General features: G+C 42.0%; 1 protein-coding gene, 1 long non-coding RNA gene and 1 pseudogene across 4 annotated transcripts; 2 read left to right on the plus strand and 1 right to left on the minus strand.

Annotated features, from left to right (window-relative positions):
* The first annotated feature begins 33,422 nt into the window (after positions 1-33,422).
* LOC132437641 (transmembrane protein 14A pseudogene) lies at positions 33,423-33,772 on the plus strand (annotated as a pseudogene).
* Positions 33,773-44,205: 10,433 nt separating this feature from the next.
* On the plus strand, positions 44,206-81,549 carry BTBD3 (BTB domain containing 3). Of its 3 annotated transcripts, none has more exons than XM_060031240.1 (5): positions 44,206-44,359; positions 72,594-72,879; positions 73,367-73,457; positions 74,026-74,144; positions 77,154-81,548. In XM_060031240.1, the coding sequence occupies exons 2-5, from the start codon at positions 72,737-72,739 to the stop codon at positions 78,184-78,186; spliced, it is 1,386 nt and encodes a 461-aa protein (XP_059887223.1). In that variant the 5' UTR covers positions 44,206-44,359; positions 72,594-72,736; the 3' UTR covers positions 78,187-81,548. The 3 variants fall into 3 exon arrangements, with proteins under 3 accessions (XP_059887223.1, XP_059887222.1, XP_059887221.1); XM_060031239.1 differs by lacking the exon at positions 72,594-72,879 and adding an exon at positions 62,121-62,161 and having other exon boundaries at positions 44,226-44,359; positions 77,154-81,547; XM_060031238.1 differs by having other exon boundaries at positions 44,343-44,359; positions 71,942-72,879; positions 77,154-81,549.
* Positions 81,550-102,706: 21,157 nt separating this feature from the next.
* Positions 102,707-118,434, minus strand: LOC132438641 (uncharacterized). The gene is made up of 3 exons (XR_009522207.1): positions 118,246-118,434; positions 104,796-104,898; positions 102,707-102,776 (listed from the first exon to the last, which is right to left on the minus strand). It is a non-coding gene; the product is annotated as an uncharacterized lncRNA (long non-coding RNA).
* Positions 118,435-144,179: the final 25,745 nt, after the last annotated feature.

Raw genomic sequence — 144,179 nt, forward strand, 5'->3', positions numbered from 1 at the left:
TAGAGAAGACCTATCCTTCTCAAACTCTTCCAAAATATAACAGAGGGAGGAACACTCCCAAACTCATTCTACGAAACCACCATCACCCTGATAACAAAACCAGGCAAAGACTTCACAAAGAAAGAAAACTACAGGACAATATCACTGATGAACATAGATGCAAAAATCCTCAACAAAACACTAGCAAACAGAATCCAACAGCACATTAAACGGATCATACACCGTGATCAAGTCAGGTTTATCCCAGGAAAGCAAGGATCCTTCAATATACACAAATCAATTCATGTGATACACCATATTAACAAGTTAATAATCCTGTAACAAGGATAAAAACCATAAAACATCAATAGATGCAGAAAAACTTTTGACAAAATTCAACACCCATTTATGATAAACACCTTCCAGAAAGTAGGCATAGAGATAACTTATCTCAACATAATAAAGGCCACATGGACAAACCCACAGCCAACATCATTCTCAATGGTGAAAAACTGAAATCATTTCCACTAAGATCAGGAACAAGACAAGGTTGCCCACTCTCACACTATTATTCAACATAGTTTTGGAAGTTTTAGCCACAGCAATCAGAGAAGAAAAAGAAATAAAAGGAATACAAATTGGAAAAAAAGAGGTAAAGCTGTCACTGTTTGCAGATGACATGATACTCGACATACAGAATCCTAAAGATGCTACCAGAAAACTACTAGAGATAATCAATGAATTTGGTAAAGTGGCAGGATACAAAATTAATGCACAGAAATCTCTTGCATTCCTATACAATAATGATGAAAAATTTGAAAGAGAAATTAAGGAAACACTCCCATTTACCATTGCAACAAAAAGAATAAAATATCTAGGAATAAACCTACCTAGGGAGACAAAAGACCTGTATGCAGAAACCTATAAGACATTAATGAAAGAAATTAAAGATGATACCAACAGATGGGGAGATATGCCATGTTCTTGGATTGGAAGGATCAACACTGTGAAAATGACTATACTACCCAAAGCAATCTACAGATTCAATGCAATCCCTATCAAACTAGCAGTGGCATTTTTCACAGAACTAGAACAAAATATTTTACAATTTGTATGGAAACACAAAAGACCCCGAAGAGCCAAAGCAATCTTGAGAAAGAAAAATGGAGCTGGAGGAATCAGGATCTCTGATTTCAGACTATACGACAAATCTATAGTAATCAAGACAGTATGATACTGGCACAAAAACAAATATAGATCAATGGAACAGGATAGAAAGCCCAGAGATAAACCCACGCACATATGGTCAACTTATCTTTGATAAAGGAGGCAAGAATACACAGTGGAGAAAAGACAGCCTCTTCAATAAGTGGTGCTGGGAAAACTGGACAGCTACATGTAAAAGAATGAAATTAGGACACTTCCTAACACCATACACAGAAACAAACTCAAAATGGATTAAAGACCTAAATATAAGGCCAGACACTATAAAACTCTTAGAGAAAAACATAGGCAGAACACTCTATGACAGAAATCACAGCAAGATCCTTTTTGACCCACCTCCTAGAGAAATGGAAAGAAAAACAGAAATAAACAAATGGGACCTAATGAAACTTCAAAGCTTTTGCACAGCATAGGAAACCGTAAACAAAACAAAAAGACAACCCTCAGAATGGGAGAAAATATTTGCAAACAAAGCAACTGACAAAGGATTTATCTCCAAAATATACAAGCAGCTCATGCAGCTCAATATCAAAAAAACAAACAATCCAATCCAAAAATGGGCAGAAGACCTAAATAGACATTTCTCCTAAGAAGATATACAGATTGCCAACAAACACATGAAGGAATGCTCAACATCCCTAATCATTAGAGAAATGCAAATCAAAACTACAATGAGGTATCACCTCATACCAGTCAGAATGGCCATCATCAAAAAATCTAGAAACAATAAATGCTGGAGAGGGTGTAGAGAAAAGGGAACCCTCTTGCACTGTTGGTGGGAATGTAAATTGATACAACCACTATGGAGAACAGTATGGAGGTTCCTTTAGAAACTAAAAACAGAACTACCATATGACCCAGCAATCCCACTACTGGGCACATACCCTGAGAAAACCATAATTCAAAAAGAGTCATGTACCAAAATGTTCACTGCAGCTCTATTTACAATAGCCAGGACATGGAAGCAACCTAAGTGTCCATCGACAGAAGAATGGATAAAGAAGATGTGGCATATGTATACAATGGAATATTTCTCAGCCATAAAAAGAAATGAAATTGAGTTATTTGTAGTGAGGTGGATGGACCTAGAGTCTGTCATACAGAATGAAGCAAGTCAGAAAGAGAAAAACAAATACTGTATGGTAACACATATATATATGGAATCTAAAAAAAAAAAAAAAAAAGGTTGTGAAGAACCTATGGGCGGACAGAAATAAAGATGCAGACATAGAGAGTGGACTTGAGGACACGGGCAGGGGGAAGGGTAAGGTGGGACGAAGTGAGAGAGTGGTATTGCCATATATATATTACCAAATGTAAAATAGATAGCTAGTGGGAATCAGCCGCATAGCACAGCGAGATCAGCTGGGTGCTTTGTGACCACCTAGAGGGGTGGGATAGGGAGGGTAGGAGAGAGACGCAAGAGGGAGGAGATATGGGGATATATGTATATGTATGGCTGATTCACTTTGTTATAAAGCGGAAACCAACACACCACTGTAAAGCAATTATACTCCAATAAAGATGTTAAAAAATAATAAAATAAATTAAAAAAAAGAAAATGTAATATATATTGTATTATATACTTATTTATATATATTTATTATTTATTTATATATCTTATATTATCCAGCCTTAGAAGAAAGAAAATCTGCCATTTGCAGCAGCATGGATGAACTTGGAGGGCATTATGCTAAGTGAAATAAGTCAGACAGAGAAGACAATATACTGCATCATTTATATATAGAATCTTTTTTTAAAAAAGTGATTTTAGAGACATACAGAATAGAATGGTGGTTGCTGGGGGAGGGAGAAGGGGAAATGGGGTGATGTAGGTCAAAGGGTATAAATTTTCAGTTATAAGAAGAATAAGTTCTGAGGCTTTGATATACAGTGTGGTGACTCTAGTTAATAATATGGTACTGTACACTTGAAAGCTGCTGAGAATAAATCTCAAGTATTCTCACCTCAAAAAAAATGTTAGTAAGTAATGATGTGTTAATCATGTTGATCTTGGTAATCACTGCACAATGTATATGTATGTCAAACCATCAGATTGTACACTTTAAATATAGACTATTATATTTATCAACTATTCTCAATAAAGTTTAAAAAGAAAAAAAGGGAAGAAAAGAAATCAGTGAGCTTACACCACTCTCAATTCACAAGTCAGAAAGAAAACAGGCCAGTGCCTCAAAGAGTCAGATGGATGGAGAGAGAATAAGGATCCAGTACTTCTGTGTTTTCAAACGCAAATACATTACATAACCCTCTCAGAGCCTCACAAACAAATACTTCCAATTTCAAGAAACAGTAGTAATTACTAATTACTTATTCATAAGGAACGCCAATCCTACAGATTCTGATTTATTCTTTAGATTCTTAAATGTCAGATCGTAGGTGCTTTTCAATTCCACAGACACGCTGGGTTTACTTGGGTAGCTGCTAACAGTGCAGCAGCCACGTCTAGACCTGTGCAAAAGCTTTTCTATATTCTAACTTTGTAAAGCCAGAGATATAGACAGTATTGGAGTGCAGTCTCCAAAACAGTCTTGCAAAAGCATAAGAAGGCCAGATGAGCTTCCTGTATCTCTTTAATAGTAATGACAAAGAAAGTGACATCTTTTTCTAGAAAGCTGAAAAATAGAGTAACTTTCTTTTTGAGAATGAAGAAACACAAAAACTAAATGCAATGTGTGAACCAGAATTGGATCCTGGACCAGAGTGGGAAAAAAAGTAAAAAGGACTTTATTGATATGATTGCAGAAATTCAGATAATATCTGTCGGTTGGATATTAGTATTCTATCAATATTAAATTTTCTGAATTTGATAATGTGCTTTGATTATTGAAGTGAATATCCTTGTTCTTAGAAAATATACACTTAGAGGCAAACGGGCCTAGCTTCTGTAACTTATTCTCAGTAGTTCAGAAAAAAAAGCATCTGTGTGTATTTGTGCCTGTGCGGTGGGAGAGAAAGAGAGAGAGGGAATGATAAAGCAAATGTGGTAAAATAATAATTGGTAAATTTGGATGAATGGTATATGGGATTTATTTGTACTATTCTTGTAACTTTCTGTAAATTTATAATTATATAAAAATTATAGGGCTTCCCTGGTGGCGCAGCGGTTGAGAGTCTGCTTGCCAATGCAGGGGGCGCGGGTTCGTGCCCTGGTCTGGGAGGATCCCACGTGCCGCGGAGCGGCTGGGCCCGTGAGCCATGGCTGCTGGGCCTGCGCGTCCGGGGCCTGTGCTCCGCAGCGGGAGAGGCCACAGCAGTGAGAGGCCCGCGTACCGCCAAAAAAAAAAAAAAAAAAAAAAATTATAAAGTTAAAAGAAAGAATATCTCTACTTAAAAATATAGAACCCAAGACGCCTTCAGCATTATATACCCATCTACTACTTAGTTGTTTCAGTCGTCAAGAGCTGCAACTATTATCTCCAAACATAAAACCATATATATTTATAGTAATTAACTGTTCCCCAGCTGAGCTGCAATCCTGCCCCTTACTCTCACAATAGGAAGTAAGTCTGGCTATCCGCCAAAGTGAAGAGAGGTACATGAATCGAGCAACTCTTTCATTTTAATTATTATTGTTCATTACACTGGAAATTTAGTAATTTTAAAACAATAACAAGCAATTTATTATCTCTCATGGTTTATGTGGACAGGAATTCAGAAAGGACTCACCGGGGTGTTTCTGGCTTGGGGCCTCTGGAACAGCAAGAGACTGGAGCAGCTGGGGATTGGATGGGCCTCTCTCAAAGCTGTTTCAGTGACTTTCCCTGTGATCTTTCCACATGGGCTAAACTGGGCTTCCTCACAACATGGTGGCCTTAAGGCAGTTGAACTGCTTACATGGTGGCTGTAAGAAATTCTAAGAAAGTGTCCTAAGAAAACCAAGTGGAAGCTACATTGCCATTTATTGAACAGCCTTGGAAATCCACAGCATTCATTCCTTCTGACGTAACTGCAAGCCTGTCCAGATGAAGGGGAGGAAACACAGACCCCACTTTTGATGGCAAGTGTGTCAAACTCACACTGTAAGAAGAACAAGTAGGATGAGAGATCTTATTATGGTCATCTTGAAAACTACAATCTGTCACATCTAATACATGTTTGTAAAGCCAGATGATTACAGATGGTCTCATAAGACTGTTTCCCAGAAAGTTAAGGCCTATCCTTAGGTCATCTGAAGTCCCAAGGCATGTAGAGAGAGAAAGTTATCTGTCTCTATACCAGAGAGTGCCTAAACCACTGCTTTTTGATCTGTTTTGTTTCTACGAAATCTAAATTGCTAGTCCAAATATCATAGTCTTTCTGTTTAAAAAGTACACGTGCATGGTTTAAATTACTACAGATACCCTTGAATCACATAAGCTCTTCTAAACTAGTAGTGTGACATTAAAGTCAGTGACTTAATCGAGAGTTCTCTTGAAAACAGAACCTGACATGGGCTTAGGTATAGGTAGTTTGTTGGGAGGTTCTCTCAGAGACCAGAAATGAAGGAAACAGAGAATGTAAGAAGTATGGGGGATATTCAATGGAACTGTCCATTATGGAGTTACCATAACTGTGGGAAATTGAGGTTTGTTGTAAATGAGGATGGACAGATAGGAGTAATGATCCATCACCTTCTTTCCCCATCAGTCAAGGGTTGCTCCAGTGGGTATAAACTATCCCCACACTTCCACATTAGGCAAAAAAAAAAAAAAAAAAGTGTGGGGCTTCTCTGCTGGTGCAGTGGTCGAGAGTCCACCTGCCGATGTAGGGGACATGGGTTCGTGCCCCAGTCTGGGAAGATCCCACATGCCGCGGAGAGGCTGGGCCCGTGAGCTATGGCCGCTGAGCCTGTGCGTCCAGAGCCTGTGCTCTGCAACGGGAGAGGCCGCAACAGTGAGAGGCCCGTGCACCGCAAAAAAAACCAAAAACAAACAAACAAAAAAGTGTGCTGAGCATAAATCAAAAGACAAAACAAGCATGAGCTTGATGGCAACAGATGCGTCACAAGTGAGTCTGAAAGGGTGTGAGGTAGGGCTCAGAGGCACCCAAAACAGTTCATAATGATAAGTGACCCATTCAACACTCAGCAATAAAAGGCTACTTTCCTCTGTGTCAGGAATATGGTTATAAAATGTTAACAATTGTATTCAAAATATTAACAACTGCGGTGTGCTGGGAGCCTGTTGTTAAATTTTCAGGAATTTTGTTAGCTGGTTAAAGAAAACTGTTACTAAAAATTAAATTATATAAACTTACATTTAAATAAATTATATTAAAAAACAAAAGTTAATTAGCACTCACAATTCTTCACTTTCTAATTAGTTTACTACATTTGCTCTTATGTAAGCTCTTGAGATTGTCTTTTTTACCTATATGGCAAAAATGCTACAAAATGGTGCACTACTGCTCATCTCTTCCCAATTCTATATTCAGTAATGTCATATTGGTAACTTGAAATCAACCATGGTAGGGGTATTTATGCCATGGCAACCAACAAACACTACAAATCCAGGCTTTGTGTGTGTGTGTGTGTGTGTGTGTGTGTGTGTGTGTGTGTGTGTATGTAAGAATGGTTATTAAGCATCTACCAGCACACCAACAATCAAAAAATCATTTTTGCTTTTGTTATTTTTATTCCTGCTAATTCCTGTTAACTCCTATCTCTTCCCCTTACCCCCATTCCAGCAGCATCATCTTTATGTTTATTACCTCAAGGAATGGAAGATAAAAGGGGAGAAACAACAACTGCTTTCCAGGCTTTTGAGTTTTAAAAGCTTAGGTCCTGTAGGAAAAAAAGAGCACACACACACAGATAATAAAATAGATTTGGGACAAGGTAAGATGTGCAAAAGCAAAGCTCACCAGCTTACCCACCCCTCAAACAAAAGAAAGGAACTTGAGGGCAGGGAGGAGCATGGGGATGGTTGCCTAAGAGAGGAAACCATGAAATCTCAGACTCAACTTCTTGGGACAGGATTGATAAACAACAACAGGATAGATTTGGAGGAGTGAAGTGAGGAAGGGGTTAGATCTCCTTTGGTAAAAATCCTAGGTGGTCAGTAAGAGCCTGGGATGGAAAGGGAAGCAGATTGTGTCTAGACAGTTGGCCCTGATCAAACTCACAAAGACCCTGCCTTCAACCCCATCATGGTAGGGTCTGTAGAGTGCCTCCTGAAGACCCAGGATGGCATGACAATCGTGAAGGGATTCACATAGACCCCCAGGCTGCCCACAGCTGATGTGGCCCAGAGCCCAGGTGTCCAGCAAGCCTGAGGTGGGGGAGAGAGAGCCCCCTCTGGGATCTTACAGACAGACTGTAGGATTGTCTGTCTGATCTTACAGACAGACTGTAGGATTGGCATCTTTGGTCTGTAGGACCAAAGATGAGAACCAGGATGAAGGATGGCTCAACAGATGCCAACATGACAGAGGACTCCATATCCCTGATCGCACACCACTCAAGCCACGGCACAATGAAAGCCCCAGGGCTGACATTCAGTCCTAGGCAAGCATGTGGAAACCCTGAATTAAAATCAAATTTGTACTCCATTGTGGCACAGAGTCTCATAATAGAAATTAACTAGAGTTACAGGAAATAAAAAGAGCTGAATTTCTTACACACCTGAGTTTGTGAACTTGGATTAGTACCTGCTGCACCTTGACTGAATGGGAATCAACTTTTGAAAACATACCGATTTTCAGGGTTCTTTGCGGGTATGTTGTACTATTTGCCACATCAGGCACAAAGGGTACGCCTGCTGCTTCCAAGGGTCAGATTGATAATAGGCTGTATTGACTGAACTGGAGATTATGACAGTGGGAGTCCCTAAATGCTTCAGGGACTTTTAAGGGACAACCCTTTGGAAGCATAAAAGGGTATTATTAACATTTCCATGTCATGTCTAACATCTGGGAAACATTCTCCTGCCAGTATAATGTCTGTGAGGCACCAACACACTTGAAGAAACCTGTATTTTTCCCTCTCTCTCTTTTGAGAAGACTATTATTTTTACAAATATTCACTGCCCTTTCTGTGATACAGTATTCTATTTCCCTACCCCGTTGGCCTCAGGCTTGGCCATATGGCTTGCTCTGACAAAGAAATATGAGAGAAGTGATGTGTGTCACTTACAAGAGGACATTTCCTATGTTCACTTCTTTTTTGACCAACAATGTTCTAGATTTTAAGACCTGATGACAAAAATGATTGCAACTCTTCATCTCTGCCTTGATAATGTGATTTTGTAGCAACTTCCATCAAAGACAGAGTTCTTCTTTCCTAGAATCTGGGCTGGTCCATGACATGATTTGGCCAATAGAATGTGGTAGAAGCAATGATGTGCTATTTCATAATCTAATTTGCAGGAGGGCTTCACTCACTGTTTTGGTACCCAGATACTGTCATGTGAAAAAGCTTGGCTTAAGCTTGTGGAAGAATGAGGATGAAGAATGAGGGGCCCACAGATGAGATGTCCCAACTGAGACCATCCTAGACCAGTCTATTGCAAGTCAACCACCAAATATGTAAGGGAGCCAAGCTGAGACCAACTGAGCCTAACCCAGATCAGCAGAACTGTCCAGCAGGCATGCAGACTCAGCAAAAAGCGTAAATGTTTATTCCTGAATACTGCTGAAGTTTTGTGGTGGTTTGAAATTGCCACATTAATGTGTTCAGAGATAAATAGTGCACAGATTAGTCAGCCTGCACCTCAAGGTGCAGAGGATGTGGAACAAAGCTACATGTAGCATACAAATGGCACAAAGTATGAACAAGAAACTAATCTTTTTTGATTGTAAGACACTGAGATACAGGGTCTATTTGTTATCCAGAATAACCTAGCCCATGCTGACTGATATATCAATCAACATTCCAAACCATTCTTCTTCTACTTCTGATTTATTTTTTCCTCCTGGTTGATTTCTATGCTTTCCATTACACAGAAACTGGGTTTGCACAAATTCCTTATGATATTGGTATCTAGCTGTTTCCTATGTTGTTATTCATTCAAAATTTTTCCTGACTTTAGACCTTAAGATTCATCTTTCTCTTATATTCCAGGATCCCTGGGCCATAAGACTGGGTTTTCACAAATTGGAAATTTGTGCACTTTGTTTAGTGATAAGAGTTTGCAAGACCAAGGCCAAAGTCATACTTTTGGGGGCCTTCTGCACACTACCTTTAGAATTCACTCCAGTAGACAGTTGCTAGTATCATTCCCATTTCAGAGATGCTGAAGCTAAGCACTTGCCTGAGGCCTTAGAGCTAACTTGAATTGGAATCTTCATTTGAACCCAAAGGTCTTAATACACTGAGCATCCCCGTGCATTAAAAAATAGCCAATATTTATCAAGCTAAGTCCTTTAATAATGACAATGGGTGGTATTTCTTGAAACAAGGTTCCAGATCCTCTTCTAAGTGCTTACATACACCCTACTTCACTATTCACCACTGAACAAATGAAGAAACAGAGACATTGTGCTTCAGGGTATGTTGTTACAAGGTTATCCAACGTGCAGATGGGGAGGCAGCCCGGCTCCACACCTGCAGTCTTAGTCACCACGTCATGCCAGCTCTTATACGCTCCCTCATTGGATCCAGTGCTTCCCAAACTTGAGCCTGCCTGGGAAGCATGTGGGGTGGGGGGGCTTGTTATACAGATTTGAGGACACCCTCCCTAGAGCCTGGGATTCAGCAGGTGTGGGACAGAATCAAGAATCTGAATTTCGAGCAAGCGTCCAGGTTTTGTGGATGCTGCCCATCCAGGAACCACACTTTAAGGGGAGGTCATTTTATCCTTGAAGCATCCCTCTGAGGAAGATGCTATCACCCCCCTGTGCTCCAAGGCGGCTTAAAGGTTACTTTATCTGCAATGCATGGTACACGGCAGGTGTCAATCAATGAATCTTGAATAAAGCAGTGAAATGACTTGCACAGGATCACGTAGCTTAATGGCACCATAAGAATTAAATTTATACTGTCATTCCAGAGACAAAGCTTGTAGGGACTCTCCAGGTTGCTTTTCAAGGATGTACCTCTCACATATTAGACCAGCAGGCTGTCCAAGGAGCCAACGCAGGCATTCTCTATCTCCCAGAAGACCTAGAATAGCTTCCTGCATATAAAGAGCACCCAGGAATCATTTGCTAAATGGAACTGAAGTTAGAACACGGTATTCTCCCCACTCTTCTTGCTGGAGTAACGATTCAGTAATTTGTTAGATTAGGAAATACTTTTTTTCTTTGAGTGCCTGGTCCTTTCTTTCATTTATCACAATTTAGTTTGTTTGCCACAGTGTGCTTCTGTGTATACTATAACCGACAGCACTTATTTTTTTTCATTTAGACTAACCCTGGAGCCCAGAGAAAATGCATAATGGTTTCTTGTTCATTTCTGTTTAACTTGAGCAATATACTAATGTCATCAATATCTAGTTCAACTTTCATCCTTAGTAGCAATGAAACGTTGCCATCCAATTATGTTTCCTCAGAGTAAGTGAAAGCATTTAATAATGCTTCGGGCTTCCCTGGTGGCGCAGTGGTTGAGAGTCCGCCTGCTGATGCAGGGGACGCGGGTTCATGCCCCGGTCTGGGAAGATCCCACGTGCCGCGGAGCGGCTGGGCCCGTGAGCCATGGCCGCTGAGCCTGCGCGTTCGGAGCCTGTGCTCTGCAACGGGAGAGGCCACAACAGTGAGAGGCCCGCTTACCGCAAAATTAAAAAAAAAATAATAATAATAATGCTTCATTGTGACCACGTGAAAATTAGTTAGATATTTTTGGAAAATGGAAAGAAATCAAGGCATTGAGGTAGGAAATGGAGCCCCATCATCACAGGAGCTTGGAGTTCATACAACTCAGAAAGTTTTAGGGTCTTTGCATCACTTGGAAATTGAGCTGAGCCTCTGGTGTTCTAAATAATGTGTTCACGGAAAAGAGAGTTTTGCACATTCTGTACCCCAAAGGGATGCCACCGTCTTCCCTGTCTTTCTACATCTGGCCTAACTTTCCTTCCTGATGTCCCTATTCTTGTCCCTGGCACCATCATTCTCCCAGGGCAAAGGGCTGTGGAATTGGTGCCGCCCTCAATTCCCTTCCATCTCGCTCACCTTCACATCCCATCAACTGCCCCATCCTTAAGCTGCACAAACCTCCACAGCTGGCACTGTCGGTGAGCTCCCAGACCCAGGGCGTCCCTCTCACCAGCTCTCCACGTCCATCTACCAGCCTGTGTCGCTTTGCTTCCAATGGTTCGTACCTGAGGTCTGCTTCAGAGAGCTGCCCTGAGACTACTGGAACTCTTTACTCCCGACGCCTGGGAGTTCATATCACCCTGGGGTGGCCCACAGCCAAAGAGTGACCAGGGCAGAAGGATGAAAGCCCAGTTCCTTACCTTCAAACAAAACAAACTCTGCAGGGACATTTATGCTCCAGAGCTCCCTGTAGGATGAGGCTGAGGCTGGGGCTTGCCCTGAAAGCTCACTCTTGCTTGTGTCTTCACCTTCCCTGTCCTGCTTCCCTCACCCCCTCATTGGTTTCTACTGAGAGCAACGCCTTGGTAAATTACCTCCCCATGGACGCTCGCTTCAGGGTCTGCTTCTGGAGAACCCAACCCAGGACAGTCTTACTTGAGTGTCCATCTTTCCACTCTCAAAGCTACCACCTTAGTTCATGATCTATTGTGTAAGTACTTGGATCACCATCTCAGCTCGTGACTCTTCCCATTTACCTACCGTTCCACACCCTCCTAACGTATGCCCCTGAGCACATCATTTCTCTGATCAAAATCCAGCAATCGTTCCTCATTTGCTGTGGAATTAAGCACCAACCCCTGCAGATAAATCCCTGATACTGTATGAAACTCGACCCTGACAACCCCCAACCCCACTTTCCCAGTCCCCTCCTTTGCTCAAAGCTGTTTGGTCCATCTGAAATGTCCTCTCACTTTATCCAAGTAACAAAATCCTGCCTGTCAATCAAATTCATCTCAAGTGTCTTTTCTATTATGAATACTTTATTGACCCTCCTTTTTATTAGTTTCCTGTTGCTGTCATAACAAATTACCACAAACTTAATGGCTTAAAACAACACACACTGATTATCTCACAGTTCTGTAGGTAAGAAGTCTAGGCAGGCTCGCCTTGGTCCTCTGCTAAACATACACAAGGACGAAGTCAAGGTGTTGACCAGCTGGGCTCTTACCTGGAGGTTCTTGGGGAAAAAATCTACTGTAAAACTCCTTGGGTTGTTAGCAGAATTCAGCTCCTTGTGGTTGTAGTACTGAGATCCCTGGCCTTTCTGTTGTCAAAGCCAGACTTTGTCAAGCTTAGATTCTTTGATTTCCGTTTCTGTCACATCCTCTCTGCCTCCGACTGAGAAAGTTCTCCGCTCCTAATGGATCATGTGGTTAGATTGAGCCCACTCAGATAATCCAGGATAATCTCCCCATCTCAAGGTCCATAACCTTAATTACATCTGCATAGTCCCTTTTGCCAGGCAACAAAACATATTCATAGGTTCCATGGTTTACAGTGTAAACATCTTTGCGGGGGGCTATTCTGCTAGCCACACCCCACCTCAATAAAAATAGTCTCTTACCACTCTGAAATGCTATAGCCCTTCCTATCTCCCTTATGGTAATTTTTCTCACATATAAAGTAGGAATAGCTAACTTACTTCAATTGTGCTTACCAGGCACTCTTCTAAGCACTTTACATATATTGACACACTTATTCCTTGTAACAACCATTTGAGTGCTATTACTATCTCCATTTTACAGATGAGGAAACAGAGACACAGGGAGACTCATAAGCTGACAAATGGTAGAGCCAGGCATGGCAAAGTTGATGCTATGTGGGCGCTAAACCAAGTTTTCTTCCAGTGATGCAGGAAGGCTTCACTTCCAACTGCCCCTGCATCAAGGCAGGGCCATGTGACTGATTCTGGCCACTGGAATGTGGGCAAAAGTGGTGAAGGCCACTTTTCCGGTCTGGTCCCGCCAATATGTGGCATGGTTTTCTATGCTCTCTCTCTCTCTCTGGCTGGAAGCAAATGACCCCAAGATGGAAAGCCACCCCATGAAGAGCCTAGGCCTCTGAATCACCTCTTGCAGCAGGCAGGGGGAGACAGAAGTTCCTCCTGACTCACCCTGGGCAGTGGCATGTGAGTTAAATCACATTGTATTATGTCACTGGGATTTCAGGGATCTTTGTTATAGCCACAAATACCACTTAACTTTGATGAATATACCAAAGTTCAAGCCTAGGAAATCTGGCTCTAGGGTCTGTGCCCCTCACTGCAATGTCATTCCTTCCCCCTCCTTTTCTGAATAATACCTCTGGGATTATTGAATGACTCCAAGATTCATGGAGATAATATAAGTGTGGTATTAAATGTTCACAGCATACCTTATATTGTGGTGACTCAGATACTTCTATTCCAAGTCTGGGAGGCTGGGGTCTGGTATCACTCCCTTTCCACCTCTTCCCATACTTATGTACTGTTTAATATACAGGTAACAAACAATTGCTGAATTAAATGTAGAAGATGGAAATTTCTAAACAAATTAGTTATATCAAATATATTTCAGAGAAAATATTCAATGTACTTGAAAAGATGAATCACTTAAAAACATTCAGAAAGCATCCTATTGACACAGAATGTACACAGGCTAACGGGCTCTTACCTATTTGTTTACACCTGCCAGGTGGTACCTCCTTGTAACAAGTTTATCAGGAAGAAACTTAGGTTACATTGGAAATATCAAAACACAGTAAAGACCTGTGAAAGAGTGATTTACTTAATGATAGATATGGTTATTTTACAAGTTCAGTGTCCCCTCCAAGCAGTGAAATAAAGAAGGTTTTCTTTCTCTAACACTCAAGGTCATAATGTAGAGGGAACCCTTTTATCTCCACCATAAGAGCATTAAAATAGAACAACTATACACATTTCACTTTGGATTTCTCACCAGTTTACACATAATCTGGTGAGATTTGTTTGCGGGAAAACCAGCAGAGAAGAGTAGGATGACTGCAATAAACAATCCCACTCTAATTCCCCTGGTGTAAAACTACAGATACTCAGGAGGACCAAGAAATGGACATAAAACCAAAGAAACAGAAATACAAACTGTTTGCTTACTACAATACCAAATGCCAGAAGTCTGGCCTAAATATATCCTGGACTGGCCCAAAGTAATATGCTTCTAAAATGATTCTGAATGATTCTACAGCCTCTAAAATTCACAAATCCCATCTTTTTTTCCCATCTACCTGGCTTATATCCATTTGCACTTGTCCTAGAATGTAAAGCCCTTTTACATTTACATTTATGAAGTAGGCATTTGCATATATCTTCATACCTATGAATATATTTATATATTACATTTTATACTTATGAATGTATATGTGATCCTTCAAATCTGTGAGTATATTTCTCTTTTAAATGCTTATATTTATAAGTGTATATGTTATAATTTGGGTTGCCAAATTATAAATATTTGCATAAATGTCTATCTATCTATAATGATGGTGATGAATGCTCTGTCTCCAGAGCCCCCACTTCCCTGAGTTCCAGACCCAGATTTTTACTGTGCAGCAGACCTCTCCCGAAGTATTCTATAGCATATAACTCTCATAGTCCCAAATCAATTTCATCATTTTCTCTCCAAAATGCACTCTTCTAAGGATAGTCCTGATCTGGTTGATAGTGTTGTCATCACCCAGTAGCCTGATTTTAACAAGAAATCTAGAAACAACCTAAGTGTCCATCATCGGATGAATGGATAAAGATGTTGCACATATATACAATGGAATATTACTCAGCCATAAAAAGAAACGAAATTGAGTTATTTGTAGTGAGGTGGATGGACCTAGAGTCTGTCATACAGAGTGAAGTAAGTCAGAAAGAGAAAGACAAATACTGTATGCTAACACATATATATGGAATTTAAGAAAAAAAAATGTCAAGAAGAACCTAGGGGTAAGACAGGAATAAAGACACAGACCTACTAGAGAATGGACTTGAGGATATGGGGAGGGGGAAGGGTAAGCTGTGACAAAGTGAGAGAGTGGCATGGACATATATACACTTCCAAACGTAAAAAAGATAGCTAGTGGGAAGCAGCCACATAGCACAGGGAGATCAGCTGGGTGCTTTGTGACCACCTAGAGGGGTGGGATAGGGAGGGTGGGAGGGAAGGAGACGCAAGCGGGAAGAGATATGGGAACATATGTATATGTATAACTGATTCACTTTGTTATAAAGCAGAAACTAACACACCATTGTAAAGCAATTATACTCCAATAAAGATGTAAAAAAAAAAAAAAGAAATCTAGGAGTTTTTCTCCATTCCTCCCTTTTCCCTTTCTCCCGTGCTCAAATGGTCGCCACAGCCTATAGAACTGACCTCAGAAATGTTTCCTTAAACTTAGCATTCATCCCTCTAAAAACTGCTTATTGAGTGTGTACTAGGTCCCTGCCCTTGTGTTTATGTGCGGATTACACTGTAATGAGAGAAGCCAGAAAATAAACTACAGAAAAAGGAAGGAAGGAAGGGAGGTAAGGAGGGAGGGGGGAACGAAGGAGGGAGGAAGGAAAGGAGATAAAATGTATTCAGATAAATGCTGCGAAGAAAATTAAACAGTGAGGTGATGAACATGAGGAGATAAGGTAAGCTCTACATCAGAAAGGAAAGAGAAGAAAGGTCCCTCTGAATAGATGACCTCTGAACTGAGACCGGAAGGATGAAAAAAGGCAGCTGAGGGGCAGCCAGTAGGAGAATGTTCTCTGCACAGGATACAGCCAGAGCAAAGCTCAGAGGAGGATGTTGCTCGGTGAATTCAGGGAGGAGGAAAACCAGTGCTGATGGAGGACGATGACTAAGGGGTTGAGAGGTGTAGGATGACACCAGAGAGAAGGGAGGAACCAGCACCTGGAAAGCTTTCAATTCTCTCTCTTACCAGGGGAATCTATTAGAGAGTTTTAAGCACGGAACCATATGGTCTGGATTATGGTTTTTCAAGAATGCCCCTGGCTGTTCTCTGAATAAGGCAACCACTAATCTATACTCTATTTCTGTGGATTTGCCTTATCTGGGAAATAAGAGTGAGAAGGGGAGAAAGTTGGAGGCTATCGTCATCATCAAGGCAGGAAAGGCATCAGCTTAGACTAGAATTTCTGCAGCAGATGTAGTGAAGCACTGCCAGGTTCAGAACATTCCCGCGTGGAGAACTGAGTGTACTTGCTAATGGAATTGCTGTCTGTGCGTGTGCTGGGGTGGGGCTGAGGGTGTAGAGAGAGAAAAAGGAGAATCAAGGGTGACTCTTTTATCTTGCGCTGAGCAAATGTTCTCCTTCCCATGGCCCCTGCTTTAGGTAAGGTTCCCTATAACTCTAGCCTGGAAGAAACTGCAGTCCTGTCCTGATCTTCATGTTTTCCTGTCTCCATTCTCCCCACCCAATCCTCTGCAAAATTATCCTCTATATTAGCCTGTAAATCTCAGAATCATTTCCCTGAAGAATTGGATCGGTTATGCTCCGGTTAGGAAACAAGAAGGCACACTAAGTATTGTCTGAGAGGATTTAATAAAAGGAACTTTTTACTCAGAGAACAGAGGAAAAACAGAGATAAAACCAGTTATTAGCAATGTCAATGCCATTGTCACTTCTAGGGTTGAGGCAATCTAGATCATGAATATGAGAAAGATGCGGTTACTACCCCGAAGGCTTGGATAAACAGAGGGAAAAGGAGGGATCCCAGAACATAAGAGCTTAGAGAGAGCTAAATGTCCTAGATTCCAGCCTTATTATTCCCTGAACCCACTGTGTTTTTTGGAACCTAGTCACCTTTGCACAGGTCATTTACGCTGGAATTTCACTCCCTCTGCACAGGAAATAGTTCTGGAAAGCCACTCTCAAGTTCTCCAAGCACAGTAAATCACACCCTCTTCTTTGACAGCCTTGTGCTTCCAACGCTCTATGTCAATGTGTATCATATTGCATTGCCATGTACCTACTTACAGAGCTGGCTCACCCACAGGACTACGAATTTCTTGCAGATAAGAATTATGTTCTGAAGACTTCTCAGCACACCTCTAAAGATGTTGGTGGAATTGATAGCAGCCACAGATAAGCCAGGAGATCCGCACTGGTTTTTAGACGATTTTTTGAAGTTCAAATTGGAGTGAAAGATTCAATACTACCCACCTCGTCCATGGAATGTGGTCATTTTGCATGTATGACATCTGTTATCAATTAGTTTTTGTGCCATAAAAAAACCACTTTGTGGTCAGCTCAGCACTCTGTGTGTCCACAGTTTCGGCTGAGCTCGGGTGGCTGGTTCTTCTTGTCTCACTAGGCTCGCCCACACCTCTCTGGTCAGCTGTGGGTGGGTGAGGAGCTGCTAGTCTAGGGTAACTTGTCTGTGTTCCATATGGCACTCACCTCTAGCAGGCTAGCTTGGGCACAGATACCGGGCAGGGCTCAAGACCACTGGAGGGCTATGCTTACAGTGGTTCACCATCACTTCTGCTGCAATCTATCGGCCAAAGCAAATCACAAAGGCAGACAAAACTCAAGAAGTGGGGAAATGACCCCATCTTTTGCTGAGAGGAGATTCAGTCCTGATGACGGGGTTGCCAGTTCTAAGTCTTAGCCTCAAAAGGGCTTGCACACTCCTGCTCACCCTCTTTCTTGAGATCTTACCACAAGAGAAAGCCAGTGCTAACCTGCGGGACAGGTTAACCACATGGAAGAGAGCCCAGGGGTCCCTGCTGAGACCATCCTAGACTAGCCTACACTTTGCCAACTCTCACACATGACGGAGAGTGCAGCAAAGGCCAGCAGGGCTGCTGCCCAACCCACAGGGGACCACAGATACACGAGTGAGCTGAGTCAAGACCACAAGTGCAATCATAAACTCTTATTTTCAGTTTGGCTGTGGTTTGTTATGTGGTGATAGCTAACTGATAGATAACTTATCACCAACCTGCCAGAATGCTAATATCGATGTTGTTCCAAAGTAATCTTTCAGTTGCTGTTGTTTTTCATGTATTGTCAACAGTACATGGAGTACTGGAGTCTCTCACTGACACACACAGTCCTCTCTTTCTTTCTCGTTCTTCCAATGTCCAGTGGCAAGTTTTTGCCTTCATGCTTTTTGAAAGGGGAATATATATAGCCCGCAGCTAGGGTCAGCTATGTTACCTATTTTTCAGCAGAATCAATGGGCAGGGCGCAGCCTCTGCGACCAGACAGACCCAGGATTAATCCTGGTTCTGACACCGGCTGGTAGTATATCTTTGGGCAAGTTTCTTTACCCATAACGTGAAGATGATGCAAACCTAGGACCCCCACATAAAGCTATCCAGGCTGTGTACTATACAAATCCAAATGTCACCAACTGCTGCTCTCAGCACGTGATCTTCATGGCTAGATACGGCAGGCCTATGTTTTGGGGGTAAATAAGAGATGCCTTGTACATAGCAGTCATTTACAAATTTAGCTCTCCTTCCTTCTGTCTCCCAATTTCCAGACATACTATTAAACCCTGGGACAACCAGCACTCCATGCTCTAACCCAGGGGGTTGGCGAACTATGGCCCCTGGGTGAAGTCTGGCCCATTTTGTGTTTTATAAATAAAATGTTATTCAAACACAGCCATACCCATGTCTATGGCTGCTTCTGCTGTATAGTGACAGAGATGGCCCAACAAAGCCTAAAATACTTAACGATCTGGCTGGCCCTTTAGAGAAAAAGCTTGCTGACCCCAGCCATAACCTCCTGTACCTCATATTTTTATTGCACATAAAAAGTACCTGGGGGCTTCCCTGGTGGCGCAGTGGTTGAGAGTCCGCCTGCCGAAGCAGGGGACACGGGTTCGTGTCCCGGTCTGGGAAGATCCCACATGTCGCGGAGCGGCTGGGCCCGTGAGCCATGGCCGCTGAGCCTGCGCGTCTGGAGCCTGTGCTCCGCAATGGGAGAGGCCACAACAGTGAGAGGCCCGCATACTGCAAAAAAAAAAAAAAAAAGTACCTGGAAATCTTATTTAAAACACAGATTCTTGGGTCCCGCCTGCCAGAGATTCTGAATCAGTACATCTGGGTGAGGCCTGAGAAGCTGTATTTCTAACAAGCACCAAGTGATGCTGATGCTGCCAGCTTGGGGACCACGCTTCAAGTCACGCTGCACGAACCATCTGAGATAACTTAATTGTATTAAAATCCCTAGTTTTTAAATGGCGAGCTATTAGCACATTGAAAACCCATACAAACTGAAGCCACTTTGTGAAAAAGCTCAGAAAGCCTTAGGAATTGAGCAATTAACAACTATAAGACATTTTAGGTACAAGGTTCCTTATAGATAATTCATGTTTATTCACAAAAGGAAAAAGTTAATCTAGGCCAGAGACAGTAACCATCAGCCAAAGTCGGAAAGCAAAACACAAATACAAAATAAAGAATGTAAAGTAGGCTTTAATTATTAGCCTGGGCACAAAATGAAAAATCCATCTCAAGCTTTTCTTAAATTAGAAGGTTTGGCTCCTCCTAACTGTGCCATTTGTCCAATACTCTCAAAAATATCTAATAATGGTGCATTAAGTGACAACCACATACTTCATGGCTTGAAATAATTTATGTTTTTCCCCACTAATAACAGATTGCAGATGCTTGCCTGGCAGTCCTCAAGATTCCAGACTGATTGCTAACGAAGCAGCTTACTTAAGATGTTACCAGGTCAGATCTGTTGTGATCCAATGAATGATATTTGGAAACCATCCTGTAATGAGTCTTTATAAATCATTATAATTAAGCTGGTTGTTATTAGCCTGCCCTTCCTTGACTCCTAATTTAATTTCCTTTAATGATTTCTTTCTTCTATCCATCTTTCTACTTCAGTGCTTAAAATAAAAAAGAGCAAATCACTTCCCTTTAAAATTGCATAATATACCTTCATTTTATTTTGATCATTTAGATCATACCCCTTTTATTAGTAGGAAAATGACCTGAATACTATTTTGAGTCGATTTTAAATATGCAATAAGCCTCAAAAAGCACAAGGCTCTTAAAAGGCTATGGGAGAGTATACAGTCACTTTCATGTCCAGCCCAAAGGTATAAAGTTAAAAGTAAACGCTAGTTTCTGTGATGTCAGACCTTAGAGGAGCTACCTGAAACCAAAGTCCTTCAAACTCCATGTGCAGATTCAAAGATTTATGAAGTCTTACAACTAAACATGCACCCACACAGTCTAACGGAATTGTCCTTAGATCTCATAATGTGTTCCTGAAATAAATTCCCATGCCAACTGGAGTATTAAAATAAAGTGCTTTGGATGGAGAAGAACCTGGTTTACATCCTGGTTCTTTTTATTTTATTATTTTATCTCATTTAATATTTACTTATTTATTTATTTGGCTGCACCGGGTCTTAGCTGCAGCATGCGGGCTCTAGTTCCCTGACAAGGGATTGAACCCAGGCCGCCTGCATTGGGAGCACAGAGTCTTAACCACTGGACCTCCAAGGAAGTCCCTATATCCTGGTTCTACCTCCCCCTTTCTTCCCTCCCTTCCCCCCTCCTTTCCTCTCTTCCCTCCTCTTCCTTTTGCTGCAATTCCTTGAGTAGCTTTCCTAATGTGTTAGCTCTTTCACTTTTAAAGCAGATTAAAAATTCCTACCTCATAAATTTCACAAGTTCTATTGGGATCAAGATTTGACTGAAACAATTGTCTGAAATTTTATTCTCTCCTTTCTGCTTTTCTACATTTCCCAAATTTCCTACAGTGGACATCCATTTCTAGAATAAACTTGAGAGGCAATACATAGCTTAGTATTTAGGAGTGTGGAACTCCTCGGGGTGCCTGTGTTCACACTCTGCTCCACTGCTTACTAGTTGCGTGACATTAGGCAACTAAGTAATCCATCCATGCCTTAATTTGTCATTCTGTAAAATGGGAATATAAGAAGCATCCTACCTCACTGGATGTTTTGAGATTCAAATGAATTAAACTTCGTGAAAAGCTCATGGAAAATACTCAATAAGTGCTAATCATCATCGTAATCATTTTGGTTACTTTAGGTGATTATAGAACAGGGTGCTATTCATTTAACCCTCTTTTCTTACTGATTCTGCCTCCTGGACATTCCCATTTATCTTCTTTTCATAATGCAAACGGGGAGTTTGGTTTGATGGATCATCCAGCTTTATGGGATCACCGCCCAAATAAATACATATCTTTGAATGCTTGTCTCAGGGTCTGCTTCTGGGAGAACTCAGACTGAGACATAGATTTAATGCTGAGAATGCTAAACTGAAGGAAACACAGATAAACCTAAAATTCATAGCAGACTACCCGGGAAAGAGGAGAGAGTTCAGTGGAATGAAACAAACATTACCTAACTCTGAAAAGCAGGACTTGAAGGCAAGAATGAGCTGTTCAATAAGTCCCTGTGTGCAGGAAAAGGTGGGGTGGTGTCGATTTTCATGTTACTAGTGGTTCTGGGATGTAAACTAGCCACCAGAGATCACAGCGAGTGGAAATATCATCAGGACTTTTCTTGGAGCACACTTGGTACTATTGTCCAGTTTTTAAAAAGCAGGGGATGTGAATAGGAAATTCACACAAGTAGACTGAGATGAGTTCATCTGTAGAAGTCATGAGAAACACATAAATTTATCATAAATTTAAATACCACTACAAACAAATGTCTGATTATCTTTCTGGCAGTGTTCAAATTTACAGAACCAGACTGACCCTCTTAGTGAAAACAATTTACAATGCTAACTAAAATATAAATAACATATTTTTAAATGCAAGCACGAGTGGGTGAGAAAGTCTGGAATTCTCAGAGGCCAAACACTGATTGGGGGCAGGAATCCATACAGTCCAGTGGAGAGTCAAGGCCAGCTTCAGGCTGCGGCCATTTGCAAGTCCAAGGGAACTTGAGATCTGTTGGTTTTCACAGCCTGATTTGGGGGTAGGGTTGGCTGGGATCAGGAGACAAGGCCAGAGCTCACCCACATAGAATGGGATCTCAGAGTAAAGATAAATGAAGAAATAAATTGTCCTCACTGCCTACCCTTTCCAAACCCTCCCATGCTTCACACCACATGGATCAGCAAGGCAAGTGGATTACCTCAGACCTTGGCATTGAGTGGAAAGGACAAAACATCCCCTGAGAGTCTATAGTCACAAGATATTCCTCTCTCAGGTTTGCAATCCAATTCATATTACCTGTATGGTCTGAAAAACCTCAAGCTGTGAATTTAGCTTCAAGTTCTATTTTTAGGGTAAGATTAGCTGCTTTAATAAATAAACCCTGTAATATCAGTGGCCTAACACAACCCATGTTTATTTCTTGCTTATACCACATGCAGTTGCCAGAGAACAGGAGCTGGAGGTGAGGTGCTCTCTAACAGAAGCCCCTCTGTCTTCATCACAGGGCTCAGGAGGGCTCCCTGAGCATGTGCATCTACCTGTCACGGGGAGAGGGAGAGGATGCTGTGTGGGGACGCTCAGGGGTGATGTGTCAGAATAGGAAAAATGGCCCCAGTGAATCATGTCTCCCTGTGCCCATCTTATTGTGACTTTGAAGCTCTTCCCATAAAAGGTGGGAATCTACTTCCCCACTCCTTGAAGCTGAGCTGGACTTGAGACATGTGTCAGCCAGTAGAATGCGGGGGACGCGACTTCCTGGGGCTTCTGAGCTCAAGCTGTGAGGGGGCTGGCAGTATCCACATTTTCCCTCTTGGAGTCCAACTGCCATGTTGAAAGGATGTCCGGGTCCCGCTGGAAAGAAAGGCCACATAGAGGCCATGAGAGTTGGGACATCACACGGAGAGACAGGCCACAAAGGGGAGAATCATGACGCCCCAGCTCACAGTGGTAACAAGGCCCCTTATGTGCGAAAGAGACTATCTTGGACTTTCCAGCCCAAGTTAACTTACAGCTTAATGTAGTTGCATAACTGAGCCCAGGTAGGACTAGCAAAATACTGCCCAGTCAACTGACAGGTTCATGAGAAATGATAAAACAGTTGCTGTCTTAAGGCACTAGATCTTGGGGGTTGTTTGTGACACAGCAACAGATAACTGAAATGGGTGTTCATTCAGTTGCAAGGTTTCTGCAGGCCAGGTTTGGAGATGGGTGCACCACTCCACTCATATTCCATGGACAAGAACTCAGGCTCAAGACCATAGTCAGCTCCAAGGATGACTGGAGCAGTCATCCAGTCTCATCCAGTACATAACAGTCTCGTTATGTACCTAGGATGAGGAAGAAAATGTTTTGGTAGACAACTAGCTTGTTTCTAAAACAGAAATGATCCCTGTTTCACAGTTGCCAAGCACTTGGCATAGGCAGAAACAGATAGTGCCTGAATAAATTTACCTATACTTCAGACTTCAAAGAATCAGAATAAAGTTTGAAATAAGCTGAAAGATGAAGGAGACATAACTCTGGCTATTATAGCTATTTAAAAAGAACCTAAAATAATGTAATGCCAAAAAAACAAACAAACAAAAAAAAAACTGAATATAAACCAGTTCCCCAAAATATGATGTATCAACACTGATTCAAGAGTAACAGGAAATCTGAGTGGCCCTATAACCACTGAAGGTAAGGAATAAGCACTTAAAAGCTTCTCCATGAAGAAAATCCCAGATTCTGACAGATCTGTGGGCAAAGTTGTACTAAACATTCAAAGAAATGATAATTTAAATATTACTCATACTCTTCTGAAGAACAGCAAGAGAAAGACTATCCCCTAACATTTTATGAGGTGTGTATAATGATGTCACGAAAACCAAACAAGAAGCTCAGGGAATGGAAATTTACAGGATATTCTGTAACATATGTCTAAAAATCTGAAAGAAAATTTTAGCAAACTGAATTGAGCAGAGTATAGAAAACCCCATGTTGGATTTATTCTAGGAATAGGATGTTGGTTCAAAATTATATAAAATTAAATTATATTTCATATTTATACATTAAATTATATATGTAATTATATACCTATAATTTACATATTAAATTAATTTAATAAAATTCACTATATTGACACATTAAAAGACTCTGGTTTCTGGTCTGGCATGTAAGGAGATCGGAAGTCATTACTCTGCCCTAACAAGTAAAATGTTGAACAAACTGAAAACCAACAACTCTTCTTAGATATATCAGAGAATTCATCCATCCAGCAGGGCAAACTGCTGCCCTAAATATTGGAGACACAGACAGGCAGGTAAAGAGAATTGCAACTTACAGGAGCAGAAACCTCTGCAAGAATCAGTTGGGGGGTAAGAAAATCTCAACTGTAACTGATGAATTGTTGGAGCCTCAGCGTGGATAAGTCTGAGAGTTAAAAACTCCAGGGGGATGCAGTCTTGGGGGAAGAGGGACACCACATTTGTGAGTTTTACCTCCTGGAGCTCTACCAGGTTCTCATAGTGAAGGTAGGAGAAAAATCCCTTCATGCTTCCAGCAGGGGGAGGGAAAAAGTAGCTATTTTGAAATATGCCAGAGCATTCTATTCTTAACAAAGCCTGCCCTCAGGGTAAACTATTTAACCACAGCCTAAACTATTGGGGTTTTATCAGAGTCTAACTGACCTGGAGAAAGGGAAATATCCAGCTCCAGTTCCCTCTAGCCATCCTGCCCCATCTAAGTGGGGGGGGACAAAGAGGCCCTTGTAAAGCCCATAGTCCAGAGGCACAGGCTCATTAAAAGACCAAGACCTATCACAGGACCATGGGACATTTCCTCTCCCCTACCCCTCACCACCACATTACAAAAGCCTGTTTACTACGGTTCCTTTTACCTAGTATATCATGTCCTGCTTTCAACAAAAATGACAAGGCATACTAAAGGCAAAAAAAAAGAGCAAGTATCAGAACCAGGGTCAGATATGGGAGGAATGTTGTAATAACCAGATTAGCAATTAAAAATAACTATGATTAACATACTAAGAGCTTTAATGGGAAAAGTGGACAACGTGCAAGAACAGATGGGTAATATATGCAGGGAGATGGATATTCTAAGAAAGAATCAAAAAGAAATGCTAGAGACTAAAACACTGTAACAGAAATGAAGAATGTCTTTGATGGGCTAGTTAGTAGAATGGACATGGCTAAGGAAAGAATCTCTGAGCTTGAGGATATGTGAATAGAAACCAAAAAGTTGAGAGAAAAAAGACTGAAAATAAACAAAACAGAACAGAATATCCAAGAAATGTGAGACAATTACAAAAGGTATAACATACCCACGATGGATACACCAGAAATAGAAGAGAGAAAGGAACGAGATAAATATTTGAACAAATAAGGACTGAGAATTTCCCCAAATTTCAGACATCAGACCACAGAATTAGGAAGCTCAGAGGACAACAAACAGGAAAAGTGTGAACAAAACAAAACAAAAAACTACAGCTGGACATAGCATATTCAAACTGCAAAAAATCAAAGAAAAGAAAAACATTTCAAAGAAGCCAGAGGAAAACACCTTATCTACAGAGGAGATAAGAATTACATGACTTCTCAGAAACCATTCAAGCAAGAAGAGAGTGCAGTGAAATATTTAAAGTGTTGAGAGGAAAACCCTACCAAGCTAGAATTCCTTACCCTGCAAAATTATCCTTTGAAAGTGAAGGAGAAATTTAAAATTTCTCAAACAAAAATTGAGGAAATTTGTTGCCTGTAGGACTGCCTTGCAAGAAATGTTAAAAGAAGTTCTTTAGAGAGAAGGAAAATGATATAGGTCAGAAACTCAGATCTACATAAAGAAAGGAAGAGCATTAGGGAAGGAATAAGTAAAGGTTAAAAAGAATAACAGATTAAAAGAGAAAAAAATATTAAAATAATCTCAATAGAGTTAGGAAGGATGTTTCATGAAATTAAGCTTACATTTATTATGTGTTTAAGAAAGACTCCTGAACAAATTAGGAATGGAAAGAAATTGTGTTAATTTGATAAACTGTATCTTAAGAGGCAAGAAGGAAGGACTATGACAAGCATCTAATTTTATGTGAAAATTCTAATGTGTTTAAGAACAGGAAAAAGAAAAGACAAGAAAAAAGCCTGCTGTCACCACTTCTATTCGGTATTATCCAGTGAAATAAGGCAAGAACTATAAAACATAAGGATTGGAAGGAAAGAAATAAAGCTGTCATAACTCAGAGTTAATATGACTGTCTAGTAAAAAAAATTCCTCCAAAAAAGCTACAGGCATATTATTATAATGAATAAGAGAGTTTAGCAAGTTTGCTGGAACAAAATCAATATGGAGAATTTAAATTTACTTCTGTAAATCATCAACAGTAGAGAAATAATGATTAGCCAAAAACCGACTTAAAATAAAATTGAGTACTAGCTTGTGACTTTCCATAAAACCACTAGCTGAAATATTGATTGAATTTACTTTGAATCTATGCATCTATTTTGGTCAGAATCGACATCTTAACAATATTGAGTCCTCTGATCCTTAAAAATGGTATAGCTCTCCTTTCATTTGTCTTCTCTTTTTCCCTCAGCAATTTTGGAGATTTCATTGTACAGGTCTATCACATATTATTTTGTTCAGTTATCATTCATGCTATTGTAAGTGGTAGATTTTTCCCAAATGGTTGATCACTAAATTCACTTATTTCTAGTAGTTTTTACCCTATGGTTATCACAAAGATAACATTATAGTACATCAGCAGAGAGAGATCAATATTTTAACAACTGGTTATCCTTATGGAAAAAGAATGAAATTGGATCCTTTACTACACACACACACACACACACACACACACACACACACACACATACTCATAATTTCCACTGGATTAAAAACTTTAGTTTGAAAGGCCAAACTATAATATTCTCAGGAAATGGTCTGGACAATCATATTTATGATATTGGGATAAGGAAGAATTTCTTCAAGAAGATACAGAAAATTCAGTTGAGAAGAACAAGGTTAATGAATTTGCATATATTAAAATTAGAATTTTCGGATTTTCAGTGCACAGAGAAGCAGCACTGAATAGGAGCTGGGATCTCACACTTGAGAGATTAATGCCCTGGGTTTGAATCCTGGCTCTGCCACTTACTACCATTGTGAACTTCGGCACATTACTTACATTCCCTGCCTCTCTTTTCTCAAAAGTAAGGTAAGGTTGATAATAGTTCCTACATCATAGAGTTGATTTGAGGATTAAGTGAGTTATAATAGGATAGTAAGTGTTATGTCATTATGTAAATGTCTGTAAGATAAAGTTTTAAATAAGACATCAATGAGAGTTAAAAGTCAAGCTAAAAACTGGGAGAAGATATTTGCAGCACTTAATACTGACCCAAAGTGTTAGGATATTTATCTGTTTATCTCCATCCATCCACCCATCCATCCATCCATTCTCTTCCTACAACTCAAAATTAAAAGACATTGAGCAAGAGACATAACAGGCACTTCACACAGAAGGAAACAAAAACTTTGAGGAAAATTTGTCATTGTTTAGGAAAGCTAAAGATGCTCTGATCTTATGACCCAGCAACTTCACTCTTTAGAATATACCCTGAAGAAACCATTATTCTTGCATGTCAGGTGATTTATACAAGAATGCTTATGGCACCGCCAATACAACACTAAAACAAACAAACAAAGACAATGCAAATTTCCATCAACAGTAGATTGGGTAAATAAGTTGTGTAATTCAATTTTTAGAAAATGAACAGTTAAATCTATCAACCTGGATGAATCTCAAAAACACAATATTAAGCCCCAAAAAGCAAGTCACAGAAAAATTAATGCAGTTTGAGTCCATTGATATAAAGTTAAAAACAAGCAATATGAAAACAACATGTTGTTTAGGTTAGAGTATACTAAATAGAGATTAATTTTACTAGTTTTTCATTTCTTTATACAATTAAAACAGGTTGTAGGGAACAGCTTGCATAATCCATTTTACAGGCTGCACTACCATGCAAAGCAAGGGCTGCCTGTTCTCTCATCCATTCTCTCTCTTCTCTTCTCTCTCTGTTTCTCTCTCATATCAGTACATGCACTGTAATAAAAATGGTACCATAATAGAAATGTTGTGAATCCTACTTTTTTGCTTCACATATATTATTTCCATGTCAACACCATTTGGCATTCAGTGAATGCAAAACATACCACTGGCTCTGGCATCATTCATACAGTGATTTATTAAGACAACATTTGAATTATTGCTTTTGCTTTATGATTATGAAAAGTGCTACAATACGCTGCCTAAAAGTAGAATTGCTAAATCAAAGGGTAGGTGTGTGTATTTTTTAATTAGATAACACAATACTGAACTGAGTTTCTGAGAGTTACACCAATTTACACTTCCTCCTGGAGTGAAAGAGAACCACATCAAAAGTTGGTATTTGTAATCTTTCTAATATTTGCTAACCCAATCAGCGAAATATTTCTTTTCATTTTTTCAAATTGTTGGACTAAATTAAATTTGTGTTGGAGCAAAACACGACACCGTGGCAAATTTCTATTTCACATTAGAAAGTACAAATGTTTAGGTCAGGTAGTTTAGAGATACATATACTCGAAGAGGCCTTTTTGTAGTTCTCCAAAGACCTTAACTGTTGTATAGCAATCAGTGATACCTCTGTCTTCATGGACTAGAAAATAGAGGTTACACGGGAACAGAATACCAGTTTTGGATTCTGTTTATTGTTCTTTTCACTGGCCTGTTGGCTACAGATGTTTAGAAGTTCACAGTGGTCCATATGGGTATCTATGTATACTAAAGATGCTTCTAACATTGGAATCCCCAGACAAGAGAGTAGGGATAAGTAGATATTGGTTAAGGGACTGGTTTTACATTTAAGACTCTAAACATAACACTGAGAATGCAAAGGGGTGAGAACAAAAGTAGGTGTAAGTTAAAACTAAGCAATAAATCAAATTTATTTCAATATCAAAAGGTTAATTATAAACTTTAAAATATAATAATAACTTCAAAGGTAAGCAATAACTTCATAGTTTATTCTGTTGTGAAATAATGTCCTTGCAATTTATGATATTTGGCTAGCAGAGTCGTTTTTTAATAATTGAAAAAAATTTAATATTAGAAGTGTTTAAATTTCCAACTATTCTTGAATCCTCAGAAGGTCTGATAACATGAGACCTCTCATTCCCACATGGCAACTGTAGACAGGGGCTGGAAATGTAGGTGCTTCCCTTACAAAGGGACAAGGTCCATAGTTTTTAGCTCACTTTCTTTATTCATTTATATTCCCTGCCTACCTTTTGCTCAAGAGAGTAAACCAATCTTGAATTTCCTTATGATTTATAATACTAGGGGAAAGAAATGAAAACTTATGATGAACTCTGATTAGTGTAGCCATTATACTTGAAAGGGGCAGCAAGTAAGTTTATCACTCTCTTTAGACATTTTATTTCAGGGAAATGATTTTTTTTCTTCAATATTTTTCCATTGAGTTCTTTCTGACTAGCTGCCCAATCAGATGACCTAACGCTTAAACACTGTGAGTTAACACAGTATCTAGGGGTTACATAGATTTCTACCAAATCTTCCACGGTCCTGATGCAAGCACTTATCAGACTTGATGCCAGTGTGATCTGCACTGTGGCTGAGAAACCTAGTCCTTTCATGTAGTATCCCCACTAACACTAGTCCACTTTTCCCTAAGAAAAGTGTATAATCTGCTTGAAGTCACTCTCAATACTTTGTGGGAAAGTTTCAACGTCCTCTGTGAAGGGTTAGGCTCTTCTCCTCTAACTGTAAATGATTTGCTTCCGAATTGACCGGGCTATGACAAAATTCTCAAAATACATGTTTCAGATAAGCAAGTCAATTTACTTAGTTACTTACTGTATGTTCTTCAAAACAACCATCACCAAGCAAGACGGGCACTAAAAAGATTCTCGAGAACTCTACATTCGAGTCTCATTCATTTTTCACACGTTAGAAAGAGAGAAAGGCATTTAGCTGGTTTTCCATGCGAGGAATAGGATCCATTAGGACAATTAATAGAGACACGAACAATGCAAGCTTAGAATGAGACTTCCCAGCCCCCTAAAATAAAAGCTAATTAATCAAGGTCATTCACCCCTTTCTTGATGATCTCATGGCACAAGGACTGTTCCTCAATAAAAGCTCTTTTTCTATTCTGCGACTTACTACAGCCACTCGTGTACTAATTGCCAGAGGCCTGTACCTTCAGCATCTTTAGATGCACCACAGTAACTAGCTCCTTGGTCTGCCCAAAGCAAGCCTTCAGTAAATGCCAGCAATCCACTGACCGACTCACACAGTGCCTAACTGAATACTCCTTATGCTCCTGCTCTGGGCAGGTACATCTCTTTCCTCCATCAAGTTGATTCCTGTGTCCCATTAGCTCTAGGGACTTTCTGTCTGATCTACCCTTCTCTCTTCATCCCTCCCTCCTTGGCCCAGGATCAGGGATGGGCCACCTCTCACTTGGACTCTTGCAATCTCATTCCTATTGTCCTCCCTGACACTGTCGTCCTTCTAATACTAAATTCTGAACATGACACTCCCTTTCCAACGCTTCAGTGCCCTCCCCTCCCTGCAAAATGAAAATTCTTGGGATAATATAAAAGGTCTGCCCACCTGTCCATCTGTCTAACTTACATTTCCCGTTAAACCCAGGATCTTATTGTAAATTCCAGTATAACCAAACAATGTTCCAACATGCCACCTCTCTGAGATCCTTTCTTTGGGTAGGCTGTTTCTTTGGCCTGGAATGTGCACCCCTACCTGTGGGCCTGGCCAACTGCCACTCATTCCTCTCTGCTCCAAACAGCCTCCTCTGAAACCTTCCCCTTACTTCCCTAACAAGACACAGTTGATCTCACTTCACCTGGCGCACACCTCCAATAGAGTATGCCTCACATTGTAATTGAATGTGTTTGGAAGTGTTTCTCACTCATAGACTGTGAATTCCTCCAGGGAAGCAGCTGTCTCTCTTCTTATTTGAATCCTTGGTACTTGTTACTAACAGGTTGAGGGAGCTCTAACCAGAGAAGGCACTCAATTCCAATTCATCTTGATTGAATGCAAGAAAGGACAAGGGTTGACTAGTCATTTCCTTGAAAACTTCATTCATCTATTCATTCATCTATTCATATTCTGTATTCATCCATTTATTGACTGCTTCCTAAAAATGGGTAGATTATTGTAATGGACACTCCTGAGAGGCTTAGTAAAAACGAGGCCACTTCACTTGTCAGGCCAGAGGCACTGAAAGCCAAGCTAACACACTTCAGAGTTTTGCTCAGGGACAGTGTAGGCCAATTATTAGGGACAACACGTAAATATAATAAAGAGAATAATGCACATCACCATCGTCATCATCATAATGGTATCTCACATGTGTATATCACTTCACAGTTTATAAAGAACTTAGATGTTTGCAACCCAGTTATCACAATTTAAATCACTAGAAATACTTGAGAGGGGGGTTCTGGGTTACGATCATCTCTAATTTACTAACATAAATGAGGCTTAGAAAGATTACGTGGCTTGTCTAAGTTTACTTCGTGTGATAGCCCAGTTCTTTACCCTTTCCTGTACACATACCTTTAGCCATCAAACTTTGCAGTTCTTCCACTTAGACTCTGGCTCTACCCACATAACTTACTTTGACTAATGGGATGTCAGCAAGCATAATACCAGCAGAGGTTTGAAAAGCTGATGCACACCTGGGCTTCCTTGCTCTTGCCCTCTGCCATCACCACGGGAAGCACCTGCCCAGGCTAGCCTGTTGGTCCCAGAGGAAGGAGGGAAAATACCCAGAGCAGAGACTAGTCACCTCAGCCATCCAAACCATGACTGTATAGACAGCTAAGAATCTAGACACGTGAGTGAACTGGGTCAAGGCTAGAAGAACTGCTCAGTTTGGCCCAGACTAAGTCATTACCCTCAGATTCATGAACTAACTATACGCTTATTATTTTAAGCCACTTAATTTGAAGGTGGTTATATATAAGGGATTATTATGACAATCTACCAAGTTAATAAAATTAAAACCAGGACTAGAGAAGATTCTTATTGCAGTCATTCTTTACAGATATTGGCAAATCTGTAGACATTAGGTGCCTGGGTATTGAAGGTTGAATATATCCAATTTCAAGAGTCCAGGTGCCTCTCCATTTCCTGGGGACTATCGACCTTGTGTAGTCCTGTGACTCAGTGAGAGAGTGCAGATATACTTCTTTATATCATGGACAGCTCATAATTTTCTAACTTCCAAAGTATCCCTCCTCTCAGAAAAACAATGTTTTTATAGCGTAATATCCCAGGCTATGCTAAATTGTGATTTGGAGACCAGTTGGAGTTAGATGAAGGCACTCACTCATGGGAGGCAGTTCCTGGGTCAGAAATGGGAGGAAGGAAGAGACGGATGAAGAGGCCAGTAGGAGATGTTTTTTCCCAGCCCCTCTAGCAATCAAGTATATTTAACCCAGGGAGAGAGGAAGGTCATGACACAGGATCCGGAACATGGGATTTGGCCAGCTGGGTCAGGACAAGCGGATGCACGTGGAGGCAGAGATAATGCTTTGGGGCCCAGGTAACAAAGAATCTCTTATAGTGGAACTCAGAATATGACTCTCGTGAAGGGAGAACAGAATGCTCTTCAGTAGCCCTGGACCTTGGCAGCATTTGTTGTGCTGGGCAGAACCGCTCTTGGTGGAGACATGGTACACTTAGGGGCTCGGCATCCGTGGTTCTGAGTGAACCACGCCTCATGCCTCACCACATGTCTCGTGGGTACCAAACACTAGCGAGTGGTCAGGGACAAAATCCAGAAGCAGTGTCCTCCGGGCTAAATGGAAAATCAGAAATAACCAGGTGGCTCTGAAGTGGGTGTTAAGGCCCTGCGTTTATGTATGTGGGAACTAGGGACAACAAAGCCAATTTTAGTGTGAAAATCAGCGTTTAATCTAGAGGCTAGGGATGCCAAGAGGCTCAGCTTCCAACTACTAAAATTAAAATTGAGAGTGCCGAGAGGTAGCACGCAGAGTCAGAAGGCACTGGCGGCGGGGTCAGCTTCCAGACCGTAGCAAGTATTTACTGAGCACCTGCCTAGTGCTTGGCAGTGAGGTTGATGCTTGTGAGAAAGACAGGACGAACTGAACCTGAGCTTAGTCCTCAAGGAGTTGGACTGGCCCAGAGGAGAGAGAAATTCAACGGAAGTAACTCTACACCAGACTTGACCTTGCCAATGGACCTGGTTGGTTTTCGTTATGCAGCCCTGGCGGCATCCGTAAGCATTTTGGGATATAAGCAGAGAGGTGGCGTTCATCTTTGATTGCTGGTCTTTTTGTTGGATTTTCGGCTGGTTATGGAGCTTACTGTGTTTCCAATGACAAGCGAGGTGTAAAACGATCACTGTTTACAGCTTTCTTCCTGGACACCACAATGGGGGTGAGGTTTAAGAGATCCAAGTAAATCATGCCAGCGGGGCTGGCTGCAGGTTTAAGCCTCATGATGCTTCTGAGACTTGTCTTATTGCTGCTCTTGTCTCACTCTGAGAATTCGGAGGAACTGAAACCTAAATTTGTGTCATTCTGATGTAACAGGCAGAGCCTATTCTTTGTATTGAAAAGATAAATTTCAATATGGAAAGTTCAACATGGTCTTATTTTATGTTACAAACTATAAAAGACATACCGTCACCTCTAATATGGACAATAGTTTAAGAGTTTTTTTTAAACAAATGGTTTAACTGTTTTCTAATTATCACATACTGGTTTCATGAAAGATATTTAATAAATCGTGATACACTCTTTGATTTGCTGTCATGTTTTATAGATGTGGTTTTTTTTTGATAGTTCCAAATACTCATGTCTGAAATAAGTTTAAATTAAACTACAACGTATCAGATGATGGAATGCCCCTTAAGTGGGCTTCACAGAATGCTAATGTTATCTATTTGTCATTTGTGTTATATTTGAAATCATTTTTTTTCCATTTTAATTGTATTACTGCCTTTTTTTCCTTAAAAAACTTCAGCCTCAGCACACTCTGTAACAACAGAACGTATTCAGTATTCAAATAAAACACACTCTGTTTTAAAAAATTAAGTTAAATTAAAACCAAAATGTAGTATTTCCATGATGTAATACCACACCTAACGGAAGGAATCAGATGAAAAAAGACAGATAATATGAAGTGTTGGCAAGGATAAGAAACATGCACTGTCACACAATGCTGGTGGGAGTGTAAATCTGTACAACCACTACTGTTGAGCAATGTCTACCAAGGCTGACTTATTCAAATCCTCTGACTCAGCAATCCTCCTTCTAGGTATAAGTCCAACAGAAATATGTCCCTCTGTCCACCAAAGACATGTATAAGAAAGTTCACAGCACCACTGTTTGAACAGGGAAAAACTGGAAAACAGCCACAATGCCCATCGATAATCACACTGCATGACTAAATTTTGAAACAGTCACACATGGGATACTATACAGCAATCAGAATGACCTACAACCACCCCCAATAATCTGAATGGAGCTCACAAACTTAATACTGAGCAAAGGATGACACAAAAGAGACATAGTGTATGATTCCATTTATAGAAAATTTGAAAACAGCCAAAATGAGTCAACGCTGTCAGAAATGAGGATGCTGTTATCCTGGGGAATTGGGTAGTGGTGTCCAAAAGGGGCATGAGGTGGGCTTTTGGATGATGGTCATGTCCTGTTTCTTGGTGAGAGTGCTGGTTACATGGATGCTTTTAGGTTGTGAAAATTAATTGAGTTGCACACTTATGCATAGTTTTCCATGTGTATGTTATACTTCGATAAAAATTTTAAAACTTGGAATTAAACATCAAGTCGAAGTAATATGATGTGATAAAAATTTGGTTGTCTTACAAACAGCTGCCACTGTGTAGTGTTGATAGTGTCGGCTATTTGTAAGACAACCAAATTTTCTTTTTTTGGCCACGCCTCATGGCTTGCAGGGTGCAGGATTGAACCTGCACACTCAGCAGTGAAAGTGTGGAGTCCTAACCACTGGACCACCAGGGAATTCCGACAACCAAATTTTTATTTCAGCAAATAATGCTCTCTGAATTTTAGCTTTCTCATTTTAAAAGTGGGGAAAATGATATCTGTTCTATTCATATGGTTGATTTGAAAATCAAGTGAGTTAATGGATATAAAAAAACTTCATAAACTGTGAAAATGTATACACATGGAAGATATTCCTGTTGGAAAAAGGTAGGGGAGGTTTTAATTTTTAAATGACTTTTCCCTGTTAAGGAATAGCTCCCTTTGGCAAATGATAGTAATTGTAAATGTTTTGGATCAAATTTTAAAAAGCAGGTTTGTCAATTATATAATGGTTTTTAATGTACCCAGATTGTTGCTTTTGTTTCAGAAAACAGAAAATTACATGATAGCTTGTAAATGGCACATTCAATTTCACACACTGAGAATGCTTGAAAAGTAAAAGGTCCACGTATAATGCAGGAACTCAAATTTAATGGCATCAAATGATACATAATTTGATTCGTTCAGTCACGTTTCCAGAAATTAATCACTGAGTGTTAGTGTCTTTCTGTCCTTTGTGACTTGGTTTGTCAAGAGAAAACTGCCCTTTTTGCCATATCACTACTCATCAGCATTAGATGGTTCTCTGGATTTAGCATTTCAATCCAGTGCTCAGCATCTGGAAACATTTTAAAAGGTCAGACTGCTACTCCCTTATTCAATTTACTAAAGTTTCACAAACATAATGAGCTTCCCAAGATGCTTAGAAACACCTTTAGAAATCAATGGAAACTTTGTTAGAGCAAAAATTGGGAGAAAAGATTAGGAGAGGAAATCGGAATGAATGATATGTAGCTTCTTCCTTTCCCACTGATGTTTTTTCTCTAGATCAGAGTGCCTGAACAGTACCACAATTGACCTTTTAGGATGGCTAATTCTTTGTGGGGTGGGAGCTGCTATCCTGTACATTATGTTTAGCAGCAGCCCTGACCTCTAACCACCTGATGCCAATAGTCCCCTCCCCCCACATTGTGACAACCAAAAAGGTCTCCAGCCATTGCCAAATATCTCCAGGAAGGGAGAGGGGGTTAAAATTTCCTCCAGGTGAGAACAACTGCTCTGGATGGAAATCTGCTAATGCCTTTGTCTTCAGATCTTCTCCAAGACGTTGACACCTTTGTACAATTTTCCCAAACTTTCTGGAAACAGTCTGGATGTAAGGTGCCCTGCTAAGGTGTGCAAGTAAGCAGGTGGTTTGGCAAACCCATGTTGTTCTCTGGCACAGTAGGTCACTGCCTCCTGTGAACATCTTTAGAGCATACCTCCATTGACAGCATCACATTTTGAGAAGATCAGAGAGGACTAGAAATCAGAGGACAAGAGGCAATCACTGAGGGGAATGAAGATAATACTCAGGTCTGCCTGGGAAGGGACTTGATGACGCCTCTCCGTGTCTGTGTTTACCTGGTGCATGTGGAGCTGCCCTGCTCACATCCCTTCACACTTACTGGTGCAAAACGCCTGTCTTCCAGATGCCAGCAATTGAGATTCTTTGCCTTTTTTCTGGCCACTGAACCACCTTCAGCTCATAAGCAAAGGTTGAATGGAAGTGCAGGGAAATCAGTTTCCCTGGGAGCAGAACCTCAGTCTTTGATGGACTGGATGAGAATTGATGGATAACAATCCCAGCTCCCTCCAGCCTCGACTGGGACATCCCTGGTGTGTGTTCCCCACTCGGTCCCCCCAGTCCCCCACAGGACTGAGCTCCAGCTGGTAACCTGGCTGCATCCCGCTCATTGTTTCACTTCCCCGCTTCACCCTCAGTGTTTCCTTGGATCACCTCCAAACACACTACTTGCACTTGAATCCTGTTTGGAGGTTTGGTTCTGAGGAAAATCAAAGCTAAATGGTCTGGTGGGATATGACTTTCTGCTGTCACATTCTGGAATATTCCAAACCCACAAAGCTAACCTTGGGAGAATTAGATTCCACAGGGCTTCTCGGGGTCCAACTTATTTGATCAGAAAGAATACCTTCTCCAGCTTTATGGGGAGTTGCACAGTAATAACCCTTTTTAGAAGGGCAAACAGCACAATACAAGTAGGTGGTGTTTTATTCGTCTGTTTTTTGTCATTCACTCATGTAGGCACAGAATGTTGCATGGTAACTCACAGCTCTATGAACTGTAATTTACTCCTATAAGGTTATAATCTAGTAACAAACAATTTACAATGCCTGTTTAAAGGGAAAAAGAAAAAAGGTTTCTATAGGACTCTGAACCTCCACAGATGCCAAGTAAGCAAACCCAGAGAAGGAAATGTACTTGCTTATTTCTTAAAAACACAGCTCAGTCATATAATCAAGTGATAAAACACAATGCCTCTTACTTTAATGTCTGGGTTTAAGAAAATCTCTCCATATAACTCTTTAGTATGTTTTCCTCAAAATTCAACCGGGAATGGTTTTACATGATGAATTGAGCCATCAATTACGAGGTGAAAAACACACGTGTGAACTACAAACGTTAAATGGATAACAGACAAGTAGGAAGTGTTTATCAACAACTGTATGCATATGAGAACTTGTTACTTAATCTTTTTGAAATCAGGTTTAGAATTCTGATGAAATACATAGCATTTAAAACCCTTTTAGAATTCAAGACTGCATAGTGTTTTAAACATATCTGTTTACTGATTGTTGGGTTAATCAAAGACTGTATTCATTTTTGTTATTTACCCATATAATCAATTTTAAAAAGGTTTTAAAAGTGTAAAAATGACTAAACCTCAAAGAAAAGTTCTACAAGACAGAAGGATACTGATAAAACTTGAGAGAGATCCCATTTACAATAGGGAGAGATAGTCAACACTGCAATTACTGAAGAGATTGAAAAAGAAACCTTGCAGAGTAAGAACAACTGGAAATGTATGGACTCAAATGTGATAGGACTAACCAAATAAGACCTAGGCATGGCAGATTAAATTAATTAATGCCTGTATCCATTCTGGGCTTGCCAATGTGGCTTACTTTGGCTAATGAAACAGTGTCAACTTGATGTAATCAGAGGCTTTAAAATGTGCTTGGGTATTTTCACAGTTTCTGGAGGGCCACCACTGCTCTGAGAACACACCTGGGCTAGCCTACTGGAGACGAACAGACCACGAGGAGCAGTGCTGAGCTATTCCAGTTGACCATCCTAGACCAACTAGTTCCAGGCACCCTACCTGGCCTAGAAGCAGAACTGCACAGCAGACCCAGAGATTCGATGGAAGCAATAAAGGTTGTCTTAAAGCCACTAATTCCTAGAGTGGTTTATTACTGAGAGGTATTAGATATACCTGATATGTTAGGTACAGATAATCAACAATGACTGGAGTAGAAAGCAAGGTGGGAAATTTTTGTCATGAATGTGAATTAGCTCTTATACTGGCAGTAGGATGTTGAGTGCAAGAGTTAAACATATTAAATAAATGTAGGCATCATAGAAAAGTTTTGTGATCCCATTGTCAGAGGTGTTTCTCTATTAGGAGATTTTCTAAACAATCATAAAGTAAAAATTCCACAGAACAAATACAGAAGTGCCAACACACAACAGTTCTCACCAAGCACTGAAGTAAATCTTTACCTGGAATTGTCCATGTTACATCAGAACTCATGGCCTGAATAATCAAAGCTTGGAATTTTATTAGCAATTGTTAATTTTATTAAGAAATACTAGTGATGCACATGTGCCACGTATGCTATATATGCTACACCGCTAGTATGTTTCAGCATGATTTTTAAATGCTATTGGTTTCAAGTAAAGAACAACTGACACCGGTCTCATAATATTTAAGTTTTGATAATGCCTTAAATAAAACTAGTGATTCTCAAACTTAGTTGCATATTAGAATCACCCGAATTTCTTTTTTCATCCCAGTGCCCAGGTGATGCCCTAGAGCAAATACACTAGAATCATGGGACCATGACACAGGCATCAACATTTTTTCATCTTTTCTCAGGTGATTCCAATGTGCAGCCACTTTTGAGAACCAACAACCTAGTCCTAGATCTGTGCTGTCCAGCTCGATAGCAACTAGTCACATGTGGCTACTAATTATTTGAAATTGCAGTCTGAATTAGGATGAGCTGTAAGAGGAAAATACAAACCAGATTTTGAAGATGTAGTATGAAAGCAAATGTAAAATATTTCATTAATAATTTTTTATATTTATTACATGATGAAATGATAATATTTTGAATATCTGGATTAATGCATTATTGAAGTTAATTTCACCTGGTTTTACTTTTTAAAATATTGCTAGAAAATTTTAAATTTCATATCTAGCTCAAATTTGTGGCTAACATTTCTTTCTTAGCACTGACCTAGACTGTCCCATTAAACTAGAATATAAAGGATATAAATAATTTTAATATTCATGTGACTTTACAAAACCTTGCTTAATGTAATATGTGTTTACATTCTGGAAAACTGGATATAATTTTCTGTAGTGTAGGAGGTTCATTTTTAAAGAAACAACCCTCTATAACCCAGTACTGGGTTTGTCGCACAGTTTTTGTCGTTGCTTATGCAAAATAATTTACATGCATTTAATTTTTATGATTATACTCAATTTAATATTTTAAATGTCATATTGATGGAACATTTACTTAGGATTTAAAACTACAGGTATAATTAAAATGTGCAAAAGTCATCTTATTGAAAAGTTGTGTGTCAATGACATTTTGTCAGCGGCATAAAATATTAAAGGGAGGTAGAACTGGAAAAAATAATAGATATTGTGCCTGCTAGCCATTTTATTTTATATTTTTATTTTTCATGATCAAATATTCTTATAATAAGAAATATTTATATTGCCAATCTCTTTACTGAGTAGGCAACATTCTACTTGTGATACTCAACAGGTTGAATTCTTTTGAATAGTATTAATTTTAAAAAATCATGGAGAAAAAAAAAAATCATGGAGAGAGGATGCTGTGTATATCTGTAGTGCAGAGCTATGTATTAGTTCTAATTTTAAACCATTTAATGTGAGCACATTGGTTAATTCTGCAAGGCACCATTCCAGAGTTGGTAATTTTAAAAAAAAATTTGGCCCAGGATTTATTTTAACTTATTTCACATCTCCTATTATCATCATTATTATTCATCAGATGATAATTAACATCCATGGCTGGAGGCTATTCCTTTCAATTTTATTAAAACTCTTCCTTTTCTAGTATAGAGTTTCCTTCAATCCCAGATTAATTTATTTCCCACTCACTGTGGCAAAGCTCCTGAAATGAATATATTCACAAATTCTTATAATAAAATAACATCCTGATTATTTAAAAATTACTAAAATGCTGTGTATTTCCCCTAAATCACTTGCTTTTGTCAGTCCTGCAGTTGGCTTACTCTCATCCACAGTGGAATATTTCATTCTCAGCCAAAAGGAAAACGGGGGTCACAGCATGACAGCCCTGGCTACAGAACAAACATGATGGCCATCTCTGTCCACCTGGCTCATGGTTTCCAACTCAATTATTCCTTGTCCTTTTATGAACTCCAATCCCCACTGTTTGTTATTGTCATGTTAGATTTTTACGTATTCTCCTCATAAATCTTCATGAGGTCAGGGGAATTTACCTAAGTATTTTTTTTTAACTCTGAAGTTAAATTCTCCTTTAAACAAAACAACAGCCATGACGGAAAAAGAAAGAGGAAACGAGGAAAAGAGGAGTTTTTACCTCTGAATGGCTTGAAAAGGCCCCTCCTGCCTCGCCCTCTCTTATTATACCCTGTAAACCCTGAACTGAAGCAAGTGAGTCAGGGGAATGAGAATGTTATTTTATTTAACACTTACCAGCTTTGTTCAAACTTTTTTTAAAAGATGCTGCTCTACCCCATTGGCTTGTGCCAAACCAAACTGTGCAAAGTACAACTGGCTCAATCATTTATGCCCCTCCTAAGGCGCTTGCCACATTCTGCCTTACATTATAGCTATGGACTCATAGGCTCTTTGATCAATTCCCCGAGGGCAAGGAGGTTGCCTAGTACATAACAAATGGCAATATCTGTAGATTAAATGGAATATCTTATCCATTTTTGCATGCTCCCAATAGCTACAGGATTGCCCCAAAAGGGATTCAATAAACACACTGATTGAATGCTACATCATGCATCTACTCTGAGACTAAAAATTATTTCCAGTGTAAACTCTCCTTAGGTTGCTCCATCCTAGCAGCAAGTAGTTAATTGGCACTTAAATTGAAATAAAATGTTCAGACGTGAAATCATGTCACTGCTTTGCATGTCTGGTGTTTTAAGAGTACAACTAGAGTCTATCTTTAGGCTCATTAGGCATTTATTTGAAAATAATTAAAATATTCATACGTATCACCTTTTTGGTATATCATAGCTAGGGAGACCAAAATTGTGTTACCTCCTATATCAATTTTTAAAATTTAATAGTATTACCCAGTGAACTGAGAAAATCTCACAGTGCCAATATCCACACTCTCTCCTCTTTTGGTTTCTGCCTCTGGTATTCATTTACAAGTAATAGCAGTTGCCGTTTATTCAGACCCTAGCATGTGCTGGGTGCTTTACCCATTTTTATTTAATTTGTCATAACCTTATAAGTTAAAGATTATAATCCCCATTTTTCAGATTCAGATGATAATTAACTCATGTAATCTTCATGACCTTGCAAGGTATATTAGTCAGGGTTCTTCAACTAGAGAGAGAGAGAGAGAGAGAGAGAGAGAAAGACTTATTTTAAGGAATTCACTCACATGATTGTGGAGGCTGGCAAATCCATAATCTGCAGGGTGAACCAGCAGGCTGGAGGCCCAGGGAAGAGTTGCAGTTCAAGTCCAGAGGCAGTATGTTGGCAGAATTCCTTTTTTTTTTCAGGGGAGGTCAGTCTTTTTCTATTTGGGCCTTCAACTGATTGTATAAGGCCCACGCACATTATGGAAAGCAATCTGCTTCGCTCCAAAGTCCACTGACTTAAATGTTAATCTTACCTGAAAAAAAATACCTTCGCATAAACATCTAGACTATGTTTGACCAAATATCTGAGTACTGTGGTCTGGCCAAACTGACACATAAAATTAACCATCATACAAGGTAAATATTATGATTCCATGCTACTGTAGGGGAACAAAACTTGCCACCCCAAAATGTCTCTTTGGTATGCAGATTTTTTTTAGAACTGAAAACAATCAAGGCCCAAAAGACTCAGGAAGAAATTCCGACCTTCCCCCCCAATTGCCTAAAAATTTTAGATATAGGGCCTATTCCAGGAATAGAGCTATCACCAGAGATACCTGCAAAAAATATGGGCTAGGGATGGTAGCAGAATAGGGCTTAGAGATCAAAGTCCACTCTGTGTCCCATTGTCTCTGCCTGACCCAGCAAACAGTTATTTACCAAACATTTATATGAATTGCCTTCTCCCCCTTTCAAGTCCCAAACCACGACCCACAACATCTTCTTTTGCCTTTAAACTGAAGATACTATTTAAGATAAGGGTGTCAGTCATTTTGGTGAGTTACTCCGTTTTCCTGGCTCTCTGCCATGCACATATGTTATTAAACTGTTGTTTGATTTTCTTCTGTTAATCTGTCTCAATTGAATTCTTACACCAGCCAGAAGAACCTAAAAGGGAAGAGGAAAATTTCTTCCTCCCTGACATTACAGACGAACACAGTAAGGCTCACAGATACTGAGTAATTTGCATGACATCAGACAGTTTGTTTCAGAGCATCTGGACTTTATAAAAGGGGTTTTTGTTTTCCAAAGTCCATATATTTTCCACTACATATACTGTCTCTCAAATTAATGTTTTTTTAATTAAGTAGAAATGTATTCTCCCAGGACCAAACTCATGTTAAAAGAAGCATTTAGTGATTGTAGCTGTACATTTTAAAGGTCTAATTTATCCACTAATAAATATCTACCAAGGATGATGATCTAATCTAATGAAGTAGGTGTCTGTCATGAGAAACAATTCTTTACACCCAAACAGGCAGTGACAAAAACTAGGGAATCCTGTCCTTCACAATCTCACAATCTCTGAAAACGTTTCCATGTATTCTATTTCTGATGCCAACACTTGAATTCAGGACCCTTCTACTTCTACAGAATTTCACTGCTAGTCTTCACCTTATATTCCAAAATTCTGCATCTAATCAGACCGCCAGAAACACCAGACTCTTCTCCCTCACACCTTTAGTATTTATCAGTTATCCACTAAAAAAAGCTGAAAATTTGAAGTGAAGCATCAAAAATCTTTTCCAGACGAGCTTCAAGTACCCTTCCTGCCACCGTTTTTGCCCTTCACTATGAAAAACACATTCAGATTAAACTTGTCCCCAAGAAGGTTCATGAGCTCGTATATTACTTGACTTTTTTTTTTTTTTTTTTTTGCAGTTTCTGCCTTTGCGTTGACCTTTCTCCCAGGTGAGCTTATCTTCTAACTCCATCTCTTACCCTTCCAGGCTTCTCAAAGTTTTCTCATCACCCCAGCCAGAGGCAACTCTCCTTCCCCAAACTGCTTAAGAGTGTAGTTAAGGTTTGCAGTTTCAGGTACTGGAAGATCTCTATTTATGCACTTTTCTCATCTGTTCAAAGAGAGGGCTGGATTCAGTGCCCGAAAAGGAATCCCAAAGCCAAACGCAATCGATTCACCATTACCTGAGGATGCCCTGTGTTCTGCACAAAGTCTCTGCCAAAGTAGGTGCTCAATAAATATTTAACACCTTAATTGACGAATGATACAGAGAAGAAGACTGCAACTTGTGGGACAAGAGCGAACTTGCTTCTCAGCGAAGGGTGACTTTTGGCCCTCTTCCACTTCCCTACGTTTCACAGGTCCAGGGTCACAGCCCACTATGCCACCAGACCCTAGGAAGGGAAAGGCACTACGCATGCCCGGTATCCAGGGGCGCCTCCGGGCGCGCAGCTCGCTCGGCCCCGCCCCTCCCGTCGCTCGGGTGCGCGCGTGCGCGGCCCCGCGGAGCGTGCCCTGCGTGCGGGTGCCCGCCGAGCCCGCCGGGCGCTGGTTCCCCGAGTGCCCGGGCCGGGGCCTGAGGAGCGGGCACCGAGCCGGGGCAGCGAGCAGTAAGCAGAGCAGACGGCGGGCGCTGCCTGAGGCGACAAGGACAGCGAGCGGTGAGTGAGGGGACCGTGAGCGAGCGGACGGGCGCCTCCGCGCGTGCGCAGCGTCGGACCGCCGGGCCAGGGGCGCGCTCCCGGCCGCGGGCCGGAGGGGCAGAGCTTGGCTGGGCAGAGACGGGGCTGCCGGCCGGCGTCGGGACAGGGGTTGTGGGGGCGCCCGGATCCCCCGTCCCGGGTCGAGAGGCGCTGGCCGCGCGGGTGGGGTTCCGGAAGAGCTCCAGGCGGGACGGTGCTGGCCCCGCGCGGAGGTCCTGGCGTCCGGGCCCGAGGGCAGGGCTAGCTGCAGCTGAGGACGCCGGGGAGGGGCGAGGCGAACCCCCCGAGGCTCCTGCCGGCAGTACGGGCGCTCTTTGAGTGCGCGACCCCCGAAGGTGGCCGAGGTCCAAGGAGGGGGCGCGGCCGAGCAGCCTAGGCGTCGAGCAGGTGGCGGGGCCGCGCCCCTCTCCCGGGGAGGCGCGGGTTGGAAACGGGAGCAAAGTTCCCTGGAACAACTTTACTGGGGCGCAGCCTGCGGGGCCCGACCGACACCCCGGCCTTCGCCCAGCCCCTGTGGCCGCAGGACCCCCGCGAATGCTGGTGGGCTTCTGCGGGTTCAGTTGCTTTCTGGTCCTGGAGCTCGTCCTCCAAGTTCTGAGCTGTATTCACTGCCAATTCGCTCTTAAAATAGATGTGTAAGTTTGGTGTTTCGGTAAGAAGGATATTTGCTCTCTTGGGAAGAAAGGGCTTATGTTGCCAGTTTTTGTTTTTTTTAATCTCAAAGAAAGTATTGTTAGGGCATACCGGGGACTCCTATTTATCAAGAAACCTATTGTCCTATGTGTGCTTGGAGAAAGCCAGCTAATTTCTATTATTAGCCGTAAAAAGACAAAGGGAGATAACTGTGCTTTCTTTTTTCCTTTCTTAGAGTACTGTAGTTCCTAAAACTGGCTGCACAAAAGGATCATTGGAGACTTTTAAAACTCTGCTCAAAATTGCACCCCAGACCAATTAAAACACGGTGTGTAGTTTATAAAGTTCCCTCGGTGATTCCAATAGTGCAGCAGAGTTTGGGAAGCATAGGTTTAATTTAAGAAAGTCAAGATTTTAGTTTTGCAAAGTAGCATTCAGTTTGTAACTGATGAGACGAAACTCTGGCTTCGTTTTCCATAGACAGGAACTCACAAAGAGTGGTTTGTTCCCGCCGGGGAGGGAGGGAGGGAAGCGCCTCTAATGGTTCAAACTTTAGCTGAACTGTATAATACGACTCCAGCGTCCAGACATTGTTCTAACTGGTGTTTTGAATTTCTTTTGGGCGTGTTGAATTTCCTAGTAGTAAGCCCACCTTCCTGACCCCTGCCGCACCCAAGGGGTTTCATCTTCTTTTAACCCTCTTTCCTCCTCCCTCCCCCGTTTCCCCCTTAACCATCCTCCAGCCTCTGGGAGGATCCCCTCCCCCAGCATGTACCGACTCTGAGGGGTGACTGCAGGTTACCACAGCAACGGGTCTTCCAGGGGAAGTGGACGAGTCTACCTTTGGTTTTCTGAATAGGACTCTAACTTTTCTAAAGATTTTGAATGACCCTTTTCAGTTCTTGGCTTCAGCTCAGGTAAGGGTGAGTTCACGCAATTCCACTTTTTCTCACTAAGTAATTTCAGAATTATTTATTAATGCTGTTGTATGGAGTGATAATGCTAGCAGCTCTGCTGTTCTACCTTTACCAGTCTTTGCACTAAGAACTTGTGTAACAAAGTTCCAAAAGAGGTGGAAGCAACTTTTTTTATTTTTTCTTTGGGGCACCCAAATCTACGAAGTATATGCATCATTTTTCTAAACTCCGAAGACATATTTAAGAAATTTTAAAAGTGAAATATAATCCTATATCCATGCAAAAACCTTTGCTAATTTGTGGCCCAAAAATGTCATTGTCAGTTTGTAAATTGTTTTGTTCCTAGAAAGTGCTTTGCCATGATTCTTTGCAAAAAGTTAAACCACTTGTAACGTTATACTTTAAAATAACAAAGGAAAGGCACAGTTTGTCTACAGATTCACCCACTCCTTCCCTTCCCCAACACACACACATCCAAACGAAGATAATTTTTTTAAAATGTTCATTCTTTTACGTTCAAAACAGATATTCCGCAGCCAACTAATTCCAGTTTACCTTGCAAGGAACTCTTAAAACTGTTCCACACAAAATAGTACAGACATATTTACGTGTCTTTAGGCTTTTTGTTTTTATGAAACCTTTCCAACTTTACTGTGTAAATAATAATCAGAATTCGATCAGTCAGTTCAAAATGCTTATGGTAGTATAGTGACTCCCAGCATCTATTGGGGATTGCAGAGGTTTTCTTTACTCTTGTGTTATGTGCTAGTTAACTTTCTGGTTATCAAGCAGATTCTGTAAGGCTAATTTTCCCCATTTCACTCTGAGAAGAAAATAATAGTGGAAAATCCTCTCTCGTTTGATGGACCTTGTAGTTCAGCAGTAATGCTGTGCAGCTAAGACAGTAACTGCTCACCTAAACTTTTCATTCCATGTTTAAAACTTGAGGCCTTCTAAGCATCTACAGTTGAGAATTTCTATTCTTTCTATGGTTTTTAAACATTTTAAAATGAAAAGCCATTGTCCTTGTTGTAGACATTTTGGGAATTACCAAAAAAAGTTAAAAAAATAAAAATCACAGGTACCTCCAGAAATAATCACCTGTTCATGGGATGATATGCTTCCATTTGTCCCGTTTTATTTGTCTGCGTATATATACTTTTAAGCAAAATTGGCACTTTAATTTCATTTGTATTTTTAAATGCTGCCTTTTCGCTTAATATATCACAGACATTTCCTATGCCCTTAAATCTTCTTTGAAAATAAGATTTTTAATGATGGGTATGCCAAAGTTTATTTAGCTAGTTTTCTCTTTTTTGACATATTTCCATTTTCAGTGTTTGGAGGTATGATATTAAATTCTGGTTGCAAATCCTAGCTTGGCCACTTCTGATCTAAGTGACCTTAATTACCTAATTATTTGATTGTGCTTCCTTTATCCGTAGAATGGGGGTAATAATTGTGCCGGCAACATAGAGTTTTGGAGCGATGGCAAGAACGAGATAGAGGAAGGTCTTCAACAGAGTCTGGCAAAGGATGTAGGCTCAGAAAGTAGTAGCAGACACACAGGCAGAGCTGGGGTAAATGCCCTTGTCTGAAAGTCTTACTGTCTCTGACTTGCTCAGGCTAGATTTATAGCAGAATTCCTGGGGCAGAGGTGAACTCTTTTATGACTCTTGAGGCCTGTTGCCAAATTGCTTATGCCAGAGCACATCGATGCCCTTACACACTGAACGGTCTTTCCATAGTATCAGCACTCCAGTGTTTAATCTTTCCTAATCTTCTATAAAAATGTGGTCTTACTTTAATTCATATTTTTTTGGTAACTAGTGAAATTAATAATTTGCTTTTTATTTGTTCATTTTGCCTTCTGAGAGTTGTCCAGGTACTTTGTCCATTTTATTGTTAAATGATGATTTTTAAAAATGAGTTAAAGTATCTTTTAATATAAAGAGATAATATATGTATAATTAAATATTCTATATATATTATATAACATATGCTCGTAATATAAAGAGCATATAATATAAATGTGCTCTTAATGTAAAAAGCATTGTGCCTTTATCATATTTGTAATTTTTTTTTCCTCCACAGCTCGTTATTTGTCTTTTAATTTACTTTATGGTATTTTCCAAACAACAGGATATTTTTACTTTTATGTAGTCAGCTCTCTCCATCTTGTCCATTACGACTTTTCCTTGTAAATATTTACGTTTGAAAATATAAACAGACGTGAGGTAAATGAAACGAAACTTTTGGAAATCTATTAGGCTTGTACATTTAGTTCTATATTAGCGCATGGATGTGAATTGTTTTACAGCGCCTTCCCCTCCTGAGCCAGCCCATCTAGTCTACTAGCACCATGTGTTAAACAGTCCATCCTTTCCTCAATGGGTTTGGTCTTCCCTTTATTATATTTTAAGATCTTGACTAGCTTTTGGGTCTGATTCTGTTTTAGGTCTTACTTATCTATCATTGACCTCTTATCTTAATCAATGTTAAATCTTTTTAAATGTACATTTAGAATATATAGAAGTATCTGCTAGAGGAAGTCACACTGTTCTTTTAAAAATCATAATTATAGTCATCTGTCCTTTCAAATAAAAATTGTATTACTATCTTTATACTAATACATGCACATAATTTAAATCTAAGAATACTAAAATACTTATTGTAAAATAAGTGGTCCCCTATCTCTCATTGCCCTCCACCCATCCCCTTAGGCTCCTCAGTGTCAGTCTTTTGACTGTTACTGGTTTCTTTTTCACTGGGACCACATACGAGGTCTTTTCCTGTTGGGTTGGTCAGAGGGTGGTCATCAGGCAGCACCCTGCGCTGAGGAAAGGGTCCAGCTGCCAGTGCTGGGGAGACATCTGGCTGGAGTCTTAGCATCCTCTTCACTTTGGGGAAGGTTCTGGTGCTCTCACAGTCCAAATACTTACCTGTTTTATCTACTCTCCCAAGAATCAGTCTCCGGTCTTGCTGGGCTCAGGCAGGGACTGTGGGCCAGAGCTCCACAGCCAGGAGGTGGGAAGGGCATCCGGGAAGTAAGGCTGCTAACCTTATTTTAGCCCGCTACCCTTTCTCCAGTTTTGAAGCAAACTGGAGTGCTTCTCAGCTTTTCTCATTGGTGGTGGAGCATTTCACTCTTAGGGCTGCTGAGTTGCTACTTGTCCATCTGCTTTCCACTTTCATGATTTTGTTGTAATTTCCACTACAGTTCTTCAAGTCCTTGCATCTTTGTCTTCTGGAAAGAACTCTTTTTTATTATTATTATTATTTTTTGCGGTACGCGGGCCTCTCACTGTTGTGGCCTCTCCCGTTGCGGAGCACAGGCTCCGGACGCGCAGGCTCAGCGGCCATGGCTCACGGGCACAGCCGCTCCGCAGCATGTGGGGTCTTCCCGGACCGGGGCACGAACCCATGTCCCCTGCATCGGCAGGCGGACTGTCAACCACTGCGCCACCAGGGAAGACCTGGAAAGAACTCTTTACTGCCATTTTTGTGGAGTTTAGAGAGAGGATGTGCTTGAATGTTTTGTTAAACGTGCCATCTTAACCTGGAATGGTCTGCAGATGAATCCTTAGAACTGAGAAATATCCAGTTATTTTGGTTCGTTGGCAAGGACTGTCATGTACATATAAAGTAGTCAGTGTTTCTCTGAAGGGATGTGAAAAGTTATACAGACCTTCTGTCTCTTAGCAGAGGTGTTTTGTTTGTTTGTTTACTCTTTATATAAGTCCTAATATTTATTGTTAGGGTTCTTCTTAGGTATTTATGTTTTTGTTGCTGTTGTGATGGGTTCTTCAAATTGCCTGTTGCTGACAGAGACGGTTGTTGATTTTTGTAAGTTTATTTTATAGCTGGTTCTTACTCTAAGAGCTTTGCAGTTTATTCTCTTGGGTTTCCTAGTTACGTAATGACACTTGTGTCTACTTCTTTCTAATAATTATACCTTTTATTTTGGTTTTATGGCAGGCTGCACTAGTGTTAGCATTCTGGAACATTATAAAATACATCTGGAACATTATCAAATAGTAATGGCAGTAATGTGCAAACTTTTGTTCTTTAATAGAAAAAACAGTAGTACAATATTGGCTTTTGTTTTATCATAATTCCTCATCAGGACAGAGGAAATCTATCCTTTTATTTCCAATTTACCTAGAGGTATTTTCATTATTATTTTTTAAGGGATAGGAATTGAATGGAATTCAATTAGCAGTAATCTGTTAATAGGAACTAGCAGGTTACTGTTAGCAGCTACAGTTTATCACTGGTATTTCTTAACAGATCTACTGACTTGAGTCCCAAATATTAAACTGGAGTAAATCCTTCCTTCTGAATAATTCTTTAGAAAAATGAATTCAGTTTGTGACAAAATTAAAAGATAACATCACATTCAGTGGATATTCATGTCTTCTGTGGTGGGGGCTGTGTGGGATAGAGTCACCAGGGCTTTTTCAAAAGAAAATATTGTAAATTGCAGAATCTGACAATCAATTCTCCTCTTTACTCTTGGCAGCACTTGATATAATTGGTCATTCTCTCTTTTGATTTGATTTTTCTTCATTTGATTTTGAGGACACCACAGTCTCCTGCTTTTCCTTCTGTACCACTGGCTTTTCAGTCATTTTTTTTTAAAAACGTGTGTGGTTTTTTGTTTGTTTGTTTTCACACCAGCCTGTTAATTTGGAATACTTCAGGGCTCAGTTCTTGTGGGACTCTTGTCACAAACAATTGTAAGATTTTAATAAAGTACCATGTAGCTCCTTTAGACTCCCAATGTGTATTTCCAGTTGAAGTAGGTCTCTTAAACTCCTGATGCATATATCCAACTACTTTTTTGACTTCTTCACTTGAATACGTAAAATATACTTCAATTTTAAGGACTAAAACAGAATTTCTGATCTTCCTCTGTAAACCTGCTCTCCCTGTAGCCTGCCCTATTTTGGTGTCAGGGTAGCTCCATTTTTGGGGTTATTCAAGCCGAAACCTTGGAATCATCCTGACTCTTCTCTTTCTCTCCCACTTTACATCCAGGCTGTTAGCAGATCCTGCTGCTCTATCTTCCAGATGTATCCAGAATCCTGTCTTCCAAATAAATCCAGGAGTTCAACCCCTTTTCTCACGTCTACTGCAAGCACCTTCCTCCAAGTCTCCAGCACCTGTTGCCTGGATGGTATGCAGTGGCCTCTCCTTTCTTCTTCCCTGCCTTCCTTTAATATGTTATTGACATAACAACCATAGGTTGCATATGCTTAAAACCCTTCTCTGGCTCTCCATGTCACTCATAATGATTCACAAAGCCTGACACTTTCTGGTTACCAAGACCTCTGACCTCCTCCCCACTCCTCTCCCTGCAATGGAATGCTCTCCATTCCAGCCATCCTTACCTCCTTGCTGATCCTGGAACCCTCCAGGCACATTCCCACTTTTAGGTCTTTGTGCTGGGTTTTCCCTCTGCCTGTAGTATTTTCTCCCCAGATGCATTCAAGGCCAGCTCTCTCACTGCCTTCAGGTCTTCACTAAGCTACCAACCACCTCGTCAGTGATGTCTATGCTGTTTACAGTTGCAAACTGTGTCTGGTATCCCTCTTGGAATGCTTTACATTTTCCTTTCTCCATAGCATCTACTAACTTCTAAATTACCGTATGACTTATTTATTTATTGTTTATTTTTGGTGAATTCTCTTTTCCCGTCCCTGCTAGACAGTAAGTTCCATGTGGCCAGGTATTTTATGTCTGTTCATTAATGTGTCCCAAGTGTGTGGTACATAGAAGATGGTCAGTAAATGTTTTTTGAATAAATGAACATAGTCTGCATTCTCCATTTTTTTTCCAATGAATTTTTCATAAAGCAGTGTAGTCCTTTGGCATCTGTGGATCTAGCATTGGTGATTTAGCATCCCATCAGCAACGGGGAAGTTGAAGAACATGTATAATTTATAATGGTATAATAATACAGAGAGTGGTTATGAGGATTAAATAGGATACTGTCTGTAAAGTGCTAAACTGTGCCAGTGTGTAGGAACAGGTCACTTAACTGTCAGAAAGCCTTAGCCAACTGACTCGATTCACATCTGAATGATGTGAATTGAATTCTAGAACCTGCTCTCTTTGGATTTCAGTTTTTTAAGCAACGGTGGGCAGTGGGTTCACCTTGGGAACATTTCAAAATACAGGGAGCAGGAGCTCTCTGGTAAATATCAGTGATGTGCTCTTCCTTTGTTTATACTTTAACCCATCTGTTAAAGCGGAATGCAACCACTTGTTTTCTCCTTTTGTGCTTTCTTGCTGTTCAGGACATCTCCCCATCTCTCAGTCTCCTTTAAGTCCTTTTATCCTCTGAGGTTCTAGCTGAAATAAATTCTTTTATAAGGTGATTTTGAAATCCTTCAGAGGCACAGAGAAGCACATAGTTGAACATGATATTAAATCCACAAAGTCAAAAGCTCTCAGGCCTTTAGCTTCAGTTCCCCGGACAAGATGTGTTGTGACCATCCCTGCAGCAACCATCTTGCTTACAGAGTTTCTAGAGTCTCCTTTTGTGTCCTTTAAATCTGAGAATACCTCAGAAACATCAGGCTCCCTCTCCTCTTTTGATCGAGCAAGAAATATTTGTAGGCTTTTTACTGTGGCAATTACTGTGCAAATAAGGTGAATCATGTGCCAGAAAAAGATGATTATTTTAGAGATTGTGAAGGCAGCCAAAGAATAGACAATAAACCAAAACCACGATGTACGTATCTCTAGAAATGTGTAAACCCAATGCCAGTAATCTGAACACAAAAATGTGAACGTTTTCTTCAATTTCTAATTTTTTTCCTCAAAAACTATCTAATTACTTAGTTTTTTAAAAATCTACTTTATTTTTCTCTAATAGTATATGAGCAGGGGAGGTCCCCATGTTCAGAGAGTGTAAACATTTTAGCCTCAGTTACCATACGTATTACAAACAAAATTTCACAAGCACCACATTCTGAATGTATCACCTGATGAATTTGCCTTGTCTTTGAAGATGGGATCATTGTATTTATGCTTTGTTTTTGTTTTGTTTTACTTTTTTATACAGCAGGTTCCCATTAGTTATCCATTTTATACATATTAGTGTATATATGTCAATCCTAGTCTCCCAGTTCATCACACCAGCACCCTACTCCCCCGCCACTTTCCCCCTTCGGTGCCCATACGTTTGTTCTCTACATCTGTGTCTCAATTTCTGCCTTGCACCAGTTCATTTATACCATTTTTCTAGGTTCCACATACATGTGTTAATATACGATATTTGTTTTTCTCTTTCTGACTTACTTTGTATGATAGTCTGTAGATCCATCTACGTCTCTACAAATGACCCAATTTCATTACTTTTTAAGGCTGAGTAATATTCCATTGTATATATGTACCACATCTTCGTTATCCATTCGTCTGTCGATGGGCATTTAGGTTGCTTCCCTGTCCTGGCTATTGTAAATAGTGCTGTAGTGAACATTGGGGTGCATGTGTCTTTTTGAATTATGGTTTTCTCTGGGTATATGCCCAGGAGTGGGATTGCTGGGTCATATGCTAATTCCATTTTTAGTTTTTTAAGGAACCTCCATACTGTTCTCCATAGTGGCTGTGTCACTTTACATTCCCACCAACAGTGCAAAGAGTTCCCTTTTCTCCACACCTTCTCCAGCGTTTGTTGTTTGTATATTTTCTAATGCCCATTCTAACTGGTGTGAGGTGATACCTCATTGTAGTTTTAATTTGCATTTCTCTAACAGTTAGTGATATTGAGCAGCTTTTCATGTGCTTCTTGGCCATCTGTATTGTCTTCTTTGGAGAAATGTATATTTAGGTTTTCTGCCCATTTTTGGATTGGGTTGTTTGTTTTTGTAACATTAAGCTGCATGAGCTGTTTATATATTTTGGAGATTAATCCTTTGTCCGTTGATTCGTTTGCAAATATTTTCTCCCGTTCTGAGGGTTGTCTTTTCGTCTTGTTTGTAATTTCCTTTGCTGTGCAAGAGCTTTTAAGTTTCATTGGGTCCCATTTGTTTATTTTTGTTTTTATTTCCATTACTCTAGGAGGTGGATCAAAAAAGATCTTGCTGTGATTTATGTCAGAGTGTTCTTCCTATGTTTTCCTCTAAGAGTTTTATAGTGCCCAGTCTTATATTTAGGTCTCGAATCCATTTTGAATTTATTTTTGTATATGGTGTTAGGGAATGTTCTAATTTCATTCTTTTACATGTAGCTATCCAGTTTTCCCAGCACCACTTATTGAAGAGACTGTCTTTTCTCCATTGTATATCCTTGCCTCCTTTGTCATAGATTAGTTGACCATAGGTGTGTGGGTTTATCTCTGGGCTTTCTATCCTGTTCTATCGATCTGTATTTCTGTTTTTGTGCCAATACCATATTGTCTTGATTACTGTAGCTTTGTAGTATAGTCTGAAGTCAGGGAGTCTGATTGCTCCAGCTCCATTTTTTTCCCTCAATACCACATTGGCTTTTCGGGGTCCTTTTTGTCTCCATTCAAATTTTAAGATTTTTTGTTCTAGTTCTGTGAAAATGCCATTGGTAATTTGATAGGAATTGCATTGAATCTGTAGATTGCTTTGGGTAGTATAGTCATTTTCACAATATTGATTCTTCCAATCCAAGAACATGGTGTATCTCTCCATCTGTTTGTATCATCTTTAATTTCTTTCATCAGTGTCTTATAGGTTTCTGCATACAGATCTTTTGTCTCCCTAGGTAGGTTTATTCCTAGGTATTTTATTCTTTTTGTTGCAGTTTTGAATGGGATTGTTTCCTTAATTTCTCATTCATATTTTTCATCATTAGTGTATAGGAATGCAAGAGATTTCTGTGCATTAATTTTGTATCCTGCAACTTTACCAAATTCATTGATTAGCTCTAGTAGTTTTCTGGTGGCATCTTTAGGATTCTCTATGTATATAGTATTATGTCACTTGCAAACAGTGACAGTTTTATTTCTTCTTTTCCAATTTGTATTCCTTTTCTTTCTTTTTCTTCTCTGATTGCCATGGCTAGGACTTCCAAAACTACATTGAATAATAGTAGTGCAAGTGGACATCCTTGTCTTGTTCTTGATCTTAGAGAAAATGCTTTCAGTTTTTCACCATTGAGAATGATGTTTGCTGTGGGTTTGTCATATATGGCCTTTATTATGTTGAGGTAGGGTCCCTCTTTGCCCACTTTCTGGAGCATTTTTAGCATAAATGGGTGTTGAATTTTGTCAAAAGCTATTTCTGCACCTATTGAGATGATCATGTGGTTTTTCTTCAGTTTGTTAATATGGTGTATCATATTGATTGATTTGTGTATATTGAAGAATCCTTGCATCCCTGGGATAAATCCCACTTGATCATGCTGTATAATCCTTTTGATGTGTTTTTGGATTCTGTTTGCTAGTATTTTGTTGAGGATTTTTGCATGTGTATTCATGAGTGATATTGGTCTGTAATTTTCTTTTTTTGTGGTATCTTTGTCTGGTTTTGTTATCAGGGTGATGGTGGCCTCATAGAATGAGTTTGGGAGTGTTCCTTCCTCTGCAACTTTTTGAAAGAGTTTGAGAAGGATTGGTGTTAGTTCTTCTCTAATTGATAGACTTCACCTGTGAAGCCATCTGGTCCTGGACTTCTGTATGTTGAAAGATTTTTAATCACAGTTTCAATTTCATTACTTGTGATTGGTCTGTTCATGTTTTTTATTTCTTCCTGCTTCAGTCTTGTAAGGTTATTGTATTGTTCATCTCTGTTTGTTTGTTCTTTAATTCTTCTAGGTCTTTGTTAAACATTTCTTGCATCTTCTCAGTCTTTGCCTCCATTCTTTTTCCGAGGTCCTGGATCATCTTCACTGTCATTATTCTGAATTCTTTTTCTGGAAGGTTGCCTATCTCTACTTCATTTAGTTGTTTTTCTGGGGTTTTATCTTGTTCCTTCATCTGGTACATAGCCCTCTGCCTTTTCATCTTGTCTATCTTTCTGTGAATGTGGTTTGTGTTCCATAGGCTGCGGGATTGTAGTTCTTCTTGTTTCTGCTTTCTGCCCTTTCTGTATTTCTGCTCTGTTAGTGTGACAATTCATTCTTTAAGACTTACCACTGCTACAGTTTATTTTATTTTGAACTGGAAACAGTCAGTACTGTTGGCCAAGACTGAATGGAAAGCATTGACCTGCCTCTCTGCTGCTGAATTGCACAATATCCCTTAGTTTAGGTTGTTAATGGATAGCCCAGTTGGAAAACACACCTTGTTTTTTATAGTTCTACAGCTGGGCTAAGGACCTGTGTAAGTATTTGTTTTCATTGTGAAGTTTTTTTTTTTTTAATTGCCACCTTTTCTTGTATTGTCCAGTTTTTCGGAAGCAGCACCAGCAAACACACGTACTCTGTAGTGAGGGACTGAGTTTGGCCTTCAGGCATTACACTGTAGGTCTCTGGAAAGACAGGGCTCATATCTAGACCGCCACCTATTTTCATACCTTTGTTCATGGGACGTGTAGTGGCAAGTCAAGTGTAATAGTCAAACTGCATTTAGATGTGTTTTGGGGGGCTTACTGGGGAATCTCTTACATTCCTAGGAAGTCTAGAAAATGATAAAATTCTTAACTAGAGTTCAGCAGGCCTCTCTTCTTAAAATAATCTTACTGTCCACATTAAAAATATGAGAAGGGGCCCAGAAGCACCTCCCGCTCCAGATGCAGGTTCAGATGCCAAACCCGCTGTTCTAGCTGTCGCTTCCTCTTTTGCATAGCCCTTCCCCCCACCCCCGTGTAAGACACCCACCCAGGCAGGGGTGCATCCCAGAGTGCTCCCTCCCTGTTCCTGGTTTCTTCCCTCATCCCTCCTGTAGCCTCAGGAGATGAGGTGAGTAGGAGCTAGAAGCTGGCCCGGCTGCTGGAACAGGAAGGGCAGTCACTCCCACTCCCTACCAGTCTCTCTGCAGACTCCCCACCCCTCCCCCGAAGGATTTCAGCACATATTTCAGTAAATGCTGTAGAATATCTTTACAGGAATTAATAGATTTTCTAGTTAATTTAACACTGTTCAACAAGTATTTCTTTGGGACTTACGGGATCAGCCCATGCTTACCTGACATTCTGGGTTACTTTATTATCTCCTTTCTCCTGTCACTGCCATGAAAGACTCCTCAAAATGCCAAAATCAATCCTGAACTCTGGGCTAGTATACAGCTCCCAACACATTCTCAAAATCGTCACCAGCCAGTGTTGTGCTCAACCAGGTGGGTGTTTGTTAGGGATGTCGATACCTAATGGTGTTTGGGTTGGGTTATATGAAAATCAGATGCTTGAGGTCAGATCAACCAGTATTTTGATTTTACAGTCTTTCTATAATAATATATAATTACTGAATGTAAGGTAACTAGGAGGATCACAATCCTACTAACATGCACAACCTCTAAAATCGTTTCAAGAATGAAGCTGAGGAAGTGTTTGAACACCAGCTTTTTAAGAAAAGGCAATTTTTAGGGCTTCCCTGGTGGTGCAGTGGTTAAGAATCCACCTGCCAATGCAGGGGACACAGATTTGAGCCCTGGTCCGGGAAGATCCCACATGCCGCGGAGCAGCTAAGCCCTTGTGCCGCAACTGCTGAGCCTGTGCTCTAGAACCTGCAAGCCACAAGTGCTAAGCCCACGTGCCCCAACTACTGAAGCCCGTGTGCCTAGAGCCCATGCTCTGCAACAAGAGAATCTACCAAAATGAGAAGCCTGCACACTGCAACGAAGAGGAGGCCCCACTCGCCGCAACTAGAGAAAGCCCGCAGGCAACAACAGAGACCCAACACAGCCAAAAAAAAAAAAAAAAATATATATATATATATATATATATATATATATATATATATTTTAAGCAATTTTTAAATGAAAAGTCACTGCTGTATTTCCTTTGTCTGGACTTCTTCAAAGTCCTAACCTAAACTTTATTTCCAACACACTGTTTTCAATTACTTATTATAGAAGAATATTTTGATATTACATAATATCAAATACTGTACTATATAGAAACAGTATATAGGAAGATATTAAAATGGTGTGTTGGAGGGGGAGGCAGTTTCTGTCTAATGTGTGTCTCTAAATGAAGGAAAAAAGTGAATAACAAATTCTCTTAAATGTTGGCAGCTGTGCTTACCTTGCAGCAGTTGCTACTTCTCATTTTCCTATAGCAGAGAGCAAACTATCAGAGAGAGAAACTTGCTTCTTTCTTGCTAGTTTATATGAAGCTAGAGACAGTTGTCTACTCAAAGTTCATTTAAATTTTTCTCTTAAGATCTTCAAAGAAGGTGTCAATTGATATATCTTGTACCTTGTATTTGAATTTTCTGAGGTTGGGGTAAAGGTAAGGTGCCAAACAATGTAATAGAACAAATACAATATTAGCTCCTTGACTGCTGTTAATTTTTTTTAAGTATTTTTTAAAATTAATTAATTAATTTGTTTATTTTTGGTTGTGTCGGGTCTTTGTTGCTGTGCGCGGGCTTTCTCTGGTTGCAGCGAGCGGGGGCTACTCTTCATTGCAGTGCACGGGCTTCTCATTGCAGTGGCTTCTCCTGTTGCAGAGCATGGGCTCTAGGCATACGGGCTTCAGTAGTTGTGGCACATGGGCTCAGTAGTTGTGGCGCACAGGCTCTGGAGCGCAGGCTCAGTAGTTGTGGCACACGGGCTTAGTTGCTCCACGGCACGTGGGATCTTCCTGGACCAGGGCTCGAACCTGCATGGCCCTGCATTAGCCAGTGGATTCGTAACCACTTGTGCCACCAGGGAAGCCCCAACTGCTGTTAATTTTTTTGTGTCAGAGATTGTCATTTTCTCATGTCCTCCATTCTGTCTACCTAATGTGCAAAAAAATGGTTGAGAATTATGCTCTGAGAATTATTATTTTCTAGTAGAGTAGAACCAAAAAGCAGGTATGTGTAAAAACCTGGCCCTGATCACTTACAGTTTTGTTTTTTTTTTTAAAGGATCTTCTTTGAAAATGTTTAGTAGCTTACCACAATCATACTTACAATAAAATCCAAACTCCTTATGATGCCAGGTGAGGCATCAGTGGTTCCTATACTTTTTGACCTCAGGACTCTTATACTCTTGAATATTTTAAGAAACCCAAAGAGCTTTTGTTTATAGGGGTTATCTCTATTAATATTTACTGGAATAGAAGTGAAAACAGAAAAAAATTTAATATTCACTTACTTGTTTAAAAAATAAATGTTTTGATTGAAGCTTATGAAGAAAATCTGGCCTCACACATATAGCTGGAAAAGGAAGGAGTATTTTAATAGTCTTTTCAGATAATGGTGGATATTCTATGATAACTTCAGCAAAACTTGAATGGTAATTTCTTAAAGGTTGATTGCTATGTGGAATCTAAAACCATCAGTGAACTTTTTGTATTCTTTTTATACTAAAATCCATTGATCTGTCTTGTACTTTGAATGGACCTTTTACCAACATGCATGATTCTGTAATGTAATAGCATTGTTATTAGAAAACATTGGTTCACTGAGTTATGCAGATCTTTAAAATGTTGACATGTATTATTATACAATATAAAAAATTACATTTACCTGATGTCACCTGTGTTAATCAGAAACAGTCTTTAAGAAGTCTTGATAGCTTGGGAAGCTGTCAAGCTCATGGTGGCAATAATCAAGATTTCTAAAATTCTAACTTTTGCTTTTTCATTGGCAATAAATAGTCACTTTTCCTTGAAGTGACAGGCTCATTTCATTCATTTTTGAGAAAATGTCTGCTAAATACCTAAGTGTGAATAAGCATACTTTGCATATTTTCTCAAGTGCAGTGGTGTTCCATGAAAAAAATGGCTGGTTCAGCTCTCACACAGACATTTGCACAAGTATTTTTTTTCTCAAGGCAACCATTCTATTTCAGTTTCACCAGAAATGCTTTAAGCATACTTCCCATTTCATCACATAGAATATTAAGAAAATGTATACTCAAGGGCTGAGATTTTAATAAAATCAACAGTTTTTACTACTGCATCTCATAGAGATTCCCCAATGAAATAATATATGGATTATGGCAAAGGAATGCACAGTAGCTGATCTATTCACACAAGCTGTTTCATCACTGTTCCTAAATCCCCCAGCCCCCCACCCCCGACCCCAGGTGTGGGTGGGGAGGCATAGGGAAGGCAAGGCCACTTGACAGGTCCTTCAGTGCTGTTCACTTTGGCTGCTTAGGGTCCACTGGAGTGACTGTCCAGGCATAGGAACCAGCAGCTTCAGTTGTGAAAAGGCAAGAGTCACAGAGCCTGACTGTGGACCAGTCCTTATCTGTTTAAGCCTCCCTTTTCTGTTGGGAGCAGATGGCTCCTCCTGTGATGGCTTTTGGTGATGTATCGCCACTGCCAGATGTCACAGAGAGGTTTCAGAGGGCCTCAGCCATTGCATCTACTTCAAGTACCTTCTGAACCAGTGCAGTTCAGAATTGCTTAAAATACTTAACACAGTAAGACACACACTTTAACCAACAGGCGCAAAACAGTGTGTTTACTTCATCCCACCTTCCAAAAAATGTGCTTTTATAACCAGTTGAATACGTTATTTAGAAATTCAAGCTATATTTTTTGCCAACACACAATTCAAGCCACTACATTTTAACAATTTGTTTACATTATCAACCCTACTAATGATTTTAAAAATCATTGCTGCTGGTAAGTTTCCTTTCATAAACACACCAACCCAGCAAGAGACTTTGCAGCCATGGCTAGGGTATTCAGCTCCTCCACTGTTGATATGACCATTTCCATTTATGCTTACTCCAGTAATGTAAGATGATATATAGACCGAAGTTGAAAATTCTTTATTTTGGGGGAAGAAAAATAAAACATGTGATTACTTAACACTCCAGTTTTTCTTAGTAAAGTGTTTCACCGAGACAGACACGTGTTAAGAAGTGCATTTTTCTGCTTGTGCTTGTGCCCTGCAGTAATCTGAAATGTGACGTTGCCCATCTCTAGCAGTGTGGTTTGTTTGCAGGGTAGGGGTGAGTTTCTAGACTATTCATATACTCAGTCCTGAACACACAGGCCTGTTTTATTACTTTGTTTGAAGATTGGGTGTGTCTAATGTAGTAGAAATTCTTGCATTCAGCGTTAAGTACAGACGAAACACGTTTCAAAGCCACATACAAAAGTCTTCTTAATTATCCATTTTTTAAGATTATTCATATGACTGCTTTCCTCCTTTCAAGTGAATTGCTGAGATTTATTATCCTTTCTAGTTCATTAAATCACTAAAATTCTCTACTGGTGCTATAAATAAATACGCCAGGCCATGAATTGAGACCAGTTGATAAAGGCAGCTTTGTCCTGGGTAACTGAGTCTTGCTCTTCATTAGCCCATACTTCTCTCTGACTATGCGAATATCTATCAAATTTTAGACTCTAATGAAGCGAAGCCTTGCTCTGAGCACCTATGGGGACTTGCTTTAAGTCATGCTTTAGTATTTTCAGTTGGACTAGATGCTAGATGGATGCAATGTTATAAAACCACATTTGTGCTTAGACATGTTCGGGAAGCCTCAGGACACAGTTCACAGATGTCTCAGTTCTTTACCACTGTACCTCGTGTAAACCTGCATCTCGGACAGCTGGAAACTTGACAGCCCTTGGTTTCAGACCATGTTAGCCCAGGACCAGTTGCACTCCACAATGCAATCTAAGGTTCTAGATGGACTTATAAGTGCTGGACTTGATCGTTCCTGTTACAGAATGATTGTAAGCCAGGTGTGAGTGTGGTGCTTTTATCTCTTGTTGGGAGGCATGGAGGTGAGGCCCTTGGAGAACTCACCTAGTCAGACTGCCTAAGGCAGGATGAAATGTGGGAAAGTGCAGCGTGGAGAGGCTGGGAAACCTTCCTTGTAGAGGTGTCTGTGGACTGCATTGTGAAGGATGGGTAGGCTTCTGACAGGTGGGCTGTAAGGAAGAGAGGGCAGGGAGGATGGCGGGAGGCAGCGGGCTCATTTCAGTTCAGGAATAGTCTTGTTTGCAAAGTGAGTGAATGAGGAGTACAAGTCACAGGGCTTGGAGTCAGGTCATGGAGATCCAGAATGCACTGCAAACTGTGTGGCTTCCTCTCGCTGAGAAAGATGAGACAGAATTTCTTCTTTTTTTTCCTAGATAGATGCTTGGTCTGCACTCCTAGCATGCTGAAGCAACAGGTGAGACCATCCTCCTTTCACATGGTAACCTCTTTAGGAAGAGCAGCACAGAGTAGTTGGTTAAGACTTGGCCACATGCTGGGACTCGCCTGGTGGTACAGTCGTTAAGAATCTGCCTGCCAATGCAGGAGACACGAGTACGAGCCCTGGCCTGGGAAGATCCCACATGTCTCGGAGCAACTAAGCCCGTGTGCCACAACTACTGAGCCTGCGCTCTAGAGCGCGAGCCACAACTACTGAAAGCCGCACTCCTAGAGCCCGTGCTCCACCACAAGAGAAGCCACGAAAATGAGAAGCCCATGCACTGCAACGAAGAGTAGCCCCCGCTCGCCACAACTAGAGAAAGCCCGCGTGCAGCAATGAAGACCTGACGCAGCCAAAAATAAATGGATTAATTAATTTTAAAAACTTGGCCACATGCCACTTAATAAATACCCCTTTTCATTTCCTTTTTATGCCATATTTTAAATTTTATGAGAGAGTATTACATTAAACAAATACTGACATCAACCAGGTCTCCTGTACTGAACTCTCAGTGGATCATGGCATCCCTACAGCTGGCTAGTAAAATGCTTATGCAGAGACCTGACTCCTTTAATTTTGATCACCCTTTTCAGAGACTGTCAACTCTTCATTGGTTTGGTTCCAGTCATCATCAATACCATGGATCTTGTATGAGTCTAGGCAGTTCTTGACTGTGGTAAAACCGTTGCTTCTCTGAGTGTTACTTAAAAAATTTGGAGCACTAATAGTTGAGTGGCCACTTTTCGAAGATATATTTTTGACTCGAATGCTTTTAATCTACTCATTTTACTTAGGTACACATGTAAATACTGTCTACCTATTGTCGTGTGATGCAGAGATTGGGGAAACCCAAATTTGAGAACATATTTTCACAAATAGTCTTGACTTTCTAAATGAAACTTACTTGAGCATTATTTTATGAGCAACTAAATTTTATACTATACCTCCGGGCAGTTGTACTGACCTATAGTAGCTCTTAATTAAAAAAACAAACAAAAAGAAAACTTGCTAAATATATTATTAGAATTGAATTTTTGTTTAAAGTACCTCATTTTCTTAGTTCTGACACATGCAATGAAACTCTGTATAGAAACCCCTCAACTTTTATTCTGGTTAGAACAGCATGAGAGATAGAAGCAACAAGGGGTACTTTATTGGTGCCAAATAATTATTTCCTGCAGCAAATGGTGGTCGTCTCTGAATGTTACTTGGTGTCGATATAGTTAAGGTTATGCCAGCGTTTACAGTACAGTGTGCCTTTATATTGTGTCCTTCACAACAATCATGGGGAATTGTAGACTTTAAAGCTAATTAAAAGTAGCGTAAAACATATTTTTTTATTTGGACTTAAAACAGATTTTACTTTGAGTTTTTGCCAGAAGCTGGTTTCTATAATAACCCTCCATCACGGGCTTCTAATTCTACGTGGATTTTTTGTTAGAACATGTTTTTGTGACTCAGTTTAGAAATGTATGTGCTTTTTTCACTTTCATTTGGTGGTCTCTACTCTAGAAAGGATATATTAAAAATTGGGTTTGAAGATGCCTGGTAATTTCAGATGTGTTTGTGTTTTCCTGTAGCACAATTTCTCTCAGTATAGCAGATCTCTTATTTTTAGATCTTGTATTGTTTGCTTAAAATAACTATATTTCATTCTAGTCACATACATTGTAAAAATGAAGGAAGGCGTTTCATTAAATAGTAATTAACTAAGGCTCTTGTGGATACGTGTATGGTGATAGTCAAAACACAAAATTGGTAACTTGTCTTTTCTATGTGACTTTGCTAAAATAGGAAATTAAAGCTTTTTGGTTTTTGTTTTTCTCTCGCCTTGCCTTTAACAAAACTATCCTACTGATTTTACAGTGATAAAATTTTTTAGTGTAAGATAATGTATATCATTCCCTCAAGTGTTTTGGGGGGCTGTACTATGTTGAGGGAGAGGAGAGCAGTGCTCATTTCTAAGTGCCCCTGAGTGACTGAGGGCAAATGCACAGTGAAGTGACTTATGTTTGGGAATCTTGTTTTATCTTGCAGAGCTTTTTCACTAAGTTGTAGATGTTGGGGAAATTGGTTTGTTACATCTACCCTGTTAATAAACAGGACTGATATAGAATGGTGTGAAGGTTGGTTTGAAGGTGGTCAGGATTTTTTCTTCCTGTTCCATGTGCTCATTGGAAAAGTGTGGCTTTATCAAATAAAGCCAGACATTCTTTGGTTAAGTACGTAAGTGAAGAGGGCCTTTGGATTTTAATGATCTGAGTGTAGAGATGAGTTTGGTTATTATCTTCCTAATATCAGAAAAAAATATACTAGGCAAAGTAAAAAATATCTATGAAAAATATTTTTTATTTGACTAAAACATATTTTCCTCCTCTGTCAACTAAAGCCAACAGCCGACCTGGAAAAAGCCGCAGCTGTGGTCAGGCAGAGTCCTTCTTTCCAGAATTTCCAATAGGTTTAATGTCCCCTGTTGGGTCAGAACAGCCCCCCTTCGGGCCTTCTCAGAAGAGACCTCCTGAGGCCTGGTTTTACTTTTCTTTGGATAAATTGTTTTCAAGTACCTAGGAGAAAGTCATACATATAATGGGATCATTGTAATATGATAATAATATTTCTCCCTCTTAAAACTAATATTTTAATATTGATTCTATTTGTTTGAAAATTATTAATAATTTCAAAGGAGTCATTTAGCTCCAGGTTTAACCTATGTATCACATTGTTGTAGGTTAATAAATCTTTGATTGATTGATTGATAAAATATCTTTAGCAAATATTACCCAGTTAATAGGCTTCTATTAAGGAGTTTTAAGTACATGTATAGTTGTGTGCCATGAGAATTTAGGAGAAATACATTGTATTAATGCTGAAACTCTTACCAGTCCTGGCAATGGAAATTCTCATTTTGGAATTTCCATGTAGACTTTTTACCATATCATCGGTTGTCATAGTAGCAGTCTCAATTGAGAATTGTGATTATATACTTTATCAAATGACTGGTTGATGAAAGCTCAATTATTCTAATGTAGTTCAGCCAGAATTCTGAGCCGGCATCTTGCCTGGTTAGGGGAATAATTAACCAACCTAAAGAAGAGAGCCCTTTTTTTCTGTTGAATTATATATATTTTACCTTACTTCACTGATTGTAAGGTGCCATCAATTGTAAGGTATGCCTTTATTTTATGTACCAGTGAGAAAGGGGAGGAGCCTGAAGTTATACTCATAAAATGCCATCAATTGTAAGATTCAGCCCAATTTCAGAGATGTTAAAATGTTGCAGTGGGGGGGAGAAAGGAATCTTATAACCAATTAAATGTGGCACATGTCTATATATACATACATAGAGTTTTAGTTGGGTTTTGGTTATAATCATAATATTAAGATATAAAGAAAATTATATTAAATAAGTCATTATTTCTAACAAACATTATACAGATTCTTTAATTCTAGAAATCTAGAATTGGAAACGATAAGAGATATTGTGTAGTCAACAACTTTCACACACAAGGAAACTTAACATGAGATCACTCAGAGTATATAGAAATTAGCAATTGATTATCTTGTTTACTAAAGGATCTTAAACTTTACGAAAGAATTTATAGTATTTTTTTAAATACCTATCATTAGAGTATCTCATATGATATATTTTATATGTTCCTCTCAAGATCACCTCATTTAACACATGATAGAGAATGATACGGCATTTAGCTGAGTTGTTTGATAGTCCAAACAAGGTACCCATAGACATAGCTATAATCATCAAATATCATGTTAACTGCTACATGAAATTTTAAAAGAATCGTTGTTCCTGCCTTCAAAGAATTGTCACATTCTACCTTTGGGCATTTTTTCCAAATTTAATGTACAATTTTAAGGTTAACTGGAACTTTGTGTGGTGAATAGGAAATGACTTAGTGAAACAGCCCATGAGCCTCATCCCTCCAGCCACACAGAGGCATGCCTTGCCCAAGTGTTTGTCTTAGTTATCATCACCCTTGGTGCTAGAATTCAAATTGGGTCATTGTTGAGAGGCCAAATTGAGTTGCTAATGTAGACATTGCTGGGTGGCTCTGGACTAATTGCCACTTTGGGCTCTCTCAGGAGGTGGGTACGGCTGGGTATCCACCAACAGGTGGCCTTGAAGTCCAGTGGACACCCAGCCTGGAATGTGGGTTCCAGGTGCACACCTGGCATTGTGTGGGACCTGATCACAATGCACAACAGAGATCTTGATTATTGAACCTCACCTGCAAAATCTGAACAAGAGCCCCAGCAAACCGGAGCCTGCTTGGTGGGGCTGGAGCAAGCCTGCAGATGGATGAAATGTCAGTAGCTGTAAGCCAGGAAGATTAGGAGGGCAGGGAGCCAGATGAATCTTTGGGTTTTTGTGTTTTGGAAAATTGTATCACAAATATTTCCTGCTTTGGGTACAATTGTTACTAATAGTGGAAGTTTACCTTTGCAGAGCGTTTTCAACTTCTATCAAAGTGCTTTCACAAACATGTAATCTTGCCTTCAGGAGAAACCTGAAAGGGATGAGCTAGGTAGAATCACCCCATTTGGCAGATGAGTAGAATGAGGTTTACAGATTCTAAGTAACTAACCCTAGGTTCGCTAGTTATTGGCTCTTTTTTTCCCACTATACGGTGCTGCCAGCGCTTGACTGTATTTGTTTCCGAATTTAACATGCATATAGTCTGTTTTCCAGCAACTGTTGCTATCTTTAGGGATTGCCACCATTTTGTCACTTATGTTTTATACCTCCCAGATCAAAACATAACTTTCGCTCAGTACTGAAGAGAAAGATAAGCAAAACCAAAACACTCTTTCGTCATAATTTATCAGGTTATATTACTCTCCTCTGTTAGGTTCTGGAGGTGTCCACCCTGTAGCTGTTTAGGTGTCTTGTAGTAAACCAAATACAAGTCCAGACAAGGAGTGCAAGGTTGGAGCAAGTTAAACAAGAGTTGCCAGCATTGTTAGTTGTTGACATCGCATTTGTTGGTATTAACCATGAATGGCTGGCTTTCTAATTTTCATTTTACTGGAGAGCCTCTTCTGGTTTTGAGTGGCTTCCTCATGGCTGCTGCGCTCCTGTGTTCCTTCCTGTTACAGTTCCTCTCCGTTTCTTCCCAGAAAGTGTCCTCCCATTCTTCTAGCAGTTGCTTCCTGCAGGGTACAGAGTATATATATGTTCATGGTTTTCATATCTGTAAATTCGGACGTGTGTTTTTCTTTTGAAGTAGATTAGAAATGTGAAGATAAAGCATTACATAAGATTGTGGGGTAATTACTGTGGGTGAAAACTAGAGCGAGTGGAACAGACACAATTAAGCAAGCAGTCAGGAAATCTGCGCTCTAGTCTGGACATTGCCCCACAACCTAACTGTGGACTTTTCACAAATCCCGTAATCTTCTGGACCCCTAGTTACCTTATCTGTGGGACAGAGTTGCATTAAATGATATCTATAGTCCCTTTTAGTTCCAAACCTTACTCAAGTCCCCAAACTGAATAAACAAGATTCTGTAATACCAAATAAAGACCGGATGTCTGGCAAACCTTCTAGTGGTGAAGAGGATGATTTGATCTAAGTGAGCTTAATTCTGTTCATAATTTTATTATTATGAGGAATTGAATGGGAAGAGATAAAGGTGATTGAACTTTCCGGCAGTTATAAAATTATCTGAAATCCACTGCTATTCGCTAACCTTTTAAGCTTGGTTCCCAATCTTGCTCACCATTGCATGCCCGACACCTAATACACTGCATGATCAGCATGTTTGTATTTTGAGAATACTTTCATAAAAGATTGATGGGCTTCTTGACTTCACCTAGTTATTTACTTTAATAGGGCAAATTAACCATGTCTCATAACAGCTTTAAAATTCAGGACGTGTAGGAACAAGTGGTATGCTAGCCAGAAAGAAATTTTAGACGTGAAATTTGACAGTAGATACCAGACTGGTATTCTTTATTCTTCAACCCGGTGGGTGATGTTTATGGGTTACAGATTCAATAGATGGGATTTTAACTATTTATATTTAATTTCAAGGGGGGGAAAGAAGCCATAATTTGTGTTTAATGAGATAGACTATAGAAATGAAAGCAGAAAATAAAATGATACAATGAATATTTTGACTATTCAAATTAATGTGCGATTTCCATAACATTTTATTATGTTCTGCATCATGAATTACTCTGAAAGACAGATATGGCTTCTCTTTCCAGAAAAATAAACGCAGACTCCCAATTTTGCATGTGATTTGAGGGGTTTGTTTCATGGGCTCCATTAAGTTGATGCAGCCTTGCCTTCTTCCTTGTCTAGTGGCCCCTAGTCCAAATTCCTGATAGGAAAGAACCCTAGGATGTTAAGCCTTAAAAGTCCTTGGAAATAATCTAGACCAGTGTTACATAAACTGTGGTCATGAAATCAATGGACTGTATCAAAACCAACATTAAAAAGAAAAGAATAAAACAGAAAATACTAGAGTGTTTCATAACATGCTAAGCATAAGTTTTGTTTTGTGACCTTCTTTCCATCTGTATATAGATATATGTGTTTGTGGGTGTTAGTACCGGGTCTGAATACAAAATGGATTTCTTACTGTGGATTGAGGGTAAAGTTTGAGAAACACTCATCAATTCTGGATGAACCTCTTCATTGTGTAGGCGCTTTAAAGGCTAAATGATGTGTTCCGACACTCTCCCTCCCTCCCCCTCCCAACACACACACACACACACAGCTCTTTAATTTTTAGTGGCTGAGCCAGGACTGAACTAGACTATTTGATCGCTAATTGTGCTGTACCACAGTGCTAATTTTTTGAAATAGAATTTGAAGTAGATTATTTTAAAATATTAGGTGGTTCATCTGTTTCACACTTGGCATTTTTTAATCCTTTATTTTTCCCCCTAATTGTCTCTGTCACTGCCCTTTAAAATAATTTGGGCTTGAGCTTCTTTTCCTGAAAATTGAAAAATATTTGGGGACCTCTCAGTTGGCTGTCTACACATCTGAATCATAGAATTTGACACTTAGGGGCTGATCAGAATTTCAGAACAAGACATGAAGGTTCAAAATTAAATTATTTTTAATTATTTGTCCATTCACTTGAATGTGAAACGCGGCTCCAGATGTTGATACCGGAACATTGGGAAGACCTTGTAACATTCCCTTAGTCATGTGTATGAGGTTTTCTCAAACTTGAATGTAATATAGATTACTTGGAGAGTTTTGTTAAAATACAGATCCTGATGCAGAGTCTGGCTGAGGCCATGGGTTCTAACAGGCTCCCAGGAGGTGCTGCTGCTGCTCCTTCGACCACACGTGCAGTAGCAGGGACCTTATATTAACTGTCTTATTATCGTGGGAAGAAACGGTGGCTCTCAGTAAGCTTTTCATTGTCTTGATTTTATTCACATTTTCATGCCTTTCCAAATTGGCTACAAAAATTAAAATATCTTTCTTGTTTTTTAAAAAACTGGATTATTTTTTGTAGTTAAAAACATGTCTTTAGGGCTTCCCTGGTGGCGCAGTGGTTGGGAGTCCGCCTGCCGATGCGGGGCACACGGGTTCGTGCCCCGGTCCGGGAGGATCCCACGTGCCGCGGAGCGGCTGGGCCCGTGAGCCATGGCCGCTGAGCCTGCGCGTTCGGAGCCTGTGCTCCGCAACGGGAGAGGCCACAACAGTGAGGGCACGCGTACCGCAAAAAAAAAAAAAAAAAAAGTCTTTAAAACAGCTGTGCTCATCGGTCCTCACATCCATGAATAAGGACAAGGCCCCTCTCTGCAGCACTGTTCTAGGTGATTCCAGTTTAATAAATATTTCCAAGCTTCTCCACAAAACTTAATTTTCTAAATAACTGAAACTTAATTTTATAAAGAACATTTTCTAAAATTTATATTATTATATAATATATATATATTATATAATTTTCTTTCTTAAACTATTATGTGCACTTTTTCCTTTATTTAGTGGTATAAGAGCAGTGTTTTTTGGAGGCTTCTGGTAAAGGGTGTTGAACTATATGCAAAATGAATAAAAACCACAAAACTTCTAAGTTATTGTGTCTGTCTTTAATGCTTTTTGTCTGTTTTGGCTTTCCAGCTGCTGGTAAGTCTGTCTCAAAACCCTTCATTTCCCTTCCATTCTAATTGATTACTTCTGACCTGAAGGAGCCAGCTACTAGGTTTGTTAGAAGTACACAGGGAATTAATCCCAGTCAAAAGGAGCTCCCTGTCCTGGGGACTTTCCTAGGATGGTGATGGTCAGGAAGTTAAGTAGCACTTGAGCAGGAGAGAAATCCTTTGCTTTTAATCATATTCTGAAAAGTTAGCTGTAATAGGAACTCACTTGTTTCTTCTTTGTGCCTTTCTCCATGTGTTTCTTTCTCTCTGTTTCTCACACACACACACACACACACACACACACACACACACATTGTGTGGTGAAGTGTGTCTGCAGGCAATTGGAAGTGTGTGTGTGTGTGTTAGCCCTATGACTGGGAATACGGTACTTATAGTAAATACATGGCACTTCAGAGTTCGTACGAAATGGGGGTGAACAACCTGTGCTAAAGACCATGGTTCTCTTTGCACACAGTCTGTCCTGCAGTGGCTTTGTAAACAGGTTTAAGAATAATAATGATGACAATAAAGAGGATATTCCTTGGTTCAGTTTAGTGATTCCAGGTCCCAGGGATTTAAAGTCTGATTTTAGTTGTGTTATCTTTAGTAGATTGTCGGTTATAACAGCAACCAAAGCTCCCATTTGTTGGGCCCTCGCTCTCAGGAACTCATTATTCCGATGGATGTGGTGCAGCAAGCAGGGCTGTGGTCATGAAGGTGCATCAGGTGGGGGCAGCACGTGGCTGCCGCCCTTCAAGCCAGTAGGAGTGATAGTGCTTCATTCTACTCATTAGGCCCCCCTAGAAATGTATGTGCATGTGTGGAACCTGCAGCAGGTGTTTTGGTTTTTCCTTACTCAGCAAAGCTAGAAACGTTGGAGGATTCACATCTATAAAAACCATGTAGTAGTTAGTACTGTTCTGATTCAAAGCCGAGAGAACCTGTTTGCATCTTAACTGTGCAGCATGTATCATTTTGGGTAGCCTTATTATTGGTTTTGTGTTAGAATTTGTGAATTACATTCTTTAAAACTGTGATGAGGCTACATGTAACCATAACATTTAGGTTGAATTTTTTTGAAGTCCTGAACAGGGCCCCATTTCACATATTTTTAGTGAATTACAGCCTTTAAACACTGATTACCAGATTTGTCTCATTTGAATCTTATTTTTACATCCAGAATGTGTCTTATGTTTCAGTGCAGCTAAACCTACTGGTATCATTTTAGTCTAATTAACAGTATTTTGTGATCTGGGACTCCTGTCAAAGATCATTATAGGAGCTAGAAAACACTGGGGGGTAAAATGAACACATGACCTCATCTGTTATTTGTACTAGACTATAACTTGCATTCAAAGAGACTAAAAAAGGAAAAAGAAAAATTTCATTCCTTCCCATTAAGCTGTAATAAATGTGTTTAATATGGTTTTGCTATTAATAATCCCTTTTAGCTGGTAGAATGGAAGATTTTGTTTGAAGTACTAGAATGCTGCCGGGATAAAGATTTTACTAGAAACAGTAGATATCAGTCCCTGCTTGTTTAACTGGGGGAATAAAAATGCACATCTACTGAAGAAAAATCCGTGGACATAAACTCTTCTCTTCCTGTTTTCAAATATATCTCATAGGTTGTTTATCTTATTTAAATGTACAATAATATAGTAGCCAAGAGAATGCAACTGCTGTTCCTTTAATATCAGAACTATGCACACTACAATAGGTGTCACTGTTTTGCTTGGTCCAATCATGACTGGTGACTTCAGCTATTGGCTCCGAGCACTGGCTGTCTGACTCCATCTGCAGGGCTGTAATACCTACTCTCCTCCGATCCATTCACCACACAACTTCAGCCGGCCGAACAGACTCACGCGGCTCCAGCACATCTTGCTAACCTAATTCAGAAAACAAGTGCTACGGCTCTCTGCCTGTCACCTTCGCGCAGTGTAGCATTTTCAGGTGATCTAGGAAACTGGGTTATTTTTATGAGCAAATAAGAGAAACAGGAATCATGATGGGGATGTATTTAACAGACCCAGTACTGGATAAAACTTAAAGCCAGTTTCTAATTCAACATAGTAAAAAGGTCACCTTGCCCGGCTGAGAAAAGAAGCAAAATATCAGCTTGCTGGTCTCTGCTCTCATCTTAGCTCGTGCTAGCCTCTTTTCCTTGATGCTCACACCGATTTGGAATATCTGGCTATAAAGAGAGACCTACTGTACTCATGGTAGATGACAAGGAAAAGAACATGAAATGTCTCACCTTCTTCTTGATGCTTCCAGAGACGGTAAAGAACAGGTCCAAGAAAAGCTCGAAGAAAACAAATCCCAGCAGTAGCAGCAGCAGCAGTAGCAGCAGCAGCAGCAGCAAGTTGCCTCCAGTTTGTTATGAAATAATTACCTTGAAGACTAAAAAGAAGAAGAAGATGGCTGCTGATATATTCCCCCGAAAAAAACCAGCCAACTCCAGCAGCACCACTGTCCAGCAGTACCACCAGCAGAATCTCAGTAACAACAACCTTATTCCGGCCCCAAATTGGCAGGGTCTTTATCCCACCATTAGAGAGAGGTAAGTGCCGGGCCAGCATATTTACTTTAAAAGTTTTCCTGTGTTGAAGTTTCTGCTTTTGCACAACGTGTAATGTATTTTAACATAAATCTGCGTTTCCTCTTTTCCCAGAAGCTTTATTGGTAATGGAAAACTGCCTTGTATCTTTTCCAGAATAGTACAGCTGTTTTCCTCTTAGATAAAAATGTTTTTGTAAGCCGTAACATTTAGGTGACAGGGTTGTGTCTGTGGGTTATAGAAGATAGAAACCTTTTATTTGTCCTTAAGTCTAAAGAAAAGTTTGGATAACTTTTTTTTTTTTAAAAACTTCAGTTACTTCCATGTGTTTGCAGTGATTACAGACGCAGTTGTATAGTTGGAACCTTTATTTGTAGCTTTACCCTGAAGTTATTAAACTGTTGTTTAGCTTGTGAATCTTTTGTGGGTTTTGTATGTTGGGGAGGGGGTGTTAAAACGCTGTGAATTAATGAATTGCCTCTGTTTACAGAAATGCAGTGATGTTCAATAATGATTTGATGGCAGATGTACATTTTGTGGTTGGGCCACCAGGTGGGACTCAGCGGTTGCCAGGACACAAAGTAAGCAACAGATGCATTACTCGTTTAGTACTGAGATTTACAAAGAGGGACCCTCTCCGTGAGCCTGGAACTTGGGGTGGGCAGCTTGCCAATGGCAGGCAGTGCGTGTTTCACCCGATCACAGAGAAAGTGCAGCGTCTCCAGAGGGCCTTGGCCACGCTTAATTTTTTTTCTTTGTTTCCTTTTACCCTGCTTTATGTCTCACACAAAAACATGCCCTCTTAACTCTACAGTCATGGGAAGTTGTTGTGATAGGTTAGGAAAGTCATATGTTTACCCTTCTCCGAGAAATCTGTTAGATAAGCTTTTATTTTATTTATTTTATAATGAGGGAACTTGAGCATCAGTCTTTTAAAGCCTTGATAATTAGCAGCATAGAGACTGGTTTGCGTGAACTTCTGTCTTTTGCTTTCATGGCCAGATCCACTGTACCTTGGCTTTGTCAGTAGAGCAGGTGTTAGGTGCTCTGTGTCCACTAAAGCTGATTGCTTAGAGTTGTTTTTCTGGATTGATGTGCTGAAAATGTTTTCAATTTAGTGCATGAAATAAGATTTCCCTTTCTCCACAGTATGTTTTAGCTGTTGGGAGCTCTGTTTTCCATGCAATGTTTTACGGAGAACTTGCCGAGGACAAAGATGAAATCCGTATACCAGATGTCGACCCTGCTGCTTTTCTCGCTATGCTGAAGTAAGCATCTTGCGTATGTTTGGAAAGAGTTTGTTTATGCTGTTTTTGTGCTCTTATGGCTTCACAGTTAAGTATAACTTCCAGGTAATAGAAAAGAGAGACTGATGAAGAAAGTGGGTGCTGCTTACCTTGTAAGTGTTTTTGATGAAAACTCCTGTGCACCTTTCATGGGGAGCATGTGGAATGAAGCAGGCGTTTACAATCACACCTTGACATGGAATTTGGGGGCAAGTGGCACGTATAGTGATTTCATTTTTAATGACTTATAATTAAAGCAAAAGAACTTTCTGGTGTGTTATCTAATAGAGCATGTTCTCTCTGAAAGTATTGTGTGTGAAGAAGTCTTTAAAAAGACATAAATTATATTTTTGCTTCACAATTCCAGAAATTATATACATTATTTAAATACTACCAGTTAGGAGGTTTTTAAGTTTTCTAGGAGTTATTGTCTCCTATCAGCAATTATAAAACTTATTATCTGTTGAAATTGTCTGATCTTGATGCACACATACGTACACATGCTGTCACATGAAGTCAGATGCTGTTTCTCAAGGATAAGAGACATTTGCATTTTGTAGTAGAGGAGAAATTTTTGAAAGATGAATAATTTTCTATAGATGTATATGGATATGTTCAGAAAAACTTAAATTGGTCATACAGAAATGTAAAGTTATAAGATATAAATTTATTTAAAAAATAGTTTTCTCTCTCCTGGGTCTTTTGCAGAATCCAGTAAATGTTGACCAGATAACTAGAATCCACTTCTGTGACCTGTGTTGGTGCTGGACAGTGAGATAGTCTACTGTGTGGTTAGGGTCCAGCGATTATTCTAAGTAATGTTTAGGTGATTTTTCTTGATTCTTATTCTAGCACACCAAAGTGTACCAGAGTTCAAGGTTACCTGCTGCTGTGGGGATTTTGAGTCACTGGAATAAATTACAATGTTTGTTGAAAAAAATTACTCATTGGCTCAACAAGTTGGACAGTAATCCCACAAACATTTAAAATGCTGATATATATTGTCTTCTGCCTACTGAAAAATAAGTATTATAGTTAGTTCCAGAACTTTAAAGTGTTTAATTCTTTATGTGTAGTATAGTTTTGAAATCCATTTGTTGCTCTCTAGAACTTTCATAGTGGGAGATAGGGAAATTAAAGGCAAGTGAGCACGTGAAGTACCAAAACATAAACTAATCCGCTACTTTTAACGAACAGACACTTTGTGACCTTGGTAATGTTTTAGAGATATACATACAGAACTCAGTTTTACCTGTAGCGATTTTTGTGTTTTGTTTTTTTCCCCAGTGAAGTTAGCTTTGTATATTTGACATTATTTCTGTTGCAGAGGAGAATGCTGACACTAGTTCGGCATTTTGTCATCACTGTAGTCAAGTAGACTGTTGTGTTGCCGCAGATATATGTACATAGTTAGGAAACCCGAGTACGAGTCACAAAATTCCGTTTCACCTAAGCCATTTGATTCATCATTTGACAGGCATCTTTTCTTATAAATGTGTTGCCTAGAATATATCTTGATACAGGTTTTTAAAATTATATGAGCAGTCCACGTAAAGTGGTAAGAATCAGAAATGTAGCAGGTGCCATTTACTGTCATGCTGGGCTTGATCAGCACAGTGTAGTTGCCTGGGATAGTGGAGGCCAGGTTTTTCTCACCCCTGCATTGTGGGTGAGTAGCCAGTACTACTGGAAAGGGGGCTGTCAAGAAAAAGGGAAGACTGCTCATTTGCCAGTTCTAGGGTAAGAGCTACAAAGTGCTGACCGTGCTGCAGAATCCTCCCCATGGTCCTGGTGCTGCAGGTATTTAGTCGAGCAGTCTTGCCATCTTGCCAGTGGCTGGCTTAGTCTATCAGAAAAGAGTAAGGGCTTCCTGGGAGAAAAAATTCAGGTTCCATTCATGATTGTGGTCATTTTTCTCATTGCCATCCTTATATTTTTGTACTTTGTTACAGAAGCTATTGCTTATTTCCTGTTATATGTGTTTCAGTAAGGAAAATGTCACAGCAAGTAGCTAGAAACATTTTTTAATTATGTTATTAGTATGTATTTTTTACTCATGTGCAGTTATTACTATCTCTTAGTCAGCCACAGCATCTAAAAGAAGCAGATGATTTCTATCTTTACATAGCATCTTGGGAGACTGACACTGTCCCCCAAAACAATAAGAAGTGTCTTATCTCCTGAAATGGGGACACTTCACAGAAGCACACAAATAGTGCATACTTAGACTTTCTTAAATTTGTTTTTTAATTAAGTGTATCTGGAAATAATGTATTCTTTAATTCTGAAGGTGGAAGGAATGTGTGGGGGAGAAGAAAGAATTTAGAGTTTAAAAAAAAAGCCAGATACAAAGCCTGCGTTGGATTCTATGTAAAGTTAACCGGAAGATAGCATTGGAGCCCATATTTAAAAATCTATTGAACTTGGAACTACTTGAAAAATATCTTAAGATCAGGTTTTGTTTTGTGTTTAAGGAAAATCCAAGTCATTCTTATATAAAAGCGTCAAGATGCAATCATTGCTAACATTACAGTATTGATATTAAAGATACTTGTTTCCATCTGAATTTGCAGAAAAATTTTTAAGTAAGTCTACATACATATATTTCTCCTAAAACATATAGGGGTTATTTTTAACTAAATATAGTATAGTATATATAATAGAATTTTGCTATATTTTTTCCTCATATTCACTATTTTTGATTTCAGCCCTTTCTTGAATGTTCTAGTATCTTCTATATTTTGTAGCTTTAAAATAGAGGCTAGAATGGTTACATGAAGTTAATGTCTTTAATTATACAAACTTTCTACTAAGTTGAAATATTAATAACTTATGAATGTATTTCAGATGTTGTTTTAATGTCTAATCATGTTTGTAATAACTGTTACATAAGATTTTCTTGGAACTAACTTGAAAGTAGTTACATCTTTTCTCACTGGACACGCTCATTTTTGTGAAAATTCCGTTTACATGCAGCGCTGTTTCTTGCAGATACATCTATTGTGATGAAATTGACTTGGCTGCTGACACAGTCTTGGCCACTCTTTATGCTGCCAAAAAGTACATCGTCCCTCACCTCGCCCGGGCCTGCGTCAATTTCCTGGAGACCAGCCTGAGCGCCAAGAACGCCTGTGTCCTCCTGTCCCAGAGCTGCCTGTTTGAGGAACCGGACCTGACCCAGCGGTGCTGGGAGGTGATCGACGCCCAGGCCGAGCTCGCTCTCAAGTCTGAGGGGTTCTGTGATATTGACTTCCAGACACTAGAAAGTATCCTCCGCAGGGAAACTCTGAATGCCAAAGAAATTGTGGTTTTCGAGGCAGCTCTCAACTGGGCTGAAGTGGAATGCCAGCGACAAGATCTGGCTTTGAGCATTGAAAACAAGCGCAAGGTCCTCGGGAAGGCGCTTTACTTGATCCGCATCCCGACCATGGCCCTGGACGATTTTGCAAACGGTGCTGCACAGTCTGGAGTCTTAACTCTGAACGAGACGAACGACATCTTCCTTTGGTACACCGCGGCCAAGAAGCCCGAGCTGCAGTTCGTGAGCAAAGCCCGCAAGGGCCTCGTCCCGCAGCGCTGCCACCGTTTCCAGTCGTGCGCCTACCGGAGCAACCAGTGGCGCTACCGGGGCCGCTGCGACAGCATCCAGTTCGCCGTCGACAAGAGGGTGTTCATCGCGGGCTTCGGGCTGTACGGCTCCAGCTGCGGCTCAGCCGAGTACAGTGCCAAGATCGAACTCAAGCGGCAGGGTGTCGTCCTGGGGCAGAACTTGAGCAAGTACTTCTCAGACGGCTCCAGCAACACCTTCCCCGTGTGGTTCGAGTACCCGGTGCAGATTGAGCCAGACACCTTCTACACGGCCAGCGTGATCCTGGACGGCAATGAGCTCAGCTACTTTGGACAGGAAGGCATGACAGAAGTTCAGTGTGGCAAAGTCACTGTCCAGTTCCAGTGCTCGTCGGACAGCACCAACGGCACTGGGGTGCAGGGGGGTCAGATCCCCGAACTTATATTCTACGCTTGAGCACGCTTCCCGGAGCAGTGCAGGCTCTGAGGTGCACACCACACTCCTGCTTGCTTGATGCTTAGCTCAGCTGCAGATATGCAATCAGCGCAGGTAGTTTGTAATGAACGGAGCTGTAGGCAGGTTCTGATTTCTTTCAACCTTTTAATTATGTACAGGCAAAAATGCAGCATTCAGCTTTTAACTCTATGCGTAAAAGAGCCAAGTTCTCATCAAGGCTTGTGGTTCTTAGAGTTGGATCTATACATCTGGGGAGATTTTGAGTTCTTTTCCAACTGCCCCACTGACCTCCCAGTTTTGTCCCTCTTAGGACAATTTTCAGATCACCTCAAATTCCCTTTTGGGCTTTATTTTAAATAGGAATAAATAGTCTAAAATAACAATAACAAGAATTATTTTTAAACAGAACCCTTCACTTCCCAAAAAACAGATAAACCTCAGTGTACAATTTTGAAAGACGTTTTGCTTGGTAATTAATAATTAAGAAAGTAGACAGTAGTCACTTTACCTTCTTATTTTATTTCCTTTTAAATATTTTACTTTTGGGCATTGCTTTTTCTTAAATCCTAAATTCATAAGATTGTTAAGTTTTAAACTGCAAAGTGTCAATGTAAAGTAAGAAATTGGAAGTTTTAGGTCATGACTTTTGCTACAGACAGATTTATATTCTTTTAGTTTAGAAGACAGAATATTGCAGTACAGAGACTTCTTTTAGAAGTAACTAAATTATAAAATTTTATTGTCATTAGGAAAAAGTTGCAGGCCTATTAATTTAAACTAAAATGGTTTTAAAAGGAAGCCTAAAAAAGTCCCATACGACAGATAGTTTAATGGATGGCAAATTATAATACAGAGTTTGAAAAAGTCAGACCCTTTTCCCTGCTTAGCTTCTGATCCCTGCCATTTGCTGGTTTTCAAAAGTTGTACTGTATAGAATTCCTATTCCCTTTTTCCCATGAAAAGAGGACCAAACAATTCTTTAGATGAATGGAATAACAATTAGTTTTGTAGCACCACATGTTAATGTAATGAGATATTTTATTCATTGATTTTTTTTTTTTCTTAATCTGTAATGTATTTCACCGGATCTACTTTGACCACATTGTATCTTCTTAGTTAATTATAATTCTGTCCTGTTCCTGGACTGCTAGAATCTGGCCTCTGGCCATCTTAAAGTGCCAATATATGCCTGCAGGGTTTTTAGAAAATGGTCTAGAGCGATAGACTTGGTGATACCTAATATTCACTGCCTCAGCATCACATCCAGCTCTCTTATTTGTCCACGGATAATGTGAAAAAGGAGGGAAAAGCTCATCAAAACATTCTCCTTCAGCGAAGGCTTGTGCTGGCTTAGTGCCTGTGACCCTGGTGGTGTCCACTGTGTCCACTCCCAGTTGAAGTATCCATGTGTTTCTGGGCAGCTTTTCTGCCCAGCGTGATCCTGAGATGGCTTCCCCGCCACCCAGAGTGTGGTCACTGGCCGCCTCCTTCTTCTGCTCTGTGAGCCCGAAGCTGGCTCTGGAGCAGGGGTTAGTCCTGGGGTGGGTGTGTGCGTGGGTGCCCGTGCGCGTTCAGGTGCGTGCCAGCTCAGGAACTGTCTCCTCCCTGCCTGGTCAGTGAGGGCTGGGACAGAAATGGTCCCCCTGCTGGCCCCAGCCGGGCCCCAGTGGGTGACTGCCTGTGCTTCTGGGCCACTTCTCCCCCTGTAGACATGGGCTTGTCGCTTCGGCTGGCTTCCCCGATGGAGGAGAACACTGGATTATGGGAAATGTTTTAATCACCTTTACCATTACCTATGTCTGTTAGCGTAGATGATCAAAAGCTATTACGGTGATTATAGATGAGTATTCCCAGGACAACTTTCCAAAATTATCTAACAATTATTTCTCATTAGCAAGATGACAGTAGTTTTGGCAAACTATGAAATAAAGGTACGTTTTCAATTTAAAAAATACTTCTACAAAGGGTTTTATTTATAAATTATGGTTAAACATTTCGGTAACTCATAGTTACCTTGCAAATTGGTAGACTATATACCTAATTGGAAGGCACTAATTTTTAAGCCAGAGGAGAAGAAACTTTATTTAGCACTAATTTCATCATATCAGGTTGTTGGCGATGGGTGTGATAACCTTAGAGTGAAGATTGTTCATTCAGTAACACCCATGGTCAGTGCTCCTGTTAGTAGCTGCCCTCCAGAGGCTGGGGAACCGCTGGGTGAGAGCCACGTGAGATCCTGTACACTAGGTGTGGAAGAACTTAATTTTATATTAATTGCTATCACCTGAAAAAGAAAAAAACCAAAACCCATCCATCATCTGATTGGCTGGTGCCAAGATCTGTGGGTTAAATTTGAAAGTTGTATTTAAAACAAGAAAATTTTATCTTTTAAATCCTATTCTCCCTTCTGCATTTTCAGTGACATGGAATTAAGGCTAATGTGCTTGCTTTATTTTCTTTGGTAATCTCAAATTTTGTAGCTTTTAAAACTAGAAACCATTGTTCTGACAAGGCGGGCAACTGTAGTGTATAAATGCAACTTTATTGAACAATGCCCTATAGATGCTTTTCCCAATGTACCTGGCAGTCTTTGTCATTGTTTATATCCTGGGGATAAGGGGAGCTAGGCTAGCAGTTCTAATGTAACATTCTTTAAGCATATCTTAATATAGTATTTAAGTAAATGGTCTAATTTCTACATAACTGTTGCACTGAACCGTCTTTTTTTTAAGGTGTTTAAATAAGCTCGCTAATTCAAGACACTAGCCACTTGTGCATCAGAGTGCTTGAATTCAGTAGCTTACAGCATTATTTATGAAGGAAAAATATATAAATATGAAGTACCTCATGTTGAATGTTATTGTACTGTATTTTTAATGTAACAGTGCAGATCTTGTTAGACACATGAATGTATATAATCATGTTAAGTGAAAATAAAATAAAACTGGTTCATAGATTTGTTTTCCTTAGCATTTTTGTAGGTCCCTTGAAATAGTAAAAAAAAAACAACAAACTCATTCTGGCACTTTTGGTTCCACTTATATTTTACAGAGATGGTTTTTTCAGGAGCATTTGTTTGCTGAGTTATTCACATATCCTTGATCCCTAAAGAAGTAAAAATCTGAGGCAAAAGCATAAAAGAACAATGAATATGTTAATTAGTTGCATTGTGGAAAGCCTGACTGTTAAGTTGATGAGAGGGAGTGAATGAAGTTGATGAGAGGGAGTGAATGGATACATTTATATTCCAGGAATGGAGTTTGTGGTTGGCTGGCATTCTGGGTAGAGTTGCTCAAATGTCTAGTAGATCTCCCTGTACTCTGGGCTATTGATACCAGATCACATCTAGCTTTAGATGTGACCAGTGCTGCTGCTTATTCCTGCTTTGTTATAATTGCTTACGTCTAGGAATAAAAAAGATAAATGTCATATGACAATCGTGAATATAATTTTTAAGTCCTCAACTGTTTTCCATTATATTTCCCTATATCAAGTACATATACACACACACACACTCGTATAATTACACACACACGTACATATGTTTTTTGCTTTACTACAGCTTTCTGTTACTTTTATACTAGAGTTTATTGTGAAACCCTGTGTATTTGCTTAACTACTTCGTCTACTCATAGTTCAGTTTCTATAGCATACCTACTCAAAGGATTTTTGGAATTATTCCAAAGAGTAAGAGAACTGGAAATACCCATTCTCATCAGTGTAATTACAGATACAACCTGGATTGCAAAGATCCTTAATCCAGGAAAGTCTTAGCCATTATCTCTTCTGGTGCTCTTTAAACGTAATCCACATGTGTTTGTTTTCAGTATCCCAAGACAATTGGAAATGATCCTCCTCTTCTGTCGGCACTCAGGATCAAAATGTCATTGAAATTACACTTTCTTCCCAGTTGACTCTTTGGCTTGCCTACAAAAGCCATGGACTTAAACTTGGGAAAAAAACAGGAAGGAGAAAAGCATTCCTGAGGAACTAAATAGCATGAAACTTAGAGGCCGAAACAAGCAAGTGGCCCTGAAAACCGGGGGTACCTTAAGTGTTTGTTAGAGAGGGCTGCGCGTGCCTTTGAGATGCTGCAGTAGATGACTACGCTTTTGATTTCTATCAATAATTAATAGATTTCAGCATTTTTTTCTGAGCCATTTACATTTATTGACCAACTACTTCCTTTGCTCAAAACTTCACATTATCCTCCACTTTTTAGAATAGATCATCTAACAAAACTAAAACCGGGGGAACATTTCAACAACAGAACCTCTTCGTTTATTTCCATAAACAACCTAAGCACTGGTGAGAAAAGTTTCTCAACCAAGATATGGTCAGGTAGGTGAGACGAAAATACTTTTGAGGAAGAGAGGAAGACAGTGGTTCACCTTGTCACACACCAAGCAGTGTAAGACACTAGCATCTGTAGATCAGTCACTGAGGAATCATTGGGTACCTTTTCCCAACTTGGGCATCTCCCCTCTGTTTCTTCTTCTGAGCCTTTTTTGAGTGAGGGTGGTGGGGAAGGTGCAATTCCTATTTATGCAGATCTTAAATGTCCTCATAATGGTAGTTTTCTATTTGCCTGTTTACTTAAATGTCCATTGGACAGCAGTTTTGCCAGCAGATGCTACTATTTTATACTTGAGCTTCTAACAAGTTCCTCACTTCAAGATACATAGTTAAACAAAACACCCACCCTTTACTTTGTCAAATATGTACTTTTTTCTGTGTACAGGACATAATTAAAGTTGCCTATTAGACTACTACCACTGAAATGTTAGTTTGCTCCTACTGATTCCTCTTTAAGCTGTTCTTGGTAGTAACGAAGCTAAGTGCTGTGAAGAGAGGCTGTGCTTTAGAATTTAAGGATGAGTTTTTCACTTAATGCAACAGCAGTACAGAAAATTATTTCAAAATTAAGGTGTATTTTTTGTTTTTATGACTTAGGTGAACAGTTTAATAGACTATCTCTTTTACATCAATTTGTTTTAGAGGAATGAAATTGTACCTGGAAAACTTTAAAAATAAGTCATCCTAGTGGCCTTGTTAATTTAATTTTTTAAAAATTTATTTTATTGAAGTATAGTTGATTTACAAGGTTGTGTTAGTTTCTGCTGTACAGCAGCGTGACTCAGTTATACATATATATATATTCTCTTTCATATTCTTTTCCATTATGGTTTATTATAAAATATTGAATATAGTTCCCTGTGCTCTACAGTAGGACCTTGTTGTTTATCCATATAGTAGTTTGCATCTGCTAATCTCAAACTCCCAATCCGTCACTCCCCCACCCCCTCCGCCTTGGCAACCACAAGTCTGTCTCTATGTCTGTGAGTCTGTTTCTGTTTCTTGGATAAGTTCATTTATGTCATATTTTAGATTCCACATATAAGTGATACCATATGGTGTTCTGTTTCAGACTTACATGATTTAGTATGGTAATCTCTAGGTCCATCCATGTTGCTGCAAACGGCATTATTTCATCCTTTCTTATGGCTGAGTACTATTCTACTGTATATATACCACATCTTTATCCACTCATCTGTTGATGGACATTTAGGTTGCTTCCATGTCTTTGCTATTGTAAATAGTGCTGCTATGACCATAGGGGTGCATATATCTTTTCCAATTAAAGTTTTGTCCGGATATATTCCCAGGAGTGGGATTGCTAGATCATATGGCAACTCTATTTTTAGTATTTTGAGGAATCTCCATACTGTTTTCCATAGTGGCTGCATCAATTTACATTCCCACCAGAAGTGTAGGAGGGTCCCCTTTTCTCTACACTCTCTCCAGCATTTGTTACTTTTAGACTTTTTGATGATGGGGTTTCTGACTGGTGTGAGGTGTTACCTCATTGTAGGCCTTGTTAATTTTAATAAGAAGTGCTGCAGTAAACCTTCATGACCAGCATACAGCATAAAGACTGTTTTGTGAGAATCTGGAAAAGTCTGTGAAATATGATATATAGCAGTCTTTACTGTGGCTGTACAATTTGCATTTTCATTCCTAAACTATTATGTTCAAAAAATAATCAAAGGGGAGATAATGACTATTTAAGGAAGCTTCAAACAATCTTTCAAGGCTTGAAATGGAGGTTACTACCTTCTGCTCTATAGTAGAATACATAAAAATGTACTTTTTGAGAGACATTCTATGCATCTTAGGAATTTTCACTTTTGTGCATGCCTTAGCCAGCCCTAAACTTAAAAGTTATTTCAGCATCTCTTCAAATAGTGCTGAAACAAACCCTCAGAACTCCTGAGCCTTATCCAATTCAAAGTTCAAGAAAAATTTCAACTCTAAGAATATTTGGAGGCATAAGTGGACTAAAGAGTTTTTAGTGTATTTTAGTATTTAGTGTTTCTTGGATAATGTAGCTCCCCAGGAAAGACATATCAGGTTTAATGAATCATTCAGAGGATTAACTCAATGTTCATTCATTCATTGATCATTCGTGGATTCTTGGCTCCATTCCAGGCAGTAAGAGGTGCTATGAGACAAGGTGAGTGCTTTCAGAAGCTTCTGGTCCAGTGCAGTGTTGCTGTGCTGTTGGCACAGAGGGTTGTGCATTGCTGGCCTCTGCCCTCTGATGTGGTTGGTCTTGGGTGGGGCCTGAGAAATTGCCTCTCCAAGGAACGTCCACATGATGCTGACCGACACTGTTGTCTGCAGATCATACTTTGAGTAGCACCCATCTAAGTGAGTGGTATGTCAGGGAGGGGCCAGTACAGAAATAAACCAGTAGGGTTAAGGGGCAGTAGAGAAATGCCTTGGCTACCGTGGAACCAATGGAAAGGGTCATCTAGATCACCCTTGGGTGGAAGAAAAAGGGATGCTTGAGCTGGGTTTTGAAGGATGCATTAGAATTATCTAGTGCAGAATTATCTAGTGGAGACTGATGACGCAAATTAGAGGGAAGGGATAGGGATGAAGGGAATTCCAGGAGAGAAACAGCAGGGGGATGGGATTGGGAACAGCTGGATGTGGCTCAGGTAAAGGGTACCTGTGGGAGAACGAGGCCGTCTGCTGTGTGCCAGCCTTGGGGCAGGATGATAAACCGGGCAGGAACGTGGAGCACTTCACATATTGGGCTGAACTTGCTTTTATCCACAGAAAAAAGCAGTGACATTGAAGAGGTTTGAGATGAGACAGCAGTTTCGTGATTTACAAACGTCTTTCTGAACTTAGGGAAGGGTAGACTGGATTAGACTGGAGGCAGGAGGAGAGGGTAGGGCTGTGAGTAATGCAAGCAAAGATCAAAGGGGGGCAGGAAGTGGAGAGAAGGATGAAGATTCTAGAAACATTGAGGAGAGACAACCAGGGTGCAGTGGCTGTGACATCCAGTCAAAAGGGGGCTTGTGAAGTTGGAATGAAGCCTCTTGCTTTATATTTAGCCTTATGGAAAGGGAAAGAAGACAGTTTTTACTCTACCATCCTCTGTAGATGGTTTATAGGTACCCACCCTTGATTCTAGGATTCTTTTAGGAAGAAGGAAAAGCAAAGAGAGTCAACTTAGGGTGCTGGCTTATAACTTAGATGCAGGAAGACTGCCTGCATTTGAAGCTGTAGCTGCATGTGAATTCAGGCAAGTTACTTAACCTCTCTGAGCCTCAGTTTCCTCAAGAAAGATGGCAGTAATAATAGTGCTTCCTAATAGGGTTATTATGATGATTAAGATTTCTAAAGCACTTGTGACAGTACCTGGCAAACAGGAAGTATCATAAAAGTGTTGTTAAGTGAAACAAAATATAAAAGGCCACAAATTAAACCCATGCATTTCCCTCATGTGCCTTTATGAGAACCAGTTTTAGTTTATACACACTTTTTAAAAGTTGTCAACGCAGACAATTAAAAAGGGTCATTTTGTTGCTGTTCTTTTAAATAAACTATGGCCAATAGGTAGGGAGTATATAAAGTTACAAAGAGCTATATTGTTGAAGAATTCTCATATTTTAGCCGTATTTCTAGTAAGCATTTAAATTCTGTCGTGTTAATGAGAGACCACTGAGGTAGGTGGATTCTAGCATGTCAGACGCCTTCAAAGCTAGGAAGTTATCTAGGATTCAGAAAATTACTCTGTAAAAGAGTACACAGTGGGTTTTCGAAAGACCTTTTGAAGACATCGTCCAGGAGGAGTCTATTTTGCAGGTGAAAGAATGTCCCCTTTGCGAGTTCTGCTAGAGTCAAAATAAGCTCTTTTTTCTTGGCTTACAGACTCAGACAGTTTTGGATATAACCCCTTCTCCAAGTTATTTGGGGATTAAAATCAGTTTTAAATTTGACATTATTTGCTGTGTGTTGAAAGCAGGTTTGACCTTCATTATGAGTGATGTGAATATTACAGGGAATATTTGAAGGGCTAATTGTTTTTATTCAGGTAAACACAGGTGTGTCAGAAGCCCCGGCAGCTCCGAGTCCGTGTCCCCCAACTGTGGGTGGCTCTCCACCTGCCCTCCCCACGATGTCCTCCATCTGTAGGCTTACCTAGTCCTGAGCCAGTGCTGGGCCCTGGTTTCCTGGAAGTTAGTTCCTGGTCCCTTGTTCTGGGTTCTCTGTTTTGCAAAATAAGCCCTCAGGAGCCTTACCCCCCAGAGATTCTCATTCAGGGGCCAGTCGCGTTTATGTGAAGCTGAGAGCAGGTATGAGGGACTCTGATGCCCATGAAAGGTTGAGAACCCCTGGTGTAGAAAATGTGCTGGAAAAAATACACCCACATGGACACTTAGCTTCAGCACCCTGTTCCCTGCTGGGGGCTCTGGCACCACGCACACACCCTGAAATCAGTCTGAAGCTTATGTTCCGAACCCATGGACCCTGAAGCTCACCCCAAACGACCCCAGTCTGCGTCAGTGGATGAAATAAACTAGGGGTTTCGGAAGGCCCAGCCTCTGACTCCCTGACTGCTTGACCCTGAACTCTGTTGAGCTCACTCTTGTCAATCTCTCTGTACCCCCCAGCCCTCCACCTGCACCCCTGAGTTCATAGCCCCAGCCCTTTCATCAGTGTCTGGTCCCAATTCTGGCCCACTGGACCATGCCACCTGCTTAAGTTCTGATCACCATTAACTGGTCTCAGTGCCTGCCCATGCTGGGGACTCCAGTTCTGAGCCCTGTCTCTCTAACATACCACTTGCTTCAAGTACGTGCTGGCCACTTGGCCTGCAGGATCTCCTCTCCCAGCCTCCAAACCCAGGCTGATATTCCCGCCCCCACTGGTCCTGGTGGAGCCCCTGCCCAGCCTGTTCTGTAGCCCCCACTCGCTGTTCTCTTCTTCTTACCTCCAACCTGACCCCCAGAATGACATACTTAAAATACATTTGTTAAAGTACAAATACATATAATGCAAATACAAATAATGTGTAGCAGACACACACAAGCTCAGTGTAGCACTGCAATGCATTTATGTTCCCATGTTCGGAACAGCTGCGGGCTGTCTTGGCGGCTCTGCTGACTTGGCCTCACGTGTGAGGGTTAGCTGGGGTGGCTTTTCTCCGATTGCCTCTCATCCTCCAGAAAGCTAGCCCAGGCGTGGTCCCGTGGCGACGGCCGAGGCACATGAAAGTCACCTGCATCTGGAGGAAACGTGCAAGGCCTCTTGAGGCTTGGGCTCCGAACTTGCATGTCATCACTTATGCTGTGTTCTGTCGGCCAGAACAAGTCAGAAGGCCTCCCAGATGCAAGGGGTGGGGAATTAGACTCTACCTCTTTATTGAAAAGGGCAGCAAAGTCATGTGGTGAAGGCTGTGGATAAGGACGGGGTGTGGCTGATTGAGTCATTTATGCCATCAGGCGGCCACAGCATTTCACCTGAATGTTGGAGGGGCCCACGGGAACACACTGTGCTCCTTCGAACTTGGACCCCAGACTCAGTTCCTGCTGAAGTTGCCCACGGAGAATCCACTTGAGCAAAAAGCATTAGCGAACATGACTGTTTTATAGGGGAGAGGAGAAGGAATCCCTTTCTCGTACTCACAGCATGAACTGCCCAAACATTCACTTAGCAGGTCTCCTCCCCAGGTAACTAGTTGGTTCTGCTAACAAGAGGTGTTTCTTGTCCAGAATCCTCCAGGCACAGCTGTAGCTTCTCCTCAGACCACATCTTGCCCCCCTATCATCTCCCCCTCCTCAAACTGGAGCCTTTACCTGGAGTTAGTACACACCTCAATGCAAGATTGTCTTGTCACTTACAGCATCACTTCCACTCTTGTTTACATCCCCCTTAGCACTGCTGTACAGTTGTACTCAGAAGCCAGGCCCTAGTAAAACAAGTAAAGGTTGTGGAGGTGGATGGTAAGGGGCCTTTCCCCCTGTGTGTCTTCATCATCATTAGCAGCAACACCCCAGGAGACCTAAGATGGCCCAAGGGCTTCTTCTTCCAGGTACAGGAGGATGGGGAGTGTTGGCCCTCAGAGGGTCAGGAAGGGGAGAGGGAGTTGGACTTTGATATAACAGCTCAGCCAACACTTGGGGGATAGACATAGACGGTTGGCTGGAGCAGGGAGAAAGGATGGGGTCTCTCAGGTGAGCAGGAAATCTCACACAGCTTCTCTACTGGGAGCTTCTCATTTTCTCATCTCCTCGGGAATCCCTGACCTGGAACCCACTCAGGAGATGCTCAGCAGGTGGAAAAGTTTAGGGAGAGCCCACCCGCTGGTGGCCTGGGCACATCACCTGAACTCCTACGGTTTGGCGAGCACTTGCTTAATCGGCTCTGTCTTTTGTGACCGTATCACCGAACAAGTGTCGCACCTGGCCTTTGTCACCTCACATGTGCATTTGTCAGTCAGCTCTTTACTCTCCGGTCTTTGGGGAAATGTGGCAATGCCCTTGATTCTGCTTCCGTACCTTTCTTCTCTGAGGAACCCCTCCCTTGTCAGAGCCCCTGCTTTCTCTGTTCCTCTCACACGGTACAGAAAGTTTTAACTGGTGGAGTATCCCAGATCCTGCATTCCCCACGGAGGAACTGTACTTGGTTACTATTAGTAACCAGCCAGAGCCTCGATTGCTGAAAGAGTTGCTAAATTTGGGGAAGAATTGCATTCCTTCCTCGAATTTCAAATTTATCTGCCACATGGATTTATCAGAAATCAAGAGAGAAGCAGCTCATGCCTTAGAAAAATCAGGCTTCCCCTTAGAAAAATCCCATGACTGTAGGTACAGTTGGGTTGGAGATAACATCCAGTGTGAATGGGAGCCTTGGGACGCGGTGGCTTCCCAGAGACTGGCTGTCATCCACCCAATCAGAAACCCGGGCTGAATTTGAGCATCTCCCAGGCCAAACCTCTTCCCAGCTAGACAATGTTTAAGGTTCTCCTCCCCCTTCCCTACCCCCTTCCACTCCACTCAGGAGAAAGGCACGTCCCTCTTCAGACAGCTCCCGAGAAAGCTTAATCAAGCAGAGCGAAGACTGCAGTCATTTCCAGTAAGATTCCCATGTCCTGACCGACCAAATGTGCAAGAAAACTCCTGTTTGGGGTGGATTTTGGATGTTTGTGGTGGGTTTTACTGCCGTTCTTTAGTGTTTCATTTATTCAGACCGAGTTCAGAAGTCAGGAAAGAAATGAACTAAGCTCTTCCCTGTAACTGCAGAGAAACTTGCACCTTTTCCAGGTAAACAGTTATTAGATTGAGAAAGCCAAACCTTCCACATACACAGATCACCTTGACCTCCAACTCATGACAGCTTCAGAAATGAGCACGGATGTGACTAGAAGCAGGACGGTGCCAGCAAAATAAGTCGGGGAAGGAAAAGGGCCGTGGGGCGAGGAGAGAGTGACTGGCCATTTCCTCTGAGAGGCGAAGTCTTTGGAAGGAGGGTAAAGGAAAGCAGTGGACTTCCTTGGGTGGAGGGAGTGACACTGACTAGTGGACAAGCCGGGGGGTTGGGGACATGGCTGTCTTAGACCTCCCTGGCCCACCTCCTACTCTCTGTAAGGAGCCTTTGTCGGCTTGCCAAGCCTTTAGCTCGAGTCCCATGAATGGCCTTCTCAGGGCTGTTTCTCAAGGGCTCTTCAGTTTCTGGACCTCCACACAGGGCCCAGAGTACAGGCCAGACCGAGCAGCCATTCAGGGGTTGAGGCGGGAAACCAGGCCATCCTTGACTCCTTTTTGTGAAGTATTGCCCTCAGGCCTTGGAGCAGCTGAAAAGATGTGTGGACTCTGTCCTTCACCAGAAAGAATCAAGTCCGGCTCGTGGCAGCCTCAGAGGATGGTGTCGAGTTTTCCTTCACACATCCCTCCCTTTGCTGTCCTTCCTTCCTCAGTGGTGTTGTCATCCCACTGCCGCTCACTGGCTTCCAGCTCTCACCCTTGAACCTGGGCAATCCAGCCCGTTCCTGCCCCACCCCCATCAGCAAAGGTGTGGAGGTGAGGGAGTTTTCTCTTGCAGAACAGCGTTGGCCTCTCACAACACAAGAGCACTTCACGGTGGGTGGGAGAACAGGGAGGAGCAGAGCCGTGGAAGAGGCTGCAGCCTCCCTGTCATAGTGATGAGGGCAGGTGGGAACAGAGGCCACTGTATTCAGACCCCTGATCCCCGACCGGCCCGTGGACGAGGAAAGGCAGGACACATGGTTTCTTACAGCCTAAATAAATAAAAGGAGCTAGTTCTCGGCTTTGCCACGTGCCTGCCGTTTACATAGTAGCTATGCAGTCTTCCCAAACCCCGGATAAGATGCCCTGGTTAGAAAAACGAATTCCCAAGTGCAACCAGAAAGCAGTCTTTCATAGGTCATTATCAGGGCCTAGTCAGTACCACGCCTGATTGGTAGCAGCTCTCAGAATCATTTAGTTTCTCTTGTGGGGGAAGCTTTTTCTACTGCTTCCTGCTGCCCTGTCATTTTGAGCTAACCCCCAAAGGGAGTGTTAAATTGATGTCATCTTTCCAATTTCTTCCCAGAGGCATTTTCCTTTCTGGTTAACAATGGAGACATTTGCACAATAATGGGGGTGGGGAGAAGAGTGTCCAAACAAGAGTTCTGTGAAAACCCCTAACTGGGATGAAGTCATTTATTTATGTGCTGGCCTCAGTCCTCAACCTTCTGATGGCACAAAGAAGATGAATCACACAGGTGACATGACAAATAAAGAAAAATAAAGTCAAAGCAATCCCAAACCAAGAAGAAACCCATTGCCTTCAGTCAACTAGAAAATTCAGTTTGAAAATTGTGGAACTGTAGAATTACCGCCCAACAAAAAATTGAAGAGAATTTTGATAATCTTTGAACTGGGACACATGCATTTTATTGTACAATCTGTATTTGTGTATGTTTGAAAATGTCCATAATAAAAATTACTTTAAATTGCGGTAGGAATTGGATCAAAGAGCTCATACGTGACATGGTAATACCTAGGCACAGACCATTTTACCCCTAAATTTAATTAGCAAGTCCGGCAAGACCCACTCCAATAACTTACAGCTGAGAGCATGTTTGAAAGTCAACCTGGCTTTTTTAGTCACATGTGGACAAAGGGTTCTCTGTGATCAGCCCACCTCTGGCATCATATAACTCAGACAAAGTTTTTCCTAAATGCGGGCACTTTTGAATTTTAAAACAAATTACGCATCCACTTAAATGCAGGGATTGACATTTACGCTTAGTTGCTTAAGTGAAGACTCCTACTTCATAAAATACTTAATTAAATGGGAAAAGCATTCTACATTCTTGATCTTTGTTAATCATATCTGGGAGAAGCCTGGACGTTTAGATCACGATTTCATTAGGGCATTCTTACAGTTCCCCTGGTGGCAGCATAATCTAATTTTAACAAAATTTAATTACAAGTGCAGTGAGGGTTTATGTGGACTGGAGTTGAGTCTGAGATATTCTGACTGCTGGAAGTAGCACCACCAGCCCCTCCACCTCAGACCCTCCATTTAGCCATGCCCAACCCAAAGAGTTATACGGCCCAGGGCAATTGTACAAATGGCTACCCGCATATTATGTGTCTAAATATTAACAGTTATAAATCTAGTAACGGCTAAGTAAAATATGTTCTAGCATTCTACCTTGACACATACGACTTTGTAGCAATCTGTAAGGCCAGGTTCAAATTTCGAATCCTTAACCCCTCAGAGTTCTGCACCAGGGAACGTGCTGGTGGAGGAGAGGCGGTCCCCGGCTCCTGGGCTCCTGCCCACAGCCCACACCTTTTCTCCTAGAACCCTGTCTTTATCTTGTAGCACAAGGAGTCTCCTTGTTCATGTGTCATCTCCTTAGCCCACACACTCAACTCTGTCCATCCCAGTCCAACACCAAAAAGCTACCCTTTGGCCAACCCTGGGGCCTAGAGGTGCACAACTCCTGGCCTGGGCTGTCCTCATGAGGAAGTGAACTTGAGGCCATGAAGACAGAGAATTCCAGAAAACCAGATACTACATGATACAGAGATTGAAGCAAGCGTTCTAGGTAGGCATGTCCCCTTGATTGATTTGCAAGGGTTAAGGGGCATGGGGAAGAGCTTTGCCTTGCTTTGTCCTGCTGGCAAGTGTAGGAATGGGGAGGTGGATGGCACAGACACAGCCTTGAGACCAGGAGCTGAGCCCACATTGACTCTGCATCACCATCTCATATCTAGTTCTGAATTGTGGGAGTAGAGGTCCAGGTGGAGGCAACTGTAAAATCATCAGACAGGGAGGGATACACATGAAAGGAAGGTGTGTGTCTTGGGGGAGGAGCTCTCATTTAAAATAAGTCTATAAACTAAAACTTCCATACACATGAAATAATCTAATGCTAGGAAAGGCAATAAAATAAAAATTCAGAATGTAAATTCACTCTGTGAAGATCTGTGTATCAGTTAGCTATTGCTGTGTAATAAATCATCCCCAAATTCAGTTGCTTTGAACACTTTTATAAGATATTCCCACAAAGACTTTCGATATTATTAAGATCTATCTATCAAATAGATATACCTATTTGCACTAGAAAGGGAATAAGAATTTATGAATTACAATCAAGTTTCAGACATGTAGAGACACAGCAGATAGACTTGAAGGACGAAACAGTTGAAGCCAGGTTGCAGGAAGTGGCACTGGGGTCAAGAGGGGAAAAGAAAATTTCCATTATTAAGGAAAGTTATTGGTCATTCTCAGTGTTTGGGCTGGGAGAGGGGAGCAGAAATGTTAGGTTTAGTGTGAAAACTACAACTGGTGGGGTTCCTCTGCATCATAGTAAGGAGGGAGGTGTAGACTAAAATGGGGAAATACATTTCACTAAGGGACCATGTACTTCTGCACACAAGCACATACAGACGCGCACACGCACGCACGCATGCACTCACATGAAACGAAAGAGGGTTCCTTCCATTCAGCCAGAGAGGTGAGCCCCAGAGCTCAGGGAGTGGCTGGTGGCTCTGAGAACATGACCCACCGAAAGCCTCTTCAATATCAGGGCATCTGGGGATGGAGATTCAGGTAGCAGGGGCAGCAGCAGCAGTAGCATCAGAGAGAACAGGTGCCCAAGACACCTCCATGCAGAAACAGCCACATGGACCAGTGGGGAATGAGAGATAACTGCAATTGCAGAAGCAGAGGTTAGAAAGAATTAAACATGAAACAAATAAGACTACCCACTGCCAATGCCGGTGACCACTAGAGAAATACAAGAAAAGGTATGGACTGAGATCTTGCCATTTGGCTGTGTAGCCAATGAGTCTACAGACTTTAGGACAAACTGTTGAAGCCTCATTCCCTGGGGCCTGCAGCTGGTAAGGTGAGAGAACATTCAAGTAATACAAGAGACTGATCTGGAAGGACACACACAGTTCTTGGAGCACTGACTTGTAGATCTAAATCTGCAAAATCAATGTGTCAATCAGCCTTCCAGATGTCCTTGTATTCAAATCGCTGTGAGATTCCACGCACATTGAATGGGCTGATCTGTGAAACCAATAGAATATTGCACAAATAATGGCGTGTGATTTTAACAGCTAGGTCATACAAGACACCATAACTTCTGAGCTGCTTTTCTGGATCATTCACTCTTGGGAGGCCAGTGGCCATGTTGTGAGGACACTCAAGCTGTTCTATGGAGAGATGCAAGTGGTGCAGAAATGAGGTGTCTTGATACCTGTCTTGCCAGTTAGCCATCTCCGAAGCAGGTTCTCCAGCCCTAGTCAAGCCTTCAGCTGCCTGCACCCATCTTGACTTCAACCTAATTAGAGACCTCAAACCATACCCACCCCTTTAAGCTGCACCCAGATTTCTGACCCACAGCAACTGCATGGGATAATAAATGTTTATTGTTTTTTAATTACCTACACTATAGGGTCATTTGTTATGTCCCAAGCAATAACTAATACAGGTTTTAGTAGCAGAGGCGAGGTCAGACAAAAGATCCTTTAAAGATTTTAAGACTGTATCTTCTCACAGATTCTCTGGATGCAATAGTCTCATGGGTTCAAATCTGAGATGACTTTGTGGGCTTCATGTGACTCCAGCAGGCGAGCCTGGGCTTGTAAACATGAGGGTGACAGGGATCCGAGAGAGAGAGAAAACACACAAGCACTTTTCAAAGCCTCTGTGTGTGTCAGGTTTGCTACTGCCCCACTGGCCAAAGAGCATCACATGTCTAAGCACAGAGTCTCAGGAGGGTAATACTTAAGGGCCTGGATATAGGCAACTGTGATGAATTGGGGCTATCGATATGGTTAATGTACCGCAACAATCTACTGAGGTCGCTTTAAATATGTCAAGTTATAGGAAGATTTTCAAGATGACAAACCCCTTATTCACACGTCCCTGTTTTCCACAGCTGTTTACTCTAATCCAATTTTCCTTAAGTTTTAATGAGTCCTTAAGTGTCCACAGGATTTTAATGTGAAATCCACTCCAATCTGTTTGGCCAGTTTTCACACCAGAATTCCTCGGAATTACCTTCTTTCATTGGTTGCCAGAGGCTTTCCCTAAGCTATGGTATGCTGTCTAGTAATAAAAGCCTAACTGCTTACAAATACTCTTTTTAAAATGCCTTTAAATTGTTTTCTTAGGACTGCAGCTCACTTCTCCCGGTACACACATGCCTTAGCTCTTTTTCTTCCAAAAGCAGAAGGGAGATTCAAAAGAGAAATGCAGTGCATGGGATGTGGACGTGCAGAAACCCCATGATTATCTCTTCCCCCAGCTGGAAAGAAACAGTATTCCTCTTCCCTTAATGGTAGCTCTTTGCCCTTTGAAGTCCGACTGCCATTGCTGATTTTGTCCTGGGTGATTCTTCTGCAACATTTATACCTGTCAGGTTGGCATGCTTATATTGCATATGCTTTCTTTTCCTTTTTTTTTTTTAATGTTAAGCATGATTTTAACCTTTTTCCAGTTGCATTTCAAAAAAGCCTAGAGCAGAACATTTAAAAAGCAAATTTCAGCAAATTCTGATGGTGTTTTAACTTAACTCCAAAATGAGTTGTTAGAAGGCGGTTTCATGACACTGATACGTATTGCGAGAGGAATCCCTGACTGCACAAAGCTCCTGAAGAAAATGATGCGTGAGTTCTGGGCTTGAAAGTCTGCATTGGACACTCGTGGGAAAATGTGCCCTACTTAGTGCGGACAGCTCTCTTTTGTTTTTTTTTTTTTGGCGGTACGCGGGCCTCTCACGGTTGTGGCCTCTCCCGCCGCGGAGCACAGGCCCCGGATGTGCAGGCCCAGCGGCCATGGCCCACGGGCCCAGCTGCTCTGCGGCACGTGGGATCCTCCCAGACCGGGGCACAAACCTGTGTCCCCTGCATCGGCAGGCGGACTCTCAACCACTGCACCACTAGGGAAGCCCAGCTCTCTTTTTTGAAGGCTTTCTGAGCTTAAAAGACATGGAATTTGTTCTCTTAATATTTTTTTATATGGCATGTGAGAAACCATTAGTACTTAAAACGCCGACATTGGTGGATTTGACGTGTTCGTTTCAAGAATTTTCAAGCAACCGGCAATTTCAGGGCTGTTAGTAACTTGTAATTTCGTTGAGGCAGGACATTTAATCTGCATATGCTGCGAGGCTGGCTTTTGGGTAAGAGTCACTCAACCCGGGGTGGGGGGTCACCTCATCATCCTCATCTCGTTCCATCCTCACCCACCTGGGAGCTCTTTCGAAGCCATGGTGGTAGCTAGGTTGTTGCCACAGCCTAGCCATCCCCACTCCCCAGCTCTCTCCTATCCCCCTCCTAATAATCTGTGATGTTCTTTCTGGTTTCCACTTCTACTTCCCCATCGCAGCTCAAGGACGGCCTTGATTGGATTAGATTCAACCACAGTGATTGGTGTTGGGGCCACCAAGTGACTTAAAACAATGCAATCAAGGCAACCTTAGAGGATCTGTGTATCATTTAGCTACTGCTATGAAATGAACTGCCCCCAAACTCAGTTGCTTTAAACGATGAGCGTTTGTTATAACTGCAAGTCAGCCGTGTGGTTCTTCTGCCCTCGGCCGGGCTTACCTATGTGTCTGTGGTCAGCTGTGGATCAGGAAGTGGTTCTGCTGCTCCTGGCCGGACTCTCGTATGTGTGGGAGTTGGTTGGTTGTAGCTTGGTTGAGGTTGGTCTCAACGGAGACGGCTTATCTCTGCTCCATGTGGTCTCTCATTGCCCGTCAGGGTAACCACAGCTTGTTCTTATGGTGGAGACAGGATTCCAAGTGAGAGTGAAAATGTTTGATTCTCATGACGCTCATGCTCCGAGCTAGCCCCTTGTTACTTCTACCGTATTGTGTTGTCTAAAGCAAGTCATGAGGGCGGCCCAAATTCTAGGGGTGGAGAAACAGACTCCACTTCATCGTGGGAGGAGCTACAAGCTCCCATTGCAAAGGGCATGGTTTCAGGGAGAGATGGAGAATCGGGGCCCTTTTTACAATCAGTCTACTGGAGTCAGAGTGAAATGTCAAGATCAGGATTGACTGTCTGTCTCTCTCTGTGTCACTTCTGGTTGTCAACAAGGAAGTAGATGGAAGCCCTCAGAGCTGCTTGAAGGCTTCTTGCTGTCGAGAGAGAAGCCAGCCTGAGGACAAGGACAGAACCACTAGAATTGCAGAAGGAGAGTGCCATAGCCCTCATGATGGTGTGGACACATCTGAATCAAGCCAACTCTCCCCCGGACTTTACAGATACTTACGCCAGTGAATTCTATCATTCCAGCCTGTGTGATTGGAGTTTTCTCTTTGGAACAAAAAGACACCTAAATGATACTGCAATTCAACCAAATAATAGCTTTTCTTCTCCCTTAAAATTTCCCTTCTCCCAAGAAATTCAACTGCTAGTGCATGTATGGAAATGAAGAGAATGCCAAGAAAGATATGTGGGAGACTGTTCTTAGTTGGAATGTCAAAGTCTCCTATAAATTAAAGAGTGAAATATCTTACTCGACAGAAGTTCACATCTGTGACTTTAATCCTATATTTATGGAATATTCAAGAGTCTGCACGGGTCACTTAAAATTTTCAGTTACAATTTACTGTCTCATAGGGAAAAAATTGCATGTTTCAGTAGACAGTTACTCAAGCTGGTTTTTTCTTCTTTTTTAATTATGTCCTTTGAAAGGCACTCCCAGTGCCTTTTCTCTCTCTCTATTTCTCTCTATTTTCTTCTCTCTATTCCCACCCGTCAAGATTTTGTTGACCTTTGCATTCTATGGCTTATAATAAAAACACTATTGATATGTTGACTATTCTTTTCTTAAACTATACACAATTCTTCATGATTCCAACAAAAATGTCTAGGGGGCATTGGTCTCACACCTCCCTCACCTAGCTTGAGAATTAGAGCTTTAATAGTATTTGAACATTTGTAGATTCACAAAGGACCTTGGGACATATTTTTCCCAAGTGTCAAGTGTCTACTCTATTTACCATCCATTTAAACAACACATGGATATATAAAGCTTAGTGTAGTCATCATTGCCTAAATAATGTATTAATAGTTTCAAGTACCAGTGGAAAGAACCCTGGGAGGAAGCCTAGGCATAAAGCTTCTAAACCCAGTTGTGCTGCTGTAGGGCTGTGAAGCCTTAGGCGAGTCATATCAGGACTCCCTGGGACAGTTCCCTTATTGATTAAATCATATCAGGACTCCCTGGGACAGTTCCCTTGTTTATGGAATCATCCCTCACCTTCATTTACTTGCAGACTTCAGCAGTTCAAGTGAAGAACAGGAAGAAGCACTTTTGGTTGACTTGAACTCAAGAGGCAAGACATTTAGAATATAGCATTCACATCAGCGGTAGCAGTGATACAGCTGGGAAGACACAGGGTGTCATTTTCACTCCACTGTGATGGGAAGTCAATCATGGAATGGAAACACTCTAAAAGAGCCTGGGAAATCATATATAATCGCAGATCTGCCTGAATTCTCAGGAAGAAAAATTGTTTGGTAGAAAAACCATTCCAAATTTTGCATCAGGTTTGTATTAGGCCTCATCTAGAGAAAGTTGTCAGTGTTTCAAAGGACTAATACCAAAGGAACTCGGAGAATTTCCACATTAGCTTAATAATTTACAAGTTTCCACTTAAGCAGGGCAGCCATGTACAGCTGTGCAGTTTGTATACTGCACAACATCAGAGAGCAATGTTTACATAGTCCGTGATGTGAGTGGCTCCCTCAAGCACACTATACACACCTATATATGGCATCCCTGCACTCAAGTCCCTGTGTCACTTGTTAGTTGGGTTGGCACAGTCCCGTCCAATGTCAGAAGCTATGTATCTACTTGCCTTGGCTGTTCAGTCTTCCAGCGTAAGCTTTTCCCTATTAAGGAAAAAAAATGGGCCTGGGATATCATTACCCCTTAGTTGCCCCAAGCCTAAGGACCCAAGCCCTGAGGTCTGTTGTCCTCAAGCCTCTCCCAGGGGACATGACCAGAGAGGTCTGGAAAAGGCGAGGGGCAGCTTTCATCTCACATCCACTAGTCAGCTCTTTCTTTCATGGCTATTATCCACTAAATGCATGCAATTCCTCTCCTTCCTGAGAGAGGTGTTTCTTCACCCCAGTAAACTGTTTGCTTAAATATTCATCAGACCCTTTCCTACTATCAATAAATCAGCTCCACTAATTCCTGTCACTGCTAATGGATCTCTTTGCCCCACTCTTTTTTCATTCCTTCCACTCTTCCACTTACCTTGTCCTCCCAGATAATAACTATAAGGGTAAAGGCTGTGATTGACTACGTGCCCAGTGCTGTGCTTTCTCTGTCTCTTTTTTTTTTTTTTTTTTTTTTTTTTTTTTGCGGTACGCGGGCCTCTCACTGACGTGGTCTCTCCCGTTGCGGAGCACAGGTTCCGGACGCGCAGGCTCAGCGGCCATGGCTCACGGGCCCAGCCGCTCCACGGCATGTGGGATCTTCCCGGACCGGGGCATGAACCCGTGTCCCCGGCATCGGCAGGCGGACTCTCAACCACTGCGCCACCAGGGAAGACCCCCTGTCTCCTTTTAAAGATGAACTTGAAGACACTAAGTCGGTTAGGTCAGAACTGGCACAGGATCCAGGGTATGTCCTCCCCAGACCTGTGCTCTGTGTCACTGGTTATTTCATGACGGTCTTGGCCAGGGGCAGAGAGGAGAAGCAGTTCTGGACCAAGACATGTGGGCACCGGGGTGCGCTCACAGTGTCTTTCCTTCAACGCAGTATTCTTTAAATATGGGGTCAACGCTGATTTAAAAGAGAGTCTGCTGGGGGTTGGAGTGGGAGGCTGCTGATGACGATTCTCAGCCTCTCCTCAGTTGTCTCAAGTTCTTCACTGTAACCACTCCCACTCCCGCCTCCTAACTCAACAAAGCCCCAAAGGTCCTATTGCCTTAGAGGGCAGGTCAGTGGCGATGGCTGGGTTATTCTGAGTGCCCACACTGGCTCTGAACTTGGCCATGTGATCTGCTTTCGCTGGTAGGACAGTAGCAAATGGGACACAGCAGGGACTTGAACAGCGCATGGACGTTTCCACTCCTCTCTGAAACACCCACTGCTGCTGAGAGAACAAGCCCAGCTACCCTGCAGAGGTATCGAACATACACATGGAGCAATGGCAAGTCATCCCAGCCAAAGCCATTCTTTAGCAGCTAACCCCCAGCTGACCAGTTAGTGGAAAGTGGATACGCAAACAAGCCTTGTTGAGATTTTAGCCCAGCCCAGCCCACGTCAACAGAACCACCCAGAAACCCATGAAAACGAACAAATAGCTATTTTAATCCATAGGTTTTTCAGGTTGGTTATGAAGCAGTAGAAAACGGATACAGTGTCCATGGGTTGTTACTGGACTTTAGGCATTTAAGTATCTTCCCCAAGTGTCCCTTGGATGTAAGGATGTTTTCAAAGAACAAACTGTATATAATCTTCAGCATTCACCTGAGCCCACCCCATGCAGACCTTGCCTTTAATGAGGCTGCTTCTTGCTGAGGCCAGGATAGTATTTGCTTCTCACGCCCTGACTTCAGCTGTTGCTTGCTGTCTACCTGGCATACGGTAAGGTTGTGCCTTGGAGCAATCGGTCAGCACCTTCGCTGAGGCACTCACTTTTGCTCACAGCCTTGCTTCCACGAATAAATCTACTCACCCATGGACAAAGCCTCCATCCGGGTGAAGGCCCTGTGAGATTAGCACCTGAGGCTTAAAGTTACCTGCCTGGATCATAGCACTGAGGCCCCAACTGCAGAATGATACCACCAAGCCTCAGGGTCAACACAGGCATCTGTCATTTACTGTGTCTACCAGCCCCCATCCTAAGCTTCTCCATTTGCTACTGTGACCCACCAACTACATCCCTTGATGTTCCTCCAGGTTCCTGGACCAATTCTCCACTTGCTATAAGTTTTCAGGGGGGTACCAATAAGGATTATCCCTCCTCCCCACCCAAGTTTTGAACTAGCTGAGAAGTAAGATTTTGAAAATGGCAGATGGGCTTCCCTGGTGGCGCAGTGGTTGAGAGTCCGCCTGCCGACGCAGGGGACACGGGTTCGTGCCCCGGTCCGGGAGGATCCCATGTGCTGCAGAGCGGCTGGGTCCGTGAGCCGTGGCCACTGGGCCTGCATGTCCAGAGCCTGTGCTCCACAACGTGAGAGGTCACAACAGTGAGAGGCCCGTGTACCGCAAAAAAAAAAAAAAAATGCAGATGGAGGTAGATTTTTAAAATAAAGCTGGTATTGAAGAATGTGGCTTATATCTGTGGGAAAGTGGGTTTCTGTAAACTGAACCTCCACCTTAGACAGGCTGAATCACCTAGATGTGATTGGATGTGCTGGGTAGGTGCCCTGCTCAAGGGACTGAACAAATGCCTGCTTCTCGTAGGCAGCGTTTCCTGTGTCTGGAAAGCATTTCCTCCATATCGTTATATGGATGGCTTTCTTTTTTTAAATTAATTTTCATTTATTTATTTATTTGATATGGGCTGAGCAGCTGCCCTTATCCCAAAAGCCAGGCACTAGAGACATAGAGGTAGAGAAGACTCAGACTGCCCTCCAGGGCAGTCCTCAAGGAGGGACATGAAGGGTGGAGAAGCACCTTTAGCAGAACACATCCTCAAAGGCAAGGGCAGTGACCTCCATCCATGCTGCACCCATTCCTCCACATACCACCTTATCCCCAGACCCCACTCAGAGCTGGCACATGACAGGTGCCAATAATTGTGTGTTGACTCTTGAGTGGAGGAAACAGAGTGTTCTGAGCTGAGCAAACAGCAAAGGCTCATATCAGCGGAGAAAGCTAAGTACCTATGTGAAAGGGAACTCTTGATCAACGTCTAAGTAACATCTGGTTCTCAACTGGTCTTGCTCTGCCATCATAAAGAGTCATTACTGAAGCCAATGTAAAATACGAAAGACCCCGGGACAAACACACCGCTGTTTTTTCAAAGCAAGCCCATTAAAACAACCCGAAAAAATAATGGCATCTGCCTCAGGTTTCTGCTTGGAGATGGTTTCATGCAACCTCAGCGTTTTATCCCAGGCAGCTCTGCGGAGAAGAGGCACTGGGGAAACAATTTGTATCTCTTTTAACTAAAACGAGAAGCCTTGAAGTCTATGGGTTGTCCATTTCCGTAAGACTCCAATCCAATCGCGGGGAAGGGTGTCAGATCTGAAGACTCTGCATGCTGTTAACTGCATGTGGTTTGTTCCTCCTGGTATTTATATCTAAGGCAATGCAAAGCCTCCGATTTTATAGCCAAGTTAGGATGCTGAGAATATTCCTGAGTAGAATGTGCCTGAAATTAATTAAGATACGGAGAAAAATTGGGCATAGCGCCAGGAATAGGGGAGATATTGAGTTATGATTTGTTGAATGAGTGAGTGAGAATAATTTATAAGATCGCTCTATACTTTCCGTGGTTTCATATATTTCAAATGTAGTCTCATCCAGTCAGGCTGTACCAAGACGATTTCATAGAGGGAAAAAGGGAGTTTAAAAAAAACAACGTGAGAGCAGTCACGCAGTCCAACAGGGACGCAACAGTTACTGATTTACTGAGTCCTTACACACGATGCTTTTTTGCCACTTTGGTGGCTACAGAACCTTTCTGGACCTTTCTGGCCCCCAAAGTATCGCCGTCAGAGAAGTCCAGGATGGGGCACAGCCAGAGCAAAGATAGAAGTAGCTGAATCAGTGGGTAGGGTCACCTGGGGAAAGTGTGAATATCGAAATAATCAGTGATCTCTGAACATCGCCAGCATTTCAACACTACTCTCTCATTTAACCCTCAGCAGCTCACCTGACAGTTCTTGTGTTTCATCTTACTTCCCATCCAGGAAGCAGTATAATGTATTGGGGAAAACACAATTGAAGTCAAAGTTCCGTTTTCCAGACTCCGTTAAGCCTCGAGTCCCTCATTTATAAATTAGGGACTATGACACCTCTCTTGTAGAATGAGTAATTGATCACATGTTCTAATTTCTGTGAAGTAAAACTTATCCACGGGCTGCCACATAAGAAGGCAAACAAACATTAGTAGCCTGTGCTTATGTTTAAGCCAGTGTGTACGATCCTTGAAGGCAGAAACCAGCCTGATGGATTTTGACAAACTAAACACACTCAGTGCAACCAGCTCCCAGAGTGAGAACCTGAACGTCCTCAGTATCCCAGAAGGCTTCCTCATGCTCCCTTTCCACAAGCTCTTCTAATATTTCACAATAAGCTACAAGTCTGAAATTTAAAGTAATTTCCCTCAGATTCTTAATGTATTGAGTGGTGACCATGTAAGACACAGACCATAGGCTGGACCTGGTTTAAGGCACCCACACTGCCCACCGTCCCTCCACTCAGGGTGGGTGTCTGTTAACCCCTGTACCCAAGAAACCACCCCAAAATGCAGTGGCTTAATACAGTAAACATGTGTTGTTCCTCCTAAGTCTGTCTAGGCTCACAGAAGCACCTGTAGGCATCTGGAAGGTCATCTGGGGGCTAACTAGTCAGGGCAACCTCGGCTGGGACGTCTGGTCTCCAATCCATGCAGTTTCTCATCCTCCAGCATCCCAGCCCAAGCTTGCTCACCTGGTTGCCAGGCAATGTGTGGAGGGAGAAAGTGGAAACCTGGACTTGGAGGCAGGAGGGTCAGAGTCAGAGAAGGAGGTGTGATGTTAGAACAGTGGTTGGACTGATATGGCCAGGAGCCAAGGAATGTGGGGCAGCCTCTAGAAGCTGCAAAAGGCAAGGAGTGGGTTCTTCCCTCAAGCCTCCAGGAGGGACACAGCCTTTGACGTTAAAACCATCAGACGCATTTCAGACTTGGGACCTCCAGCACTGTGACATACATTGGTGTTGCTTTGCTGCTAAGCTGGTGGTAGTTTGTTACAGCAGCAATAGTCAACTGATACAGTGTGTTCTTGCCGTGTTGCAGACTCTGCCTTTCATAAGTTTTGGAGTGACTGTGGACATTCTTATATGGCCGAGAACATACCACCCAAGAGCCAAACAACCAGGCCCTGTTTTGGACGCTGCACCTCACAGACAGTCCCTCTCTGGCGCCCCCTCCGACCATGACCCTCCCCATGGAGTCAGGGGTCTTCCAGGCCCACGCTCCTCCCATTGGGTCTGCACAACAGCATCACCTACTTGTTTGTTAGGTACCAATTCCTGAGTCCCACCCAAGACCTACTGAATCAGGACCACTGTGTGTGGGGTGGTGCGGTTCAGGAGTGTGTATTTTAATCTGACAGTTCTTGGGATCCCCCTCCAAGGATTTTGAAGAAGACAAGATTCAGAACCATTGCTACCCAGGGTCTGTGGGGGTCTTTCCCCATGGTTTGTCCTTCTAAGGGTGAGTCATGCTAGAATGTATGCAGCCTGGGGCCCAGGAGATGGCTGTTTGGAAGAGGGTTGGGAGAGGATCAAGCTTAGTCATATGGACTGATGTGTCTGCATCATCACACAGGAGGTCCTGGCTGTGCTGGGAGGAGCCAGGGGAGGGAAGAGAATAGAAGATGGACTGGGGTTTTCATTTAATCTCTTGTTCCCAGGAACATCTGATCTTAACAAGGGACTGACATAAGGGAAAAGGAAAGTGCTTTGGAAAGTGCTGAATGCTGTCCACTTGGAGAAATTATGACCGTCACCTTATTTAGGAATCAAAATTACTTTTTATGGCATGACTGAAATAATAAAAAAGTTTTCATAATAATAATAGTAATTGTAATAGTTACCATCCTAGGTCTGGTTCCCTGGAAGCAGAGCCTGAGATAAGGATTCATGTGCACATGATTTACTGAGGAAGCACTCTCCGGGGGAACCTGGGAGCAGAGGAAGCTGGACAGAAAAGGGGAAGAAGCAAGGCAGTGATTACAGGCAAAGCCCCCGCCTCAGTTTGATCCTGAGGGCAGCTCTGGAGTGTGAATTACACTCATTGTCAAAGGAGCTGGGCTTTGTGACTGCTGCCCCATCAGTAACTATCTGCTTGGGGTGACACCTGGCACCCAGGCTGCCTGCCTGAGCACATAGAGTGGCTCCGGGAGCTTAGGGGCACACCTCTCAAGAAGGTTTCATGTGCCAGCTGTTAGAAGGAAAGCTCACAGAGCTGGAGGGTGGGTGCCCAGAACCAGCGCCCTGGGTCCCAGAGGACCTGGCTGGGGCACTGACATGTCCATTTTGGCAACCCTCAGCTCTTGCTCTGTGCCAGGAACTATTCTCAGGGCTTCTCTTGTATTCATCCATCAAACCCTTACCAGGTAACAACAGTTACCGTCCTCACTTTATGAATGTGGTATCTGGGGCACGGGAAGACTAAGTAATTAGACCAAGGATCCACCAGAGGTAGCAGGTGGCTGAACTGGGATTCAAAGCCAGGCAAAGCAGTCCCCAACCATCGTGTTAATGGCCCCCACGTGCCTCCACTGTCTCAGGGGCCCCATCTGCCCTCCCTGCCTTGGGCTTCTTGCAGGGACAATACTTCTTCGAGGGACAGCAGGAGGGTGGTTCTCTGAGTCTCCTTTATCCAGGAAATTGGAATGAGGTTTGTGAAGAAAAGGGAATTTTTTATCAACCGAGAGAGAAAATCTCAATCTATATGCTTAATTAGGTCAGGTATCCGTTTTCCTCTGAGTCTTTTCTAGTTCTTTGAAGTCAGAGGAAGCCCTGGGCATTGGAGAGGGGAAAAAAGTGGAGAGAGAATTGGGAGGAAACCTCCTATGTACACACACACACACACACACACACACACACACACAATCAATCGTCAATCCTCTTTAAGGATTGAATGCAGATAAAGTCAACTATCAACCTCATCAACATGGAAAAAAAAATGCTTAAAATAAAAACTAGGACAGTCCCCCGAAGGAGGGAAATCTTACAGTCTATCTGAAGAATGTCCTACCTTGAGAGCCTTATTCCCCCACTGTCTTACCAAAATACTGAACTTGCGTGCAGTCAATCCAAAGCCTCCTTGACGAGTTAGATATTTTAGGTAAAGCAGAAGCCTCAAAATATAGATGTGAAAATTTCAGGGATATATGAACCTGCTCACGGTGGAGCAGGCTGCTGTGGGAGAGCCAGTGGGGATGGGGGGTGGGGGAGGGCTGGTCAGGAGGTCTGGCTGTCCTTGTAGGATCCACTGTGATGCCCACTCCCTTGATGGTTCCAGGCCAGCATCATCCAGTGCAGTGTCCTATCGTCATGGAAACGTTCTGTACCTGTGCTGTCTATTCAGTGACCACTAGCCACAAGTGACTGTTAAACACCTGAAATATGTATAGTGTGACTAAGGCAGTCAATTTTTACTTTTGTTTAATTTCAATTACTTAAGTTTAAATTTACATTGGTGCATGTGGCTAGAGGCTACCATATTGGATAGCTCAGCTCTGGGTCTTAACCTATTATAGACTTGGTCTTTCAAAAAGCACCTAAAAAATGAGATATTTATGTCCTACCCCTTTTTGTGCAGGTGAAGAAACCAAGTCTGTCAGTTAAATCTTGCTGCATAACAAACCGCCCCAAGACAGTGGCTTGAAATAACCATCATGATACTGTGGGTCACACATTCGGGATGGGCATAGTTTTCATTGTCTGCTTGGGCTAAATTTATGCATTTGTGGGCAGCTCCCACTCAGCTGGTAACTGGCTGGTCTAGGAAGAGCTCTGCTGCGATGGCTTATCTGGGCTCCATGCGGTCTTTTATCCTCTCAAAGGCTAGCCTGACCTTTTGAATGTAATGGCAGCGCAGGGTTCCAAGAAAGGGGGCCATAGTGTGCAAGGGCTCTGAGGCTTAGTCTCAGACCTGGCACTGCCATCCTGCTGCATTCTATCGGCCAAAGCAAATCACAAGACCAGCCCAGATTAAGGGGCCAGGAAATAGACTCCTTTTCTTGATGGAAGATGCAGGAGAGTCACATGCAAAGAGCATGGATACAGGAAGCACAAACATTTGTGGCTATTTTTATGATTAACCACACTGAGGCCCCAAGGGTGCAATGCCTGGCCTGATGTCACAAAGGAAACTTTTAGTAGAGCTGGGTCTGGGACCTGGGACTCTTGACTCTCAGACCAGGGCTGGCCCTCGGTTCATTTCTTGGATTCTCTGTATATCCCTTGCCTTTGTGCACCTCAGTTTCTTTATCTACAGAAAGATGGAGAGACACAATTATTTCTCTGACTTCTCCAGTTCTCAATTAGTGTAAGCGTTGGACTTGGTGGTTGCCCTTGGGTGAAGTGTGGGGGAGGGGCAGAAACATAGGTGTGGGCAGATCTGGGGGAGCCCAGGCGGAATCCCTGAAAGATGCCTCTTTTGCAAAGGGCTGTTTGGAAGCCAGAAAGTAAGGCACACTCGACCAACATAAGGTATTTACCGTCGAGCTCAACCCTTTGGAAAGAAGTTCATAAAAGACTGAGTTTGGAAAGGATAGAGTTTTTCCTTCCAGCTTTTTCTAATTTACAGTCCACATACTTCCTTTTCCTTTCATAAATATGATGTACGTGAGGGGAGTGATCTAAATATCTTCCTAGTTCCCGAAGCTTGACAGTATTTTCACATGGATCTCCCGTTCGATAAATCAAGCCTTGCGGATCTGCGAACTGCAATGCCAATAAAATTCCTCTGTGGAGAAGGGCTGCTGCTTCTGTGTTTCCAGTTTTGTGTCTGTGAATCTCCAAGATGGCATTCCCGCTGACGGAAATGCCTTGGAGCAGATACCTCGCAACTGTCGGTCCAGATTTGTGCGTTGAGCCAAATCACTAGCTCACAGATCTTTACTTGTGACAATAAACAGAAATTAGTAGAAAGAAAAGTCTTCTGGGGGAAGGGAACTTGGAGAAGATGGTGATGATAATGAAGAAGGTGAGGAAGATGAGGATGATAAAGATGATGAGCTGGAGAGAGAAGAGGGAGGGCGAAGGGAGGAGGTGGGATGGGAGGAGGGAGGGCAGGGATGGGGATGAGAGGAGGGGGAGAAGGAAGGGAGAAGGGGGTGGGGAAAGAGGATCACAGGGGCTGAGCCAGTTCTGAAGCCCGTTTCTCAGGATGCAGGCAACTTCCCTTCCCTCTCTCTGGGTTGTGGACTCTCAGGGGAATCCAGTGGGAGTCCCCAGGTTAGTGACAGTGTGATAACCCCGAGTGTGGAGCCCCGAGTCTGCTCTGTCCTCGGGGTCTGTGTGACATCCAAGGAGTTGCTTTGTCTCTTTGTGTATTTGTCCTTTCAGCAACATAAACGGGCTCTATGAGGTGGTTTTTATTTTAAACTCTTATTGGCTAGGAAACTTCTCTTCATGTGAACTCTTATGAAGAAATTATATATACATCCCACAGATGAACAGGGCTGCTCTGTGCTCCACGTAAGACGTTTGGGTTAGACCGTCTCTGTGGAAACAGCCCCTGAGATGAGGGTACATGAGCTGTTGGTCTCTTAAGGAAGTGCTTCCAGGAGGAAGTTAGGAAAGCAGGAAGGGGCTGGGAAGAAGTAGAGAAAAGGTGCAGTTTCCAGCAAATTCCCAGCCTTAGCCTGGTCCTGTGGGGTGTTCTGGAGCATTAATGATGCCTCAGAGTTTATCTCCATTGAAGTAAGGGAGCTGGGTTTTCATGCTCTTGGGTAGAGGTCGGCCAGGAGGATGCAAGTCAGTAATTTCCTGGCGGTCCAGTGGTTAGGACTCAGCACTTTCATTGCCGGGGCCTGGGTTTGATCCCTGGTCAGGGAACTGACCCTGCAAGCTGTGCGTTGTGGCCAAAAAAAACGAGGACGTAACTCTCACAACTGCCAGCTCCAGTAGCCCAAGGGCAACCCTCTGAGAAGGATCACAGGGGCCGCTCCTTAGCAACAAAGCACTGCTCACCTGGGGGATGGGCACAAGGAACTCACCCAAGGAATCCTAGGGAATTGGGGCAGGGCGCCAACAATGGCTGTCATACCGTCTCTCCCCAGAAGCTAGGTAGGCTCTGTAGGCAGGCTTGGTGAACAGAAAGTGAGCCCATCTGAGACCAGTAAGTCTGTAGGCAACCCACCGGCTGACCACATGATACAGTCACATGATGGAGCCCAGCCCAGATCAGCAGAACCATGGGAGTTGTTAGCTAGTGGTTAGTTGTTGTTTTAAGCCATTTAGTGTTGGCATGCTTTGTATGCAGCATTAACTACCTGATACACAGGGAAGGAAATTATCAGAACGCTGAGTCTCATTTTCATCCCAACAAAGACTTATCTGTAGCTAGAATTTGAATATGGGTTCAGTATTGGAGTCAGAATTGGACTCTATCCAAGTTTTGCTTTACTTTCCCCTGCAGTGGCGTTGAACTTCATCAGACACTGGATAGTTCTTCCCGGAAGGAGGCAATAAGGATAATGCCTCTCCAGTTATTACTGAATTAATATTAGACAATTGACCCTTTCTTTCAAATTATCCCTGGCATTTCAAGATACTCCTGGGTTTTAATCTACTGCCTTATCATCCTCGAGGTCACTGCTACAATGGAATTTGTTCTTGAAAGATAACTTAGCTTTTTTAAAAAGAAGGAAGCAAATATTATAAAGAGGGAAAGAATAAAATAAGATTACATGGCTAAGCAAAATAATGAGGGGGGATCAAAGAAGAAAGGAGAAATTAATTGAACTGTGCTTTGAATGATTGTTTTGGTGAACAGCCTCTTATACAGTTAAGGTTACGGTGGGGAGGTTAGGTCAATATCTCCTTTGCATATATATTGTATATATATATATATATGTATCACAGACATTCCCATGATTTACTTAATTTTTAAGCTTCAGAGGAGTCCAAATACAAAAGCTTAGTTCCACACGACCTTTCTGGAGACTTTGGAGATTGCATGTATCCTATTCTGGCTCCACTGAGGTACCTATCACTCTGCTTGACATCATTCCTCCCCAGAATCACATTTGCATAAAAAATTAATATGAAAAGTGTGGCGAGCCATGAGGCAGATGGAAACCTTTGACTAATTAGTTGAGCACAGTGACAACTTTGGAGACATGCTTCAGAACAGATTTTACCCTAACAGTGCTCTGCATATAACACAGTGTCACTTTCCTGAGAGTTGGGAGGAGAGGGGTACCAGGCCCAGAGAGTCGGTATCTCAGCTTTGGAGGGGGAGTCACCGAGAGGCTGTGCAAGGCCCCAGGGGCCTCACAGGTGACAGTCCTGTTTGCTGAGCTCCCAGAATGCCTTTTGAGGCTTGTCCTCCCTTTTCTGCTCCTTGACCTTGAGGACTGGAGACCTTCCTCCTGATTAGCCCCAGATCTTGCCCTTGACTCCTTGCAAATACCCTGCACATCTGGTACTTATGCATCTGGGCCACTGGTATCTTGGTACACAAAACAGTCACCTGAAGGTCTTGTTAAACCCAGAAACCTGGGTCACACTCTGAGATTTGGATCCAGAACATCTGGGATAGGGCCCAAGATCTTGCTGTTCTAACCAGCTACCAGGTGATGTTGATGTCACTGGTGTAGGAACCACACCTGGGGTAGCTCTGCTTTAAGGAAATGATACATTGATCTCAGCACAGGGTTTCAAACTGGCCTTCTGCAGACCAATTCCAGCCCACAGATCCATTTTTTCCCTCGTAATATTTTAAGGAGAAATTACCCACAGATATCTAGATGTTTCACCTTCTTTTGTAAAATAGAACATCTCTTATTGCAATGGCAATGATTGCTTTAATGTTAGTACCAACATCTTCATTTAGAATGGACACACATGCCTCAATTTGCCACAGTCCCCATCATCCCCTCTTGTACTACACTGGGCCACTTCCATCATTTCCTTTGTGTGTCTGGTCTCTGCTGACCCCTAAGTTTGTGTCCCTTAATTTAAATTTGCATAATACAAATGAATTAATGTTAACCTTCACAGGTCACACAGTTGCATTTTTACAAGAGCTTTCTGGCGATAATGCCTTAACTCAGAGCTGTGATACTGATGGTGGAAATCTCAGGCTGCAGCAGTCAGCTTCTGTAGAGAACTGTGGGGCTTTTTCAAGGACCTCGCAGGATAGATACCTGCCATGTCTCCATGAGGAGGTTAAGCTGGTTTCCCAAAAGGTGACACGTAATAATGTGGAGATAGATGAGAAGACTACGTATGCCCCCTTGGGAATGAAGAGCCTTTATAAAACCAGGTGTTTTCACTACCATGAAGCTGGTGTAATGGAGACCTAAGTCAAGTTCAGAGATGCAAAACATTTATGAGGGCACTGCTTATGAAAAACTCCATTTTCTCTTTCCATTTCTCCTTTTTTGATTCCCTGAAAGACGCCACGTATAGTTGACAGCAGTTCCTGGAGCATTGCCTGGGTTCGAATTCTGGCCTGGCAACTTACTTTCTACATCACCTTGGTTACATTACTGAGTGTTGGAGTGCTTTGGCTTCCCCGTGCATAAATCACACCAACCTCACAGGTTTATGTGTGATGGTTAAACAAGATACGGCGTGTAAAGGTCTTAGCCCGATGCCAAGTGAAGTCTTGATAAATGCCATTACCATCTGCCTCCTGTTGTAGAAAACACATTAGCAGAGGAATCAAGCCAATCTAAGCTCAAATTCCCATCCCACTGGGTACTGGTCATGTGACCTTGAGAAATGCTACCCTTTCTTTTATTCATTCCTTCAGCAGATATTTATTGAGCCTTTATTTCCTCATTGATAAAATGGAAATAGTAGTATATACTTCATAGAGTCATCGTAAAGATTAAATGAGATAATCCATGTAAAATGTTTCTCATAGTACCTGACATGTGTGAAGTATTTAATAATATTAGGTTGGTCCACATGAAATTGCTATTTTTTCAAGTCAAATATGGCAGAAAACTGACAGTTTTCTACAGTTCAAATTGTACAGGTAGTACTATTATTGCTTTTAATATGGTTATTGTTGCTATCTTATCCCTACCAACACTAAAGGGGGTATATCAGTTAGCTATTGCTGTGGGAAAAAAACACCTCAAAATTTGGAGGCATAAAACAATGAACCTATCATTTTTCATGAGTCTATTGAGCAGCTGGGTCGTTCTGCTTTTCTAGACCAGACCTGATTGATCTTGACTGGATTTGCTCATGAGTCTGTAATCATTTGATAAAAGAGATAGGGGCAGGCTGGTCTTGGACAGCCTCACTCACTTGTCTGGGGCAAGGGGGCCATGTATCTCGTCTTCCAGCAGGCTAGCCTGGTCTTATTCATGAGGTGATGGCGAAGTTCCAATAAGAGTGCAAGATCTCTTGGGCCCAGGCTTGGTACTGTCATAACATCGCTTCTGTCTGCATCCTTTTGGCCAAAACAAGTCACATGGCCAAGCCCAGAATCAAGAGTTGAGGAAATAGACTCCACCCTCTGATGGGAGGGGCTGAAAAGTCACATTGCCAAGGTCGAAGATACAGGGAAGGGAGGCGAATTCAGGCCTTTTATTTTTTCCTTCAATCAATCTTGATGAGGTATAAATAATATTTGTGTTCCTTTATCTCATCATTTATATTATTTCTTTAACTTAAAGAATGATTTTTGAAACCAGTGAAAAGTTCTCCAGCCTCTAATGATTAGGTATCATTATCTTCCCCTCTTTTGGCTCTCCTGGAGTTTTAGGAAGCTTCTGGCTGGGACGTGCATGAGTGGTCTCCTTTAGCACCTTGAAGACTCCACCTTTCTACTTTAAACTACAAGAAGCAGAATCACCTCTGCAGGAAAACAAAGTAACTACATAACAACTTAGTTGGTCTAACTCAGACCTCTTGCTAATGAAATACGATTGCTCTTGATATTCTTTTTATCCATCACAAGCAAGGACTTTAAAGAAGACAAAGCTAACTGCCCTGTAGTCATATCATAAGGAGGGGGAAAAATCTGGCCTCTCCAATTTTTAAGACCTTAGCTACAAAGGACTTTACAAAGAGTTTGTAACGGCTTTATGGATGAAATAATAAAAGCTAAAATTTCCGTGTCATTATATACAGGCATAAAACTGTTTTCTCCTCTCAACATTCTGATGAAGGTACTAGTACTATTCCCATGTTACAGGCTTGAGAAAATGGAGGCACAGAGAAGTTAGAAGCTTGCCCAAAGTCACACAGCTACAAAGTTGGAGAGTCAAGATTTGAACTAAGGGATACTAGGTTGGGAGCTATACACCTAACCATTATCAAATTTGCAGTAACGTAAATGACTGTCCTCTCTTTATTCAAATGATATTAAGTCCTTTCCAATTCTACTGAAGACCCAGTAGATCCAGCACCAGCGAATTGACAGCAGAAGATCGCTGCTCTGTATAAAAACAAAAACATATTCTAACTTTTAGGAGTTGCCCAACAATTAAATATGGTTCCCAGATACAATTGAGCATCACTGACACAAGAACTCAGGTCTCAGAGACTGGGTTCAAATCCTGGCTCTTCAATTTCTTACTGTGTGAAAGTGTCTAAGGCACCTAAAGTTATCTTTAGCCTCAGTTTCATCATCTTAAAAAAACAAAGAAAACAAAATAACAAAAAAAGGAAACAACAATAACTCCATAAATTATTGTGAGGATAAGGTAACATATGTAAAGCCCATGATTCATTATAGATCACCAAGGATTCATTTCCTTTTTTCCACCATCATAGGACTCGCCCAATAGAGTTTGCAAGAGATCTTACAGGAATAGGAGGGGTGGGACTAGGGATTCTTGTATCAGGAAAGGAATTCGCTTAGCTACTTGGTACTGAAAGCATCACCTGGGACCCTGTTAGACATGCAAATTCATGGACTCTACCCTTGACCTACTGAATCCAGTCATCTTGGGGTGGAGCCCAGCAGTCTGCTCTCCTGGTGATTCTCATGTTCCATAAACTTTGTGATGCACTGGCCTAGGTGACCTTCCAGCTGGGGACACTTCCAGCTCTAATTCTGTAATTCCGGTTTATCCCTCCCTCACCACCACCCATCTAGTAATTGCTACCATTTGTTGAATACTTCCTGTGCTCAAACACGTGAGTAAACATTTTCCACACATTCAATGAATCCTTGCACCAGTGGGATTGGTACTATCATTGTCTACACTGTACAGATGAGGAAACTGAGAAGTAAAGGAACTGGTGAACTAGGATCCCATTCTGAGTCTGTTTGGAGCTCTAGCTCCTAAGCACTGCTAAATTAATCACCATTCAGGGTCTCTCATAATTCTAAGAAGCACCCTGTGGGGAGCTATTTATATATGTCTTCAAATCTATTCATCTGATAATGCACTGGGAAAAAGGAATTAATCTAAGGATCACAGACAGGTCATAGAGAGGGCCCATATCGAAGGTCGCTGGCTGATAACCTGAGTCCTCTCGAGACTAGAAAAAGGCTGTGAGGCCCCAGGGCAGTGGAGAAGGGGGCCTGGCGGCTCCTCTCAGGGGAAGGCTCTGCGAGGAGCAACCTGGTGGGTGGAAAAGTTGCCTGAAGTGCCCTGCAACTGAGAAACGCAGCTGTAGGTAATTATTGGTTCCCAGCTATAAATAAAATAATCCTAAGGAGAACAAGGGAGAAAGAGCAGTTGGGGAGCTTCATGTGCACTTCCTCCATCAGCTGCTCTTGATGATAAAGCAATGCGTTGGATTTAACCACTTCCCGCCACCTACTGCCTTTTTGCTGGTGATGTCTCTGCAGGGAATGGGTCTTAAAACAGAATTTATGGTCCAGCTGAGCCTGCAGAAGAGGTTTCTGTGCCTATCTTCCTGCCCCGTGGTCCTGAGGCAGGAGAAACCAGCAGCACAGATCCAGATTGTTTATCGGATGGATGGGACTGTGTCCCATCACCCTGGGGCCCTTACCTCTCCTTTGTGTCTGCTTCAGCCACACTGATGGAGTGTCTGGCGCCAGCCTCATGCACAGGCACTGCTCAGTGCAAGTGGGGCCTCTTGATAGAGACAGTGTTCAGGACTTCAGATGATTTGAGGAAGATGTCTGAAGATACGCCCAACTCCAACCACCCCCAGCACTAGAATTCCTCAAGAACACCATCCCTCCTTTGGCAAAGTATTCTTAGTCTGAGACTGAATGAGGCCAAGTAGCAGCCAGGTGGGGGAAGGGAGGAGGGCCAAAGTGAGACAGTTTAGCCTGGTGAGCAAAGCACACACATTCTGGAAATGCAGGCAAAGGCCTTAAGATATACACAGAGCAGAAAGCAGCTGAAAGAACAAGGCCTAGTCTCTGACCACGAGTCAACTTTCAGATCAAGGGCAACTTCTGCTGGTGGCCCCTTGGGGACCAAACCCTGGACCTCCGGCACACAGTAATGAAGGTAAGGATGGTCCTGCCTGGCTGACATCTGCTAGGCAATCTCCCACAGCAGAATGCTGCTTCACAGAAAGCTTCACACCGCAACTCTCTGACCAACTGTCGGCCATCCTGGCATCTACTCAGAACACAGTCTGGTTTGCAGCCCCTTTTGAACGTTGCTCATGAGGGGCTTGCCCTAGGTAGAGTCCACCTGTGAGCATCCCGGAGCCTTGCCCTGATGCCCGAGGGTCCAGGGGTCTTCAGGATCTTGGGTCTGAAGGTAGATCAGTGTTCTGTTCCACATGGAGGAGATGGAGGAGGACAGGTCTGGAAGACCCTGAACTGGAGCCTGAGGGCCCTCCGGGAAGTTTCTTCTGATTCATTCAGCCAAGCATGCCACAACCCCCTGAGAAGGGACTCATATCTGCGGGCCTCTCGTTGTGATGAATTGGAGTTAAATTTCAAATTGTTACATACCTATTCCCAAAACATTGCTGTAAATCAGTATTTTAGTAATTTCAGTGATATCTCATAGAATTATACACTCAGGGGGTCCTTGTCATGTCCAGGGACCTTCAGCTGACTTAGATTCTCTGGACTCAGCTTCATCGTGGGCGACTTTTGCAGCTCTGATCTGCAACGTGCCAGAATGGGAACTCCAGTCTGAGGGAATCCACAATGCATTTACACGTATACGTATAGAGGGAGGTTACTTTCTAATTCAAATCACTCTCAGGAGGACTTGGGGCTCCTGGTTAGGATATATCATCTTCCGTGAAATGGAGCACCGCTGTAGGATAATTAACACAAACGGAAATGTCAAATCCTTACACAGAGGTACACAGAGACGGCTCTGGTACTGACAGCACCTTGTTCATCTGCACCATTCTATCCAAGATACAAATCTTCACCACCTTTGATACGGTCCGCATGTATTTCATTCTGTTAAAACTCTTGAAGATTATCTTCTCAGACCCACACAGTGAGTGAGAACTGGGGACCCTCATTTGGGAGGGGATAGCAATTTATGAAAATGAAAATAGATAAGCTTTAAACTAAATAAAAGAGACATAAACTGTTTGCTGAAATGAAATGAGAGAGTTCAAATGGGGGAGTTAACCAGTGCACAATCTCTTCAGGTCTAGATTTTCAGGGAGAGGCCACTTCTCTTGTTTACGAGCAAGTCTCCTCTTGCACAAGGTTAAATTGGAGATGTTAATGTGTGTGGGCGGTGTTTACCCACAATAAACCCCAAGGTCGTATCTGAATCATGAATGTTTGGTGGCCTGTGGGAGGGTGACTGTCTGTCCCAAATCCTGGATTTCTTTCTCTCAATGCCTGTTCTTCCCATTACCAAGGAATCAGATTCACCCCAGTGTTCACATTCCTTCAGTCACTCATTTACGCAGGTGCTATTCTAGAGAGAGCGCAGATCATGCTCTCGCTGGGTTTACATTCTAATGAAGGAGATAACTTAAATATATTCAATAAATACACACCTAAAGCCATGAAAATAAAAAAGGGCACTAAGATAGAGCACCCTGCCCTAGGGTAGGTGGCCTGCCTATTAGCCATGACAGTCAGGGAGGGTTTGGTTCAGACAAAGCAAGAGCAAAGATCCTGGACCAGAAATGAGCTTGCACGTATATTTTTCTTTTTAACAAACTTTTTATGGCTCTTAGCATGTACCAGGAACTGTTCTAAGCACTTTGCAAACAATACACCATTTAATCCTCATGCAAACACTGTGGGGGGTAAATAGTAGCACTATTCATAAAATACTACATCTTATAAATGAGAAAGTTGAGGCACAGAAAGTTTAAGTAGTTTGCCCAAGGGCACACAGCTGGTGTGGAGTGAGGATTCAAACCCAGATCTGTCCCCGCCGACTGTGCTCATAAACACTTCGCTAGTGGTTCCCAAACTGCTGCACAGTAGAACACTTTGGGGATCTTTAAAAACTCCTGATGCCTGGTTCCCTCTCCCAGCCGTTTGGATGTGACTGGAATGGGCTGAGAGTTGGGCACCGGGATTTTTCAAAAGCTCCCAGATGATTGGGCTGTACCACAGATTTGGAGCCGAAGGGCACAGTACCGTCCATTTAGCATTTGAGCATTCGAGTGCCTGAAAGAAGACCCACGTGTCTAGGCTTGATGAACAAGCGAAGGAGTGGCGTTTCCTCCCCTTCCAACTGTGTTGGCTGACTCTTGCCTGTTTATGCCTTTGCTAAAATCAGAAGCATCCACGTAAAGAAGACACCGTCTGCTTTGAATCAAGAGGACGCTGGTTCTATCAGTGATATCATCCACATCAGCAGTGCGTGCTTGGCTCTTCCTCTAAGAGGGGCACACAGCCCCCTTGTCGCCTGACCTGGGGAGAGCACCCCACAAAGGCCATCTGAGGCCAGCTCTGCTGGGCAGCGGCAGGGGTGGGTGGAGCTAGTCCCTGAACCCTGGGACATCAGCTCATCACTTCTGAGTGAGCCCATTTTATATTTTCTGCAGAAGTCAGTGCTCCAAGTGGACCCTGGTTCTCCTCACTTTACCAATGGGCTGTTTTGTGCTCATGCTACAGATTGCTCTTTTATTCACCAGAAAGTTGGGTGAAAACAGCTAGTAGTTGACTTCAGGAAGTGGGGGAAAGTCTATGCTGCATCTGCATTGGGATCACAGTTAGTATGGAAACTTAGGGAGACACCAGGGAATTCATTGTGCCTATAGGCACTGGGAACTGGGTAGGGACAAAAATTATCTCATTGATTCCAATATTTGGCCCAGACACATCCCTCCTATCTGTCTAAGGCGGGAACTAGGGCTATTTTTATGGTGCCAAGGTTCTGCTTGGTAGTATTCAGAGCAGGATGAGTGGTTGCTATGGGCCGTTGAGTCAAGTTTGAGCATGTGTAACAGGGCTTCCTGGGTGTCTCATACCTGAATGATGGAAATGATTGCTCCGGAGTCTGAGGAAATGCCGATTAAATAAGAGCACAAGGGGTTTCCCTGGTGGTGCAGTGGTTGAGAGTCCGCCTGCCGATGCAGGGGACACGAGTTCGTGCCCCGGTCCGGCAAGATCCCACATGCTGCGGAGCGGCTGGGCCCGTGAGCCATGGCCGCTGAGCCTGCGCGTCCGGAGCCTGTGCTCCGCAACGGGAGAGGCCACAACAGTGAGAGGCCTGAGTACCGCCAAAAAAAAAAAAAAAAAGAGCACAGGGAAGTCAAGAGAGCTTCCTGACACCAGCTTCAGTGAGTTGTTGAACTGGAATTGGAAATGAGCATGTCTTTTCCGGGTGTGGCTCATTCAACTCCACACCCCTATTCATGTGGAAAGAAGCCTTCTGAGGACTCGTAAATGGGCAGAGAAGCAATGAAAAGAGCTGATTAAGGCACAGATGCCAGGAGCAGGCTCCATATTACTTACAATCCTACAGCATAACATTTTATGTGTTTATAATATTTCATGAGGGTAGCGAAGGCTGCGCTGTAAAATGCCCCATCAGTGTCCCAGTTGGTAAACCGGAGATTATGAAACAAAGCTGCAGGTTAGGAAGCCAGTGTCATCCACATGCTCCATTAATGTTGTGTACAGTTAGCATCCACAAGGGGTGGCTCAGAGTTGACTCCCAGTGTGAAGATTTATGGGGCTTTCCATGGAGCAAAAAAGGCATATACACGTCAAAGACACTTGTTTAGATTGTATCCCTCCAAAAATCCTAAAATTATGACATACTTAAGGACCAAGACGAGTCTTATCTGCTCATAACTTCAAACACTGGAGATTCCATGAAAAGTAATGTGTTAAGGTGAAGTTTTAAGATGTTGGTAATATGTGATAAGTATTCACTAGGTTAATTAAGTGACAGGAATCTTTGGGTTCACCCTGTGGGCTGTGGACGAGGGATTGTGGTGAAGGGGTCATGGAGAGATTCATAGTTTGGGCAGGGTTGGCATTTATTACAGGGAATCCGAATCTATGTGTGTGTGTGTGTGTGTGTGTGTGTGTGTGTGTGTGTGTATGTGTGTGTGCATGCGTAAAGATTTGTGTATAGAATATATAGTTATGTATATGCATTTTTTAATTGACTGCAGATTCTAGTCAGTTGAATAAAAAGCTTACTGATTTCACATTAGCTCTTTGCCATTTTCTTAATCAGCAAGCACTAGAAATTTGATAACTATCCTGCTCCTTTTCCTTGAAATAAAAGAAATTAATTCCTTGGGTTAATGATGTGGCGGTAAGTAACAAAACCACGCAGAGACAATGTGGGAAAATGCACACCTGCCCTCGCTTCCTCCTGGTTGGGCGAGTTCTCGGTAGAAGAGTTCTAGATCTGCCTCCAGATCCTGGATCTAATCAGGCCACGGGGCAGAGCAATGGTCCTGCTGAAATGATCAGCACTGGAGAGAGAGGAAAGCAATTGTCTCACGACTTCCGCAGAAGAAATCCAGGGAGGGAAAAGTTTGGGAATGAAGGATCTGGAAGTGCAATGGGTCTGGTTTGATGGCAAGTCAGGAGAGTTTTAAGAGAGGGAGGAGAGAGAAGACATTGGGGAAGCTACTATAGATGTGAAATATTGAAAAGGACAAATACCAGGAAACAGGACCACACGTTGTCTTTAAAGTTAAAATGGACAAATGGAATCCTTTTTCCAGAGATTTCAGGAAAGATTCAACTTGCATTGTAGATACACTTTGGCTGATGGATTATTATTTCCTTGAATATGACACCATACAGGAATGAACTGTAGGGGAAAGCTGTGGAAGGCCTTATCTTATATAAGTTACAATGGCTCTGCAGTCTCTAAGCCTTTTCTTCTTCTGGTAGTAGATCAGCAAAAGAGGTCACGAGAGGGAAGAAATCAGGGTGCTACATTTGCTGTTATTTTGAGAGAAGGGGAAGTGCTGACTAGAATTTGGGAGGGAACAGATTGCCTCTACAGATAGCCAGTGCCATTACCAAGGGGAGCCAAGGGGCAAGAATGGCACAAGGCAGTCCAATATCGGTTTGGAGCTATAGAAGCCCAGGACTCGCCTGCCAACCATAATCTCCGTGCCATGTGCATCTTCTTGCCAAAGGTCAGTGTGGCCATGCCATGCCAGGTGCACACTGGTGGCCATGCTCAAGGGGAAGGTAAAGGATCATGGGGAAACCCCCTTCTTCACTATGGAGAAGGCTGAGTTTATATAAAACCAGAGGAAATCATGCGAAGTGAAAACTCCAAGGGCCCAGGAGCCTTGGTTAGATTTTTCTCCATTAGTTGCTCTCAAAGCCTTCTGTAATTTTTGTTCCTAGCACTTCTTAAAATTACAACTAATTACTGAATAATTATTTGTTAATGTCTCTCTCTTTGGACTCTTAAGTTCCATGTGAGCAGGGATAATTTTGTTCGCCCTAGTGCCCAGCATGGTGTCTAGCTTCTGGTAGGCGTTAGGTGATTATTGATTCATTGTATGAGTAAAATAAGTGTGACCAGAGGTGGGGCAGGAATGAACAAGGCATGTCTAGGGGAGGGATGGTGAAGGAATGTGACCCAGAGGAGAGGTAAGAAACTCTGCACAAAGTTCTAGAGAAAGCAGTAAGTTGCTTCCATTGAGGGTGAGACTGGGTCTTCTAGAATAGTAGTCCCCAACCTTTATGGAACCAGGGACCTATTTCATGGAAGACAGTTTCTCCACAGACCGGGGCGGGGGATGTTTTCAGGATGATTCAAGTGCATTACATTTATTGTGCACTTTATTTCCATTATTATTACATCGTAATATATAATGAAATAATTATACAACTCATCATAATGCAGAATCGGTGGGAGCCCTGAGCTTGTTTTCACTTGCCACTCACTGATAGGGCTTTAATACGAGTCTGCAAGCAATTGATTTATTATGGTCTCTGTACAAACCTCTCTGCTAATGATAATCTGTATTTGCAGTCACTCCCCATTGCTAGCGTCACTGCCTCAGCTCCACCTCAGATCATCAGGTATTAGATTCTCATAAGGGCGTGCAACCTAGATCCCTTGCGTACCCAGTTCACAGTACGATTTGCACTCCTATGAGAATTTGATGCCACCGCTGATCTGACAGGAGGTGGAGCTCAGGCAGTAATGTGAGTGATGGGAAGCGGCTGTAAATACAGATGAAGCTTCGCTCGCTCACCCGCCACTCACTTCCTGCTGTGCAGCCCAGTTCCTAACAGGCCACAGAGCACTACCAGTTCCGGGTAGTGGGACCAGTGTTCTAGAACATCGCTAGATAAAGTGTGGTCCATAGACCAGAGCATCCACATCACCATCACCTGGAGCTTCATGGGAATGGAGGGTCTCGGCCCTACCCACCGCAAGAGAATCTTCATTTAAGCAGATGTCCAGGTGATTTGTGTGCACATTGAAGTCTGAGAAGCACTGCTGTATGGCCTGAGCAAATGTCCTGCTTACTAACGTGGCTAAGGAAAGGCAGGAATCTGCCCCATTGAAATTATTGCATAATGGGTGTGATGTTCAGTCTTTAGATAGGGAAGTCTCCTGAATGTAGACTTATGGCCAGTCCCAAAGTTGGACTGTGAGAAGTGACTGAAATCATGCCAAGCAAATCATGCCAAGTTGACTCACATGGGGAAAAATCACAGTATCCAAACAGGGAAACGGAAAGGCTAAAGTGTAGGAACTGTTTGTCTACAGTATACTTATACCATTGGCTGAATTTCAGGGAAAGGAGAGAGAAAATGAGGATGAATGAGCAAGTCCTGGGAGGTAAACAGTTGGTTGGGGGTTCTTGAGGGATCCTTCAGGAAAAGACATGGAGGTAGGGGAGATGAGAGGGAGATGGAACAAGAGGCCATATTTAGCCAAAAGTGCTGTTTTATATATTTGGGTTTTACCAAGTACTGGAGTGGTATAAAGGGAACATGGAATGACTTGCATGCCATGTCAGAAATGTGACTGAAAGAGGGAACAGTTTTAATCTAAACAATTATAAAAGTTCATGAAGTGTTTTCAGACCCTCCTTTTAGGAAATGAGAGAGAATACAGAAACTGAGGACATTTATTTTTGCAGGTACCTATTATTTAATACAAATACAAAGCACCCAAGGCATCATCACAACTTTATCCCAGATCTCTTTTCAACTGAGCCTGGAGTTCATCTTAACATACAACTCTAGCAGGCACTAGCAAATATTTAGAAATGGCTCTGGAGGTGAAATTCATTTACCATTTTGGGTTCCAGGAAATAGAAAGACATGTGAATAATTTCTCTAGTTATCTATATTTTAGTAATATAAAAATGATTTTGTTTGGGGACAAGAAGTGAGCATTTGTCAATTTTCCTAACTACTCAGTACCTTTGAACACCCTTCCTATTCCTGGGGTATTTTCAATTTTATGATAACACCTTCCCAAGAAGGTGGCCCACAACTCATTTTTCCCCATCTTCCCTTGCCAATAGACTCCACCAATCATGTGTACCTGTGCAAGATTTCTGATTGGAAGAGAGCAGCAAGATGAAGCTGGTACTTCACAGATTCCATTTTTGGTGAAGGGAGTCGTGAAGGCATCCAGGTTTCTAGTATATTAATGGTAGAGGTTCTGGCATCTGGCTACCAACTTGAGTGGTGCAAGCTGAGGGATCTTTACCTAGCTACAGCAGGAATGGGGTCCTGGCTGGAGCAGAGGTACCCTGTGCTTTGGCCATTGTTGTTGACTTTGTAGCCTCTAGACCTGATGCTCTGGCCCTTCTGGAGTTTCTTCAATACTCTTTCATATGTTTCTTTTCTGCTTAAACTAGCTAGAGTGGATATTGTTTGCAGTTAAGATTCCTGAACCTGTGGTTTTAAAGAAAGCTTCAATTCTTCATCTTTCTTTATGAGAATTGGTAAATTACCCCATACTTTTGTGATTTACAGCAATAATAAAAGTATTATCTCTCATGTTTCTGTGAGTCAGGAATATTTAGGAGTAGCTTAGCCTAGGATCTCATTTGCACTTAAGATGTGTGCTGGGGCTGGAGGATCCACTTCTAACATGGTGGCAAGTTGGTGCTGGTTGTTGGTATTTGGCCTCAGTTCCTCTCCAGGTAGACTCCACTACAGGTCTTCTCGACTGTCCTTGTGACAAGTGGCTGGTTTCTCCAGAGGAAGAAATCCACAAATGAGAGAGAGAGAGCCAGGCAGAAGCTATCCTTTTTATGACCTAGCCTGGGCACCGTCGCTTCTACAACATTCTATTCATTAGAAGTGAGTCTCTAAGACCAACCCACATTCAAGAGGAGGGAGAACAGTCCCTGCCTTTTATTTATTTATTTTTAATAAATTTATTTATTTATTTATTTATATTTGGCTGCATTGAGTCTTTGTTGCTGTGTTCAGGCTTTCTCTAGTTGCAGAGAGCAGGGGCCACTCTTCGTTTCTGTGCACGGGCTTCTCATTGTGGTGGCTTCTCTTGTTGTGGAGCGCAGCTCTAGACACGTGGGCTTCAATAGTTGTGGCACGTGGGCTCAGTAGTTGTGGCACGTAGGCTTAGTTGCTCCTCAGCATGTGGGATCTTCCCGGACAAGGGCTCAAACCCGTGTTCCCTGCATTGGCAGGCAATTCTTAACCACTGCGCCACCAGGGGAATCCCAGTCCCCACCTTTCAAATGGGGTAGTGTCAAAGACTTTGTGGACACATTTTAAAACCACCAACCAGGCTTTTTGCCATGTAACTCTGCAGTGCCTTCTCACAGTGGATGACCTGAGCCATTTGACTTAATTTGGCCAACAGGATCTTTGGAGACAGGATGCAAGTGGACATTTGAAAAGTGCTTGCATGCCTTCTTTCACTTGCTCTCTTGCATCTCTACTGTCGTCATGAGAATGTTCCCAGGGTAGCCTATTGCATGATGAGAACTACGTGGTACAGAGTCAAGTATGTTAGTGATCCATGACTGCATAGCAAATTATCCCAAAAGTTAGCATCATAAAACAATAAGCATTTATTATCTTTCAGAGTTTCTGTGGTTTAGGAATTCAGGAGTGGCTTAGCTGGTTGGTTCTGCTCAGGGTTCCAGCTCAGGGGTTATGTTCATCTGAAGGCTTGTCTGGGGCTAGACAGTCCACTTCCAAGATGGTGCTTGCATGTGTCTGGCAAGTTGGTGCTGAATGTTGAGGCTTTGGCTCCTCACCATGTGAATCTCTCCATTGGGCTGATTATGATAATGAAGATGATAATCTTCATCACATGGTATCTGGCTTCCACTTAGCTGAGTGATCCAAATGAGCAAGGCAGAAGCTACAGTGTCTTTTGGGACCAAGCCTTGGAAGAACTGTGTTGGCTTTGGAATATCCTATTAGTTACACAGGACAGCTCTACGTCATGTGGGAGGGGACTGCACAAGGGCATGGACATCAGTAGGCGAGCATCACTGGGGACCATCTTGGAGAATCACAACCACATCACGTTGCCCCAGTCATTCCAGTTGAGGCCAACTTATATCGGACAGTAGCTAGACTGACCCCAGGCACAGGAGCCAGCCCTGGACAAGCAGCAGAGCTGATCCAGATGTGTGAGCAATAAACAAGGTTTTGTGCTTGTTTGTTTGGCAGCGTTACTGTGGCACAGTCACAATAATGTGCTGATACAGGTGCATTAGTGACCCTGGGAAAAATTTAGATGATTATGAATTAGAATTGCAACAAGAATCCCTAGCCTCAGTTTTTCAGTTGCCTAATGCTAAGATTCATGTATAAACAGAATCACTGCCTTTGAGGACTTTATTCTAATAATTTATACACATTTAAGCATTTGAGCCATTGATTTATTTGTTTCTCCTGCAAAATAAAGCTCAGGAATAAATGCATGAAGTTGCTTTTTTTTCCCCTTGTCTCAATAGTATATTATTTATCTAAAGAATTATAGAAAATTATTATTTCATTAATTTATAGTAATACAGCTTTAGAGTATAACTTAAGACTTGAATGTATAGTATATTTGTTGTATGACTTTGCTACAAAAAGGCAAGTATATTAAAATATGTATATGGTTGCATGTATTATTTTGGTATTTGCAAGGGTACAGAATTGTTTTATTTATATTTTTAATTTAATTTTATTTATTTTTTTATACAGCAGGTTCTTATTAGTCATCCATTTTTATACACATCAGTGTATACATGTCAGTCCCAATTGCCCAATTCATCACACCCCCACCCCCATCCCCCACCGCTTTCCCCCCTTGGTGTCCATACGCTTGTTCTCTACATCTGTGTCTCAATTTCTGCCCTGCAAACCAGTTCATCTGTACCATTTTTCTAGGTTCCACATATATGTGTTAATATACAACATTTGTTTTTCTCTTTCTGACTTACTTCACTCTGTATGACAGTCTCTAGTTGCATCCACATCTCTACAAATGACCCAATTTCATTTCTTTTTATGGCTGAGTAATATTCCATTGTATACATGTACCACATCCTCTTTATCCATTCATCTGTTGATGGACATTTAGGTTGCTTCCATGACCTGGCTATCATAAATAGTGCTGCAAGGAACATTGGGGTGCATGTGTCTTTTTGACCTATGGTTTTCTCTGGGTATATGCTCAGTAGTGGGATTGCTGGGTCATATGGTACTTCTATTTTTAGTTTCTTAAGGAACCTCCATACTGTTCTCCATAGTGGCTGTATCAATTTACGTTCCCACCAACAGTGCAAGAGGGTTCCCTTTTCTCCACACCCTCTCCAGCATTTGTTGTTTGTAGATTTTCTGATGATGCCCATTCTAACTGGTGTGAGGTGATACCTCATTGTAGTTTTGATTTGCATTTCTCTAATTTTGTTCTGAATTGTTCTCAAGCTCTTTTGATGTTTAGAAAGTGGAATTACTTTTCATAAACTTTAAATTTTTTTTTTAAAAATCAGTTTTACTAAATCTAGTTTCCATATAATGAATTCATCAATCTTAACTGTGCAGTTTGGTTAGTTTAATGAATGTGTATAGTCTTGTAATCACCACCACAGTTGAAATATAACACATTTCCATCATCCCCCAACATTTGCTCATATCATATGCACTTTTAAGTAAACTTTTTTTAAGTAAAATATACATGCAGAAAAAGGCACCAGCCATACTTGTGTAGCTTGATGAATTTTTACAAAGTGTATCTGTCATTCAAATCAAGAACTAGAATGTAACAAACACTCCAGGGGTGCCCACATGTCCCCTTTCCTCAGTGGTAACCACTAATCGGGCTTTCATCACCATAAATTAGTTGTCTGTTTTTGAACTATTATAATAACTATTCCATTCCATCTGGTTTCCTTTGTTAAACATTATCCTTGTGAGATTTTCTCATATTGTTGCCTGTAGTTGTAATTCGTTTATTCTCATTGCTATCGTTGTGTGGATATGTCACGATTTATTTATCCATTCTATTCCTGATGAACATTTGGGTTGTTTCCAGTTTTGGGCTGTTAGGAGTAGACCTGCTGTGAACATTCTGATACCTGTTTGCTTGCACTATTTGATGGCTTTGCTTTTCTTAGGGGATAGAAGGAATATAATGGAATCAAACACTGCTTGTTCATTTTGATCCAATTTACTATTGGGGGCTCTGGCCAAAAAACAATAGACTTTTCAGAGGAGATTTTACCTGATAGAAGATTAGGCCTCAGGTTTGTATTTGCTGTATTTTATGAGAAATAAAAGAGTGGATTTTGAAACTTGAGAGTCAGGTTACTGAGATGGTAAAATGTTCTTCACATTCTGGGCTCTGTACCAGCCTTTGATCCCTCTCTCCCTCCCCTTTTCCCCCTTTCCTTCCTTCCTTCCTATCATTTGTAAATGGATGTGAATTTCAAAGACTGATTTGAATTGTCCTCAGATGGGGATTTTTTTTCTATGAAAGTGAAGATGAAGTCAAGTGTTTTTCAATTTGTTCTAAATGACTTCTTTTCCTGGGAAATAGGTTAGGCTTTCATAAACATTGAGACATTTTTGTTGTCTCAAATTTTGTTCTGCTTATTACATCCTTCCAGACAGGTCTCTATAAGCCATAAGAAAGGCCACGACAACCATCATAACACACATCCGTTCCATCACCGAGGCGCTGGTAGCCCTGCCATTAGAGAAACCTAACGTTTCATCTGCCAGTGGTGATGGGCTGGCCAGACCTCAAAATGATCCACAAATGGCAGTTTGCAGGCTGTTATTTTATAGACTATAGACTAGTTGGAAAGTCCTATTTTTTTCTAGGGAAGGTCATCTGTTCAATATTGAAATTACTTTTAAACAAGGGCTACTGAAGGGCAATCCCACGTCCCACATGCTACACGTATTTTAAGGAAAAAGAATTGCAAATTCTAGCTGCTTCTAGTTCTTTTCTTGGACAAACTACCAGTTAACCTATTTTTGAAAGGTCCTTCCAAGCCATGTAGACATGTAGTGAGCAGGTGGGGTCAGCTCTCCAGTCACCACTCCCTATCAATCCTTTCTCAAGGACCCTTAATGACCCAATTTGGTTCATCCTTACCCACAACTTCACAGTTGGCCCTGATGGGTTAAGTCAGCTGCTCTTTAGCCTCTGATATGATAATCATTGGCTACACGTTGTAAGTCAGGCTAATCAGGTCAGCACAAATCGTTTCTGGACCTATGGTTTGAACTACTGGGACAGCTTACTGTTTCCATTTTGTAGGATTTGGAACTGGGAGCTGGGAATCTTGAGGTTGCTGACAACTATCTTTGATGCAAGGCTACCTGCTGTTGTGTAAGGAAGGAACAACAAAGAAGCAGTGTTTGTAGTATTCAGGCTCTGTCATTTCTGCACTCTCCTGAGTGAAGCTGGTAAAAAAGAATTTCTTCTTTGTTTCTCCCAGTTGTGTCCATTTCAGTAAACAGACCCATTTTTGACAACTGCCCTAAGGACCTGTGAATGACCATAGAAGCTAACTACGCCTTCATTTACGAAAATATCAATTTGCATTCACAGGAGAAAAATTCAAGGAGCATCAAGGGTTGGGGTTTGTGTTTCTCCCCCTTAATGCACATGGGACTCTGAAGCACACAGATTTTGGTGTTACAGTCTCAATCTCTTTGAGGCAGAAAACTCACTCAATGGAAGTCATTTGCATTTCTGTTTGAGCAGCCTGGAGACAAATATAGTGAAATGAATAGCCTTTTAATTTAAGTGGCTTCCCAGTATGAATCCAAAAATAGAAGGCACAATTGTCTTGAAGTTACTGGAGAAATCACTAAGATCCAAGTCCAGCACATCAGCACAAAACTTCCCCTCAACCCCCCACTAGGGTGTAAGCATCTTTCTCACTGATGCCAGGCCTTCCACAGAAACCGGGGTAAGTGGGAGTTTCCGGCAGGGGGATGTCTAGCCCCAAATGGACACACCTGTGTCTCTTTATTGGTGATTGGTTTGACTGTCTTAAAATATGACATATTTGTTATACATATGTGTGTGTTATTACATATTTGTGTACTTCTCAAAATCAAAATAGAGCCAATGACGAGAAAAAAATCTAATACATTTTGACTTTTAAAAATGAAAATAGGGACTTCCCTGGTGGTTCAGTGGTAAAGAATGCACCTTACAATGCAGGGGACTCGGGTTCCATCCCTGGTCAGGGAACTAAGATCCCACATGCTGTGGGGCAATTAAGCCTGCAGGAGCTACAAGTAATGAGCTCGGGGGTCTCAGCTAGAGCCCGAGTGCCGCAAACTACAGAGCTCCCGCGCTCTGGAAACCATGCGCCACAACTACAGAGGCCACAGGCCCTGGAGCCTGGGCACCACAACTAGAGAGAAGCCCATGCGCCACAATGACAGATCCCGCATGCCTCAGCAAAGATCCTTAGTGCCGTGACTAAGACCCGACGCAGCCAAAAATAAATTAAATAAATAAATAAGAAAATAGAAGAGGGTATCATAGCGTGGTTAGAAGTGAAAGCCTGGTTCAAGGGTTGCCAGAAAGTCCTGACACTGCAGTCTTCTGCCTCTGAGAGCTAATATCCTGTTGGAAATTCCTGGAGTTAATCTTGCCTTTGGGTTGGAAGGGAAGAAAAAGGGAAAGGTGTATGCGGTCTGAGTTTAAGCCAACATTCTGAATTCCTTGTACAGTTGAAACATCTCTAAGCAGAACACTAGCATCTTGTGGTCACCCCTTGTTGGGCTACACCCCGAAGGCCCGCAAGCCTTGTAGTTGCCCAGCCTCGAGACCCAAGCAAGAGCCCGGAGAGAGCAACAGAAACATTCAAGTTTTATTGGACAGGGGGATCGTACACAAAGGGTCCTGGAGCAACACCCCACCACATGTGGCAGACGGTGGGCAGGACGTGGCAGCAGTCTTTGCTGTTTGAGGGAGAAGGAGGCTACCATGTATAGGGGAAAGTGACGTCAGGTGGGCTCATCAGTTACCAGGGACAAATTAAGCCCTATAATTAAGAGGCTGGATAGTCACGTGAGCGAAGCAGGGACTGGTCGAGCAGGGGATGTACAGAGAACAAGAGAACAGCCACCTGAGTGTCCTGACCATACAGCCCTAGGGCAGGATTTGGGTGGGAAGACGTGCGAGATGGTGATGGATGTTGCGGGAGAGAGGGGCTGACGGAGAAGAACGTTAGGCACTGAGGAGAGCAGGCGTTTTCTCTGAAGGAACTTTCATTTCCCTCTGATGAGAAGAGGTGCTCATGTCTAGCTTCTCTGAAATTCTTTTCTCCACTCTGGAATGGAAACAAAATGCCTTAGGTTGAAGGATATAATTCTTCCCTAGAATTTTAGTGGAATGCAAATTCTGAGGGAAAAATTGGATAGAAACACCATTAAAATAAGTTCATTTGATTAAAACAAGAGAATAAATTGCATGATCTGGCAGAATCAGAGGGTCCCTGAGAAGAGAAAGATCAGGGTCCCCTGCATAGAGTCCCCACTTGGTTCAATTCCAGCTCTGCTTCCAGTTGGAATACATAGCAGAGCTGAGCTCCACCTCACACACCTTTCTGGACCCGTCCTCCCCATGTGCAAGAGCAATTCCCTTGATAGAAGTTTCATCTTTTAACCCAAAGTCTGTATTTCCCTTTTTATTTACTCCCCCAAGACCATGGTCCTAGGCAAAATTATTATAGGAGGTGTCGTGAACTTTGGTTTAATCATCTGCCTTCTGCCCTCTCCAAGTCCTTGGGTGTGTCTCTTCCCTCCCAGTCTATCCTCTATTTCCCAACCATCCTCAACTACCCTCTACCTGTGTTCAGATCTTCACTGCATCTACTCACTTCATTCTCAGGACAACATGATGGGGCTTGTCCTATCATTGGCCCATTTTACAGATGAAGAAAGTGAACCTCAGAGAAGGAACCATCCGAGGTTCCCACAGCACTCACGTTCTAGTTGGAGATTTCTGAAGACAGAGCAACATCTACGCTCCTAGGGAATATATTCCCATAAGAGAATTCCAAGTGCTAGGAGGGACTGAGGACCTCAGGACTCTCTTTAGGAAAACCACAGTTAGATTGACTGCAACTGTGCAGGCCGGTTCTTTGCTCACAGTCTCCAGGGGAGGAGGGAGTGGTTCTATTTGGACTGGAGAAGCAGCCATGAGCTTTGGAACAATGAAAGTGGGGACTGATTCTTAGGCTTTGCAAACAATGAGTCCCTCTGTTTTGGAAAACACTTCTCTTCCTCCCTTGATGTCAAGTGTGGCATTGAAAGACGTAGAATAGAATAAAGAATTAGGACCGGCAGTAAAAAGAAACATGTCTTGCTGCTAGCTCTTTCCATGACTCTCTTGAAATACAAGGGAGGCCCTTCTTTGGGCTTCAGATTTTTTCCGTCTGTGACACGAGAGCTTTTCATTAGGTCATTCCTCAGGCCCCCATGTTAGCTAAACTTCTTCTTGCTGCTTGAGAAAAGGAATTAAATCCCCATTTAATATGCGTAGTCTAAATTGGAAACCTTCCAGTACAAAGGTTTCCAATCAACTATTCTTTTCCCCACTAGTGCCTTTATCTCTCTCACCTTTGGGATCAATCCTGACTTCCTTCTTGGGCTGTTAATAATTAATAGCACAGCCGTTTATAAGTCAGTGGTAATATGTTTTGATTTTATCATTTCTTTTCATGAATTATGGATATCATTAAAAAGCAATTTTTAAAAAGTCCAAGAAGGGACCAGAAGTTGATGGGAGGTCAGAGGAGATGAGAGGGCACACGATCTCGCTTTGCCATCTCTGTCAGGTTCAATAAACAGCTTTCAGCTTGAAGGAATTTAAAACTGCTGGTAGCTCCAGCGCTTCTCAATTCTCTGCTTATCCTTGCCTGTGATCTCACACACGAGTGATGTAACACATGCCTTTGGTGGTGAAAGTATCAAATGATAATCCTTTTCTAGAGGACAATGTTGGCAGGATGCTTATCAGTTTGGGTTTAGCGGTTGCATTTCTAGAAAGGCACTTAAAGAGAATAGATGAGAGTCTGTGTAGTATTTGGCTCTGAGACTGCAGTGAAGCTCTGTCTTTAATGTCAGAGAAGTGGAAGCAACCTAGGTATCAACAATAGGGTATGTGGAAATGATAGCACACTCCTATAATGGGATACATTGTCATCATTAAAAAGAGTGTTAAAGACTAACATATTTTGATAAAAGAAGATGTTTATTGTGAGGTGCAAAGGCAGGCCGTAAAGCATAAATAGAGTATGGTCTTCTTTATTTCAGTTTTGTAGTAGGTAAAGGAAATTTCTGCTTGAACCTTGCCCGTACACAGAAAGGCTTGACCCCTGCATAACCAATGCCTGCTTAAGTCTTCAACAATTCATGCTGGACCCCGTTGAGACCCACACTCCTGTAGGAAACTGGAAATGCAAATGGCATCACACAGTGGTAATGACCAATCTCAATAGCGACTTTTCAATCCCCTTCTGCCAGCAGTCTCAAGGAGCCTTTTGATCCTCCCTTATTTGGAAGGGACTTCTCTTCATTGTGGTCTATCTGGCTCTCACACCCCCCACCAGGAGAGCCCGGCTGAACTCTCTCCCAACGCAGCTTTCTTTGTCCATCAGCCTAAACAGAGACCATTTTGGGGCTTTAGTTAATTGGTGACATACTTGAATGTAGTTTTTTTTTTTTTTTTTTTTTTGAGGTACGCGGGCCTCTCACTGTTGTGGCCGCTCCCGTTGCGGAGCACAGGCTCCAGACGCGCAGGCTCAGCGGCTATGGCTCACGGGCCCAACCGCTCCGCGGCATGTGGGATCCTCCCGGACCGGGGCACGAACCCGCGTCCCCTGCATCAGCAGGCGGATTCTCAACCACTGCACCACCAGGGAAGCCCTGAATGTAGTTTTTTACTAGTTGTAGTCAAACAATTATTATCTACAAGTCTTCTGCGACTACCTTTTGCATGCCGTGCACCTGTAAACATATACCTTTGAGTTACTGACCCAAGGGGACAGAGAACCTTGAGGAAGAGATTTGAATCAGAAGTGGAAATTCTTCTCCCTCCTCCCTTCTCTCCCCCTTCTGGAAGGCAAAGTATGTGGGAAGTGAAAATAAGAAATTTACCCGCAGGATTTGGACCACTTCTTCCTTACAGAACAAATTCATTTTCCACCCTGGTTGGGACATGCTCTCAAATGAACAGATAGAATCTACACCCTTGTAGGAATTTTGCCAGTTTGGATGGAGATGGATTTGTGGCCTGGTACACAGTCTTCCAGTTCCTCTAATATAATAAACAGAAACAGACTCACAGACATGGAAAACAAATTTATGGTTGCCAAAGGGGAAAGTCGGAATAAATTAGGGACTTGGGATTAACAGATACACATTACTATATATAAAATAGATAAACAGCCAGGATCTACTGTGTAGCACAAGGAACTATAGTATCTTGTAATAACCTATAATGGAAAATAATCTAAAAAGAATATATATGTACATATATATGTATAACTGAATGGCTTTGCTGTATACCTGAAACATTGTAAATCAACTATACTTCAATTAAAAAAAAAATGAAAATAGAACTATAGGCTGGAACCTGTTTCTGTCTGGAGTGAGTACCAGGTGGGACTTGGCTCTGCATCTTACGTAGACCAGAGGTTTCACACTTCATTTTATTTAAACCCTTTCCCTCCCTTCTTTCCAATATAAGCTCACATCACAATATTTTGTCTGCTTTTCTAATTAAAAAAATGGGGCTTCACTGTTTGGTAAGACTGACAGATTTTCCTCCTCATTTGTTTGATTAAAGACTCGGGAAACTTTGAGGGGTCCTGCTGATGGTTTCTTCCCACATTTGAATGAAATGCAAAACAAAAAGCTTCAAGTGCCAAGGAGTAGGCAGGTGTATTTATATCGATGCTATCTATAGCTGCTGTTTCTTTGGCTGTTAGGGAATGAGTTGCTCCCTGCTGCAAACTTTGAGTTTGTGGAACTTTTGGATAAAGTTGGGTCAAAATGCTCTTTTACTCCCTTCTCCTCTTTCCAACTTTGCCCACTTTGGTCCTTGAGCCAGTCGTGTCCCTGGAGTCGTAGTGAGCCTGGATTAGAGCTCCCATCAGTGGGCAAGCAGGAGACCCCATCTATCCTGGAGACCTTGTGGTTTGCAGGTAGAGGAAGGGAGGCCTTCAGGCCAGGGATTGGCAAGCTTTTTCATGAAGGGCCAGAGAGAAAATATTTTCAGCTTTGTTGGTCTCTGTCACAATTACTAACTCTGCCATGGTAGTGGGAAAGCAGCCATAGACAAAGGAGAGTGGCTGTGTCCCAATAAAACTTTACTTACAAAATCAGGTGGCTGGGCTGGGCCACAGCTCATTGACCTCTGGTCCGGGACATTTGGAATGTTCACGGTTAATGTACAGAGGGGCGGCATAGTAAGTGTGCTCACTAGACAGGTCTGAGTTTGAATTCTAGATTGTCCACTAACCAGGAATGTGTCCTTCGACTAGTTACTGACTTCAGTAATAAAATGGTAATAAAAATCCCCACCTTGCAGGTAAACTGGAAAGAGGGCTGGTTCAAGTCCTGGATTGATCTTCAACCACTTGTAGAAACGTGGCCAGGGTATTTATATCACTGTTTCTAGAGACTAAACTAGAAATTAGACTTCAGATGCTGGGGCCTGTGGGCCATACTCAGCTAACTGGTGTTTTATTATTTGGCTTTTGTAGTGTTTTAAAGACATGGGTAGCACTGAGTATGAATGCTTTTAGATATACTGTATGTTTTGATTTATCTGTCACTACTACTCTGTTGTCTTATGACTGAATAGTTTCACGTTTTAAAATTTCCTGCCTGGTGTCTATAGGCGTTTAAATTTATGACCCCTTAATGGAAGGAGTCTAAAGTCTTGTCAAACTTGGGAAAGAATGTGACTCTCCCACTCTCAGAGGATGAGGCCAAATATAGTTTCAGTATATGTTTCTGTGGAACTAGTCACACAAGACATAGTGGTTTAAAAAAAGAATCACACGTTACTTCTGAGTCTAGGAGTTAGCCAGGCTGTTATGCTGATGTGGGATGGGTTCAGCTGATCCCGCTGGGCTCTCTCATGCCAGCTGGGGTTCAGCTGGAGGAGGGCTGCGGTAGGTCTGCCTTAGTTAACATAACTCCACTGTCCTGCATGTGTCTCATAGACCTCCAACAGGACAGCTAAGGCAAGTACTCAGAGAAGCAAGAGGGGAGGTACATACCATGCTTTTACAAGCATCTGCTTGCATCGAGTATACTGCTCTCCTATTGGCCAAGACAAGTCACGTGGCCAAGTCCAGAGTCAGTGTGTGAGGTCACTACCAAAGGCACAGGGGGCAGGGGAAAACTGGGGCTATTAATGCAATAAATCCATCACAAACATTAAGACAGTGGTTTGTATGCGGGTAGTGGAGACAGCATTATTCCCTTTGTCATTGCTGAAAAATGTGGTAACTTCCCCCAAACAAAGACAACAGTGAGTGTAAGTGTGTTTGAGTATGTGTGTGTGTGTGTGTGTGTAAGAGATGATGTTTCACTCTTTTCTCTTTTTCCCCCAAACCAAGAGGAAAGGAAGTTTGGAGACTTTTGAAAAACTTTTCTCTCAGTTCTTTTGGGAACTGTTAAGAGGATGATTTTAAGGACACTCAACTGGGAAATCTTTTTCCAAACAAACACAGCCCTCCTTTTTGACATCTTGATTTTGACATCAAGAGCTGCCTGCATTTTTAGTTTGGAATTCATTTTTGGAAAGTTGGTCATTTTTTTTTCTGGCACAGGCCAAGAAAAACTATTTATTTTAAAGGTGACAGTGAGTTAAAAAAGAAACATGGATTGGTTATGTTTGCAAAGTAAAAATTGTGAGTTTTCCATAGACCTGTGTTCAAGTGATGACAGTAAAAGATAGGGACCAATACTGACTTTGTAAATCTTTTCCTTTGGTACAAGTGTTCTAGATAAATTCCCATAGGTAAGCACTGAGATAAAACTCAGAAGGCTGAAATGTTGAGACTATATATCACTGATATTTATTCTTTAGAAGATAATTTAGGGTACAATGAGGAAAAAAACCCCATGTTTCCAAAGCATCGTTTCTGACCTTTGGGGTTTTTTTTGGCCACGTGGCACGTGGAATCTTAGTTTCCCGACCAGGGATTGAACCCACGCCCCTTGCCCTGGAAGTGCAGAGTCTTAACCCCTGGACTGCCAGGGAAGTCGCAGTTTCTGAAATTTTAATGGAGGTAAACAACGCCAGAACACAGAACTCTCAGTCCATTGTTCAGCCACTAGGTTGCCTAAGTGCTTAGTATCACAAGAGAATGAGAGGAATGCCACAGCTGAGAAAACTGAATCCACTCCATGTCAGAGCTGAGAAAGCTGAGTCCACTGAGGTGAGGATGAGCTCCTTGACGCCCACAGTGTGGTCTGTGGACAGACAACATCACATCATCCCAGAGCTTGTCTCTACCCAACCTTGGCTCCACCCAGACCTGCTGAGTCAGTCTGCATTTTACCAAGCCTTCAAGGATTTCTGTGCACACGAGCATTTGAGAAGCACTGGTTTATAATGAATTATAATATAAATTAGAGGCTACATCTGGCTTTAATAGAAACATTGATGTTACAAAACATTTATTCATAGATCAGTTTAATAACGGCCCTGGATCTTTAATCATTGGGTCTCAGTATTTACATCCATCTGAAACGGAGCAGGACGCTATGGTCCTTCCCCCCATGTCCTCTGCCTGCCTTTTGACTGTGGAAAAACTTTAGCCAAAGAACAAGTTTAATCAGAGAAGTGAGAAAATGCAGAAACAAAGGAAAGCAATCCAACAGGACAAAACGATAACAGTTTAGTCACTGAGCAAAGTCAAGGAGCTTTAGTTCCTCTTCAAGGGCTCTAGATAATATTCTGAGCCATGTCCTGTGAGCTGTCTTGTACATACTGAAACCCCCGCCAGGTGGAAGAAGTTGACTACATGAAGACCAGACAGTAGCCATGACAGAAGCCGCCAGAATTCCAAGAATTGGCCTCAAGGAAATGGAAACAAACCGACCCTGAAACTGAAGATTAACTGTACTGAAAACAATCAAGATGACGCTGATCAGACCGCCGCATGACCAATTTCAAGATGACTGTCAGAGCTGACTATGCTGTTTCTGCATGTAGCCCCCTCCCTCTGTCTATAAAAGCTCTTGCCCACTGACTGTCAGCTGGGGGGAGTCAGCCTTCTGACAGGCATCTGCCCTCCCCTCCCGCGGTTGCCGGTATCCAAAATAAAGCAAACTTTCCTTTCCACCAACCTTGCCTCTTTATTGGCTTTTGAGCGGCGAGCAGCCAGACCCCACTCTCGGTTCCATGTCCAACAGGGACCCATAACTCCCCTGAATGCTTTCCAAAGCGGTTGAGGCCATCAAGCAGTCGCTATAATAAAGTGCTCTGAAGCAAATGAAGAGGTATAAATATTGGGTCTTATTAAAGAAGTACTTGGATCTAAATATCTCAGTGCAAGTCCCAAACACTGACGAAGCTAATGAGTTCAAGAAATGCTGCTGTACCTTCACGATGCCATGAACTGCCCACCCTAGTAGCTGACATTCTAGCCACTGTGGTGTCTGTGAATCTGCTACATCTGTCAGTGATGACCCGTCACTTCAAAGGAGAGTCTGCACACCTGTCACTTGATTCCCTCTGAGATCTTGTGGCTGAGAATGTCCTCTGACCAGCTGCATCACCTGGGGGCTTGTTGGAAATGCAGAGCTTCCAGCTCGATGCCCATCTACTGAACCAGAACCTGCAATTTGATGAGATCTTCCCTAACCCTTGGGTAAATTAATGTTCGAGAAACACTGATCTAAGTGACTGTGTTCAGCCTTGCCTGCACATTAGAATTCATCGGGGGCCTTTAAATACCAGTGTGTAGGCCCCACCCACTCTAAGGCCAATTAAATTAGAATATTTGGGAGTGACCCCTGTCATCTGTATGTTTTTAAAGCTTCTAGATGTTACTCTTAGATACTATTTGGGGGTGCAAAGTGAAATGGAGATAAAGGCCAGGAACAGTCCAACGATACAAGTCTTAGAAATATTTGGCATTTGAAGTGAAATGGAGCTTGGATGTGAGAGGAGTAAGAAAAAAGAGTGATGGCAAAAAAAGAAAGTGGAGCCGAGTAGAATCCCAGTTGTGGAAATGGCAGAGGACCTTTTGGGAAAAGCTAGACGTCACACTGAATGTTAAGTTATATGTGCTGCTGTGATACAAAGGCTTATTTTTTTAAAATTAATTAATTAATTAATTTTATTTTTGGCTGCATTGGGTCTTCGTTGCTGCACGCGGGCTTTCTCTAGTTGCGGCGAGCGGGGGCTACTCTTCGTTGCGGTGTGCGGGCTTCTCATTGTGGTGGCTTCTCTTGTTGCGGAGCATGGGCTCTAGGTGTGCGGGCTTCAGTAGTTGTGGCACGCAGGCTCAGTAGTTGTGGCTCGCGGGCTTAGTTACTCTGAGGCACGTGGGATCTTCCCGAACCAGGGCTCCAACCTCTGTCCCCTGCATTGGCAGGTGGATTCTTAACCACTGCATCACCAGGGAAGTCCAAAGACTTCTATCTTCCTGGAACTTTTAGTAAAGGTACAGGTGGTTGGCTTGTTTTATGGAAAATAAGGAATAAGGGCTGAACCCAGTGCCTGAGTTTATGTAGAAAATATGCATTAAGGGTGGGGCGATGATGCAGGTCACAAATACAGGACACCTGATTACATTTTTAATTTCAGATAAAGAATGAAAACCTTTTTAGTATGAGTGTGCACTATGCAATATTTGAAATATCTGAAATTTACATTTATCTGAGAACCCTGTATTTTTATTTGCTCAATCCAGCAACCTTATCGTGAACTCGAAACTGGTTCGTGAGAAGCAGGAGCTGAGGGCCAGAGGCCATCATAAGAATGTTAGTACTGAGCTGGCAGAAATCTTGGCAAAGATATTGGACTTAAGATGACCTAAGACATCTTACCTACATTTGGTTTGAATCAGAACCAAATGTATTCAAATCTTTATTCTCCATTTTTCGATTTTCTTGCATCTCCCCACTTTCCCCTCTCCCATTCACCCTTGCCTTCCTTTTGTTTATTTGTAAAGTGAGCTTTTTCTTGACTTGGTGTTTGTTCTTTTCCCAGTGTCCTCCAGTTCTAGCTAAAGTACAGCTCTGATTCTTCAAGTCAATACAAATCCCTTGGTATTTTCGAACCGGCTCTTATTTATTTACCTGTCTTCTCCACCACAGCATTGGAGACGGTCCATAAATTTACATTTCTAAAGTGCTTCCATTCTACTCTATTTGGTGATAGACGATTTCCTGAGGGCAAGAAAGAGAGTCAGCTCAGGGTGGTGAGAAACATCTGTGGGTGGAGATGAAAACAGCAGCAAAATGAAAACAAAGAATGTTTTCTGCAACCAGCCCCCACTAACAGCCCTCTCTCCCTGTGCCGGCGACAAAGAGCTTTTTCAGATGGGGTGGCAAGCAGGCAGGGGACCTCTCTCAAAACCACCAAGTCTGTTTATGTAGATATTATTTTCTTTTGAAAACTGCCTGAAGAAGAGCCTTGTGAAGCGTCTTTCAAGAAAACCATGGGCAACCTTGGGTGGTAATGGAGATGCAGAAAGAACAAAGGGGCAAGCACCCCGGGGTGTTCTTCTTTTTGCTTGCATCACAACGAGGAAAGAAAAAGAGAAAGAAATGGGATAGATCAGTGCTTCTGAAAGTGTAGTCTTTAGACCAGCAGTAACAGCAGCACCTGGGAATTACTAGAAATACAGAATCTCTGGCCTGCTAACTCAGAAACTCTGAGGGGGTCCAGCAATCTGTGTTTTTAACAAGCCCACCAGGTGATTCCAACGAACGCTAAAGATTGAGAACCACTAGGACGGACAGTTTTACCTCTTCACCCTCAATAAGAAAATCTCATCTCTGCTACCGAGCGCCACCATCTTGGTTGACGTGGATCGCCCGGATGTGCAGGGCTGGGCTGTGAAGACAAGGAAGGAGGAGGCTTCCTTTTGCCTAGGGAATCTTTTTCTTTAGTTGAATGATAAAAAGGTGTCCAGGATAGGTAAGGACAGAAGAAATAGCACAGACTGAAATGAGACTTACTCTTTCTGTCAGTTTCCGAGATCCAACAAGAGTCACACAGAAGGGAAAGTTCCTGTTAGATACTGGACTTTCTATCTAAGATCAAAAGTTAGTTGAAAGAGAAATTTACATTTTTATTTAAATATTACATGTATCCATAATAATAATGGCTACTTTGAACAGACGACCTGCACTGCTGAACATGAGCAGCCTTAAGTCATTTGCTGAGCAGAAAACGACTCAGAGAGTCTGCAGAGATACACACATAACCAATGGAGTAAAGCCCTTGCCCATGGGGCCACTGTCCTGGAACCAGGCTTTGAACCCACTGCTGGGCAGAGGCCAACTCTCATCCCAGTGGTTCTTGGCCTTGGCTGCATTCTGGACTTGCCCCAGGAGCTTTAAGAAATATGGATATTTGAGCCAGGCCCCAGAAATTCTGATACATTAGGTCTGGGGCATCACCAGAGCCGTGGGATTTTATAAGCTCCCCTGGGATTCTAATGAAACCAGGGCGGAGGCCACTGTCTTATCAAGTCTGTAGCTAAGTGGTTCTCAGCCCTGGATGCAAATTTAGAATCACCTGTTTCCTCTTTAAAACAAGCCAGCAGTCAATCAGGCCCCATCTCCTGGGATTGGGATTTAATTGATGTGGGATGGGGCCCAAATATCACATTGTTCTAGAGTGTAGCCAGGGTGGGAATCACTGTCCCGAGAGCACAGGGGGGCAACGAATAAACGAGCTGGCCTTGTAATATGGCCCCGACCCTACCGTTAACACTGCAGATAAAGTCCTCACCCAGAATGGGTTGTCCCCGAACAGCAGGAATCAGACAGTTTAGTTCAGGATTATTGACAATTCAAATAAGTCTGGTGTGTTGCAAAACGACCTCCTGTTTTCTGGATAAAGTCAATTGGCTAACTCTTAGATGGTCACCCCAACTCCCAAGTAAAGTTAGGATGAACTGTGTGTCACCAATAATGCTGTCAAGTCTGCCACCCCAAGAAGTAGTTGTTGTTTATCTTGAAAACATGTGTGTCATCAGTTGTATCTCTGGGCTGGATGAAAGGTGAAGCATGACTGCTTTCAGTCTCTGCATCTCTTACCTAGCAGATGGCCTGTGACGTGCATCACACTCTGGTTTAATGCTTACCTGGTAATAAATGACTTTGTGGAGAGGATTTCTGGATTGGGAGGAGAATTTTTAAAAATTACATTTCCCTGGCAGTGCTTGTGTCTGTGTGTGCATGTGTCTGCGCACATGTACGTGTGTTGAAGGTGAGGGACTGAGCATGTTAAGATCCCGCCCCCTTCCCCACCTCTGTGCCCCATTTCCACAGCTTTTATCACTTTTTCATTTTGGTTTTCCTTGCAAGGCTTACATGAGAAGAAGCTTTGCTCTACTTAAAAAAAAGGTTGAACACCAGCGAGTGTAGTTTTTCTTGGTCCCTGTGGCCCTGACATTCCAGGAATCTAGGGCTCCAGCTAGGACCCCAGCCTCCACCCTCCCGGACTTCCTGATGCATCCAGGCCACCACGTCTGTGCAAAGGGAGCTGGGAAGAGGCCCTGTACCACCCTCAGAGGAAGGAGGGGTGCTGCTGGAATCGCTCCTAGTGGTGGTGGTGCTGTACCTTTAGGGTTGGGACAGACATAAAGCAGAGGAGGGGAGGGGTGCAGAGAGGCAGGGATAAAAGTGGAGAATTGGAGAATGACCTTCCCTTTGGGAACAAGCCTGTGTCTTCTGGAGCCCAAGACACATGGTTCTAGCCTCATTTATGATAGTGTTTTCAACAGTCCCAGACTAGAACAATATCTGAGCTGGTGAGAACAGATGTGGTTGAGTTTGCCTTCTACTAAGGACAGTTTGGTCTGGATAGTGGCCTCCAGAGCTGCTTCTGATGTACCTAGTTCTAGAGTTACAAGAATATTATTAGACTTGATGGGTGCTCTATTTTCTCTTTTCTTTTCTACTTTCACTATTGCGTCCACAATTTTAGTGACTATTTAGGGGTCTGTGGTAGACAGAGAGAACACCAGACCTCCCAGACTCTCTCTCCACCCTTCCACCCATCACTCCACAAAAAGCCTCATTGTGTTCACTGACCTCTGGGGCCATGAATGGAGCCTTTATTCCAGTCCTATTTCTGAGTGTGCTGCAAGTTTCCTTAAGTCCAATGGTTTTGCTGTCACTTACACAATTAGAAAACAGAAGAGCTAGAAGGAATTTCTGAAATGGTCTGATCCAACTTCATTCTTTTCCTCTCTTTTTCTTTTAGAGGACAGGACCAGAAAAGTAAGAGACTTGCCCAAGATAAAGCAGTTGGTTGGCTATGGAGCTGATCTGCTGCCTCTGAATCTAGAAACACTTGGCCAAAACTCTGCAGATTATTTTTTTCAATTTTGTCGTGTTAACATTCCCATGGGAAAGCTAATGGACATACAATCCCATTACATGATAAATGGTTTTCTTCCATTTACATGTCAGGGAAAATTTTAAAGCTGGAACTCAGAACTCTTCTCTGGTCACCCGTCTTACTTCTTCAAACCCTCAGTCCAGGGTGAGGTTTGCCGTAGAATTTGTTTGTTCAACTGATGGATTTCCAGCTTGAAACGTTTCTGCCCCTTTGTCACTGTCCAAGCAAATGGAGGGGTGTCTGTGGGAATGAAGTTGGAGTCCTAGCTGGTTAGAAGCATGCATTCTTTTTGCTTGAGTCTTCAAGTTGCAGACTTAGGTTTGCCTTTGTCTCTAGACTAAAGTATAGGACACTTTGCTGTTCAGTAGCTTCTCTTTTTAGGGAGGAAGCTCTTTGTTTTAATGTCTCCTCATCCTTGGACATTGATTCCTCTACCTTAGGTAAGGTAGGTTCTTTTCTTACCTTAGTAATCAGTGTTCAGCTTCTTTGTTGATCTGAGTCAAATTTTTCTTTCTCTGAGAAGACTTCTGTGACCTGTTGGCAATGTTTGTGGGTGTCCACATTGCTTCCTGGACACACCTTAGAACAACCTTGTCACAGTGCCCTGTAACTGGACTGTGAAAAAGTGAAATGGAAAATTTCACTATTAACATGCATTATTCTAAGTGAAGGACATCAGACAAAAAGGAAAGATACTGTATGATTCCACTTATATGACATTCTGGAAAAGGCAGAACCATAGGGACAGAAACCAGATCAATGGCTGCTTGGGAGCAGGTGGAGGGCTTGATCACAATGGGACATGAGGACAATTTTCGTTGTGATGGAGCTGTTCTATATCTTGACTGTGGTGGTCATTACAGGATTGTATGTATTTGTCAATACAGGACTATATGCCGAAAAGGGTGAATTTTATTGTATGTAATTTATACCTTAATAAATGTGACTGCAGAGAAATAAACAAGGACACAAAGAGACCAGGTCTTCAAACCAAAAAAGTTCCAAACCAACCCAAATTGCCAACTCTCATAACCAAACTAAAACAAACATATTCTTCTTTGTTCTGGGATCCCTGTTTTTATGTTTAGAAATAAACTTCACTTAGTCTCAAAAACTGCCTGAGTTATTTTGAAAGTTAGCATGAGGTTTCCCCCAAGATAAGCACGAGGATTGTCTCCCTGGAGCCAACTCTATCACCTGGCTAAGAAGGGCCCTGCAAGCAGCTGCCTCTCTCCTTCTAGAAGGGTGACCCAAGGTCCAGTTTACCCTGTGGCAATGGGGATACCGAACACACGTTGGGTGGCCTTAGAACCCAAGGAGTTTGGGTCTGGCAAGTGGGCCGTGCTGCTGCAATTCGCCAGGTGTTTTGTCTGTACAATTGGATGGAGGACACTGTGGAAGCCGAGAATGAGGCATCATCACGGCCATATATGTAGGCTGCTGCTCAGTGCTCCAGACCCACCAGGGATGCAGAGACACAGTGAAAACCAAGGGAATTAGGGAGCACTTTAGTCGCCCAATCAGAGTAAGCACGGCAGGTATCAGATGGGGGCTACAGATGATTAAGTCCCTGGCAGAGCCTGTGATTTGACAAGTCAAAGGATGTGATTTGCTGCCTGCGTTGGTCAGGATGGACTCAAGAATGAGGCCAGATGCATCCAAGGGCTGAGGAACTCGTGACAGAAGCTAGGAGAGACACGCCCACTCAGGTGCCTGCCGACCTACCTCGGGAACAGGATTTCCCATGATGCTGATTGAGGTGGCGAGGTTGTGATGAGACTGGGTTTTTCAGAAATCTAACAGAAATTTAGTACTCAAAGTGGACCCTGTAATTATAGTTGTGTAGCTGAACGAGCTGAACTTATGTTAATAAACCCAGATACACCAAGA

Source organism: Delphinus delphis, chromosome 15 (assembly GCF_949987515.2).
Source record: "Delphinus delphis chromosome 15, mDelDel1.2, whole genome shotgun sequence".
Lineage (NCBI taxonomy): Eukaryota > Metazoa > Chordata > Mammalia > Artiodactyla > Delphinidae > Delphinus > Delphinus delphis.

Excerpts from the sequence above, each read along its gene's own strand:
- BTBD3 (XM_060031238.1), top strand. The coding sequence starts at position 72,536 with ATGGTAGATGACAAGGAAAAGAACATGAAATGTCTCACCTTCTTCTTG. Across the intron at positions 72,880-73,366 it reads TATCCCACCATTAGAGAGAG|AAATGCAGTGATGTTCAATA; the intron begins GTAAGTGCCGGG and ends CTCTGTTTACAG. Across the intron at positions 74,145-77,153 it reads GCTTTTCTCGCTATGCTGAA|ATACATCTATTGTGATGAAA; the intron begins GTAAGCATCTTG and ends TGTTTCTTGCAG.